Source organism: Ceratotherium simum, chromosome 8 (genome assembly GCF_057802395.1).
Source record: "Ceratotherium simum simum isolate JZ-2026a chromosome 8, ASM5780239v1, whole genome shotgun sequence".
Lineage (NCBI taxonomy): Eukaryota > Metazoa > Chordata > Mammalia > Perissodactyla > Rhinocerotidae > Ceratotherium > Ceratotherium simum.
The window spans coordinates 43,786,216-43,909,054 of NC_141907.1; the positions used below are offsets into that span (position 1 = coordinate 43,786,216).

Below are 122,839 nucleotides of genomic sequence, written 5' to 3' on the forward strand. Positions count from 1 at the left end.
ACCATGAGGGCTCTACCCTCATGATCTAATTACCTCCCAAAGTCCCCACCTCCTAATACCATCACATTGGGGGTTAGGACTTAACATAAAAATTTGGGGGGGACATGAACATTCAGTCCACAGCAACATGTATAATAGAGAACAAGATCTTGCCCTGAGAGACTTCTCAATGACATCCTTATCTTCCTAGCATTTAAGAATCACTCAGTTATGCCAGCTATTATTGTGATGATGAGTAGCGGGAAATACTCTGGAGTAGGTGGCAAAGTACCTGGGTTCTAATCCAGCTATACCACTTCATACTAACTTGGTGACTTTGGGAAAAGCATTAACTTCTCTGAGCCTCAATTTCCTTCTTCCTTCCTTCCTTCCTTCTTTCTTTCTTTCTTTCTTTTTTGAAGAAGATTGGCCCTGTGCTAACATCTGTTGCCAATCTTCCTCTTTTTCTTTTTTCTCCCCAAAAGCCCAGTACATAGTTGTATATCAAAGTTGTAGAGTTTTAGCTCTTCTACACGGCACACCGCCTCAGTATGGCCTAATGAGTGGTGAGTAGGTCCACGCCCAGGATCCGAACCGGCAAACCCTGGGCCGCCAAAGTGGAACGCGTGAACTTAACTGGTCCACCACTGGGCGGGCCCCCTCTGACCCTCAATTTCTTTATCTGTCAAATGGGATTATTAATCCTACTTATTCCACCTACCTTACAAGCTTACTCAATTCACTAAATATTTATAGATTGTCTGCAGGCAAGACCTTGTGGAAGGCATTCCAGGATATACAAAGAAAAGTTAAACATCGTTCCTGTGCTCAAGGAGTTTATAATCCAGTATTTTTCTATGTATTCAACAAACAGTTATGGAACATTTCCTACCAGGCATTGTGCTAGAAGCTAACAATACAGGGATGTCTAAAATACAATTCTTTCCTTCAAGAGGCTTACAATCTGGTAGAGAGATAAAACAAGGGCCCAGATAACTAGAACAAGAGATTGAGTGTGCAATTAAAGGTTGAAACAAATCAATGTGGCAGTTAAAGACATAGAAGGTCTACACCTGGTTGAGAGGGTCAGGAGAGGGTTTGGATCTGGTGCCATTTAAACCGACCGTGAACAAAAACCTGAAAGAAGCAAGGATGAAGGGAGTGACCAGAAAAGTGAGTGCAGTTAGCTGTCATAAGAGCCTGAAGTGGAGTGGAGCTGGTAGAAATCAGAAAGAAGGAATGAATAAAGTGATATTAGGTGAACAGTGATTGGAAATCCATGGGGAACAATTATGATAGTAACTGAGAGGTAGTGATAAGGATACAATGGTGAATAAGGCGGGCTTTAGATTAGTTGAGACTAGAAGAAAATTTCAAAGTTTCTCTAATATGGTCTCTCTTTTAAAATACAGTGTAGAAATAGAAAATTGGAGGTTCAGTAAGGCCAACAGATCAGGAGACAACCGCCATTGAAAAGATGGTTTGTTATATCCACAGATCCCAAGAGGAGGGGAAATGCCACACCACAGGGGGCCACGTGGAGAAGTGCGGGGAGGGGGGGGGGGCGGGTCTGGCAGGAGGCAGAAGGAGAGGCGGAAATCATGGGCAAGAGTCGTTATTGTGGTTTCCACCAGAAGGAACTGGAAAGGCAGGGTAAGCAGGTTTAGGATTGGCTAGTTCGATTAATTTCAGCGGGCTCTGGGGCTTAGGGGCTGTCCCTAAATGTTGGGTCCTTGGCCCTGGGGTGATTATGGACAGGTGGCCCAGAGTATGAGAGTCAGATAAGGAAGGTGATGGGGGTCTGACCCCTCCAGGGTCAGCAAGGCCCCAGGGGTCAAAGCATCAGAATACAGAAAATAAAGCACATAGTTAATACAATCTCCTTAAAAGTAGGAGAGTTTATTTAGTTTTGTATCCCTAGCACCTGCCACAATATTTTGTATATAATATGGAGAGACTCAGGGCCGGCCCCGTGGCTTAGCGGTTAAGTGTGCGCACTCTGCTGTTGGCAGCCCGGGTTCGGATCCCGGGCGTGCCCCGACACACCACTTCTCCGGCCGTGCTGAGGCCGCGTCCCACATACAGCAACTAGAAGGATGTGCAGCTATCACATACAGCTATCTACTGGGGCTTTGGGGGCAAAAAATAAAAATAAATAAAATTATTAAAAAAAAATTATGGAGAGACTCAATAAATGTTGAAGATCAGGTTAACATACCCCCCATTTGACTCTTTAACTTTGTTGGAGTTGGACAACTCTAACGCATCCTTGTGCATCAGCTTGGTGGTCACTCACTTAGGGAGGCCCTCTTCTGATTCCTCAGACTAAGTTAGGAACCCCTGGTGGACAATGCAATGCCTTGCCCCAATCACCCTTCAGTGAAGGAGGGCTGACAGCAGACAGCCTTAGGAGGTTGCCTTCGGGAGATTTGAATAAAAGTTAAATAAATAAGTGATCCTTTTAAAATTAAAGACACTATTAAAACCAAAAATGAATAGTGAATGAGTTGTTACTTCTTTTGTGGCAAAGCTCCTTTATATCATAATTAGCATTCTTTCAATTTCAAGAGACAGAAATCCAACTCAAACTTGCTTAAGAAAAAAATAGGGAATTTATTGGTAATATGACTGGAAAACTGTCTTCAGACATGGTTGGATCTAAGGGGTCGAATGATGTCATCAGAATTCTCTCCATCTTCATTTGTCTCTCACATCTATTTATCTCTATGCATGATCTCATTTTTTTTTTTTTTTTTTTTTTACCTGAAAATAGCTTCTCTGTGTTTGGGAACAAGCCTCAAGCAGCTCCAGCTTATCTTATATTTACAGTTCTTGATCCAGTAAGGAGAGAGAAACCATCTTTTTTTTCCAGAATCTCTATGTAGAATTTCAGAGACCTTTATAACAGTATGGAGACAGAAACCACCCTGATTATTTGAACAGGGAACAAAACAGCAGGTACTGTCTTTAGACTAAAGATGAGTGAACAATAAAAGACTAAGGACTAAAGGAGCCCTCTCCCTATCAAGGATTCGATTCAGGCCTCTTTGAAGGGGGTATGGCTAACACAGGAATCAGAAGCCTGCTGCTGGTAAAGAAACTTGCCATAGGGCACTGGCCAGGGCCAGTCCATAGAAGCAGCTTGCCATCATGGTAGGGTATAGACAGGTTGCAACTGGTCTGTAGAAGCAGTCAACTGTTGCCAGAAGGTATGGATGGCTGCTGATAGGGAGAGTGTGGCCTGAGGGTAGAGTAGAACTCTCCTGCGCATCTGTGAGGCTCCCAACCTAAATAATAACAAAAATGGAGGACCAGAAGCTGGAAGGGAAGTATCTTCCTGCTCCTACTGCCCTGGAGGGCCACTCTATAGCTCTCTATTGATGAAGTTTAACATTCTACTAGCAGGTAAAGAAAAATTTTACAGGGCCCAACTTCAAGATCACAAAGCAATGCAAAGAAGGGTGGATTTGGAGCTGAGAGACAATAGGTTAGGCACCATCCTGCCTGGATTATATGCACAGCCCTGAACCAATCACTGTGACCAGGGGAAGGAGGACTCATTAACTAAGACCAGGCCAGGGTCACGTGCTCATGCCTGTGGTGTGGTCAAGCAAATGGCAGGGGCAGCAGCCCCACCCCTACACATAGAAGGGCTTCTCCACAGAAAAGATGGATTCTTCTACCACAAGAAACGAAAGAGTGGGCCGGCTCCAGCAACCTAGTGGTTAAGTTCAGCACACTCTGCTTTGGCAGCACAGTTTCAGTTCCCAGGCACAAACCTATACCACTTGTCTGTCAGTGGCCACGCTGTGGCAGTGGCTCACATACAAAAAGAGGAAAATGGCAACAGATGTTAGCTCAGGGCGAATCTTCCTCAGCAAAAAAAAAAAAGAAAAGAAAGAAAGAAAGTAAAGAGTACCAGACAAAGAAAAACAATGGATACCTTTTGTATGTTGTATATCAACCTTAAAACATCTGGTTCCATTTGGGGTTGTTAGTATAGGAAAGGGAAAATTAAAGCTTTTCTTTGTACTGCATTTTCCTTCATTTAAGAGATGTTTATTAAGCCACTACTATGAAAGGAGCTCATCCTTACTAGTCCTGAACTCCTGGCAACTTTGTGGACACAAGCAGAATTGAAAGGTCTAAAAATAAAAACACAGTTGGAAAAAAGGTTGAGACATGACAACGGTACCTTTACTTACAGATTAAATGTCCTAAGAAATATGTCTACAACTTTGTAGCAAAGTTTTTAAATACTACTCGGGGTCAAATTGGAACAAGGCAGTATGGCCTGGTGGTTCAGAGCACAAATTGTAGAGCAAGACCGCCTGCATTCAAATCCAGCTCCACTACAATGTGACATTGGGGGAATAACTGGTAACTTGTGCCAAAGTTTACTTCTATGTAAAATTTGCATAACAATAATACCTACCTTGCAGGATTGTCAGGAAGGTTAAATAAGCCAACATCTGTAAAGCTCTTAGAACAGCTCCTGGCACATAGTAAGCACTATATGACTATTAGTGCTTATTATGAATTGGCTATTATCAGTTGGATATCAAGTAATGTGACTTTCTCTCCATTAACTAATTTGAAATCCTCATCTCCAAAATAAGAAAAAAACTTGTTTGAAAACATCTAACTGCTATATATATTTAGCACCCACAAAAGAGACCATTCTATAGAAATAATTTTATTTTCACTATATTTTGACATCGAAGTAGCTTCTTTACGAACCCAAATCATGTATTCCATGGAACCAAATAAAACAAACAAAAACTTGTTCTTGATGTTATTCTATAGCATACCAAAGAAAATACAAATCTTTTCTTCATCATCTTTCTTTAAATATTGGTAAAATTGTATAAAAAGACAAAATATTCCCTGAAAATGGATTTGTGTATATATTTTGCCAAAAGAATATTTTTCCATAGAGTACTTTTAGAATTTATTCTTTTTCACTTTTAAAAGGAAACTGCCTCTGTATGTCTAATGTTTTAAAATGACACTAGAACATTCTGAGCAAGAAATGCACTTCATCTCTGGCTGAGTCAGAGAAACCCTTTCTTAATGAGGACTCTGGCACTGACTGTGAACCACTGAAGCCATCCAGTTGTGACACATTCTGCAATATTAGTGATAAACTGAAGTCTGGGAGATCCAGTATCTCAGCAAGTCCTCATCGGTGAATGTTAGAACATCAGGGGAGAGCAGGCACAAAAAGAAGGAACTGCATTTCTTTTCCTTTCTGGGAAAGGACTTGCACAACGGTCAGACTTATGGGACGATATGGAGTATCCACAACCAGAAGAAAAATGGAAACAAGAGGAAAACACCTCACAGAGTACATGCATTTGGAATTTATCCTAAATCACCAAAGTGGGCGTGCACACACACATATACACACACTGTCTTAGTCCGTTCGGGCTGCTATAGCAGAATACCATCAACTGGATGGCTTAAACAACGTTTATTTCTCATAGTTCTGGAGGCTGGGAAGTCCAAGATCAAGGCACCAGCAGATTCGGTGTCTGGTGAGGACCTGCTTCCTGGTTCTTTCCCCTGTGTCCCCCTCACGGAAGGAGCAAGGGAGTTCTCTAGGGTCTCTTTTATAAGGACACTAATCCTATTTGTGAGCTCTCCACTCTCATAACGTCATCACCTCTCAAAGGCCTCGCCTCCTAATACCATTACATTGGGGGTTAGGGTTTAAACACAAACTTGGGGAGACATAGACATTCAGTCCATTGCACACACTCACACACATATACACACACACAAAATGTTCCTAAACTAGAATTACCAAGGAAGTACTTCGATTAAAGCACAAATATTTCCTGGATTAAGTAAAATATGATATGATACAGTAATAGAATTTTGTGTGTGTAAAAAAGATTAAATATTTTGATACCAGCATTGTCCTGATTCCTACAGATAAAAGTTTAAGAAATACAACATAGAACTGGCATTTTTCAATCAGGTATATAATTACACATAAAAAAGTATCAAGTTCATAATTCTATTAATGAAGAAGATTTAGTCACAGCAACACGTTATTACTAAAGACATTATTACCAAAGGTAGAAGAAATATATATGGGACAGAAATGCACTCTATTCTTTGTCGAGTTGAAGGAGGGCTACCATGTTTCCACAGAATACTCTGTTTCCTCACAGGGAAAATGGGGACAATCATGTATCTCCCTCTTAGCTTTGTTGGAAGATTAAGTTAAACAACGTGTATTTCAAAAGCCAACACAGAGAGCCTGCCATTGATTAGTGCTGATAAATAGTATTTTCCCTCCTCTCCTGGAGGCCACTCCAGGACTTAGTGATGTGAGGGCATACCCAACCACAGCCTTTTGCTTAAGGAAAAGGGCTTTGGGATGTGGGTCTGAAAGATGACACAGAGTTGGGGCCCAGTCTCTATTTGCAGTGTCTGCCACTACCTCCTCATGAGCCTACAGAGTGGCCCTGAGAAGAGCAGAACTTTGGTTCAACAAACTCTCAACCAGGACAGCTCTGTAACTACAGAAGACCAATTAACTGCCTTAGCTCTGAGCTCTGTGTAAACCTACCATTCTTATAATTTGTGAATGTGCAAAGGGGAGAACTTTATTATCATTTTCACAAATTATTATCCTGTTACTTATGGGCAGGTAGGACACTTCCAGATTACTTAAGCAGATAAAAATAATCCCGTGGCTGCAAAAGAATGCAAAATTTTTAAAGACTAGGTTGGGAAGTGATTAAAGCAAGATTCCAAAACTGAAAATTAGAAGAAAAATAGTTCCTCAGTCTCTGAAAAACAAATCAGTAAGAATAAAATATATTTGGACTATTTATAGACTTAGAAATTATAGTTCACTCCTCTAGTTGTGGGTCTTTTAGAATCCAGGCTCTAGTTCCTCAGTGAACACAAAGGTTAACTAATCTATGAGTTTTATATGCAAGGAGGTCTTTTCTTCTGAGTAGTTTGCCTCACTGTATACTAGTTGGGCTATATCTACACAGGTACAAGCTTCATTACTTGACCCAGGATGGTGGACTAGCCGGGCCTTATTAGTGAAACAGTAGATGTTAAAAATTCTTTCCCTGTAGGAAAAACATTTGGGGGATGTTGAAGTTTTAAAAATAACTGTTTCCAGAAAAATGCCATTTTTTTGATGATTTCCTCATCATCTCCATTGACAATTCTATAGCATTTCAGAAAATAAATCTACAGACTAGAATAATCTTTGGCTATGAGGAAACAATGTTTTAATAGCTCTATTAAATATCATAATGAATGTTTTTTGAATCTATTTGTTATTTTTCTATAACCTCTTCTGTTAATGTTGGTTTCCAAAGGTTTAGTACTGTATTCCTCTTAATGAACAAACAAAGAAATTAGAGTCTGTAAAGATTTTTCTTACTTCCACTTTTAATGAATTTTCATTTGCACTTCTTTTAAGATTGAATCCTTTGATCCTTTATAACTTAAATAATGTTTTGATAGATTATTCTTATAGTACTAGTTTAGAACCTTAAGGAAGACATTTATTAGCATTTAGCATTTTAACATGACTTTTCCCCTATGACTGTCAATCAAATTGATACTATAAAAATATTCAAACCAATTGGCAACTCATTTCTGAACACACTTAGCAAACATTTCATTTTGGAACCAAGAGGTCACTATGGTAGTTACTGAGCCTCTAATTTCAACGTTACTTAAGACCATACTGGAATACATGGCCACTCTTTTCTTAAGAACTTCCAGAGAAAGTCGTAGAATTTCCTCCAGAAGTGCATTTGAGACTCTCACAACTGAAGACCGTGCATTCATGGCAACAAAAGCAAATGGATATTGATACAGGATAAATGATTAGTAAGACTAAGAACTGTACACTCCAGCTGGAAGGATATATAACTGCACAATCAGCTACACACAAAAATAATTTGTCATTACAAGATTCTTTGATTCACTTATTTTTTTTTTCTTTTTTGTGAGGAAGATTAGCCCTGAGCTAACATCCAATGCCAATCCTCCTCTTTTTGCCAAGGACGATTGGCCCTGGGCTAACATCCATGCCCATCTTCCTCTACTTTATATGGGACGCTGCCACAGTATGACTTGACAAACGGTGCATCGGTGCGCGCCCGGGATCCGAACCTGCGAACCCAGGGCCACCACAGCTGAGTGCGCACACTTAACCGCTATGCCACCAGGCCAGCCCCATGATTCACTTATTCTTTTAGTAAATATGTATGAATAAATTGAGTGAATAAATGAGTGCAAGAATGCCTAGGATGTGCTAGCTACTGCACACCATCTATCCTGGACGTATGGCAAGTAGGAAAAACATGGTTCCTGCCCTCATGACAGCTACAGTCTAGCAGAGGAGAAAAACATAATACAAAGAATCACATAAATAAATATCTAATTAAATTTCAATTATAATATTGTTGGTGAGTTGCTCTGATTGTCATAGTGGTTTTTTTTTCTCCATGTGAAAACTAAAAAGTCCAGGAAATAATTTTTCACATGTAAAAGCTGGAAATAGTTTCTTCTCTGACAACCTACCTCCTGTGATGTGAGCCCATTTACTCATTCTCTAGGGGGAAGCAGGAAGTACTTGTGTCATAGTGACCCCACCTTTTACCTTTCACATCCAATTAGGTACCACAGCTTATTGATTTTACTATCCAAACACATCTTATTTCATCCCCTCTCCTCTATTTCCATATCCAAAAGCATAGTCCTAGTTCTCTGGTCCTCTTACCCAAATTATTTTAATAGACTCCTGGAATCACACAAGAATAGCAGAATATTAAAGTAGGAAAAGACACTGAAGATCATTCTTCAAATAAGGAAACTGAGGCTTAGAGAGGCAAATGTCTCACCCAGGACCCCACAATTCAGCCTAGCCATTTATTTTTCTGTAGAGCAGCCATGGAAGACACTATGGTTGCCTGCTTACAGTCCTTCCCACCCCCTTCTTCCTTGTTAGAAAATCCCCTTCCCATGATAGGAACCAAAAATGACAAACACTTGCTTTCCTAGGGATGGCCGAGTGACACAGTTATGGCCACCGAGATGTAAAGGGAAGTCTGGTGGCTGGTTTCTGGGAAAGAGTTTGCTTCCAACAAAAAGAGAACTCAAGAAGAGCCACCACCACCGCCCTCCTCTTTCTTTCTGTCTTTGGAACTGAACAACAGCAGCCTGAGGACAGAAAGCCAACATCTGAGGATGGAGGATCAGAAGAATGGAAAGCACTTGGGGCCCTCATCTGTAAGTCCCGAGCTAACTCTGGGACCACCTACTTGCAGACTCTTATAACAAGAGATTGATTAAAGTCTTTCCTACTTACAACTTTATGTCATGTATTCTGTTACTTGCTGAGTTTCCCCCGAATGGACCCTGCTTTATTTGTTTCTTTATTTTCCATCTACCCCACTAAGCTCCACAAGAGCAAGGAATTGGCTTATTTTTTCCATTTCCCATATTCCCAGTTCCTAGAATACAGTCTGGCACAGAGTCAGCCCTAGAAAAATATTTGTTGAATGAATGAATGCCCCCAAATTTTCATTGGATCTCTACTTTTACAAAATAAAGTCCAAAGAATTAATCTGGCATTCAAGGCCCTTCATGATCTGGCCCCAATCCATCTTTCCAGCTTTATCTTTTACCTTCACACACGCTACAACTTAGGAAAACTGGACTATTTCCTGTCCTCTGAAACGCTCTCTGCTTTACTGAGGCAAGGCTTCAGCTCACAATGTTCCTTCCGCAGTATATGCTCCTCCTCCTCCACCTCCATACTTTTCTCTCATTCTTCAAGCCCCAGATCTTCTCCCATAGCACTTGCTCTGATACTTTCCAGTATAAATATCTTTTCTATGTTCCCTTCTCTTTTGCGCTATTTATCACTTTTAAACATTTATGATAATTATTTGGTGTGCTCATCTCTCTTAGACTATAAGCTCCTTGAGGATAGGAAATTCACCTTCCCAAGAAACAAATATAATGCTCTGCCCCAGTAGGTACATAGTAAACTTTTCTTTGTGATGAAGAAATAAATAATACTAAAGTGAGCCCGTTTTAAAAATAATTTGGACCCAGGAATTGGTGCTGACTCTCATGGAAGCAAAGGTCTGAATGAATTGCAGGAGAGGAAAGAAAGGAGGGAAAGAGAAAACTTGTCGGAAGTGTCAGGAGCAAGCACTGATGCTTTTTCTCCTGCCGATGACAGCAAAGTTCTTAATGGAAGATGATCCCAATCAATAGAGCCAGACAGCTGATTTATATAATGGAATCAAGCCGAAGTAGTGGTCTTCCTCCGCAGAGCGATGTGAAAGGGGAAAAGGCTACCAGACTAGAATAACCAGGGGACTCCACAAGTCTATCTGCTGGTGTTCATAAATATGTTCCCCATCAACAAACCACAGGAGAGCTCCAGAGAGCAGCATACTTGAGCTTGGATGCTGAAGACTGGCTAGTGCTGCTGCTGTATTCTGGCTGTTGCTGCCGCTGCTGCCACTGGGTAGATACCGCAGTGAGGGGTCTGACCGCGCTGAGTGCACTCGGGTGCCTGGGTCTGCCTAGGATGAGAAGTTAAGAGAGTGAGGGCTGGGAGGAGGGCAGGACTCACCAAGCAGCTGCAAACCAGAACAAGAAATCTAGGGAGCACAAGGAGAGCAAGGGTGAGCTTGAACCCAGATATCAGGCCAAGTGGAACTGGAGGAAATGTCATCATTGGTAAAGGAGGACTTGGAGAAGAAACTGTTTAAGCCACTCTCACAGAATCTGTACGAGTTTATTGAAATAGAGTTCTCGGTCCAGGACAGGTATTACCTCTGTGTGTCAGGTAATCTGTTCTTTCTGTTATCATTTCAAAATGTAAATAACGCCGAGATGCTTGAGTGATAGAGGGACATTTTCTTGTATTTATTTTCCTATACAATAACAGCCCGTGTATCCTCCTGCAACAGAGCTTAACTATGCTAAGTTTAAGAATTTGGCTTCTACAGATTTTTTTTTTAAGTGCTAAAATGGAGGACAGAAAAAAATATTGTCTAAGAATATTTCGGTTAATTGTTCAGAAGTGAAACTGGGTACGTACTTTTCCTGGTTTGATTATTTTGTCTCCAATCTTTTATTTAATTCACTTGCATGGCATGCGATTTTATTGTGTAAAAGCTCATTTTAAAAAATTCAACAGAGAGCTCTCTGTATATTTTTAAATACATTGGAGAATTGAGTTATACGGCTCTATTTCCAGCCAGTCTCCCTTTTCACGCTAGGAAACAAAAAAGACCTTAGATTTTCTTCCCAGGGCTTATTTAGACTTCCTGGTAGTTTATTTTGAAAAGAGAAATGATCTTTTAAAAATTCTCTTATAGGAAGTATGTTCACAGAAACAAAACTTTAATGGCAAAAATTAGTTCATGAAGATGGAACTTTAAGGATAAGGGGATGCTCTTTAAACTATTGAACTAAAATAAAGATTTTCTGTCATGTTTTTAAAATTCACGAAAATTGTCTAAAGGTATGAATAGGCTTTTGCATCAGTTATGATTTGCCTAACTTGTAGTTTTTGTGCTGAATTTAGACAGAAATGCTTGTGCCATTATTGAATTTAATATACAGCATTCCCTTTTCCCAATCTATGCCTGCTAATACGTAGGAGGAAAGAGCTTAGAAACTCTAAATATTCATTGTGGACTTTCCTTTTAAGGCACACACCTCAGCATTTTCAAAAAACAACTTGTAATTCCCTTCCTGATAATTGGCTTAGAAAGACTTTCTAAAGTTGTCAAGAGGGAGTTCTATAAGGAAAGTAGAACATCTTTAAAGAAAGTGCTAAGAAATCTTTAAACTTCTATAATTCCTAAGTATAGGAATATCTACTTAATAATAAGAATACTAATATTTAATACTTTACCTAGCATATTTTGCTATGTAAATACAAAATGTGGGGACTTGGCATATCAGCAAGGTAAGAAACTTAATTGGCCTAGGAAAAAAAAAGAAATCAAATTATGGAAAACGGTTAAATGAAATAATTTTAGAAACTGTATTATATTCTAACCATCAAATCACTATATCTTAAAGTATTTTGACAATATATTAGAAAAAATGCTTATTTCAACATTAACATTTAATAATTTTCTACCTATTGTGAGGGCCGGCCCCATGGTGTAGCAGTTAAGTGCACGTACTCCACTGCTGGCAGCCGGGGTTTGGATCCTGGGCGTACACCAATGCACCGCTTGTTAAGCCATGCTGTGGCGGCGTCCCATATAAAGTACAGGAAGATGGGCATGGATGTTAGCCCAGGGCCAATCTTTCTCAAGCAAAAAAAAAAAGCGGAGGGTTGGCATCGGATGTTAGCTCAGGGCTAGTCCTCCTCACAAAAAAAAAATAATAATAATTTTATACCTATTGTGATCCTACTCTATAAAGCTAATTACTCATCATGTAACATGAGTATTCAAGTAATTTTAAAGAAAAACTTATCAACAACAAAATAATCACAGTAATGTATATACCTAATTTACCAAATACATCTTAATACCTCCCTCCCACTATATAATTAACTAAACTTGTTCTATCTGGCATGAAAAAAAAAGTCTCGTAGAACTAAATTTTTGGAAATGGATATGATTTTTTTTTTCTGGTATCCTCAAATACCGAGAAAAACACTGCAGGCTGGGGTCACCTGTTGTCTTTTTTCATAAATGACATGAACCCTTTTAACTAGAATTCATTGTTAACACGTGCAAAGTCAATTTCTTTAAGGTTCCATTTTCTTATCTGAAAAATGACCAAGTAAAGTAGGTGATCATTTTCAACAGTAAAATTCAATGATTCTATCACGTAAGAAGCAAGGAAAAAATAAGTTTCTCTCCGAGATAAGGAAGAGAAGGTAATATTGTGATATTCCAGATAAAAGTTAACATTATAAGTCATATTAGTTCACTAATTTTTCACAACTCTCCTCTATATCACATCCATCGATTTGAGAGCACTTTCCCCAAAGGTAACACTTCTTTATGACCATTTCAAATACATGTAGACAGAACAGTAATTTAAAATAAAGTCAATGTGAGGCTTGATGGTCCTAAATCTTTGACCATGTTTTACTCAGAAAATTTCCATTGATATGAATCAAACAGGTCATATCACAGTTGTGGAGGCAGGTAACTCCAGATTTTGCATGCTGGCCACCTTCAACTAGTAGAGAGACACATAGTTATGATTTCCTCTTTATATCCTACAATCTTTATATCCTACAGTAGTTCTAAATTTGTGAGAATCTCAGGTCTAGAATAATCAAATTCCATCATGCATTTTTCACATTAAAGAAGATATGTTTAAATAAGTTAAACTTTCTATTTATCTGATCAGAGTCTCTTTTGCAGGAGTCTCACAATCAGATGGTTGTGGTTTACTGTTATCTTGATGATTTACCTGGTTGATGTCAAAAATCAGATGTCACAAACACAATCTCCCTCTCTGTAGTTTGCTAGCATTTACACTGGGGATTTCCTGGCACCTCAGTCTCCTCCCACCCCAGAGTTTGCATGGTCATTTCTCCTAGGAATTAGCCTCCCCAGTCTAGAACATCATTATCAGTGGCAGTTAAAAGCAGCCTCTTCTTCTGAAGGAGGGAAGAGCTCGATTATGTACAGGCACTAAAAAGGGATAAGTCACTTGTGCAATGATGAGAGTGCAAATGAATTAAAGAAATTCTGAAGGACTTGAAATAACATGTGAAGCATTAGCCAAAATTGAATGGGAAGTAGCAGGGCATGGTGGAATGGACTTTTGGAATGCTTGGAATCAGACAGACGGGTATGAAACCTGGCTCTGCTCTGCCTACCTGCCAGCTGTGAAATTTGGGGCAAGACAATTAACCTCTCTGGCCTCAGTACTGACACCTCTGAAATGGAAATAATAACACCTACATCTGCACATAGTGCTGTCCTGTTAAATCCTAACAAGGAAAAAACCAAACAGGATAAATTATATTCCAAATAAATAAAATAAAAGGTAGGGTTATATTTTTAAAATATATTTACTGTGAAAACATGCCAAAATATATATGTATAAATAGTAAATATTGTAAATAAATATTTGTAATAAAAATAAAATATACAGTAAACATATATAAGTATGTATAATATATATATATTTTGTGTGTGTGTGTGTGTGAGGAAGATCAGCCCTGAGCTAACATCCATGCTAATCCTCCTCTTTTTGCTGAGGAAGACCGGCCCTGAGCTAACATCTATTGCCAATCCTCCTCCTTTTTTTTCCCCAAAGCCCCAGTAGATAGTTGTATGTCATAGTTGCACATCCTTCTAGTTGCTGTATGTGGGACGCGGCCTCAGCATGGCCGGACAAGCAGTGCGTCGGTGCGCACCCGGGATCCGAACCCGGGCCGCCAGTAGTGGAGCGCGCGCACTTAACCACTAAGCCACTGGCCGGCCCCAGTATGTATAACGTATAATGAAGAATTTATACATTATATATTTTATCAATAAAAATTGTATACATTTTCAGATACAGATTATTTTTAAATATTCTCAGATATTTAGAAAAACATTTTCCATTTGTAGATATTAATTTGAAAATAAACGGCATTTGCTAGAATTACAAAAATAATATACATAAATTCTCCATGCATGTTACACTTTGATGCTGGAATGGAACTTATTCTCTGTGAACCAGAGAATCGAAGTTTGTCAGATCATTTACAATAAGAATGTGAACAATGAGAGTGTTAAATAAGAGTAGGTTAACAAGAAAAAGAAACTAAATACCAGTGACTGGATGGCCTTTTAAACAACAAACATTTATTTCTCATAAGCAGTTCTGGAGGCTGGGAAGTCCAAGATCATAGCGTGGCAGATTGGTGTCTGGTGAGGACCTACTTCCTCATAGACAGCCGTCTTCTCCCTGTAACCTGGCGTGGCAGGAGGGGCAAGGGATCTCTCTGCGGTCTTTTCTTTTCTTTTTTTTTTCTGGGGTCTTTTCGTGAGAGCACTAATCCCATTCACGAAGACTCTGCCCTCATGACATAATCGCCTCCCAAAGGCCCCTCCTCCTAATACCATCATCTTGGGGGTTAGGATTTCAGCATATGAATTTTTGGGGGACACAAGCATTCAATCTGTAGTACCCAGTATAGGGTACCCAAAATTTGACTTTATAAAAATATTTCTAGAAAAGTATTATTTGAAAATTACTTTTTTGATGAATCAATAATAGTCTTAACAACTCCAAGACATCGATACACTGTAACATTTTCGCTGCGGCTTCTTATCTTTGCTATCTCACGGTAATTTTTTCCTATCATTTAATCTCAATGACGAAAACAATTGTATAACACTAGGATCGTAAAGTAACAGTCGTTTATTTATTTAAAGCATTTCTGTGCAGCTTACTGGTGAGTTACTGTTTTTCCTATATTCTGCCAAATTGTATTGGTTCAATTGGCCAATCTTCTTTCCATTTAGCCTCATGAATAATAGTGACTGTTTTACCATGGTAATAGAGGCCGTTCTTAATGACAATGTTTATTTTGAAATTAAAAATGAAAATAAATAGTTGGCATGAAGTTAAGATTGTAATTCTGAAAATGCTAACTAAAATATTAAAACTGGAGCAGGTTCATTCTGAAATTCCCTGGGTCTATAGATATTACTAAATAAAAATTACATAATGGAACCTCTGATGTTACTGAAACCAACTCTCTAACATTTTGACTCTATAAACACATTTCTGTTTTAAGACAATGTGATAAGTTTCCACTTTCACTGCATTAATGTGGATGTGGCCATTTAATTTTAGCTGGCAGCAGAGCTCAAGCATGGAAATCAGGGATTGGGCCCACTCCAGCCTGAGTAGACTTCTTTGGCTCTTGGCTAAAGACAGTTCTTGGAGCCTCCTTGGCTCCAGAGGAGGCTATTTCACCAAATTAAGGAGGCTGTACTGTCTCTGTGCTACATCATTGTATCAAAAAGTTAACTTTTAAAGCATGCTTTTTAATTTTCTTAGTTTGGTGTTAGTGGGACAGTGACCATTAATACAAGAAAACTTGATAACTGGTAGATCCTACCTTCTAACCATCTCTTTCTCCATCCACCCCCAGCCCCCTAACCCCAACCAATCATTTATGGAACTGCTCAAGCAAACTTTCTAAAAATTAAAGCTCAACCTGTCTATTCACTTAAAATCCATCAGTGACAACTCTCCCTCCCAACCCCCTTCCTCCACATAGCTTTCAGGATAACATCTGAACTCCTTAGCCTAGCATTCTAGACTTTTTTTAGCTCCTGCCCAACCTGCTTCCTATCTCACACTTCATTTCAACAGTTCCAGATACTTGTAATGACTCAGAAGTGTCAAGTATTTCATGGTTTTGTACACATGCTGTTCCAGAACTCCCTTTACTACCTTCTTCATTCTGCTAACTACCACTGCCCTGTACAACTCCTTCAGGAAGCTCTTTCCGACGCCTGGTCAGATGAAGCTGTTCCCCAGTCCATGTTCCTGTTTACCCTGTCCTGCCTCATTCACTGGTCTGTGATCATAAGTTTTCTTTCTGAAGCCCCCTCTACCTGTAATCTCAGTGAGAGAAGGAATGGTGTCTTATGGGAATTCATTTTTTCAATGGCTAGCACAGGGCTTTATGCAAAAGGGGCACTCAAATATTTATCAAATTAATGAAATGAACCAGTGGGCCTACAGTGAATTAGCTGGTTATCATAACATGTAAATGAGGCAGTGGACTTTGGTTCAAATTACATCTTCCTACAGTACCCAGTTATTTCCATATCTCTCCATCCCCATTCTCTCCCACCCCCTAAGTAGCTAGTGAGACAGCTAACCAGAAGAACATTGTCCTCTAAGGTACAGTCTTTGTCTGGACCAACACGACTGATTCCTAGTGGAAAGAACTGCCTCCAAGATCTTGTCCTTAGTAAGTATGACAGAATCAACTATGCCTCCACTTCAGCACACCAGCCTAATGGCTTCTCATCTAATCCCTTCCTCTTCCCAAAGCTAACATCTAGACTGGCGGAGACGGACTTTTTTAGGGCTGTGTACATGGTCAGAAAGCTACCAACTTTTGCACACAATTTCAGGAGGCTCATAGACTCTGAGCCAGTTTATTGACCCCAGGTTAAGATCTTCTGCTCTAGTTCCTCCCCAGAACACACCCCTCAATCACTCCCTCTGTCCCCAAAATATGCAGTCTCTCCTCTTCCAAACTCTTGGAATATGTGGTCTAAATCACAGCCTTTAGTCTCTCTTGCTATTTCTTTTTTTAATCCTACCTGACCCAGGAACTGGCAGAGTATGCACTCAGTATTAGTTAGTGCATGAAGGAGTCCTCTACAAGCTATCTTCTGCCCTCATCATTCTAGAGAAACTGCCCTCAGGAAAGAAATCAATGATCTTCCCCAAGTCAGATTCAGTGCCAGGACTGAACTCTGCTTTACCCAACAAAATGACTTCATGGGATTGTCTCCAAATCTTTGAAATTGTCTGTCTTCTTGATTTCTATAGCATTGCACTGTTGAACTTGTCTCTTTTCTGATGGCCCCTTCTCCGACCTCTCTGCTGGCACCTCTTTCTTCTCCATTCTGTCTCATCTCACACCTCTTCTCTTTTCCCTATAAACCTAATCTTATAACTGTATCCACACAGAAAAATCCCAAGTCCATATCTCCATTCCTAAACTATAACAGGCCATCTCCTTCTCTTCTGAGACAGCTTGTGGACACCTCATCTGTTGCCAAAAACTAAACTCATTATTCCACCCACCCAGCTCACCCCCCATACTTTCCTATTTTGGTTTCTATCCAGTGTTATTTCCATCCAGTGTTGTCAATGCCGCATTTGAAATCTTACTTAGATTTTCCACTTCTATTTCCATTGCCCACATCCTATGCCTAGGTTACAGCAGCCTCTTAAACAAAATGAAGTACTTTAACAATTACTATAAACCAGGCACTATCTAAGTCATTTATATAGTTTATCTACTTTAATCTTTACACCCTATGATTTTGTTTCACTCTGATGTCCACTTTACAACATGAGAAAACTGAGGTTTAATCTCTCTAGATATTACATAATTTACTCAGACCACACTGTAAGAGGTAGTCATGATTTGAATCCAGACTGTCTAATACCAGAGCCCACTAAGCTGCACTGCCTCTTCCAGGGTCCTCCAGTTCCTCTTTCTTTTCTTCTTCAATGTATCCTGTGCATCACTGCTTCCAGAAAAATACTTCTTTAATAGGGTGCCATTTTATCAGACTCCTGTCCAAGGAGGGAGGAGACTTAATGAATATATATTTCTATATGAGCTTTCACTGAACACCTGACACAGTGCCCTGTTCTTAGATTTGTCAACCTGCTCAGACTCCCTTCTCTAGGGGACTGAACTCAGCTCCATCATCAACGTTTAAGCTTAACTGGTCGCCTTAATTTTGGCATCACCTGCACCTTCAGAGGATAATTACTCCCTTCACCAGCTCCAATTCTGTAGCCTTCACTGTCCGGGCCAGCCTCCCATCCCTCCCACCAGGAGGGGGATCCAAACATCACAAGTCCACAGCGGTGTCTGTCACTGAAAACATTTCACCACCTTCTCAAACTAGTTAATCCTATTGCCCACCATATCCTAACACCAACGAATCCATACAGTGTACTTTCTTTCATTCTCCCTGGTGCCGTTCAGCTTCTATTGTCCATTCATTTCCTCATGCTGTCCTGCATCTAGAAATGCCTTCAGTATCATACTTGCCTTTCCAAACTGGACTAATTTCAAAGCCCCATCTCAAATTCTATTTCTTCATAATTCCTTTCTTAACTTCCAATCCTCTCCCTTCTCAGAACTCCTGTTGAACCTACAGTCTGCTCCACATTGCTTATTATTCAGTATGATTATATTGTAATATATTGCTTATATCTTCTGGACTAGGAGGGCATGCCAAAGTGGTACTTTCCAGAACCAAAAGAGAGTCTTCCCCAAAGACAAATTCCAGTCTCACTCTTAGAAATCAGAACTAGCTTACAACTCTCTAAGTGACATCACCCATCTTGAAGAAAGTTTAAGACATTCACTTGCCACCTGCCACCTCTTTATAATATACGTATATTCCTTTATAATACATATTTTATGTGACTCGTGTGTTAGCCTATTTCCTCAACAAAACCATAAGTTTCTAGAGGGCAGGGACCATGTCTCATATTTGTACCCTGTGGCATCTATAATAGTTCTATCAGGCAAATAGTGAATATTCAGTAAATATTTCCTTATTAATTCATTGAAAATTTTCAATCCAGGAGCTCTAACATCAAATGTTGATTCTTTGGATGTGTTCATATGAGACCAAAGACAATGATTTTAAGGCCAGGAAATTGTTTCCCTCATTTTGTTCACATAAAATAAGCAATGATTTTCCCACATCATTCAAAATATAGCACTAAAACTTTTTGTCTCAGAGGCACATTTTGAATACTAGAATTTTGCAGACACACTAGAAAGGATTAAAAATCTCAAACAATACCAAAAAGGTCAACAGTAGCTGTGATGAAAGCCCTTCTATGTCACACATCCCACAGCAACTTTAAAAGAAAGCGTACACAGTAGTATTTGCATGGTCACTCTTCAACACCGTGTTGCTGTGTGAGCAGAACTGTTTACTTTCCTGACCTCACTTTCTTATATTGTCATAAATTAAAATTCCAACTTGTTCTGGTAAACACTTTGGCACTGACTGCATGCTAACGCTAAGCCTCTTATTTCCTGCCCCAAGTTGAACCCCATTCTCCACCACAAAGCTCGTAGCTGAAAGCACATAGCTAGATGTTCTATCTGACAGACATTACTGTAGCAATATGTAACCACAACTGTAGCAAAAATAAAGTTAACACATTGAGTAAATTTGGAGGCATCCTCATGAAGATTCAGATAGATCATGGCTCATAATTGGGGTGCACATATAATGTAGGTTCAAGCTCATTATATGAAAAGGAGATACATAAATACTGAAAAGTATAACAATGAATAATTTATCATCTTCTAAGAGTTTATGTAAACTAAGTGTTTTTCTGTCTTACAGTGACCAAAAATGAAGAAGTAAAAATAATTATGGTGAAACACTACAGAATAGGTTTAGAGGAAAAATATGAAGTAACAAAAAAGTGGTCTTTGAACGATCTGCAGATGATTGATGGAAAAGAAGCAGATACCGTAAGTGTTATGTTTTGTAAGGGAGATGTGGGATCAATATGCTGGAGATCTTTATGTTCAATATCCTACTTTGTATATTCTTGGCATGAACTGTGTTAAGATGATATATTGTTCTTAAGTGGTACGGTTTAATCTATCAGGATGATCTACCGGTTTCTTTGTTCTGTTTTTATGAGTTTAGATTTGAATTTTGTCTATTAAATTTAAAAGCATCTTTCCCAAGGCTTCTTAACAGGTTAAACACAATCTCCCAGTCAATCCTGAAACTTTAAATAGATGATGCTTCCGCCACCATTCTCTCCCCACCCCAATTTCTTCTGTAAGTTTTGGGGATTCCTTCTCTTATCATCTTCAAATGTTACTCTCAGTTAGCCACCTGATCCTCCAGAAGGATCGATAATTCTTGGAAATCCTACAACCTTGGAGTTGAAAGGGGGGAAAGTGTGTATACTCCAATCTCTCCACTTGACCACTTGACAAGTGGTTTTCCCGGTCTCTCCTTGAATTCTTCTACTGATGGAGAACTCATTACTGCATGAGGAAGTTCATTCCATTTCTGTATTGCCATACTTTATTTTTAAATTTCCTGCTTATGTTTAACCAAAATCTGCTTCACTATAACATCCACCCATCAGTCCTGGTTTTGCCATTTGGAGCAACCCAGAACAAATTCAATCCCCCTTTTACATAGCAGCCTTTCCAATATTTGAAGACGATTATAATATTCCTTCAAGTTTTCTCTCTTCTGGGTTAAATACAGTACTTTAGAATTAGTGTGACTAGTTGGTATTTCCTTTGATATGGATTCCTTCTTTCTATTAAACACTTAACTGAAACCTCAGCTCTTTTGTGCATGAATTGCCATTGAACATGATCTGCCATACCCTCCACTTACACAGAATAAAATCTAAATAAAGGCCCTTGGTGATCTGGCTCCTTTATCTCTGGTCATTCTCCCTTAAATTTTATACATCCACAGTGCTTAACTACTGACTCTTTAGGCTTAGAATGCCCAACCACCTTCATCTCTCACCCCATTCCCAGATTCCCCATGGGGTAAAGTCCTACTCATGTCTTCTTACCCCCAAACCCCACATTGCATTGTGGATGTAAATGTGTTGTAGCCATAATCCTAAAAACTGCCACTATTGGCTTACTCTGTCTCCCCTCTGGATGGAAAGTTCCTAAAAAACCAGGGCTCTGACTTTTCATCTTTTATCATAGCCTTCTGCCCGACAGATACTAGGCCCTTGGTAAATATTTGTGTTATTGTTGGATGAATTAGATTTTAAGCTCATTTATTCTTAATCCTACTAAATGCCATAGTCGGAGTTTGGCCTATTGTTTCCATCTACCAAATCTTCTAATATTTTGATTTTTTAATATTCACTGTAGTATGATGCAGATTTAATGAGCACAACATTTAGAACTTCATTCAAGTCAATAATAAACATGATGAAATAGGAAGGGCTAAGTTCATACCTCTAGGTAATTGATAGGTTATCATTACTACGTCCAGTATTACTGCCACCTGCTACTATCTCACACGTGGTAAACTTACCAGGTAGCAGGAACCACGCAAAGTTCTTTCTATATATATAATTTCACACAATCATCACAAAACCCCATAAATTAAATTCTATTATTACTCTTGATTTATAGATGAAGAAAATGAGACTTAAAGAGATCAATTGGCTTGCCCAAGGTCACATAGCTATTTTGTGGTTGAGCTAGACTTTACCCAGAAATCTATTAATTTACCTTCTTTGGACTGGTTGTTTAACATTTATACAAATTCATATATTCATTCATTTATTGGGAATTTATGGTATACCAGGCCCTGCTAGGCTCTGAGGATACAGTGGAGAATTAAATAGACATAAGCACTTAATTCTGCCTTAATTAATTATCTAGTGTTAATACCTAAATTTTGCCCTTAAGGTATTTACTAAAATTAACATATGCTATCTGCTATTATCTTGACTTATCATCTAGGAATCCTATTTTAAAAATCTGGGATGTCTGGCATGACTTCTTGGTGAAAGTGTTACTGCACAAAAATGGGGTTCTTCTGCCCGATGCACATAAAAAGCCAATTATTATGGCAATAGCTTTTGAGAAAATGGGGTTCTCCTGCCCAGTACACACAAAAAGCCAATTATTATGGCATCAGCTTTTAAGAAAAGAAAAGGCTTTATTGCGAGATTGATCTGCAAGGAGACAGGAGGCATAAGCTCTCAGATCTGTCTCCCCAATTCAGCATTTGGGGCAAAATTTAAGAGGTTAGGGAGGACGCGGAAACACTGGCAGGGAAGATTTTGATTTGGATTGGCTTTAAGCGTTTATGATAAGGTTTTAAACATTTATGGTAAGGTGTGGAAGGGGTTTTAATACCAGATTTTCCTAGACAACGGACCCCTTGCTTCTGATAAGAGTCCAACTTTCAAGTTCTGGTCATGTCCCGGTCCTTTGGTTTCGTGCCGGGGAGAATCTTTCATTCCAGGGTCACTTCAGGTCAAGATTTTGTCCTCTGTGCATGCTCTGGCTATGTGACTTTGCAAATTTTATTGGCTTGTTGATAAGATGGAGTCAGTTTGAACTGGCCCTAGAGGGCCATGGTTACAGAAGCATGCTGGATTTCATTGCTTTCTTTCCTAAGTGCTCATATAGCATTTTTCTGAATACATTTTACCTGAATGTTCAACACTTAGGAAATAGTTAAATATATTATTGCATATCAATATGCTGGAATGTTACACAGCCATTAAAAAATCATGTTTCCAAAAGAATACCTCAGAACACAATTGTTTACCATTTAGTAAGTTTTTTAAATGTCAGCCAAATACAAAACCTTTCTATAATATTATCTCAAATTTGCATATTTGGTCTATTCTATTATTGAAATCTGAACCTTAAATTGTAATACAAAAAAATACATTTAGGTATATGTATGTGTGTATATATATATGAAACAAATCAGTACTTTAACAATAATTATCTCTGTGTGATAGGATTGCTAATTGTTTAATTATTATTTCCTTCTTTATACTTTTATATACTTAGTAAAATATCTATACTACATCGAATTTTATCAGAAATCAATATCAAGTTCACTAATCTGTAGTTTCATGAATTAATCATCCTCATCTCTTTTTCTTTTTGCCCACTTTTCTTATTTTTTTCTCAAGTTCTCAAATACTACTGATGTCGTAATTATTTTCTACAAGTTTGGTCAGTGCCTGGGGATGTATTCATCAAGGCTGTCAATTTAGATTCATTGGAAGCAGCTAGCTGTGCTCTATTTTCTCCTCACCTTTCTGGCCTTTAATTTCATTCCATCATTGACTCTTCCCTTTCCCATATGAAGATCATTATCTTTGATAGTGAACTAGATACAAAAGAGAAGTCAAGTATTTCTATTTTTCTCATCACTTTAAGACCTGAAATATTAAATGGCCAGAAGAAAAACTATAATATCCAAAGAGTAATTCTTTTAAAAATTCTTTTCTATGGTTGAAGTAAAAATATCCCAGTTGTTCTGGGAATTTCTACTTCTCTGTCTTGGAATTAATCCTCAGGAGTCAGCATTTATTATATTTTTCTCAATAGCAATGATACAGTTTTAAATAGAGCAATGTCGAGCCAGAAAGTTGTCAACTTTAAAATGGAATGGAATTGAAATTGAAGTCAATTTATAAAGTAAAAATCAAAATGACTGGGTATCTGGAGACTGACATGGTGCAACAGGAGAGAGGATGATGTAGCGAAAAATGGGGTTGGGCTGATGGAAATCTTGGTTCTTACTCTGGCTCTGCCAATACCTACCTGTGTGACCTGGGCTTCACCTCTCTGGAAAGTATTATCTCAGCTATAAACAAGAGATTGCTGAATGACCTGTGAGATCCCTTTTTAGTTCTAGGATTCTTTTGAAAGAAAGAAAGAGAGAACGAAGAGGAGAGGAAGGAAGGAAGAAAAGGAAGGAAGGACGAGAGGGAAGGAGGGAGGGAGGAACTTGTAGTCTATGTACATGCATGCTCAGGCTTCAATTATTAGGCTAAAGGAAAAAATTAATCCTCTCCAAGTATCTCAAAAGCATAGAGGATGTTTTCTACATGAGAAGGAGCAAATGTTTCAGTGAGGAAACTATATAAGGAGCATGATTAGTATCTGGTGATGGAATGGGTGTGATTTCCTTTTATTGAGATTCTCTGCAGAAGTGTCTTTCAAGCTGCAATTACAACAGGTAGGAAAAAATTTGCGAGGTGTCACTAGGGGAACACTGCACTTAAAATCTCATCACCCTTGTACATTCTTTTTCAAAAGCATTATTTTTTTTTTTTAATTTTAATGGTATAAAGCAAGGTGGTATTAACACCAGTACCACAATCCTTGGGGGCAGATTTGGGAAAGGGAATTATCATTTATTAAGCTCCATACTAGGCAATTTATGTAATTAATCTCATGTAAACTTCATAGCAACCCTATCTAAAATGAGGAGAAAAGTGAGGGTGAGATCAGATATGTATTTTGCCCATGGTTACATCGGGGGTTCAAAATAGTTGCCAATTTCAAAACTCACGTTCTTTTTCCTGCCTCTGCTAGAATTTTCCTAATTAAAAAAGAAATTGAATCAAGCCATGCTGTGGTGGCATCCCACATACAAAATAGAGGAAGATGGGCTCAGGGCCAATCTTCCTCACCAAAAAGAAAAAAGAGAAAAAAAAAGAAATTGCAAATACATAAGTTGTTTGTATATAATGTTTACATACTACATGATAATGAATTATTAATACTCTTGTTTGGTTGGTCTTGCTCTGCCTCCTTGTCATTTAGAGTGATGTTTACCTCCACTTCTCTTTTTATAGGACTACTTCAGCTAAGTTCCACACACATTTGTTAAGAACTTAGTAGTTGCTGTAGATAAGCACTAGGAACACAAAGAAAAATAATTCAAAACCTCTGCCCTCAAGGAGAGTTAGGAGTTAGGCAGAGAATGAATGTGAAAGCATTTTGTAAACTGAAAAGCACTTTATAAATGCAAGGCATTTTTGTTACTGCCATTAGTAAAAGTAGCAATTATTATTATTTTTACACGTAGGACCTAGATCAGGTTTGATGTCCACTTTTTCTTGAAACATCTCCACTAGGAGTATAGCAAGAGCCTAGAGCAATCCAAAAAGAGGCAGTCTTTAGTAACTTTCTGTTTCAGTCAAATGATTTAATGATCCTTGCTGTTAACTTTGAAGATCATTCCTTGCTATTAACTTCAAAGTCAGCAAGTATTTCCCCCTTCTACCGTTGGAATAGCACAAGGGACCAACCTTCTAGTAGAGAAAAGAAGAAAGCTTTTCTTCCCTCCAGAGGTCTGTAAGTGGGTTCATTCTCTTCTTCCATCCCTACCCATCCTCTCAAATTTGCTACCCTGGGAAGACTTGTTAACTGCACATTCTGAGACATGTTTTATTTGTATAATTGGAAAATCACAGATGCTTCAAAAATAATCTTTCTTGTTGTTCTTTTTAGAAGCAATATGTTTGGAGCAGGTAGCTTTGGAAAGCTCATTTGTAGATTTTAGAAATATATTTGAGACTGATACTTTATAATCAATAAGCATATGCAAGAGAATATGAGAGAATCCAGGAAATCTAGCTACTTTCCTGGCTACAAACAAAATCATGTCTCTCTTTCTCTTCTAGGACAATCCATTTTTTGATCTGCACTTCAAGAAAGTGTACAGTTTGGAAGCATATAGTTGTGCTTCTAAATATGCCTTTGCTCGAACTGTAAATAAGCTGAATCATGCATATCTTAAGAAGGACTTACAGATTGTGAATTTTGATTCTACTTACATTAATGATGATTCCATTTGGTCCTCCAACAACAAGGATTGCTTGGTTCTTATGAGAATATGCTTTTATGCTTTCAATCTAGTGTGCTTGTCCCTGTGTCCCCTGCCACTCTGAAGAGGTATAATGTGTTCCTTCATCAGTGTTCCATGAAAATGGTTCTCTAAGCAAATATTGATAGTCCTGACTTTGTTTTTTCCCTCCATCAGTGACTATTATTTACATGAAAATAAAGTGATGCTTTGTGAATTGCAGTGAAATGTGTTTGAATGCAACCATTCAATATTTGGGACTTTTGCCTATGTGTTTCTTGGTAACTTTGTAAAGAGTTGGATGGTTTTTCCTAAATTAGTATTCTACTAAAGAATATCAAGAAGTGTCTTGGAAGGCCTTAATAAATGGAAAGACATCCCATGTTCATGGATAGGAAGACTTAATATTGTCAAGATGTCAATCTACTCAAAGCAATCTGCAGATTCAACACAATCCCTATCAAAATTCCAATGGCTTTTTTTTGCAGAGTTGGGAAAGTCAATCCTCAAATTCATATGGAATTGCAAGGGGCCCTGAAGAGCCAACAATCTTGAAAAAGAACTGCAAAGTTGGAGGACTCATACCTCCTGATTTCAAAACTTACTACAACACTACAGTAATCAAAACAGTGCTGTACTGGCATAAGGATAGACATATAGACCAATGGAATAGAATTGAGAATTCAGAAATAATTCCACGTTCCACGTTCATTCAAAGGAGAAAGAATAATCTTTTCAACAAATGGTGCTGAGACAACTGGATATCCACATGCAAAAAAATGAAATTGGAACCCTATCTTATACCATATACAAAAATCAACTTAAAGTGGATTAAAGACTTGAATGTAAGACCTGAAACCATAAAACTCTGAGAAGAAGACATAGGGGTAAATCTTCAGGGCCTTGGATTTGGCAATGCATTCTATGACATCAAAAGCATGAGCAACAAAAGAAAACTTCATCAAAATTACTTTTGCATCAAAGGACATTACCAAGAAAGTGAAAAACAAACCTACAGAATGCGAGAAAATATTCGCAAATCATATATCTGATAAAGGTTTAATACCCAGAATATATAAAGAACTCCTACAACCCAGTAACAAAAAGACAAACAGCCCAGTTAAAAAATGGACAAAGAACTTGAATAGACATTTCTCCAAAGAAGATATACAATAAGCACAAGAAGAGATACTCAACATCTTTAGTCACTAGGGAAATGCAAATCAAAGCCACAATGAGATAACACTTCACACCTACTAGAATGGCTAGTTAAAAGAAAAAAATAAAAACCAGAAAATAACAAGTGTTGGCAAAGATGTGGAGAAATTGGAACCCTCATATATTGTTTGTGGGAACGTAAAATGGTACAGCCACTGTGGAAAACAGTTTGGTGTTTCCTCAAAAAGCTAAACACAGAGGCTGGCCCGGTGGCACAAGCAGTTAAGTGTGCACACTCCGCTGTGGCGGCCCGGGGTTCACCGGTTTGGATCCTGAGCACACACCAACGCACTGCTTGTCAAGCCATGCTGTGGTGGCGTCCCATATAAAGTAGGGGATGATGGGCACGGATGTTAGCCCAGGGCCATTCTTCATCAGCAAAAAGAGGAGGATTGGCAGATGTTAGCTCAGGGCTGATCTTCCTCACAAAAAAAAAAAATTTAAAAAAAAAAAGCTAAACACAGAATTACCAAATGACCCAGCAATTCCACTCCTAGGTATATACCCAGAGGAATTGAAAACAGGGACTTGAACAGATGTTTGTACACCGGTGTTTATTGCAGCATTATTCAAAATAGCCAAAAGATGAAAACAAGCCAAGTGTCCGTTAACAAATGGATAAACAAAATGTGGTATATCCATACTGTGGAATATTATTTTGCCATAAAAACAATGAAGTTCTGATACATGCTACAACATGAGTGAACATTGAAAATATGCTAAGTGAAATAAGCTACACACTAAAGGACAAATATTCCTTCTTGTGATTCCACTTACATGAAATATATAGAATAGGCAAATTTAGAGACAGAAAGTCAATTAGAGGTTACCAGGGGCTGGGCAGAAGGAGGAGTGGGGAGTTACTGCTAAATAGTTACAGAGTTTCTGTTTGGGATAATGAAAAAGTTTTGGAAATAAATGGTGATGATGGTTGCACAACATTGTGAGTGTAATTAATGCTGCTAAACTGTACACTTAAAAAATGGCTAAAAAGGCAAATTTAATGTTATATATATTTTACCATAATTTTTAAAAATAGTAATGTAATATGCTAAAAATCATTGAATTGTACACTTTAAATGGGTGAATTGTATTGCATGTGAATTATATCCCAATAAAGCTGTTAAAAAGAAGAAAAGGACTACCTTAAGTCTACTAGAAGAAAACATGGGTGAATTTTTTTTTATAAACTGAGAGTGGAGAAAATTCTTAGCTATCACTCAAATCCAGAAACAATAAAGAAAAACAATGAATAATTTAACTACACAAATATAAGAAGCCTTGGGCCAGCCCCAGTGGCCTAGTGGTTAAGTTTGGCACACTCTGCTTCAGTGGCCTGGGTTCGGCTCCCAGGCACGGACCTACATCACTCGTCTGTCAGTGGCCATGCTGTGGCGGTGGCCCATGTACAAAAAGAGGATGATTGGCAGTGGCTGTTAGCTCAGGGTGAATCTTCCTCAGCAAAAAAAAAAAAAGAATAAGACTTTGCATGAAAAAAAACTATAAATAATCAAATGACAAATGAAAAAAAAATTGCAACTTATATAACAATATACTAATATCTTTCATGTCTAGAGTGCTCCTAAAATTGAGGGGTTAAAAAGACCAACAACGCAATTTGCTGAAAAATTAGTAAAATATATGAACAGACATTTCAAAGAAAAAGAATTGCAAATGACACTAAAACTATGAAAAGAGGCTCACCCTGCCCATAATAAGAGGAATTTAAATTAAATCTACTGTGTGATCCTGTTTCTCACCTATCAAATTGGCAAAAATCCAAAACTTTGGCCATGTTCTATTCAAAATGGGAAAACAGTTCCTCTCATTCATTGCTGTTGGAATGCAAAAGAGTACAAATCCCATAGGAGAGGAATTTGACAATGTCTTGGAAAACTACATATACATTTACTCTTTGACCCAGCAATTTAACTTTATTTCTAGGACTCTATCCCAAAGACACTTTAACAAAGATACATAATGACACATGTACAAGGCATGTGACATTGTTTACAAGAGCAAAATATTTCAACTAGCCCAAATATCCATCACAAGAGGACGAATTGAATAAACTATGACATACACCCAGTACAGTACCATGCAGCAGTACAAAGTGGAAAATGGAGAAGGCCTCAGGAGTGCTCTGATTGGAGGCTGTTGGAATGGGGAAGCTGTAGGTGGGCTAACTAGAAGCAGGCATCCTAGGTGACTGGTTAAAGGTACATATCTGGCTTTCTCCAGTTGGTCCTAAGTTGGAAGTGGGGGCCAATATTAGGGAAGCTGTCAGTTATTAATCAAGTGCTGGCCGTTCGGGGCCCATTGCTATAGGGGTTATTATTTGGCTTTCTAGACTGGTTACTAAAGATAGTAGTTTGACTTCCTGGACTGTTTATTGCACATAGTAGGTTGGTTTCCTTGGCTGGTTGTTGCAGGCTGTGGGTCAGAGTTCTGTTTTTAAAATAGTCTGGCCATTGTCCACTTGTATATTCAGAAATATCTTGATTATGGTGATAGTTCCATGACTATAGACACTTGTCCAAATCAATCAAACCTGAAACAATATTCAAAAGTTTAACTGTCAGTGGTAATACGGGTAGTGTTATTTTGACACTATTATAGGATATATATATATCTTATTGATATATAAGATATATAAAAAAGATATATATATCTTATTTTAAGATAAAGCACCTGTTATCATGTTAATGTCATTAGGAACCAAGATCTTAAGCTTAAGAGAGAGAATATACAAGCATAAAATCAAAGAAGTTGAAACTCTGTACCGGTAAATTTAATTAGAAATATTAATATAAACTCTTCTTTTAAAAAATAAGCATGCATATTTTCTAGGTTTGTCCACTGAGACCTTGAAGCAAAGACATCATGAGCAATGAGCATCTTAGCACGAGAGGTGGTCTATAAATATCACTTCCCACTGAAAAGAATGAAGACTGCTTAGAGAAATTACTGATTCTAGGTCTGGGGCAGAAAATGTGCAAGAAGAACATGGGACATCTTGATATACCTGAAAGAAAAGAAGTTATCAAGGTCAACTGGGGACAGTCAAAGGACACAGGAGCCAACTTGAAGTAGCTTCCTCTGGCCTAAGATGGGACAATTTGAGCATAACAACGAAAATGACTATAACAGAGTGAAACACAACAAATATATACAAGTCTGTGAGTTTCATAATACTAAAAAAAAAATCTCATTTGTCACCAGTGGAACATCTGAAAATTGATAAATAAAGGAAAGATTCAAGCATGTATCTTGCCTTTCCCATAGGAACTGTATTTCAGGTAATAGATGATAAGTGGAAGTTTTAAAGAATTCCAAATAATAAATGCAGTAGGAATGATAGAACCAGAAATTTACCATTTTGCAATCTCTAATGAAAGAATGGATTTAGGCAACAATTATCAATGAATGCTAAAACCATTAGGTGGAAGATTATGGGGAACTCTATGATGGAGGGATGAGGCTGACACCACCTAAACCTAATGAGCAATCTTAGTATCACTAAAAGTGAGTCAGCCAGCTTTAAATGCTCATGAGGTGACGTAGTAAGAAGTACACAGCACCACCATTGAAGGAATCTTACCTAAAAAATGAACCTGAATCTAATCAGTCTTCTAGGTCTAGCTACTGAGTTTTAGAAAATATGGGGAATGAAGTACTAAGCTAAACAACACCCAGATACATGATGTGAAATTCTACAGCACCAATGACTCAGTTTCTCTAACAAATCAATAAAAAGGGGGGGCAACATTGTTTATTATTATTTCATAAGATAAAATAGACTTAAGAAGTATAACATCCAAGTACAACATGTGGACCTGGTTTGGACCCTAATTTGAATATATCAAGTATAAAAAGACAGGTTTGAAAGAGGCAGGGAAATTTGAATTTGGAAGGCATTAGATATTAAGGAATGATTGTTAATTTTAAGTGTGATAAGGATGCAGTGGATATGTTTTATAAAAGTCCTTACAAATTAGTTAAGATAGATAGATACTGGGATATTTACTGGTGATATGGCATGAAGTGGGGATTTATTTTCAAATACTCCAGAGAGAAAAAATGGAGAACAATTAAAAATAGGATTGGAGTTGGAGGGTGGGCACAAGGGGTGAAGGGCCACATTTATATGGTGACTGACAAATAATAATGTACAACTGGAATCTCACAATGCTATAAACTATTATGACATCAATAAAAATTTTTTTTTAAAAATCAAAGCAGCAAGTAAAAAAAAATAGGATTGGTGTAATCCAGTTATTGAAACTGGATGATGAATTCATGGGAGTTATCATACTGATCTCTCTACTTTTGTATACATTTAAAATTTTTCATAATAAAACATTTTAAAATACATCTGTCATTCTGAAACAAAGGTTGAAGATCATTTTGAAATACCATTCTCCTACAAAAGAAGTCACAGTTCCTTGAGAAGGGCTGGGGTAGGGAAAATACTAGACGAGTCCAGAACATCTTGTGGTGCCAGAGGATAAGAAAGTGCCCAGAAGGGAAAAAAAAAAGATGAAGGCAAAAAGACACAGGAGACAACTTGAAATAGCTCCCAATGGCCAGCCCTGGAACAATTTGACCAACAAAACAAATAATGGAAGTATTGAAGCATAAACCAAAGAATAAAGTAAGTATCTACAAGTCCATACTGATAGAAATGAATGAATGAGGGGAGAAGGAACAACACTTCCTTACAGTATAATTCCAAATAATAAAAGTAGAAGGAATGAGGGAAACTAATAAACGTAGAAAAAATGAAGGAAATAGAAAAATCAACATTGAAACACCACAATAGTAATTGCTGCAGGCAAGATCAACAAATGAATGCTAAAATTAGTGAGTGAACGTTTAAGGAGAACTAGGATATTTTTATAACCTCAAAGTGTCTCCCCTAAAATATTTGTTGACTAAAAAGGGAAAAAAGTAGGAACTTTACAGTAGCACACATCTGATAGACACCCCCTTAACCAGGGGATCAAGGTTAACATCACCAGTAGGAATGGGACATATCAATGTTGTGTGTCCCCTGATATGATGCACTGAGAAAGGCACATCACCTCTAGTATTCTTCCCGCAAATCCATAAGCTCAGTATAACCACAAGAAGACATCAGACAAATACAAATTGAGAGACATTCTACAAGGTACCACTCTTCAAAAGCGTCAAGGTCGTGAAAGATGAGGAAAGACTGAGTGTATTAGTCTGCTAGGGCTGCCATAATCAAGTATCACAGACTGTGTGGCTTAAACAATAGAAATTGATTGTCTCACAATTCTGGAGGCTAGAGGTCCAAGATCAAGGTGTCAGCAGGATTGGTTTCTTCTGAAAGCTGTGAGGGAAGGATCTGTTCCAGGCATCTCTCCTGACTTGTAGATGGCCATCTTCTCCTGGTGTCTTTATATCGTCTTCTCTTTGCACATGTCTGTGTTCAAATTTCCTCTCTTTATGAGGACAACAGTCATATTAGAGCCCACCCTAATGACCTCATTTTAACTTGATTACCTCTATAAAGACCCTATCTCCAGATAATGTCACGTTCTGAGGTACTGGGAGTTAGGACTTCAACATATGAATTGCTGGGGGAGGAGGAGCACAAATTCAACTCATAACAGTGAGGAACAGATTGGAGGAGGCTTAAGGGGACATGACAAAGAAATGTAATGTGGTATCCTGGATTGGATCCTGGAACAGAAAAAGAATATTCATGGAAAAACTGGCGAAATCTGAATAAGATCTATAATTTAGTTAGTATAGTATTTAGTATAGTTAACTATACTAAGGTTGAGCTCTTAGTTTTGATAATTGTACTACGGTTACTCGAGATGTAAGCCTTGGGGGAAGCTGGGCGAGAAGTGTGTGGGAGCTCTCTATACTATCTGTGCAATTGCTCTGTAAGGTTAAATTTTTTTCAAAATAATTTTTTTAAAGACCTATTTGATTTCTATGAAGTAGCTAAAAGATGAAGAAGGCCATCATATACAGACAGCATCAAAACAAGGAAAAACGAGTTAGTTGCATCTCACTCCCTGAAACCAAGTCACCTCGTTTTCTACTTATGCTGAAAATTGAAACTCCGTCTAGTTTAGTACAAGTGAAAACATCTTTTTATCAAAGCAAGCAGTTCAAATGATGATATGCTAGAAAAATCTCATATATCCTATGCCAAGTCTTGCATTGCCCTCTCCAACTAATAAAAACCTACCCATATAGCTCATGTGTTTGCTTCTCAGGTAAAGAGTTCAGATTGTGGTTAACAAAAGTGACCACTTCCTAAATTGGAATGATGTCTTTATAGAGAGAATAAAGATGGTATCTTATTCACCTTTGGGTTATACACAAGAGGCACTCAAGATATGTGTATTTATTTTCTTGACATGTAATCCTTATAAAGGAAATCTGACTTTTTAGGTACTTACTGAAAACTTGATCACATTAGCAATATTTTATGGTTTTTCTCTCTCCCCTTTGCTTCCACTGTGTTCTTGTTTTCCCACTTTTTAAGTGAATCCTGTGAATCCTTCTGCAAGCCAAAATGTCTGCACTTCTCAATATTCTTTCCTTATAAGTGTTTTCTTTTACTCCTCTTTTACCTTAGCCACTGCAAGCAGTTTGAAACTCCTAGGGCAGAGTTGCCAAGACTGGGAGTCACCTATACAGACATTCAGATTGCACACCAACAAGAGCACCACATCTACAGAAGAATCATTCCTATCACAGACATAAATTAATTTAGATGACAATGTACAGGTGACATCTATGATTTCCAGTTACCCAGCTGAGTTCTAGAGCAGTAGAGGAGAGCTTCCTCCTTCATAAACCCTCCTCGGCACTCATGGAGAGGACCTATGAACATTCTCACTAGCACACACTCCAGCAATTGTCCACTCTCCCTCTTGACTACATTCGGAGCATCTCTTTGTATCAGCTGGCTATTTTCACAATAATGCCGTATAACAAACAACCATAAGTCTGAGTGGCTTAAAAACAACAAGTATTTAGCTCTTGCTCACACATTGTTAGGTTGACTGGAATATGGCAGATCTAGGCTGGGCTTGGCTGGACTGGGCTGGACTGGGCTCCAAGCTTAAAGTTGAGTTCAGGTTTGTGCCATATGTCTCTTCCTCCTTGGACCAACAACTACCCCAAATTTTTTCTTCTTTTGGTCAAAGGCAGGAACAAAAAGGGCAAGTCTAATTGTGCAAGAACATTTCAAACTTCCGCTCACATCATGTCCACTAGCAACCCATTGGTCAAGTCACTAGGCCAAGTCCAAAGTCAAAGGGCAGGGCCGGCCCCGTGGCTTGGCGGTTGGGTGCATGCGCTCCGCTGCTGGCGGCCCGGGTTTGGATCCCGGGTGCGCACGGACGCGCTGCTTCTCTGGCCATGCTGGGGCCACGTCCCACATGCAGCAACTAGAGGGATGTGCAACTGTGACATACAACTATCTACTGGGGCTTTGGGGGAAAAATAAATAAATAAAATTATCAGCAAAAAAAAGTCAAAGGGCAGAGAAGGATACTCAACACACTGTGAGGTCATCAAGGATGTGAATGTATAATAGGAATACAAGGCAATAATAAAGACCAAAACTCAATCTAACAAACTCCTTATTTTGCCTGTCCTGCTCATCTGCTACTCTCAGAAGCCTGAGCCCTCCTAACTTTGTCTCCTTTGGGAAGACGGCTAGTAGTACAGAATGCATTCTGCCTGCCTGGGCTCTGGAAATCTCTTTCGGGGGGAATTATTCAGGTTGTGCAACAATATACCACCTAAAATTTTATTTTTTTACTTTAAATTTTTTTTTCCCCCAAAGCCCCAGTAGAGAGTTGTATGTCATAGTTGCACATCCTACTAGTTGCTGTATGTGGGACACGGCCTCAGCATGGCCAGAGAAGCGGTGCGTCGGTGCACACCCGGGATCCGAACCTGGGCTGCCAGCAGCGGAGCGCGCACACTTAACCCCTAAGCCACGGGGCCGGCCCTATTTTTTTACTTTAAAAAAATTAAAAGGTGTGCTTCATTCAAATTCATACCAAGGTATTGCACGGGCAAGGAAGTGGTAGCCCCACAGGATGGGTATGTCCAATGGTCATCAGTTTTCATTCCAAGGTCCTTGAAGCCATGGCAAAAGCTGTTCATCTTTGGGTTCCTCATGGCACATGGTACAATGCCTGCCCCAATAGATTTTTTATAAATATAAAAGTGAGACTTTATTTGAAAGATCAGATTTATTTTTTGTAACAAGGAGATCTAAATTTTAAAGGTATTTCTTTGATTGATAGTTGCCATACTTCCCATTTGCAAATGATACACATTGTTTTTTATACTTAAGCAAGTAGCAAATAAGTCTATGATCCTGCAAGTCCATTGACTTGTTACCCTGGAAGGCTGGCTGTGGGAGAAGCTTGAAAACTTTCAGTTCTTGCGTAAGTGGAGCCAAGTCCTGATAAAAGAGAACTGATGAACATTTTGGCCACTTGTTCCCACAACCTCGGAGAGTAGCTTGTTCACGTGGTAAGAGCAGCCATTTTTCCCTTCTTGGGGAAATTTGAGCCAGAAAATTATGAATTAACATGATTATTTCCCAGATACTATAGGGGTGCTTAAAGAGACAAATTTGTTTAATCTTATGTAATATTTTAAAATCATCTAATTCTTTACCCAAAAATCCTCTTAAAAGAAAACATCGCTAAGTACAACGGTGGTTGCCAGGGGGTGGGGGAGGGAGGAATGGGGAGTTATTGTTTAATAGGTACAGAGTTTCAGAAGAGTTTTAGAGATGGATGGTGATGGTTGCACAACAATATGAATACACTTAATACTGAACTGTACAGTTAAAAATAGATAAGATGGGGGCCAGCCTGGTGGCGTAGTGGTTAAGTTCACGTGCTCCACTTCGGCGGCCCAGTGTTCATGGGTTTGAATCCCAGGCGTGGACCTACACATTGCACATCAAGCCATGCTGTGGCAGCATCCCATATACAAAATAGGGGAAGATTACCACAGATGTTAGCTCAGGGACAATCTTCCTCAGGCAAAAAGAAGAGGACTGTCAACAGATGGTAGCTCAGGGACAATCTTCCTCAAAAAAAAAAAGTTAAGATGGTAAATTGTACGTTATGTGTATTTTACCACAATAAAAAAAATTTGGAAAAAAAAGAAAAGACCATGGAAAATGTTAAGAAAATAAAAAATTCCCTATGCTTTCAAAATTTTTCCCATCCTTAAACAAATAACCACACAATATAAAATCCATAAGCTATCCTGAAAATTAACACTGATGAGAATATTAAGCTAAGTAAAAATACTTGTAATTCTCCCCAAAGCAGATAATGACAACCCCATTTATGTTTAATTGTCAAGAAAACATAAAGTAAATTTTGTAAACATCCATAGCTTTCAGAAGCAAATCTTTTATTTCAACCATGCCTATGGAAATTTGTTCAGGTAAACTAACTTTTTATTGATGGCTAGTTCTAACATCCTGTTTTTGTACATTGTTCTAACATAACCATTTCAGTCTGGACAACTTACTGCAGACCACTTTTACTGAATGTCTCCTAATAACTGTGCTTTTCTATTTCATGGTTTGACTGTCTCCTTTTTTGCTCACTCTCTACTTGAAATATTTTGCCTGAACGACTAAAGATTCTGTGGAAAAATAGGTAACAAGCTTATTACAGAAGTATCAGATTTTATACACAATTCTAAAGAAACAACAGTCTTGGGGACTCATCCCATGCTTCTCCTAGGAAGCCCTTGATCCTCAAGGGCCTTCGTTAATGGTGAAAATTAATTATCTACCCTCCCTTTCACTAAGTGATGATAGCAACACCAACAGCCTTATCTTTGTACAGTTTAAGTGTTACTTACCAGAAAGTTACTTAATGACCATTGTTTAAACACTTATCACTCAGTAAATGTGAGAATACATCTTCCCACTGAATTTTATCCGTACAATGATAAACAATTCAACAACTCTTTGGGATAAAGGAGGGATATAAGTTTGAAACAGAGTATTCAGCATTAAATATGATTTTCAGCAAAAATGAATATGATCAAGCCTGTGTATTCATTTACATTTATCTTGATTTGCCTACACTGCTAGGGTGCAGGTCTAGGCTTGCCAGGGGCATTGCTCCTGAATTCCCCAAGTGCAGAGAGGAGAAAATCCTATGTCTGGTGCTTGTATTAACAAAGTCATGCTGAGAATTATTAACATCTACTTCAAGCCAAAATATGTTTATTTTTGTCCATGGTGACCAATTCCCAGAGGAGATTCAGCATTAGATAAGAGATGATCTCTGCACTTCTGAGAGAATCTCTTCAAACATGTATAGGGAGCTTAGCGCTGTGCCTTTTATTGTAATATCACCCCACAATATGTACTGAGTCAGGCAGCTCTGTGAAAAAAGCTCTACGATGCAATGTGATTCTGCAAGCCAACCTTTGCCTTCCTTGTATTTGTAAGTCTTGTTGTATTACTTTTCTATGTTGTTCAAATGTGTATCTATTATCTAGTTAATATTTATTTTTAATATTTAATTAATAGTGATGCAGGTAATCACCATCCTCATTTAGGGGCTCCCTGGCTTCCTTCTACAAAGCTGCAAAGAAATGGAAAGTATTATGTGGGGATATTTACATCTGTTTCTAATAAAACCTAAAACAAACACCAATTGCTTTATGCGCATAACTGTAGAAGCTCTTCTCTCATCCTGTCACTGTTAAAGCCATTTATAAAGAAAGAATCTGGAAAGTGGAGCACTGTGATGCTCACTGTTCCAAAAAAAATTATTTGGTGTTCTTTGTGTTGATATTAATGGTCTGACCTCTCTGAAAAATTGTTCTTCCCTCTTTAGACAGGAATGTGCATAATCGAGTTATAAGAAAACAAATAGAAAAGAGAAAAATCAAAGTGACTGACATAATAAAAGTCCCCAAAATTAGGAATAAGGAAAAAATGAAATTATATAAACCCATATGATTTCTTCAAACATATGAGGACCCCTCGGCCTCATACTCAAAATCAATCAGACTTAAATGAAGGGACAGTTTGGACTGCAGTAATATGTTAATATATGATATATGTTAATATATGTAGCCTCTGTCTCTGAAAGAGAAGCAGGATCTCAGGGCTTGGATGACTATATGTTTTTCAAGAACATAAATCTACCCAATTTAATCTTCTAAACCAACCTGCATGTAATAACAGCTACCATTTATTGAGTGCTTATTACATGCCAAGCAATGTGCCAACTGCTTTACAGGAAATATCTTAGAAAATTGCACGAGTCCCAAAAGATGTGGATTATTATTTTGAATTTACAGATGAGGAAACTGAGGCTCAGAAGAGTTAAGTAATCTGCCCTGTGGTTAGTGAACCAGTAAAGATCTGATCTGAACTCAGACCTGCATGATCCCAGTGACCATGTACTTTCCAGTATTTTATGTTGCTTCCCAAGTCTATTTTATTAAGAGGACTATAGTAACACAAAATGATAGTCATTGAAATACTACTATGTGTCCTTGGGCTAAATAATTAATCTGTGCCTCCATTTTCTAGCCTTTAAAATGAGGATAATAACGATTCCTACCTTATAGGGTTGTTGTGAGGACTAAATTAATTAATATATGTAAAACGCTTAAAGCAGTACATAAGAATATAATAAGCACATTGGTATGAGTTCTAGGAACTGGGGATACATTAGTGAACAAAATAGATAAAAGTCCTCATGAAGCTTCATTCTAGAGAAAGGGAAAGAGCAAGTAAACAAACGAACAAAGAACATATATACCAGGATGTGATGTCATAGTATGTTAGGATATAATAAGAACCATGAAGAAAAACAAAGCAAAAGAGAAAGATAAAGAATGCTAGGTTGGGGCACTATTTTAAATAGGGCTATGATGGAAGGCCTCATTGAGGTAACATTTGAACAAAGATTTGAAAGGATGCAGTGTAAGCCATGCAGATATTTAATGGAAAATCATTCCAACAGAGGGAAAAGCAAGTGTCAATGTCTAGTTTGCCTGGACTGTTCAAGGAACAACAAGGAGGTCTAAGGAACTAGAGTAGAGTGATCAAGGAGGGTAGTAGAAAGTGAAGTCCTGGTGGGTGGGGAAAGAGGCAGATTGTGTAGGGTCTGGTAGGTTATTGTAAGATTGTAAGATTATTGGCTTTTACTCTGAAGCTACTGGATGGTTCTGAGCAAAGGGTAACATGACTTGACTCATGTTTTAAAAAGGATCCCTCTGGCAGCTGTATTAAGAATAGACTGTAGGGAGATAAGGGTAGAAAAACAAAGAGTATAGGAGGCTATTAGGGACGATTTGAACTGCAGTAATTCAGGAGAGACATGATATTGGCAATAATCAAGGGAAGAGTAGCAATGGAGACGGTGAGAAGTGGTCAGATTCTGGATATACTCTGAAGGTAGAACCAATAAGTTTTCTTGAAAGGGACGTGGAATGTGAGAGAAAGAGAGGAGTCGAAGACTGGCCTGAGTAGCTGAAAAGACAGAGATATCATTAACTCAAATAGAAAAAACTGAGAGAGAAGTAGTGTTTAGAAATCTTTCGTGCATCATTTTAAATCCTTCCAGCCTCACCTCTTATTCTAAGTGCTGCACAGTAACTAATTCTGTGCAGGCATCAATCAGCTTCTCTCAAGAGCAACGGAACAGCACCATGCCTCTCTTGCTCCCTGCCTACAGCATGATACCTGCAGAAACCAGCCCTCCACTCACATGTGCAACTAGAAGCATGTGGTGCAACCTTGACCGATGGTAGACAGAGCCAATGGATAAATGCTTTCCTCTTTCTTCTTCTTCACTCCAGGGGAGAATTCTGAGACACAGTTCATAAGGTTTCTCAGAAGGTACCACAGGATCAACCAACCCTAGTAGGAAAATGATGGAACCTTGAGATTAGAACGGGGACATTTGTGTGGACATGCTTTAGAATTTTAAACCCCCAGATTTTTTGCCATTCTCTGTGCCAACAGTCTCCTTCCTCTTGATAAAGGAAAGCAGCCTCTTCTTGTCTGGAAATGCTGCACAAAAAAAATATGTGGGCAAGTGCCTCCTGATATGACCTTACTTTCCTCAATAACCACCCCCATTACCCTCATGGCTTCAAGGCCGTAACCAGAGTCAGATCACGGCACAACCCATGCGGGGGATTGTAATCCCTACTCTAAAGAGAACTATACCAAGATTCCTCAATCTCAGCACTAGTGACATTTTGGGCTGGATAATTCTTTGATGTGGAGGGCTGTCCTCTGTATTGTAGGTTATTTAGCAGCATCCCTGGCATATACCCACTAGACACTAGTAGAACCCTCCCAGTATTGACAACCAAAAATGTCTCCAGACATTACCCAATGTCCCTGGGGGGTCAAAATCACCCTCCAGTTGAAAACCACTAAACTATAGACTAACTCAAAAGGAATTGCAAAACTGGCTATTACGTACCAATAGACACCAGTGGAATATGTGTGAGAGTGAATATTTAGAGTATCAGACAGAGGAATCGGGTTATAAGGCTGGAAGAGAAAACTTAAGAGATAGGGCCATTTACCTGTGATCTGGATTTAATGTTTTGGCAAGGACACCTGGAGTCAGTCCTAACACATAGCCTTGGTACCTCCTGAAAGCTTGGGTATGATGATGGCCGGTGCTAAATGAGATTGTTAGAACAACTTTGAATAAGCATTGAGAAAGGAATCAGAAGACTCAGGGAAGCAGGAATGTCAGAATGAATTTATTATGTGAGACTAAAGAACCACCACTAGAATATGTTACCCAGAAGTAAAGATGTTGTAATGAACTTATTGTGAAACTAAAGCACTCATTACTTGCATACGTTGCCCAGAAGGGCTGTGACGCAAGTTGCCTAATGCTTAGGCCATTTGTTCTAGCAGATCTAATAGTGCTGGAGGGATCTGTGATGGATAAGAGCACTGCGTGAAATTTCTGGAAGGCCCCCAGTATGAGAGTTGCAGCACAGATTCCCAAGAGTTCTCCAAGGCCATGCCTTCTGAGGCAGAGAACTATTCTCCACTGGGGAAACTAGAGCTATCTGTCATGAGCTGGATATTACCAGATCCACCAAGTCATAAGTGCATGGGTGCAGCAGCAGCAACCTACTGAAGTACGGAAACGGTATAGGATTGAGGCTGAGCAGGTCCAGAAGACACAAATAAATTACATGAATGGATAACTCAGACTCCCATGGCACTTCTATAGCACTGATATTTCTTCCTCAACTCACTCCCACGGCCTCTTAGAGTTCCCCACGAATACCTAACACAGAATAAAAAAATTGAGCCTGGTTCACAGATGGGTTGGCACATTATGTTGGTGGGTAGGCAAAATTGGACTGCTGCTGCACTATAGCCCACTCAGGGATGGCTTTAAAGAACAAAGTTGAAGGGGAACCTTCCCAGTTGGCAGAATTTGGAGCAGTATTCTTCATTGTTTGCTTTGTATATAAAGAGAAGTGACCTGAAGTAAAAATATTTACAGATTCCTAGGTTTGTCTTTCTTGCCTGAAGGGACTCTGCCAACATCCACAATCACTGGAATTATACCATTCCTGATCAACATTACCTCAACCAAGCAATACATTTTACAGTCAAAAAAAAAAGTGACAACATACACATGACCATGGAATCCACTGATATTGTCATATCCCTCATCACTCAGAAGCAGCCAGCATTATAAAAATGGTGGAATGACTTGTTACTGGCTCAGCTAATGTGCCTGCCTGAGATTGGAGTGTTGTCCTACAGGATGTGGTAAGTGCTCGAAACCAACCAATAGAGAGCACCCCCAACAGCTAAAGACGTGACTCCAGAAACCCAGGAGCAGGATTGGCCTATTTTATCATCACTCTCAGTGACCCACTTACAGAGTTTGTGTTTCCTGCCTCTCAAATTTAGGCTTTGCTAGATTACTATAATTAGTTCCCCAAGGGTTGGGTGGAGGATGCTACCCCTAGAATACACAGGATGGAATGCACTGAGCTGGAAACTCTCTCACTATCACTTGGTCTCTTTGGGCTTTTCATGGCAGTAGACCAGCTGGCAAAGAAAAGAGTTACTATATTGGTGGGAGTAATCAACTGCGATTAGCAAAATGGTCTGGGATTGCTACTACACAATAGCAGTAGGGAGGAATAAATCTGGAATCCAAGGAATTCACTGGGGTTTATCTTGGTATTTCTGTACCCAGGGATAAGTTGCACAGGCAATCATGGCCTACCCAGAGCAAGGAAAATGAAAGCTGAAGGTCTGGGTTACCTCATCAGGGAAACAACCTAGATCAGTTGATGTGCTAGCCAACAGTGAAGGGACATTAGAATGGGTAGTAGAGGAGGGAGTTAATGAATACAAGTAAGGTCTTGGCTTCAGTGTAGCAGTAGGTACTGAAGCTTATTCCACTAACTCTCTTATATTAAGTCCTTGCAGAGATTGTGAGTGGCCATCATCTTGAAGGGGCCTCTGTAAAGGACTAGACTTAACAGGGCACAAGCAGATACGAATGGTACAAGGAGTGGACTGAAATGGACACCTTCCGTGTCTTTCTGTGTATTTTCTGTCACTACTTCAAATCCTTTCATCTTCTTATTCCAACCACTGCTGCAGCAACATGTTCTGAACAGAGGTTGATGAGTTTTGGGCAAGTACACCATGACAGCACCTCTCCTCTTACTTCCTGCCTCAGGACATCTGTGATGGGGGGGTCAGCTTGGCATTCACAATGCTGCAATTTGGAAGTGTGGAGTAGTCAATGCCCAGGGGCATTAACCTTTGATCAAAGGTGGACAGGAGCTGACAGAGGACAGAGCTTTCAGTGGACTGTTTTGAGACTCTTTCATGAAGTTTGGTCCCAAGGGATCAAGAAAACATTCAAACATGATGATGCCAACTCGATAACACAGCCTTATATTGCCTCTCCCTCTTCCTTGTGTTATTTCCCCTCCCCCTTCTCTCACCCTTGCTCCCTGGGATCAAAGCCCTAAATAAACTACTGCACATAACTCTTTGTTTCAGCCTCTACTTTTGGGGGAATCCACAAGGGGAGAGGAGAGAGGAGAATTTAATTTTTGGACACATAAGTTTGAGCTGCCCAACAGACATCCAAGTGGAAGTATTGAGGAGGCAGTGGATACACAAATCTGGAGTTCAGGGAAGAAGTCCAGGCTCCTGAAATGCAATTCACTTCTCAACTTTGAAGAGGACAGTAAATACACAGGTAAAAAGAAAGATATAGGACAAAATAGCACATGCAATTGTCATATAAAAAGTGTCCATAGTAAGTGTTCTGAGACTGAGTGGGAAGGACCTAAGGAGTCTTTGTAAAGATAGGATTAGATACAGATCCTGCTCTTAGAAGGGAAGTCATTCAATGAAACTGAAAAGCATTCCAAGTAGCATTGACTAGAGCATACTGATCTCAGTAGCAAACAAGTCCCTACTATTTCTGCTGATTTTTCCACCAAATTGTATCTTGACACACTGAAAGATACTTTGCACAGCTCATTTGTCCCTTTCTCAGTGAATCCATCCCTGACAAAGTGAGTTACTCCCTCTTTTGCATTCCCGTGGTACTTAGTCTCTTTTTTTCTACCTTTGTTGTTGGGTTTACCTCACTAGACTGTAATTTATCCATCTTCTATTTAATTCTGTCTCCCCAATGAGAGTGTGCCCCCTTCTGAGTGTATCTCAGCACCTAACACAGTGCCTGGCATAGAGGTGGCGCTGTCTGTCAAATAAATGAACGCATGCATGAATGGATCCCTGCAGAACCCTTGCAAAGGACTGCGTTGAGCAGGAGCAAAGAAATCGCTCCTTTGAATTCTCAGCACTTATCTGACCGGTACCTCTTGGTCACTTATGTTGTCTTATTTTATACATATTTGTATGTATATCTTGTTTAGCCCTACCATACTGTGAACATCTGCAGGGTAGGATTCCTGTCTGAATCACCTCTGCACCTCGATCAAAGTGCCTGGCATAAAAAAGGTGCCAAGAACATGGAATAAATGAATCACTTGCCTTGCAACCAGCAACACTGGCATCATCTGTGCTTCTCAAACTTAAATGTGCATAGGTGTCATCTTGTTAAGATGCAGATGCCGATTCAGTAGATCTGAAGTAAGCGGGAGAGGCTGCATTTTCTAAAGAAAAGCCAGATGATGCACAAACAGCTGGTCCGCGGACCACACTTTTGAATATCAGGGTCACTACATCAGTGGTTCTCGACGGTAGATGCATATTAGAATCTTCTCGGAAGATACTAAAAGTACTGATGTCTGGGTCCCATGCCCCAGACATTCTGATTTAACTCATTTTTTAAACTCTCCATGCAATAAGTAGCAAGGATCTAGAGTTAACAGAGCTTTTCACATGCAAAAAAGAAAATACTTCATCGGATCTCTTCTTATATGACTTGCTGAAAATATCTGAATAAATAACTCTTTTAGAGAAAGTAATACGCAGCACCAAATTCCCAGGTCCCTAGTCAGTCTCCGAGCGACAGAGGCCCCGCCCCTGCCTTCCTTGCCACGCCCCTCCGGCGGGAGCTTGCCCCGCCTTGCCACGCCCACCGCCGCCTCTCCTTCCTCCTCTACGGGGTCGACTTCCGGCGTGGAGGCTTGTCACGTGCCCGGATATGGGAAGTGGTGGCGGAACGGCCGCGTCCTGTCCACCGCTCAATTGAGGGGAGCATCTTTGTCGCGGTGGTTGCCCCAGCCGCATCCGGTCTCCGTCTGGGAGGACGCGCCTCGGCACAGCCGGGCTCGGTCCGGTCTTGCGGTAAGCCTTGGGCCGGGGCTGCGCAGTGGTCCCGGCGTTGGCGGACAGACGAGCGGACTGGCGGGCGCCAGAGTCTAAGGCGGCCCCTTAGTCCCACTGCTGGCTCGGCGCCCGGGGTCGGATACCGCTGGCTCCGCCGTCAGGCCCCCTTTCTCTTCCCTGCCTGTCTGGGTAAGGCGCAGAGTCCAGTCGGAGCATCCCCCAGCCCCTTGCTGTCCTGGGGTCTGGGAGGGCAATCTTTACACATCCCTTTCCGGTTCCGCCCAGAGGAACCAGATTTCATTTGTAAAAAAACCGACCCTGATCGGTTGCTCTTTGGCGTGGAGCAGGAGAGGAGGGCGTGACAGTGCCTTCCCCTTCATTGTCCAAATCAACATTTTCGTCTAAATCTCTTAAGTGCATTTCCCTGGTTCCGTGCACAGTTTTCTGGATGACAATGCTCCACGCGCATTGATGTCTCGATAGCATACAGGGCCCAACCCGCACGGACACTGACACTGACAAGTTATTTGTCACGCAGTGGAATGATCCAAATGAATTTAAAGAAACAAGAACCAACACAGTATTGTGGCTGACTGCCTTTGGAACGTGGTCAGACATGGTTCTTAAACCTGGAAAATAGTTTTAGAGGACCTCTAGTGATTTATTCACTGACTTATAAAAAGGTACTGTACAGGCTGGAGAATTAATCACTCGATCCGTGGAATGGAAATGCCATTGGAGGCATGGATCTTCCTGTCTTCGTGAATATGTCTGTCATGTTCACCCCTGTAACCTAGAATAGTGTCTGGTGCTTAGGAGGCATCAATATTTGCTGAGTGAATGAGAGTCACATAGTGCGTTTCATTATGCCTAACTCCTTTATGAGGTATGCCCCGTCCTTTCTTGTTTTACCACTTACCATACAGTCAGTGGTTGCTTTTGATCAAAGAGGGGCTGTGTGGTAGATGCTGGCTACTATTAGTCATTCATTTGACCAGTTTTTACTAGTCAGTTCAGGTTACCTCAAGAGGTATTTGTTGAGTACCTGCTAAAAAAGAACAAAACACTATACTAGAGCATCTCTTTCCCTCACTTCTCTTTCAGGAAAGTTCTTGAGATCCAGGAGCTTATGATCTCATGAACCAATTAGTGCTTGTTTAGTAAATACAATACGTGCTGTAGCAATTGAGAGGAGAGATCAATTTGGATTAAGATCTGTATTGAATCAACTTCATATAAACCAAGCCATGTAATTAGGATAGATGCTATTCCCTGCGTGGAAAAGCACCTAAGCAAAGGTTTAAAGACCGAATGAACAGAGGGCTTGGAGTGGAAGGTTTGTATTTGGGAAGATTAGGAAAATGTTGAGCAAGGGCATGTTGTCATGAGAGCTGTGTTTTAATGTTATTATTTGCTTTTGGGTTGTGGAAGCTTGCAAAGAGCTAACCAGATACAGTAGTGTTAAATAGATATAGTTGATGTGAACCTGGGTTAGTGTGTTGACAGTGGGATCAGAAAGGAAAGATAAATTATGTGTAGCTGAGGGGAAATCAACAATGTGGTAGCAAATTGCATGTTGACAATGGAGGAGGAGAATCACATATGACAGATTTTGAACCTGGACGTTTGCTTACAGATGTGCGAGTTGGGAAGGGGGAACCTTAGGGAAGCTATAATTGTCATGTTATTTGGTGCTGTCATTTTGGCTAATTTTTTAAATGCCTGTTATATCTTTGGCAAGTTCTAAGTATACAAAGATGAATAAGCCATAGTCCTTGCCTACAGAAGCTACTTTTAATGGGGGAGAGAATACAACTAGCTACAAAATATGGTTTGTAAGTGGTATGTTAGCAGAGCAGAGAGGAAATGTTAGAGAAGTAGAAAAGGAATTCTTTGTGTGTGTGTGTGACTGCTTCACAGAAGAGAGATGTTTTAGCAGGATCTTGCAGGATGAGTTGGAGTTTTCCCAGGAAGAAAAGAATTCCAGGAAAAAGAAATTGCATGAACAAAAGCCCAGAGATAGAAAAGTAAACTGGCCAGTATCCAGTGTGACTTGGGGGTAGGATGGAGTAGAGCTTTTAACAAAGTGTGTAAGCCCTAGGACATAGTAAGAGATTAGTAACATGGACATTTGGTAATAGGAAGAATGGAGGTTAAGATGGGTGAAAATGTAGAGAGATGGAAAAGAAAGCCATTGGGGAAAATTCTACTTCATGGCTTCTATATTCTCTGCAGGGTAGATGGTGAAGTCATTTGCAGCGAGGGAGGAAGCTGACACTAAAGTTGGGGTCTGAAGGAGAAAAATAAGGATTTGCAACAAGACTGATGGAGAGTAGGAAGAAAAATTATCAAAGGAAGTGGTAAAGAATTGCTGAGCACCATTGAAAGTCTAGCTTTGACTGGATTTAGATATTTGTAATGAATGCAATGAACGTGGATATGTGGCCTTCTTAAGTGGCATATGGTAGCCCAAGAGAAGTGGAGGAAAAAATACAGTTTATGGAGATTGATAAACAAGGTGAACTGGTCTACAAACAGTATAAGATAATTGAAGGGGAGAGTGGGGGTGTAGGGAAGTGAATACTGACTGTAGGCTAGGTTGGAAAAGAAATTAAGCTTGGAGAGGCCAGATAGACTAAGAAAACAGGAAGGAGGGGATGGTTAGAAGACCAGAGGCTGAGATGAGATAAAAGAGGGATGGAAGTGGGAAGATGTGATTTTTGTGAGAAAAGCAATTTTGTGAGTTGGAGCAGAGATAGAAGTTTCACAGATTGAGTAAAATATAGGAGATACGTAGTTTACAGAAGTGTCATTGTGTTATAAAGATTCATTCTAAGTCATTTATTTAAAACTCATAATTTCTTCATTTTCCCCATAGAAACAGTGTTAGAGGTAGAAGTTAATTTCCCAAGCAAGCTCATATGTATGAAGTACTACACATTTGCATTGGAAAATATTAATATATATACACACAAATATATACATATATTCAAAAGTAAAATTGAAAAGAGATTTTTAAAAATATTTAACTTAAGTTGATATTTGAAAAAAGATGTTGAATTAGATGAGAAAGAGGAGATAAGTGGAAACCTATTTTTTTATAACAGCTTTATTGGGATATAATTCATATACCATAAAATTCATTCTTTTCAAGTGTATAATTCAGTGGTTTTTAGTATATTCACAAGGTTATACAGCCGTCACTACTATCTAATTGAAGGACATTTTCATCACCCCAGAAAGAAACACCATATGCCTTAGTAGACACTACCCATTCCTCCTTGCCCCCAGCCCCTAGCAACCAGTAATCATTCTGTCTCTATGGATTTGTCTACTCTGGGCATTTCATATAAATGGAATCATAAAATATGTGGTCCTTTGTAACTGACTGCTTTCACTTCTTTCAGTTTCTTTACTTGAAAAATACTCTCAAGATCCATCAATGTTGTAACGTATGTCAGTTCTTCATTCCCTTTTTATGGCCAAATAATATTCCACTGTATAGCTATACTTCATTTTGTTGTATCACTTCATCGCTTATGAATATTTGAGTTTTTTCACTGCTGCTGTGAACATTCATGTACAAGTTTTTGTGTGGGTATGTGTTTTCCGTTCTCTTGAGTATATACCTAGGAGTGGAATTGCTGGGTCAGATGGTACTTCCATATTTAACTTTTTGAGAAACTGCCAAACTGTTTCCAAAGTGACTGCACCATTTTACAATCACCAATGCTTGTCTTTTTAATTTTAGCCAACCTAGTGGGTGTAAAGTGGTAGATGTCTCATTTTGATTTGCATTTCCGTAATGGTTTATGATGTTGAGCGTCTTTTCATGTGCTTATTGGCCATTTGTATATCTTCTTCGGAGGAATGTCCATGTCCTTTGCTCAGTTTTTAATTGGGTTGTCTTTTTATTTTGTCTTGAGTTGTAAGAGTTGTTTATATAGATAGGAAATTTATATATAAAGGTTGAGCATGGAAAGTATTACTTTTTTATTTTATAAAGAACTCTTTCAAATCAATAAGTTGAAGAGGCTAAAAGACCAACAGAAAATTTACAAAATGCATATTTGAATAATTCAACATAACTAGCATTCAAAAAATACAAACTTACAGAAGAGGACATTCTACCCGCGTATAAATAAACTCAAATAGGTGAAGGAATAGCTTAAAGATTTTGTGTGGAATTGGTGAAGGTGCAGGGAATAAGATACCCTTAAAGAATGCTGGTGGGATGGCACGTTGACACAGTATTTCTGGGAAGGACAGTTGGAAAATGCAAATCAAAAGCTTTGAAATTCAACAGTATTGTTTGACCTAGCATCTCCTTTCTTAGGAAATTATTGCAAAGAAAATATCAGACAACTCTACAGGGGTATAGATGCAGAATTTTGTGACTTATAGACAGTAGAAGAAAGTAGGCCTTTTTCAAGAGAGGATGTTACAGAGAAAATGCATTGGAGAAAAAATGTTGTCAACAAGTTAAGGAAACTTAATTGACTTCCTTAATTAAGGAAGCTTAATTACTGATAGATATTAATAAATTTTCTTCCAAACACTCAAAAACCACTGAATAAAAAGGAATAATTGTTATGATCACAAAAAAAAAGAAAGATTGAGCATGGATTTTTACTTTCTTTCTTAAATCTTTTTTTTGGGGGGATTATAATATTTGGTGAGCACTTCCAAAGACTTTGGAGTTTGACATACTGGTTCTCTAATTTCTTGTCCAAACATACAGCTTTTTATTTTCATGATGTAGGTGTATTAATGTATTAAATCATCCTTCCTGTGCTTATTAGCCATAAATAAGATCATTTTTAAATCATAAATGGAACAATGTAAGATAGAATGATTTTGAGAATGAGCTTAATATCTATACTCTGAATTTTTTCAGCTGAGTAAAGATGACAGCAATCAAGCATGCGTTACAGAGAGACATTTTTACACCAAATGACGAACGCCTGCTGAGTATTGTCAATGTCTGCAAAGCAGGGAAAAAGAAAAAGAACTGTTTTTTGTGTGCCACAGGTGGGTATTTAGTAAGAAAAAGTTTTTTTTGGCATTCTGTCATTTCCTAGGGAATATTTCCTCCTTGTTTTAAATATTCTCATTGTCTCTATAATTGGAAAAACTGTTGGGCCAACAAATTCATTTTTTTAAATTGTTTTTAATTAAATATTGAGTAGACACATATATATATGGTGTGAAGACAAACCCATACAGTGAACACCATATACCCACCACCCAGTAGAACAATACTTCCATTACCTTTGAAGTCTCCTGTGTGCCCTTCCCTGATTCCATTCCCTGCCCTCCCTCAATTAGAGATAACCAGCATCCTGAATTTTGGTTTACTATTTCCTTGCTTTTCTTTATCATTTTACCATATATGTTTATAATCTCAACTAATATATTGTTTAGTTTTGCATTTCTTTGAACTTTACATAAATTAAATCATAATACATGTGTTTGTGACTTTTTGCACTCAACATTATGTTCCTGTTCCTGAGTTTTATCTCTGTTCTTTCATATAGCTATAATTCTTTCATTTTCACTGCTATGTAGTATCCTACTCTATGAGAGTACCGCAGTTTACTCACCCATCCTACTAGTGATGAACATTAGGTTTGTTTCCAGTTTTGCTATTCAGACAGCACTTCTGTGAACGTGTTTGTCTCCTGGTGTACCCAGGCAAGAATTTTCTAGGGTAGATACCTAAATGTGGAATTGCTGGGTCATAGGCATGTGAATGCTCAACACAACTCTGTTACCAAATGATTTTCTAGAGTAATTGGACTAGTTTTCATTCCCACAAGCCATATGTGTTTTGAGTTCTCCACATTGTAGTCAAAACTTGGTTTTGACGGACTTGTAATTGTTTCTGATCTGGTGGGTGTGAAATAGTATCTCACTGTGGTTTCAAATTTAATTTTTCTAATTAATAATGAAATGGAGCATCTTTTTATGAATTTATTGGCCATTTAGTTTTCTTGTCTAAGAAAGGTGCTTATCGAAGCCTTTTGCTCATTTTTCTATTGTGTTGGTTGTCCTTTTACTGATTTGTACAAGTTCTTTATATAATCTGGAGACTAATCCTGTGTTGGTTAGATGCATCCTCGTTTGTGGCTTGTGTAGTCACCTTTTATGATGTCTTTTAATGCAATTTATAATTTTAATGAAATCAAATTAATTAGTCTGATCCTTTATGGCTTCCCCTTTTTTGTCTTATTTAAGATATCCTTCCCTACCCTGGAGTAATTAAAGTATTCTCCTTTATTATCTTCTAAAAGTTTTATAATTTTGCCTTTCACATTTTAGTCTTTAATTTACCTGTGTAGTAATGAATGTGAGTGTGTGTGTTTTGGGGTTCTCTCTTATATCTGTTTTTTATCCTGTCTTGTTTAGGTTCTTTATTCTTTCACCTAAATTTTAGAATCAACTTGTCAAGTTCCAGATTTTCTTGGGCTTTTGATTGGAATTGTTTTGAATCTGTAGTTCAATTTGGAGAGAACTTACATTTTCATAATATTGAGACATCTTGTCCATGGACATGGTGCAGTTCTCCATTTCTCTAGGTCTTCTCTACTGCCTTTCAATAAGTTTTATAGTTTTAAAGGCTTTGAATAAGTTGTATAGTTTTAAAGATTTTGCACATATGTTGTATTTATTCCTAGGTATTTATTTATTCCTAGATTTTTTGATACTATCATAAATAATAACTTTTATTAGCATTAATATATTTTAAAGACTTTTTTTAGAGCAGTTTTAGGTTTACAACAAAATTGAGAAGGCGGTACAGAGATTTCCCACATATATACCCCACATATGTGTAGCCTCCCCCTTTATCAACACTCCTCCAGACAATGGTACATTTGTTACCCAAGAATGAACTTACATTGACACATCATAATCACCCAAAGTCCATAGTTTACTTGAGGGCTCACTCTTGGTGTTATACATTCTGTGAGTTTACACAAATGTGTAATGACATATAGCACTTCTGTGAATGTGTTTGTCTCCTGGTATACACAGGCAAGAATTTTCTAGGGTAGATACCTAAATGTGGAATTGCATATGTATATGCAATGTGTAATATCATACAGAGTGTTTTCACTGCCCGAAAGATCGTCTGTGTTCTGCCTATTCATCTCTTCCTCCCTGCCCCCAACCCTTGGCAATCACTGATCTTTTTACTGTCTCCATAGTTTGCCTTTTCCAGGATGTCATAGAGTTGGAATCATACAGTATGTAGCCTTCTCAGATTGGCCTCTTTCACTTAGTAATGTGCATTTAAGTTTCTTCCGTGTCTTTTCATGGCTTGATACCTCATTGCTTTTTAGCATTGAATAATATTACATTGTCTGGATGTACCACAGTTTATTTATCCATTCACCTACTGAAGGACACCTTGATTGTCAATTTGACAATTATGAATAAAGCTGCTATAAACACCCATGTGCAGATTTTTGCATGGACATAAGTTTTCAACTCTTTTGGGTAAATACCAAGGAGCACAATTGCTGGATCATATGGTAAGAGTATGTTTAGTTTCGTAAGAAACTGCCAATCTATCGTCCAAAGTGGTGGCACCAGTTTGCATTCCCACTAGCAGTGTATGAGTTCCTGTTACTGCCCATCCTCACCAGCATTTGGTGTTGTCGGTGTTCTAGAATTTGGCCATTCTAATAGGTGTGTAGTGGTATCTCATTGTTGTTTTAATTTGCATTTCCTTGATGACATACGATGTTGAGCATCCCTTCATATGCTTATTTTCTATCTATATATCTTCTTTAGTGAGATGTCTGTTGATGTTTATGGCCCATTTTTTAATCAGGTTTTTTGTTTTCTTATTGTTGAGTCTAAGTTCTTTGTATATTTTGGATAACAAAATTTTATCAGATGTGCCTTTGGCAAATATGTTCTCCACGTCTGTGGCTTGTCTTCTGATTCTCTTCATATTGCCTTTTACAGAGCGGAAGCTTTTAATTTTAACAAACATTAATACATTTTTTAAATAGTTTATTGTTAGAATCTAGTGGTACAGCTGGTTTTTTATGTGGATGTCTATATCTATCCATCTTGTTAAACTTTCTTATTCTAATAATTTGTGGACTCTTTGTAAGTAGTGATATTGTCTTCCTTTCTTTGTAGTCTTTATATATTTTTTATCTATTTTTGTTGCTTTAGTCTGCTAATTAGGACCATCAATACAGTCTTGATCTCAGAGAAAATGGCTTCACCTCTTAGTGTGATATTTGCTGTAGTTTTTTTGTAGCTATACTTTACAATGCTAATGAAGTTCTCTTCTATTCCTGGCTTCTTACACTTTTTTTACTTTCTTTTTTTTTATTGTGACTGGATGTTGAATTTTATCAAATGCTTTCAAATCAGTGAGATTATCATATAGTATTTGTTAGTTTGGTGAATTATTGTACTTGGTTTTTCAAATGGTAAATCAACTTCTTGGAATAACCTAACTCAATCATGATGTACCATATGCCGTCGATTAAAGCATGTATTATTATTTTATGTACCACTAAAAAGAATGGCATGATATTGCATTGATTGTTAAGACTTATCCTGATTTCAGAGATTTTTGAATATGAAAGAAAATGTACATCTCAGAATTGATGAAATGAAGTATTATCTTTTGCGTACACCCTAGGATTAAGTTTAAGATTTTTTTATCCATATTCATTAGTTACATGGTCCTGTAATTTTCTTTTTCGCACTATCTTTGACTGCCCTTATAACCAAAATTATAAAGTAAGTTGGGGAGCGTTCCCTTGTTTTCTCTACACTGGAATAGTTATGTATGTTTGGAATTATTCATTCACTGGAAAACTTGGCAAAAGATACCAGTAAAACTGGGGGCCGGGCCCAGTGGCATAGCAGATAAGTTCAAGCACTCTGCTTTGGCGGCACAGGGTTCACAGGTTTGGATCCCGGGTGCGGACCAACACACCGCTTATCAAGCTGTGCTGTGATGGTGTCCCATATAAAGTAGAGGAAGATGGGCACTGATGTTAGCCCAGAGCCAATCTTCCTTAACAAAAAAGAGGAGGATTGGCAACAGATGTTAGTTCAGGACTAATCTTCCTCAAAAAAAAAGATACCAGTAAAACTGTATTGAACTAGTTTTTTGGGGGGAGATTTTTATTTACTGATACAATTTCTTTAATGGTTATAGAACTTTCCATATTTTCTATTTTTGAGTCAGTTTTGGTAAGTTACATTTTTTAGAGATTCAACCACTTCATTTAAGTTTTCAAATGTATTGGTATTCACTCCAATCCACCCTCTATTCTGCTGCCAGAGTAATTTTTAGAAACTGGAAGTTAGAGTATGTCATTTCCCTAATTAAAACCCTGTAATTTTAGATAAAAGCCCTTTATGATCTGAACTTCCATCTTTTTTAGTAATTTCATTTCCATTCACTTTATTACACGTACAATCCATATTGAACTGCTTATTGCTATTCTCTGAAATGGTATTATACTCTTTCATGCCCCTTTGTTTTTACATATGTCAGTCATGCTTTAGAGCTCTTTATCTACCTCATACTATTCCTTTAAAACTGGTCTGAAGCTTTACTTCCCAGGGAATCTGCCTCTGACCCTCTGGTGTGATTTAGATGCCCCCTTTAGTATTCTGTGCATTCCTCAGTCATAGCATGTGTTATGAAATACTACTCCTGGGCCGGCCCCGTGGCTTAGCGGTTAGGTGCACGCGCTCCGCTACTGGCGGCCCTTGTTCGGATTCCGGGCGCGCACTGACACACCGCTTCTCCAGCCACGCTGAGGCCGAGTCCCACATGCAGCAACTAGAAGGATGTGCAACTATGACATACAACTATCTACTGGGGCTTTGGGGGAAAAAAAGGAGGAGGATTGGCAATGGATGTTAGCTCAGAGCAGGTCTTCCTCAGCAAAAAGAGGAGGATTAGCACGGATGTTAGCTCAGGGCTGATCTCCCTCACAAAAAAAAAAAAAAAAAGACATACTACTCCTGTTTTAGTATCATGTACAGGTACCTGACAGCTGTATTTGCGATGAATGAAGAATGAGTGAGTGAGTAATATTTCTAATGAAAGTATGTGTTTTACTCAACAGTGACAACTGAACGCCCTGTGCAAGTGAAGGTCGTCAAAGTCAAGAAATCTGATAAAGGAGATTTCTACAAAAGGCAGATTGCTTGGACCCTTCGAGACCTTGCTGTGGTAGATGCCAAGGATGCTATTAAAGTAAGTTTTTCTTAGTTCTTTGACCTGTGTTCAGAAACTGTCTTTCATTTTATAACAGTGTTATGTCTTCTAAGATGATCTAAACTTGCTGTTTTGTGACCCACTAGTTCACCAACTAACCAAGAATTAGTCTAAAGTATATTACGAAACCTTTCATTCTCCCACTCCGCAATCTCAGGCTACTAAAAATAAGTACGTATATATGTTTGTTTCATTGTTTTTGCTTTTTTTGAAATACAATTATGTTCATGCACAAGCTACGTAAACTAGAGCAAAATAACCTTGACTCTATAATTTCTGTATTTAGGTTATGTGTGCTTAGTATAAAATCCATAGATTAGTACAGATTTTAAAGTGGTGTTGTGTGAGTGGTTTTTAAAAAATCTTTATTGTTTTGGTAAGACCTAGTTCAAAATCATTATAATATAACCAAAGTGAGTCCTTAGTTAGTCCTCATCAATTAATGTAGAATCCGCAAGCTGACCTTTTGAGGCCGTGGTTTGATGTTTGTGGTTCAAGTAAAGGAAGTGGTAGTGAGTTACATACCTTATTTTAAGGAATTTCAAGACTAAGATTAAAGAATGTAAATATTACACCTTTCACTTAAGCCACTCAAACTCCAAGAAAGTTGAGTAATGTGATAATCATGTTGAAGGACCACCTTTTTTTCCTGGCAATTCAAGGCTTTTCACAGCAATACCCTTTTTTCAAAGTAATCAAGTAGAGCTCCTCTGGTTAAATTAGATGCTTCCTCCTCCTCATCCTCTCTAGCCCTGCCCCTGGTCTTCGTCTGCAGCCCAGAGGCCCCTTCAGAGCTCTGGGGAATGCTCTGCCCCACATCCACTTGTACTGTTGATGGGGCTGGTAGCAAGGCTTACATTAATGTAATTGCACTGCTCTTTGAGTTAGCTCTGCAAGTCTCATACATTTGTTTACAAGGCACAAAGAAGTAAAAACTACATTTGTAGAGCAATCTGATAAAATAAAACTCTGGTTTTACCCTTACCCTGGCACAAACCTCTGAGAAACTAAAAGCTGAGCAAAATGACAGGCAATTGAGTCAGGTGCAAAATATTTTTTAAATGAAGAAAAACAACTTTAGGAGAGCCCTGCATATCTGTAGAATTCAGATTTTTTCCAAATGTAGAGCATGCCTTTTCTTTAAGTATTTTAGGCAAACTGGGCCTTTGCTTTATCCCTAAGGAGCACCCGAAACACTTTAATAAATTATTTAATAAATTATTTCTGTTACCATGGGGAAAGATCAAGAGTAGAGACTTTTTTGCTGGGTTTCTGTTTAAGAGAAAATACTTCGAGGGCTTTTTAGAAATGCATCTTTATTAAAAAGCCTTTTTCCCTTCAATAGTTTTGCACTTCATAACCCCATTGACTTGCGTAATTCGCTTACATTGCTGAATGCTTATTTGAATGCGTTCTCACAGCTGAGGCCTCGTTGCTGACTCGCTTAATGGATTTTTTTTTCATTTTGTGTAGGCACCTTGGTGTGTGTACACTATATATGGATATAAAACATAAAATTTTTATACATAGCCTAACGTTAGCCGTTTGGTATCACACGTTGATTTGTGAGTGTTGCCACTGGAGCACTCGGCTGCTTTTATGGCATTATGGGAAACAGTCCCAGGGAAGAGATCATTTCCCATCAAGCTTCATATGAGTTGCCAAGATTCTTGGATTTTTTAATAAGTAATAAAGCAATTACCTTTTCATTGTAAACGTAGATTTTTAATCTTTTGATACTTCAATTCTTATTGCTTATTGAGCTATAAAATTAAACTAATTGGTAGTTCCATGCTGCTGTAATATGATTGTACCACAGGTCAAGTCCTGATCCCTAAATTATCCCAAGTCCTCACAGTAAAAGTCTGATATAACTTCCCTTGCCTTTAACATCTTCATTTACATTTTGTTTTCCCTGAATAACACTTTAAATTAATTGACTACATTATTAGCCTTCTGTAGAACATTAAGAACATTGGAGCCTGTTTTTTAATTCCTTGGATGTGAAGAAAAGTATACATCTGTATGTTTTCACTTTTTATGTAGTAGTCAAGTAGTTCTACATCCAAGGGAGAAATATTAGCCTGGCGTGAAATTATTGCTGTAATATGGCTTTAGAGACCTGTAGAGAGGATGGGGAAATTTGCTCATGTCAGTTGAGCTTCTTTTTCATGTGAAAGAACTTTAAGACCTACAAGCATTTTTGACTTTGGAGACACCTTTAATCATTCTGTATTTTCAGAATTGAAAGCAGTTAGGAGTCCCTGCTTTTCACCTCATTTGTTCTTGAAAACCACACCAGGATGTAGACTGTATTTTTTCTCATACTTTATAATTGGAAGAAAAGGTATAACTCAAAACCCCCTAGGCAATTTAAAAAGAAAAATTAGATCCACATCAAAGCTAGAGACCACTGTCATCTTACAGGCTAGGAAGCTGAGACACAAAGCCATTAAGTAGACTTCCCATACCTCCACTCCTAGACTTAAGGGGTGTAGGAAGGAAATTACCAAAACACTACTACTATGTTGTTTTTTATTCAGTTTCTTTTGAGAGGTAAAGTTTTTGCTATAAATTGAATTCTCTGAACCATTCTCTGCAAGTTACTTAGCAGATTTTTAATGGTGAAAAGGTATATGATCAAAAATAATATCTTTTGTATATTTTTATTTCAGGAAAATCCTGAATTTGATTTACATTTTGAAAAAATATATAAATGGGTTGCCAGCAGCACTGCTGAAAAGAATGCATTTATTTCATGCATTTGGAAATTGAATCAGCGATATCTCCGGAAGAAAATTGACTTTGTCAATGTTAGCTCACAGCTTTTGGAAGGTAAAGTTAAATAAAAATGTATATGTAAAATCAAGTGTATCTATAAGTGAATATATAATTTGACATTATTCAAAGTAGTTAGAATACCAAATTACCTTATATTGTAAAGGAATTTAAAAATAATTTTTCTTATTGCAGAAGTGATGCTTGTTCGTTGTAGAAAATTGATACGTTAAATTAAATAAAAATCACGTATAAACTTAATCCTCAGAAATAACTACTGTTAACATTTTATTAGCCATTCTTCTAGTCTTTTTTCTATGCATATTTAAATACTTTTTTTAAATAAATAAATTTACATTCTGTTTCCTAATGTACTTTTTCATATAATGTATCATGAATATTTTCCATATTATTAAGTACTTAGCCCAACATTATTTTTAATGGCACCATTGTATTCCATTGTGTGGATATACTATAATTTATTTAACTAATCATTTATTGTTAATTTTCCAGTCTTTGCTTATTTTAAACAACTCTGAGATGACTATCCTTGTAGCTATATTTTTGTGCCGAGTGTAGGTATAGTGGTTAAGAACACAACTCAGGAGTCAGACTGCCTGGGTTTAGATCCTGGCTTTGTCACTTACTAGCTATGTGACCTTGGGTTATTTCTATGTTTCAGTTTTCCTTATCTCAGAAATAGAGATAATAGTATCCACCCTGTAGGACTGTTGTGAGGATTAAATTACTTAATATATGAACATGATGAGAACAATGCCAGATATATAGTAAATATTCAATAAATATTAGCTATTATATTATCAGGATAAAGTCCTTAGACATGAAATTAAATAGGATGTTTTTGATCAGTGTGTCTTCAGGAATGTTACCATGGATTATTTTGGGTTATAAGACAAAAAGTCTACTGTTATTTATTAAAAACATACGATAAGGTTTTATTCTTTTAAAATTTCTTTCATAAAGACAAACATTTTAAGAAAATGGTTCCGTATGCCTTGCGGATACAATTTGTGTTGTATTCTTTATTTCAAAGAAAGCAGTTGAAAAAACAGCTAGTATGCGGGTGAGCAGAGTTGTTGCTCCTCTTTGTTAAGAAAAAAACGTAGATTTGTCTTGAATTACATATTAGAAAGAAAACTTAGATTTCTCCTAAGTTGTATATTAGCATTTAAAAATAGAAACTTCTATTCCATCAGGTTGAAACATCTGAAATTGGCAACATTCAACCATTTTGACTTATAAAAACGTCAGCAGTTTCGGATGCTTCAAATTATTCATTTACTTAGTCACCTGCCTCTGTCTTTTCTCTATTTTATTTTACTTATTCATTTTCTGTTTGGCTGTGGCTCTTTCCTTAAATGTAGTATTATTTCTCAGCACTTGTTAATTAGTGAGCCTGTGACTGGTTTCAGCTTTGCTGCTGGGAACTGGCAGAGGCAAGTAGCATCTGTCAGGCCCCGTGCTCCTCTCAGCAGTGAGCCTGGCCTTGCGTAGGAGCCCTCAGGGTTGCCATCTCACCACCATTAGACCCCAGCATCTTGGCGATTGAGCATGTTGAGGCATTGAATGACCTTTAATAAACTGATGGTAATTTTTCATGCCTTGAATAGTAGTTTAATTTGTTTTGAGTGGCTTTTATTTTTTTACCATTTCAGAGATGAACATTCTGATGAGTGAATGCTGTTCTGTTTTCAAGTATTATATACATCCAGATTTTATTTGTTGCCTCAGATGTATTTTAAATGAATATATTTCATGAAGTCAACAATATGGGAAAATACGTACCCTACCTGGATCTACCTCATTGAGAAATATTACCAAAATCAGTGAGAGGCATATTGCTGTTTTTTAGAGTGAAGTGTCTAGCTTTTAAAAAAAAAAGTCATTTAGTTTTTCAGGACCTAAAACAAAAGTGTAGACATTTTCATGTTTATAAACATTAACCCTAATTGAGATTGATTTTAAGAATACTGAGAAGATCCTTAAGAATCTCATTTTATAAATCGCTTTCTATAAATCAATAACTGTTACTTTGGTTTAGTGGAATTCAGAGAATAGCTTTATTAATGTCTACAAACTTATTTTAATGTTTTAATGGACTTTGAAATCATAGCCATTAATTCCCATTAAAAAAAAAAATGTCTCTAAATTTGGGTGATGTTAGAAAACAAATAAGAAATTGTCATCATCTACTTTTAAGAGATAAATAATCATCCAAGTAAGTAAGACTGTTCATTGTGAGTGCTAGCCATGGCAACTTTAGTAGTTTTTATTGGTGACAGTTGAATGCTCGTGCTAATAATTGGGGCTTCTCAGCAGAAGATTTTTAAGGTTCTTAACAGAGGACTTTGTTAGCAGTTGAAGTAGAGTGAAGTTTTTGGCCTTTTCTTTTTCATTCTTGTAACCAGATTAAAAACAATCTTTGACTTGAATCCTTAAAAGTCAGCTTAAAAGTCTCGTGTGTTTTTTAAAATTGTTTCAATCTCGTCCTTTCTAACAGTGTTTTATGACTAATCCATCGTGAGGGAGTGTCTGGGTAAAGCTTTTGGGCCTTGAGTGAAAATAACTAGACTAAATGCATGAGTCACAACTGACCTAAAAATAATCCCCAGGAAGTGATCTGTTTCCCAGTTTTCTCCTCCAAGGACTAGTCAGTGCTGTTTCTTAAAAGACGAAGAGAAAACAAAAAGATGGATTTATTTTTAGTCACTGTCAGAAAAAGAATAAGAAAAATGAACTCTGGAAACTGAGCCTCCATGGATCTTTCCACTTTGTAGTTGATTTTGACATTGTCTTTTAAACCTTAATGTAGCATGAAGTTCAAATGAAATATGGGTAGTATTTAAAAATTTTAAACCTGTTTACTTTTCTACCCAGCTAATATTCTTTGCTTACTTTCCTCTGCTTTTTTCATACCTTTTTACTCTCCAGAACTGCCTAAAGTTACAGAAGGTGCGTAACACCTTTTATTCTATTCCATATATTTTTATTACTTGCCATTGTTATGTACTGTTGGTTGCATATTTTATGAAATTGTGTATAGGGATAAGTTTATTACTACACAATCCGTATAGTAATAAAGTTAATAATAGTCTTCATTATTGACTTCCAAAGGACTGTTTCATGGGAGAGAAAATACTTCTGAAGCAGTTATGATCATTTAGAATATTTGTTTATTTTAAATATCTGCTTGTGTAAGGAGCTATACAGAATGATTTGGGCAGTCCCTGCCCCCTAGTGGCTAATAAGCTGTCACACATGACAGTTGAACATTTCCACAATGAACTAAAATGGACTCATTCAAAGGATAAGGAGCTAGGTGATTCTTCTCTAAAGAACTTACATGTGTATGTTGTAATCTGTAATTACCTGTACCAAAAGTTTTAGTCCCCTCATTTTTTTTCTGGGACTTTTTCTAAATCTGCCTAATCATGCTTAAGAGTAAATCATTTGTTACTTTGAAGTAGCTGTTTTTTTCCTAGGACAAATTAACATATGTCAGGTCATGCTGAAGGTAAATATTCATTTTCATACACAATAATGAATATTTAAAGCATCCAGAGTTGGTGATTTAAATCGTGTCCCATTAAGTTTATGAAAATCAGTAACTTTATTTAGAGGTTTATTTAAGGAGTAAAAATTTTTTTTACCCTCCTAACCTCAAGCTTTATATAAAATCCCACATGCTAAGTGTATTCTCTCGAAAAGTTGAACTGAAACATTTATCCAGAAAGCACCTCATATTTGACCTCTTGGTCTTTTGTTATGAAGCATGAAGACCATTGAAATATTTGGAATTTCAAACAGCCATTTTGTTGTTGCTCTTCTTACTGTAGGGTTACTGAGAAAGCTTTTATGGCTGATCTTTAGAAATTTTTATCAATGCATGTGAAATTGTTTTAAACAAACAGAAAATTCAGTTAATATTTTCAGTGCCCAAAATAGATTGTGAATTATAGATGCATTTTTCATTTCAATTAAAAGTTATTTGGAAAAAAAAATAGCAAAGACAAAAAGAACAGAAGTAACAGAAGAAAAATGTTACCTGGGGAAGAAAAGGAAAGCAAATTGTTTTTCTGTGTCCTGAATTCATAATCATTGTTTTGTTAGAGCAACAACCACCTCAGGTAGGAAAAAAAGGTTAGGCTTGTTTCTACGTGTCTTGTTTCTGTTTTTGTATTTGTTTTTTAGTTTAGTTATGTTTTGGGAAATTGTGTAAAGCCTGTTTTAACACTTACAAGTCAGTGAATTAGGTTGCATGCTTTTTATGTGTTATAATAAACATTATATTAACATATGCAATTCTTTATAAAAATAGAGGTTTTTTTTCATACATTTTGAATCATTCTTTCCTATTTTTCAGCCACTAAATGTGACCTGTGCTTATAACTGACCTTGCCTGTAAGTACCATGTTATTGTCCTTCCTACTTTTTTACTACTTTATTTTTAATTTTTACCCTCTTTAAGAATCTGTTCCAAGTGGAGAAAATCAGAGTGTGACAGGAGGTGATGAAGAAGTGGTAGATGAATACCAAGAGTTAAATGCACGAGAAGAGCAAGATATTGAAATAATGATGGAAGGCTGTGAATATGCTATCTCTAACGCTGAGGCCTTTGCAGAAAGGTTGTCCAGAGAGCTGCAGGTGCTAGATGGGGTAAGACTCTCTTGTAATCTATGAATGAGTGATATGTAGTAGATTGAGAAGACTGTAATGTTCAAATTTTACTGATTCAGCACTTCAGCCTTTATAGTGTGATTATTGCTGTATGTCTGTATACGCACGTTGCCAGATACCAACTCAGTCTTTCACTGTTCTTGTTCAAAAGACAGAACCATTCCCATTAGTCAGACCAATGAAGGCAGAGGTTCTGGATTTTGGGAGGTTCTTGATATGAAGTGATGGAAATAAAAATAGCCAACCAGAAACCGACTTGGGGGTTGTTTCCCCCCAGCCTCTGAAACACCTCAGAATAATTCAATGCAAAAGAATAGCATTTTTGTGGTTTGAAAAAAAATAGGTATGAATTCGAAATAAAGAAATTGGGTTGAAATAAGTGAGTCATTTGCCCAAAGGGAGTAGACTAAGTGTGGTAAAAACAGGAGAGCCAGGGGAAAAGATGTTTTACTCCTCTGCTAAAATGTTTTGAAATAGATCTTTTTAATTTGTATGCACAGTTTCTGAGTCTGTAATCTAAATGCACATCTTTAAAAAGTAAAGAATTAAAAGAAATAACTAAAAGTAACCCCACTTATATGAGAAAACTCTAACACAAGGATATTTGGGGTTTTTTGTTTTGTTTAGACAACATAAACATTTAAGAAAAACTCTCAGAGAATAAGGAATATTTTAAAGACTTAAAGAGTTTTGGGGGCCGGCCCCGTGGCTTAGCGGTTAAGTGCGCTTGCTCCGCTACTGGCAGCCCGGGTTCGGAACCCGGCTGCACACTGACGCACCGCTTCTCCGGCCACGCTGAGGCCACGTCCCACATACAGCAACTAGAAGGATGTGCAGCTATGACATACAACTATCTACTGGGGCTTTGGGGGAAAAAAATAAATAAATAAATAACTTTAAAAAAAAAAGAATTTTGGTGTTTTGTACATGACAATTATAGAAGTTATGAGATTGAACTCAGGCCCAGGGATTACATGAATAGTCCGAGCTTACAAGTTTAGAAAACTTACTGGAAGCAAAGCTTAGAAGAGACTTCAAGATGTTAAAGTGAAAATTGTCCTGGACAAGTTCAAGCCCCAGGTCTGCTACTTAAGAGATGTATTCAGTGGATCTGAGCCCTGCTGACTCTTACAGTTGGGCTGCACATACAGTTGTGTTATTATGAATAGTATATAAAATAATACGTGTGAAATGACAGTGTCAACTGTACAATGATATTCTTTTCATTCTTTGTCCAAGTTTTTTCCTCATACCATGCTACCTGCCTTCTTAATGTGGCTTAGTGGTTTATGTTTTCTAATTAATATTGCATATATGTTCAAGTCATCATATGTTTTTGCAGTTTAATTTTGGATTTGGCAGCTTCCATATTTCAGGGAATTCAGAATCACTGGTCAGAATTACTTAGAAAACAGTGACACGGGGATAGTGGTTTATTACTGCTTTGCCTGGAAAACAACGTAGTTGCAAAAGAAAGGAAGGAAAGAAGACAATAGAAGGAGCTACCTTATGGTCATATGCTCTTCCACGTCCAATCAATAAAATTGCACTGTGGTTGTAAATGGGTTCCATATATCCTTCGAAGATGGGTATACCACTGCTGCCCTCTTGACCAAGGTATTAAATAGGTGATTATGCTTCTGTGTAGCATTTTACAAAAATGTTAAGAAGTATAAAAAATTCCCATAGCTGGTAGAATTGGAAGAAATGTTAGAGATGACATAGTCTGATGTCCCTCAATTTACAGAAATGAGAATTACCATTACTGATGATGCATTATGGGGCAGAACCCTATTTGTGCAGTCTGTGGAAATATAAAATACTGAGGATGGTCCCTAACCTTGATACAGAGGCAAGTGTACCGTCTTGAAATACTGTGTAAAAAGTGGAACATAAACGTAAAGTGATAAACTAAAGTAGCTAAAGTAGATGTGTCGATGTATATCAGTCTTTGTTACTCTGCTGTCAAAGAGATTTAGCAGTATTTCATCTTTATACTTCTTTTACACATTTAAATAATATGAAGTGTTACTTTTGTTTTTAACTTTGTAGGCCAACATCCAGTCAATCATGGCCTCTGAAAAGCAAGTGAACATCCTGATGAAGTTGCTGGATGAGGCTCTAAAGGAGGTGGATCAGATTGAATTGAAACTGAGCAGTTATGAGGAAATGCTCCAAAGTGTAAAAGAACAAATGGATCAGATCTCTGAAAGCAACCACCTAATTCATCTTAGTAACACCAATAATGTAAAACTCCTGTCCGAGATAGAGTTCCTTGTGGTAAGTATGATTATGAATTACCAACGACAAAAAACAAAAAAATATAATAATAATATATAAAACCCATTTATAAACATTTTCTAATTTCCTTGTGAGCATAAGATTTAAAATAATTCCAAAGACCTAGTGATAGGATTGACTAGGATCTTACCTATAAATTTCCCACAGCTACATGTGCAAATGGTTTATTTACATATATTCCAGAACCACATGGACTTGGCCAAAGGTCATATAAAGGCTCTTCAGGAAGGAGATCTTGCTTCTTCCAGAGGCATTGAAGCCTGCACCAATGCCGCAGACGCCCTTCTGCAGTGCATGAATGTAGCTCTTCGACCAGGTATGTTCACTGGAAATGATAACATCTGACCAAGAAGCGGACACTAAGCCTGTAACTTGGGATAAAGCTTTTAACAAGAAATACATGGGACAAGTGGTTTAGAGTTATATCATTAGCTACTCAAACAAATTTCACTTATTTCCAAACGTGTTTGTAGTCGCGCTAAGAACTTTTTCATTTCAGTTCCTTCTGATTGGCCATCAATGGCTCTATTAATACCATGGTTTTTCTTTAGAACTATCCACAGAATCTAACACGAAAGTAGATGCTTTGGTTAGACCAGAGGGCATAAGGTTTTGCTAGGCCAGTAGTTCCAAAATGAGTTTGCATCAGAATCACCTTGTTAAAACTTGTTAAAACACGTGTTGCCCACCCCTAGATTCAGTAGGTCTGGGCTGAGGTCCTAGAATCCACATTTCTAATAGTTCCCAGAGGATGCTGAGGCAGGACCACACGCTGAGAACCACTGTGCTGTACTGTTCTTTTCTCTTGCTTACCTTTCTTTTATAAAGCAAACAAGCCAGTAAAACTTGGGGTTCTTCAAAACTGAAATATGGATACTGTTATAAATGTATTCATTAAAATCAGGGAAATCTTTTTACCCATTAAATCAGTCAAGAAATGTTCTGATTTCAGGCCATGACATGCTTCTGGCAGTCAAAGAGCAGCAGCAGCATTTCAGTGAATTGCGAGAGCAGTTTGCCCGGAGACTGGCCAATCACCTCAACAATGTTTTTGTTCAACAGGTAATTTTATTTCATTATCAACACTAGCATGTTCCTGTAGCTTTTTTAATATATTACCTTAAACTTAAATTCCCACAAAAAATTTTAATGTGTTTAATTGGGATCACAGTATACTCCTTCATACATTTATTTGATTTTAAGATTTTTAAATATGTACATGTTTGCTCATAGATGTATTTTGGGCCTCAACTGCCTCCTCAGGTAGACAGTCTAGTTCCTTCCAGCTAAAACTCTCTGATTCTAGAAATCAAATAAATAACTATGCTTACTTATTGCATATACCATTTAGATGTTCTTATTTATAAAAAATAACTCTAAACTTGTTAGATGTTTACTATTTGGCCTGTTTTATTTTTCAGTATTTTGAGTTGAGAACCAGGACTTGATTCAGTGTTTTAAATGTCTCACTGGCTCTGTGTACTTATATATGTGAGAAAAATGACTATAGTTCACTTGTAAATTCCAGTTGATTTAATCTTAAATAAGCCCTTTGTCTACATTTTTATATGGAAAAGGATGTTATAATTAAGGTTGTGGCAATAGTATGAATAATATTAAGAGTACCTTAGAGGGATATGAGTAGAAGGCATTTTAATATCTGGGGTAATAAATTAGGTTTCTTATGTTTTTTATCTCTTTTATTTTATTAGGATTATTGGGCAAAAAAATTGAGGGAAATTTTGTTCGTCAAGAAATGCTGTCTGAAACATTGGATTCTTATTTTGTTTTCACTTTGCGGAAATTTAAAACAATTGTATTTACTGTATTTTATTTCCAATTAGTTTACTCAGGCCCTCCTTCAACTCTATAACAGGTCCTACTTTCTTTCGGTGCCTGTGAGTACATCAAATTTGGCTCAAGCTTCTCTGATTCTTTTTTTTTTTCTATAAAGTTTACTAAACTTAACAGCAGCAGAATCTTTGTAGATTATAACTTACTGATTTAAGCTACCTGTTAACCATATTTGTAGCAGTTTTTTAATGTCCCATAGCGAAAAATTTATTTTGGCCAAGAAGGCATTTAATCTCGTTCTGCTTGCCTTTCTTCCCATCATTCTTTCCCTCACTCACTCACTCCTTCATTTATTTAGAAGTCATTTACCAGGCGATTGAGATGCATTCCAGACATGTACTTGGGATAGACAAGAGGCTGATCTTGCCCTCCAGTAGCTCACAGCCGAGGGAAGGGAGATAGACACATATACTCAAGAAGGGTAAATGTTAACAGTAGCAATACAACAGGAGCATAAAGGAAAACCACCTAACTAAGCATGTGAGGGGGAAACTGGGGAAGACTTGTAACATTTCACTTGACTTGGAAAGTGCCAAGAAAAAAATAAACGTAGAAGTCACATAGGAAATACTAATTCACGTTTTTCTTACGGTATTATTTCAATAATATCTATTTCTACACAGTTCTTTACTTTTTAAAAATGACACTGTTGACAGTGATGTTATCCACATTTGTAGATGGTATTGAAAATACCAATCAGTAAACAGTAGTCCTTTCTGCACCCTTGTTTGTTGTAACATGCGATTATTTGTGATTTTGCTTCTTTGCCTTCTAAACTAATGGCTTTGTTTAAAATGAATGCTTCCTAGTTCTGAAAATCTAATATGTATTGTTACATGTGAGTGATGCATGTTTAAAAACCAGAATATCGCAACAACCTGGGATGTGCTGAAGAAGGTGGCCGAGGGTATCCACCTTCTATGGATTTTCTGTGCGTTGAATTCAGTGCATCAGGTCACCTAGCAAAAAACTGGAAAACATGGATATTTCTATTCCTGGTTGTGGGACAAAATAGCTGGGAATCATATTATGGTACATCTCTTTGTCAATCACCAACTTTTCATCGTGTACCAATTATGTACTCACTGCCATCCATATGTAAGAAGAAGAAATGGCTCCCACCCTCAGGATTCTTGTAAGGAGGCTTTAAGACTAATATACTTGAAGCTCTAAAGCAAAATATAGTAAATTGCTAGTTGTATAACTAGCTAAAGAGGTTTAATCAAAAGTGAATTTACTGAGGGGGCGGCCTGGTGGCATAGCGGTTAAGTGCTCGAGCTCTGCTTACTCGGCCCGGGGTTCGCAGGTTCGGATCCCGGGTGCGCACCAACGCACCACTTATCAAGCCATGCTGTGGCGGCATCCCATATAAAGTAGAGGAAGATGGGCACAGGTGTCAGCCCAGGGCCAATCTTCCTCAGCAAAAAGAGAAGGATTGGCATCAGATGTTAGCTCAGGTTAATCTTCCTCACACACACACAAAAAAAGTGAGTTTACTGAGGATTTAAGCAGTCAGATATTGCATCACGGGTAAGATAAGACTTGAACAGAGTCTGTGCAATGCAATTTATAGCAAATGTATAGATATTATAACATTTAAAACTGTGGTACAGAAGAATCAGGTGGAAATAATCTATTGATCACAGCATAACTAATTTAAGAGCATTGATTCCCAGTCTTTTTAAAATTCATACATCAGTAAAATTAAAAGAAATAAGATTTGGAGACTGACCAAGTCACCAATTTTTAAATTTTTTTTAAATGACATTTTTTCACTAAAAGAAAAGGAAGAACATAATTTCAGACTTTTCAAATTAATACATTTACCTTTATGAGAAACTCACTCATCATTTTATTTTTTTTCTTATTGCTATAGGCCAGCAAAAACATCTTTGCTTTTGGGAATCACTGATCCAGAGCATGCTGTGTATGACACAACTTGCGTATTAATACTTCTACATAGCTATATTTTAATGAAACTTGAAATGCATTTTTATTTAACATTCACTTCTTACCGTAATATAATATGTGAATAATGTTTTTAACAAATGAATACATTCTTTTGGCTCTTTCAGATCTTCTTACACACTCAGCTTCCATTGAAATTATAGACTCTTACCCATAATTTTTATTTACTAGGGATTCATGTATCTAGAAAGATATTCAGCTAGGAGAATCAGGCCAGTTACACTAATTAGGATTCTGATATTGAAAGCAGGCAGTCTGATTAAGGCTAATGAAATTGAAGAAATACTTGCATAAAAAATATGTCCTTTAAAAAAATTCTTTTGGTTGTTTTTTGAAAGATTTGTCTTGAAAAGATAACTGTTCTGTGCCCTTTTTCCCCCCTTTGGTTCTACAGAGACCTCATGATTCTATACTCTGCCTTCAGCAACATGATGAGACTGATTGTGCACTGAACTATATGAATAAGTTTGGAAAGTTTTCTTTCAACATATATTTATAGAAACATCATATAGTAAAATAAAACTTGTATAATAGACCACCAATATTTGATTCATTTCACAAAAATTGTTTCCTTAAGCACATTTCACAATTTTCTAAACATAGTTTGATATCTGTGGTTAAAAGCTGAGAAAGAATTATGATTATGTGAGATCAGTTTTCGTGATGTTTGGTGGAACTTTGCTCAGATTTTCTTTTTTCTTTAAGAAAAAAAAAATAAACGTGCCATAACATAGAAAGAAAGAGTTCCCAAATCCAGAGAATGTATTCAGTGTTTGACATGAATGTATCATTTCTGTTAGAAAGTCGGTATAACGAAGTGGTTAAGAGTACGGATGCTGGAGCCAAACTTCCTGGATTCAAAATCTGCTACCTCCTAGTTAGATGACCTTGGGCAAGTTAATTAACCTCTTTGTGCCACCTTAGTTGCCTTATCTAAATAAAGGGGTAATAAAAATATTTACCTCATAGGGTTGTTATGAATGTTAATTATTATATGTTCAACATTGTAGAACAGTGCTTGGCTACAGTAAAGTATTCAATATTAGCAAATTTTATTACAACTTCTAGTATTATACACTAATGAAAACTTATAATTCACTAAGTTTTTAGAAAATATATTTGTCTTAGATTAATTTGGACAAAACCTAATATATTATTTTTAAATTATGTTAATAATAGAGTTTTGCTATTTTTTTAAATGAGGAGAAAAATACTTTGCAAGGTTATTGTGAAGATTAGAATTTATATATATAAAGTACCTAGCATGGTAGTGGGCATTCAATAAATTGTGTTATCATTACTAATTTATTATTATTTATACTAGGAAACTTTAAACAATGTCTTAATTTAAAAAAATATATATAGGCACCAGCCTGGTGGCGTAGCAGTTAAGTTCGTGTGCTCCGCTTTGGCGGCCCAGGGGTGGTAGGTTCGGATCCCGTGTGCAGACCTTCGCACCGCTCATTAAGCCATGCTGTGGCTGGCATCCCACATAAAATAGAGGAAGGTGGGCACAGATGTTAGCTCAGGGCCAACCTTCCTCAGCAAAAAGAGGAGGATTGGCCACAGATGTTAGCTCATGGCTGGTCTTCCTCACCAAAAGAAAAAAAAAAAAATATATATATATATATAAAAAAATATATATATATGAAGAATAAAATTCTTTGCACGTTAGAGTTCTAAATGTGATAGTTATCTATATTATTGAGTTAAAAAAATTAAATATTAAAGTTTTCGGGGCCGGCCCTGTGGCTTAGCGGTTAAATGCGCACACTCTGCTACTGGCGGCCTGGCTTCGGATCCCATGCGCACACCAAGGCACCGCTTCTCCGGCCATGCTGAGGCTGCGTCCCACATACAGCAACTAGTAGGGTGTGCAACTATGACATACAACTATCTACTGGGGCTTTGGGGGAAAAAAAAGGAGGAGGATTGGCAATAGATGTTAGCTCAGAGCCGGTCTTCCTCAGCAAAAAAAGAGGAGGATTAGCATGGATGTTAGCTCAGGGCTGATCTTCCTCATAAATAAATAAATAAATAAATAAATATTAAAAAAATAAATATTAAAGTTTTCTATTTTCTATAATTATTTTGGAACCATTTTCTCTAAAATTAAATCTTTTTGTTAACACTAGTAACATTTACTCTTGTCTTAATAGTAATGGTTTGAAAATAATGTTCTTCATGTTAGAAGTGAAGTTTTCAGGTGATGATGATCTTAAATTGCTGTTTGCAAAAGACAGCTTTGAATAATAATATGTGTGAAAGCTTTGTAAACTGTAAAATCCTCTACAGATGTTAATAGTTAATTCTTCGATTTTAGAAGGTTTTTAATTGAAGAGCTTTCGTGACACTAAATTAAATAAAATACCTTAACATGTAATGGCCTGAGTAAACAGTGGTAGAAAAACATAAACAATAATTTTGAGTTTTGAATCACTGAGAAAAATTAATGAGGAAGATTGTTTGGATAATGAAAAGATATCCAACATCATTATTAATAAAGACAGAATATTTGAAAAACATTCATAAGCTATAATAAGTTTGTCAAATATTCTTCCTCTTTAATCATTGTAAGTAATTAAGAAACACAATTTGGAGACATTAGTAGACCTAAGACTATAATATCTATCTCTGATTGGTATCTAATACCTGCGATTTAATGGAATCCCATCATCCTTCTGATGTGACAAAAGACATTTCTATAATGTTTGTATTGACTTTTGGCAGCTATAATAAGATAGAGTATAGTCCAGTGGTAATACCTCTGTGTTTTATTTAATATTATTAATTTTGTTCATATTTATTGTTAGTCTTGACTTCACAGAAAAGATGTAGGTGCCCAGGCATTCCAAATATAGAGAATAGTTCCATTTTTCAACACTGTAGCTCTCAGTCCTCGATGATTCCCTTGGGAGATGTGATTGTTTTATATTCAATCAGCCATCTAAAGGAGAACATTCACACAGGTGCTCCCTTATCCAAAACTTTTGGAGTCAGCTATATTTTTATAATTTTTCAGATTTTATAAAAGTAATACAGTGCATATACTGTATATTATTTTACCACTCCAGCAGGGTCTGGAGCAGGGCACTGTAACCAAGCACACGGTGTTTCTACAGCAAAATATATGAAGAGTCACTCTAAACACTGTAAACAGCCTCATGTCAGTTTAGGTCAAGTTTTGCCATCAAGATAGTTTGGGCACCAAACTTAAACCGAGATTTCAGAGCTTTTTGGATTTTAGAATTGCAGAAAGGGATTGTGGACCTATATATATAATATACCTTGTATATAACGTCTACAATAGTTGTGAATTTCTGTTGGCCTCTGATTCTTGTTATTTTGAGTTGGTCAGTCTAGTTTTCTAACACTTTTCTGCTGTTTGGTCCAATTTCCCGAGTTAAGTAGATACCAGTAAGATTAATCTTAAAAGTATATTGTTCTACACAGTTTTATACATAATTCTACATCATGCGTTCTTATTTTTCTTTTTTTTCCCATTTTAAATTGGGGATGTAGTTTTACAAGAAGAAAATTTTCCAATAGACTGATTTGAAAACTTTAATGAAGAAGGGACTCAGATAGTAATGGTTTTAGTTCTTGGTGTGTCTTATGCTTCCATCTTTCTTACTCTATAAGTACTTCTCAATTACTAGAGAACTCTTTATCCCTAGGCCAGGAATTTTTCTTTCTGAATACTTCGTATTTAAAAGAAATTGTTTAAAAAAATCCATAACCACTAAATTCTTATTTTGTATATATAGTAAAGCATATAAATTAGATAGGAGAAAGAAAATCTCTTTTAAGTTACAAGAGTTTAAATTCTTTAAATTTGAGATGTTTATAAGCTGATGTGTATCAACTAATGTAAAATACATTTAATTAGCTTTAGGTAACTTTACCAGGAAATGAGTTAACCAACCCCAAAACTCCAATAGTCTGTGTCATTTTAATAGAGTTTTCACAAAATGCTAACCAATAACTTCTGACTATCTGGGCAAATCACATTGAGTCAGAATGACTTCAAATGAATCTTTTTTTGCCCTTCCTTATTCTTGGGAACTTACGTCTTCAAGGGGAGTCTACTCCTGTAATCTTCCAACTCTCCATCTCTTAAACTCTGGCTTTCCATGTCTGGAGTTCCATGACAAGTATTGACCAAATAACAGAGAAGGAGAGCTAGATTGTTTCAAAAAAAGGGCTGGGAAGATTTTTATTGTTTTTGGTTTTGTTTTGTTTTGTTAGATACCAGTAACTAGTAGGCAGTTGCAATTTTTGAGTCTGGTTAAAATGATTTTGTTTGACCTGTTTTTAAAAGAAAACAGAAGTGAGACTCACATGACTAAAGTTCCAATTCTAGCTTTCCTTGTGTGTGACTTGAGCGAATAAATCACTTATCCCTTTGAGTTTCAATTTCTTCTCAAAAATAAAGTTATTGGATCAGATGATCTACCAGGTCCATATTTTCAAAACAAAAGTCAAGATACATCATCTCTTTAAGGCTGTTTGATAACTTATTAATTTATATATACAAAAATCTTGTCAAGGTTTAGGAAATGAAATCGTATAGTTATTTAGTTAACAAATTAATGGGAAAATTAAAATTACATTATTATTAAGGGTTATCCTGGAAGGCCCAGGATATAGTCATCTATAGTCCTTCCTAGTTCTCTAAAATTCTATATTCTATATATTTATATTTGTTGTTTTAAAAATTATAAACTGGAATGAAAATACCATAGATATAGACAATTTGTTTTGAATGACTTCCCTATTGGTGTATTTCTTAATACAGTTTGTATCATGAAGTTTATTTGCTTAGTAAATGGTAATGATATGGTATGGGAGAGACAAACTTGATTAAAACCTTCATTTTCAACTCCTTTAGAAGATGAAATGAGTAGTTGATTTATAAGAGTGCCATTCTGGCATGTTTACGATTATTTTATCATGGTGGTGTTCAGTTGATACACACAGGATGATAAAAGAAGACAAGTAAGTAATCAGTTTTTATTTTTCTATTTTCTCTTGGTTTTGCTTGGCCACATTTGGTCATTGTTTAGAATTTTCAGTTACAACAATGTTTCTTTATTCTGTCAGTGATATTTATTTACTTATTTACTCACTCTAGGGTCACGATCAGAGTTCAACTCTTGCTCAGCACTCCGTTGAACTGACTTTACCCAATCATCATCCATTTCATAGAGACTTGCTCCGATATGCCAAGCTGATGGAGTGGCTAAAGAGTACAGATTATGGAAAATATGAGGGACTAACAAAGGTATGGCTTGAACAGTTACTCACTGAGTATAGAGCATAATCTTTTAGAATCAAGAGGTCAGGTATTCAGTTCCCCAAGTGACATTTTAAATACTGTAGTACATTCTTAGCAAAGCAGAAAATAATTGAATTTCTGAGTGCTCATTAACCTGGGGGAACATTTGTTTTATTTACTTGGATAAAGAAGAGCTAAATTTCATACTTCAGTATAACATAGTATTAGGCCATACTACAGCCTGAAGCATCATTCAATTTGGTTAAATGCTATAATTATTTCCCGAGTTTCTTTATGTGCGATATAGAAACTAGGGAGTATGAAGATGTGAATGAGGCATTTGCCCCCTAAGAATTTATAAGCTGTTCTGTTAAGCAAGTGCAAAGTGCCTCTTTATTAAGCATGCATTCCACTATTCCAGGCACATGGGCCCTAACAAATAAGCATATACTTCTAAAGAGCTTTGAGTCTGACTGTGAAGAACAGTTATATTTAAAACAATCAGCAAAAAATTAAGTGCTAAACTGGAAATGAGTTTAAATATCTGGCAGTTTAGAGAAGGGAAATCTGTGTCTTGAAGCCATTGGGGGAAAACTTCATGGAAGATATTGGACTTGAATTGAGTTTTAACTAATGAGTGGGATTAGATAAGCCAGAAATAAGAGGAAGAGCTCCTCACCAGGGGTGAGGAGCAAGACGTGCAGACAAAGATGGGAAAATATGCCCTTTTCCCAGGACAGCAAGGAGGCAGGTGACTGAAGCAGAAATTTCATATTCTGGAGAGGTGAGAAATAATGTTAAAAAAGATGAGCCGTGAGACGTAACCACATTCCTCACACATAGGAAGAGACTAGATGGGGGAAATTAATTAAGAACCTAATGTAATAATTCAGATGATATGAAATCTTGAACCAGGAAGATAGTGGTAGGAATAAAGAATATAACCCAAAAAAGAGACTCCAAAGACAGAAGGGATAGGATGATACCAAACCTGCTTGGCTTTTAGATTAGAAGAACAGTGGTATATACCACGGACTAAATATCAGCAACTGGGGAAGATAAGAGTCATTCATTCACATATTCATTCAGAAAATGAATTGAGCACCTATTTTGTGCCAATGCTGTTGTAAGCACTAGAGATACAGCACTGAAAGAAACAAGCAAGAACTTGCCTTCTCAGAGTGGATATTCTGGTGGAGAAAGACTGACCAAAAAGTCAGTTATATGTTAGAAAGTGCTGTTGAGGGCTCTGGAGAAAACAAAGCAGGGAATGCCAGGACTCGGGGAAGGTTACAGTTTCAAATAGGACGGTTAGAGACGGCGTTATGAGAAGGTGACGTTTGAGCACAGATTTTCAAAATAAGCATGGGTGAGCAGTGGGAGTGTCTAGGGGAAAGCTTTCCAGGCACAGTGCAAGTGCCCCAAGGCAAGAGCATGCCTGGTGTGCTGGAGGAGCAGTGAGGAGGTGAGTGCACTTGGAGCACAGTGAGCCAGGGACGGGACCTTAGAAGGGCAGGTGGGAGAGGTCAGGTGAGGTGGGGCAGGCAGATCTGGAAGGAACTATGTACCATTGTGAGGATTTGGCTTTACTGTGAGAGAGAAGGGGGAAAGGGATGTTGGTGGGCTTTGAGCAGTGGAATGACATGACCTGACTTTGATTTAATAAATAGTCATTGTAGCAGGAAACCATGGGTACAGTACTTTTCTGGCATTTATGTTGTGACCTTTAGTACTGGAATTGACCTTGTCACTTAGGGAACTAAAGAATTGTTACCTAACTCAAATATATAAATAGCTATATTTATACATTACATATAAGAGTAGTTGACTTAAAATTCTGAAATACCCTGAGAAATATTTAAAATCTTTTATTTATAAGTTGTCATGAATTTGGAGTTTAAAAATAAAAAATCCAAGTAATGCATAAACTATTTTAATAATTAGTAATAGTTTAATTATGTGGACAATATGACTTAAAAGATGTTCTTGAATTGGAAAGAGTGATATGTTTTGTCTCTGTGGAGTGAGGATATTGGAATTGTTAATGTAAAGTCTTTTCCTCTCCACCCATGTGCTTGTGACCAAAGATTTCCTAACAGAGAATCTAGATAGCAAAATCATCTTATTTTTGCTAGTTTTGCCAGCATAAATTTTTCCTGGTTTTATTCAGAAAGCGCTGTTCTCTTTCAGAGTGTTTTATAAATGAGGATTATTCTCTGTTAGGGAATTAATGTGTATACATGAACCCATTTTATATTTATACTTACTGAAATAATTGTTACAACTCCTATCCAGTATCTTAGGCTCATGCTTCATGAGAAGGCAGAGGGTTAGGTAGAAATTTATGAGAAGTGTGATGGTAAGAAAAAGGCAGGTTACACCTTTCTATCAATGTATTGATATCAACGTATTTGGCAGTAGGACATTGTTATATATCAGTCTTCATGTATTTTCTCTTCAAAGTGCCCATTTAAAGTAAAATCTAACTCCTCTACTTCTAAACTAAGATCTTAGGAAAAAGGCCATAAACTGTGGTAAAATAAGTAACACTTTTAATTATAATTTTTTAAATGCTTTTCAAAAGGAATGTATATATCCTGAGGTGTTGATGTATATCTTATCTGGCTAGCTATTTTAGATAAGATTATTTTTATTCCTCAGAATTAGTCTTTTAAGTGTTATGCAACTCTACTGTTGTGTTATATTTTGTTTTGTTTTGTTTTCATTCAACAGAATTCTGATTTGGAGATATCTTAAGGAAAAATATTTACATTACTGGAATTCTTTGCCTTTTGAAGTTTTAGGAGGATTAATATTTTGAATAATTAAACATTATTATATCTCCTTAAGAGTTTTGTGCCAACAAGTGCTTTGTCCCGTAGTGAATATTCAAATAAGTAAAGTAATCAATAAGCTTTTTGCCTAATTGTGTTCTCAGTGAGTATGATTGCCCTATCTTTCTATATAATGCAGTGTTCATGAATGTGATTTAAAGTGAAGAAACAAGACTATAGCCAACCTAGCGATGATTTATGGAATCATTCTCTGTTCACAGTATACTTTTGATTGACAGTATTAATGAGCTTTTTAAAATGAAGTTGACTTATTTCCCAGGAATATTACTTGATCCTGTGGTTTAAACTTTTGACCAACTATGTATTTTTTATCTCATAATCTAATTTGGTTGCCGAAGTGTTGTCAAAAGCAGGAATTTTATTAAAAAGGAAGAAGGAAGAAAACAGACAACCCAGTATTTCTTTACCAAGAAATAATAATTAAATCCAGATGCTGTTTGCACTTGATTGGGTGTACACATCTCACACTTTTTGGGCAGGAACAGGAAAAGCCTGTTTCAAATCCTTTAGGTGTAAGAAATACTAGGCCCTGCCCCAGCTCCTCTTATGACCAAATCTAAGGAAAGCCCTGGTTTTTGGTATACGTAAGTAGAGCCTATGGAAAATAGAGGTGCCTTGGTCATACAGTGAGTTCAACTGCCCAGATTCCGTCCTCTCCAGAACTGCGACCCCTCTCTGTGGCTCTGGGTTATTCACGTAGGGCACTTAATATTAGAGATGGTCCATCAGTGCTTGAGTAGGAAATGAGCTTTCCTCTCCTAATAACCTTCTGAGGTTGACAATCAGTCTTGAAGATTATTCAGATATTTTCTCTCAACCTCAGATCTACATTTGTGGAATTACCGTTTTTGTTGTAAAGAAAAAGTAAAACATAGAGGTCTCCATAAGACTCTATAGTCAGCACAAAATAAAGTTGAAGACTGCCTGAGATAATATTTAAACTTATGATAGTTAAATTTCAAATTAGGTACCGTATACAAGGTGCTAAGAGGAATACATATTCACAGTGAGAGACATCTTTCAGAATTTGGTAAATGAGTGAACTGATAGTCACACCTGTCTGTGGCCTTTAAGGCCCACCATTGAGTTCTATTGAATACGTGGGGCAAAAAGTATCCAGTCATTTGAGTTGCATTGGAAAAGGGGGTGATTTTCAATAGTCTGCTCAAGTCACTGTTTTCTAGATACCAAAATAGCTGTTTTGAAACTGTTTAAATTGCTTGGGTAGTAATGTGCACTTAAACAATCTGGGTATTGGAATGCAGTCTCTAATATTGTGTGATTTGAGTAGAAACCACTGATGAAGAGTTTACAAATTGTGTGAAGCTAATTTCCCATTTGTCAATCATTTACTGATTTGCAGCGATCAATATTTTTATGAGAATTTTAACCTGAAAAAATGAGACATTGAAAAAGTAAGACAACCCTATAAAATAGGAATTAATTTTAGGGTATATTTTAATTTATATTTGCTTTTAAAGTTATGCAAAGATCACAGGAAAGAATTGCCCGTTTGACTAACTTTTGTAGAGACTGTGGGAAATGTACATGGCCTACAAATTGAAAAAATTAAGATCCGTATTGTGTTTCATCCAATACTATTTTATAAGGATATATCTATAATATATCTAAGAAAATCAGTGGTGAACTGTTAATCAGTATACAAATATTTATATAATATATACCTTTCAAAAGGTATACCTGATATTTAAAGCAAGGTAAACCTGTTCTAAAACTGGATATATTAATTTGAAATAATAAAGGAAGTTGAAACTTAGATGCCATGATAAATTTAAAAGAATAGTTAGGTATAATTTTTCTGCTGTGGATTTATTTAAATTTAGTCAAACTCTGTGTATGGCATTTAACTTAGGACTTGGAAAAATATATGGTCTCCCATTGTTGAAGAATCCTTCCTGAGGGTGTAATATATTTTTATGTGATGATAAGCAGATATGATGAAGAAATGAGTTTGTATGCTAGACAATAGATGTTTTCATTTGAGCTAGAATAAATCAAATGTTTCTTAAAAATAAATTATGTAATTATGAAAACTAGGACTTACTAATTAAATTCTTATTGAAAATGATCTATTTGGGAGTAATACCCCAAGGCTGACAGGGTACAGTGAAACTGAATGGACTCCGTTGCCCTTGACACTATCTGTTGGTATAATCGTTTTTAAAGTAACATGGCACTATGGAGGAAGAGTTATAAAGATTCCCATACTCTTTGGCCCTGTAATTCCATCCTTAGGAAGTTATTCCAAGGAAGCAATTCGTTAGACATGAAAAGCTTGTTGTAACATTGTCTATCATAGCAAAACATTGAAACCACTTATGTTAGGGGATTGGTTTGCTAAATTGTGGTACATCAACAAAGCGTAATGCTGTGCAGTCATTGCAGTGAGACTGGAAAACATGATTGCTCTGACTCACATATCCTATACAGTATGATTGCAGCTATATTTAAACTATGTGAAAGGTAATATGTAAAAATGAAAATATAAATGTGATTGTGTTCAACTTCATATTTTTGTAAATTGTTAATGTTATGATGCCTGTTCAATTTTTTTTAAAGACAGGAAATAGCCTCTGAAATGCATCAGAATTTTAGACCACAGAATTTAAAACAAGCACGAAGGATTTGGGGGGATTGAAAAATGGAAATTGCTATATTTGTTTTATTAATAAGAAGTACGTGTTACTTTTATTTTAAGAATTACATGGATTATTTATCACGACTGTATGAGAGAGAAATTAAAGATTTCTTTGAAGTTGCAAAGATCAAGATGACTGGCACAACTAAAGAAAGCAAGAAATTTGGTAAGCTTAGGCACTCAGTTCATTGTTTTATATTCTGTTAAAAATGGTTTTATTTATGACAAATAATTCTAAGACTTTTAAGCCAGGTGGAAGAAGATACAGTAGAATTAATAAAAGAGTAAGTCTAATGCGTTGGTTTGATGTAGAGGTATTTCATAGAATAAATATTTATATCTGTAAATATATTTTTTACTAATTAAAATTCTGCAGTATGTGAATCTGACAGCAATTGTGTATTCATGCTACAATTAAAAGTATATATTCATAGGAAAAGCACTTGGCCAGAAGATGAAGTGCAGTCTGGTAGACAAAGTATTAGACTGAGACACATGTTGCGAGTTCAGCTTCTGACGTCCTAAAAGACCTTGTATAACACTTGGGGGCAAGTCACTGATCTCTGACGTCATTGCTCTCCACAGGGAAATGAAAGAGATTCCTGGCTTCTTACTTCTCACTGGCTATTTTGAGTCAAAAAGAAAGCTTATAAGTATTTTCTCCCCTGCCAAGGGGCTATAAAAATGTCACCAAAATTTCTCTTGTGATTATACCTTATTTTTCCAAAGAGATATTTTTGAGGCGTGTTATTTTTTGTTGCTTCTAAAGATATTAAATGGACAAAGACATGATCTTAAAGGATAACCAGTGAAAGTATCAAGTTGCGAGGAAGGTGATTTGCTGAGGCCACATTCCGCTCTTGCATGTACCCATCTCTGGAGTTCCTTTTGGATGGAGTTCTGTGCCTATTCGACTCAAAAACCTGGCCTTAAATGGCTACAATGTGTACTCCTCAGTGTGTCTGCATAGCTCCCCTTTAGAATAATGAGTTTAGCATTTGCTTGTTGAAAGGAGCCTATGCCCTAAGCAACTTCGGTAATCAGGAAACAGGATTGAAATTGATAGCACATCTTTCCATTCTTTTCTTTAGGACAAAGAAGACTGTCTTTAGTAGGTAATTATTTTGTAATTCACTGGTTTGTTTTTTTTAATACAACACTAATATATTGATTATACTAGTCCAGAGTTTTGAAATGGTTTGAATCTGTGTGCAAATATGTTATACTTAGGTAAAGATACTGAGAAGAATCTTGGGACAATAGGCTTTTGGAAACAGAAATGCTAACTCATCCTAAAGGTTAATTGTTCTTAAACAGCAGTGTGTTTATATCCTTGTTAATGTTTCACTGTGGATATGTTATGCTTTTTTTTTTTTAGTAAACAGCATATTATTAATGCAGTTACATGTTTAATGTTTTCATTTAGTATATTTGTCACCACTTGTGAGTGAACCATTTTATTTTGAGAGAACTCTTCTACAGTATATGAAAATTGGAGGTAAAAGGGAAACCTTTCTAAAAATATCTCCTCAGGAGGTCATTAATCCCAGTATCAAATAGTTTATCAAGCCTAAGATTCACATTGAGATAAATGACATAAAAATATAATTTAAATCAAGTACAATAGTATCTTAATGGTATCACTGCATTAACCTGAAAGCTAAGTTGTTTCTTTTCTTACCCCTTGAGAAATTCTTAAATTATCTTGTTAAAAAATTCTGAAATTAACATAAGTTTAGAAGGCACTTTGATGGTTTTAAAACAATGTTAAAATTACATCTCTTCTATGTATCTATTAAATAATTAAGGAATAGGAGAGTAATTTGTGACAGCCGATGGCACCAGAAAATTAGTTTATGTTGATATCATCAGCTACAAGAGGAGAAAAACTGAAAAACAGAATTCAGAGGATAAAAATGATTTGGTTCATCTTTGAAGATCTAACTTGTTAGTCAGCATTTAGAAATAAATTTCAAGTTAAATACAAATGACTTAAGTTCTAAATAAGATCAAATGTAAATTCTTTAAAAGATATCTTTTCAATGATTCAGATTATGTTTAAGTCAATTTTTAATAGTAATTATAATTAAAATAGAAACCTGAAATTTGGGGAAGATAAATTTTCAATGAATCAAAATTAAGTAATTATAAATAAAATTTAAATTTGTTTTGTTTTTTACTTGCTCTGAAAATGCTGAGTCATAGATGCTAACGAGAATAGAAAGTCAGATTGAACATATTTTACAAAAGGAAAATGTATAGTCAATATAGTCATAGAGATTCAGGAGAATACTCTCTTTCTGAACCACTATTGACTCAAGTCTTTAACATCTACTTAGTTCAAATAAATCAAAGTAATGTTAAAATGCCAGTAAAGTATCTTTTCTTTGTGATAAGGTCTTTATGTAGGTCATTGCCTTTTTTGATTAGTAAGTTTACTTTGATATCCTCAGAGGTGTGGAATTTTCCCCCCAAGATTGATATTTTGGTGGTCCGCCCCCCCCCCCCCCCCGCCATTTGTATTTTGCAAATGCACTCAATGAAATGGCAGGCAAAGGAAATTTAGTAATTATTTTTTAAATTACCAGTTTTTCTTTCTACAGCTAAGATAACACACACATATATTATTTTAGTTTGTTAACATAGGCATTTACATAATTACTACCTCCTTTGTATTTAATATTCCAAAATCTTAAAAATGGTATTATTTTTTTATTCTGTTTCTGCACCTAACTAAGAAATCTTGTTGATTGCAGAGGGAGTCTTGAATACAAGACTGAATTCAGTGCTGGCTGGAAGATTCATTCAATAAATATTAATTATCTCTTATATAATAAGCACTGCTAAGTACTGAGAATGCAGCAATGAGCAAAGACTCTACCCTCATGAAGTTTATAGTCTAGTGGAGATTATTTAAAGATATTTAAAAGTTTACCTAAATATTGTTGCTTGTTGCTGATAAATAATATAGACTTTTTATGAGCCCCGTTATAATTAATAGGCACTACTAGTAACTATGTATTCTTTATTGGCTACAAAAATAAGAAAAGTACACTCATGTGCTGCATAACGATGTTTTGGTCAAAGACAGATGGCATATACAAGGTGGTCCCATAAGATTAGTACCATAGAGCCTAGGTGTGTGATAGGCTGTACCATCTAGGTTTGTGTAAGTACTGTAGGGGAGGAAGAAATTTTCCTCTCCCTTCTAGCTTCTTCTGGCTGGTCTAAGAATTAGATTAACATGAGACAGATTGACAGGAGAAAAACAAACAAAAGTTTAATAATATGTATACATGGGAGAAACCCAGGAAAACCGAGTAACTCACCAAAATGGCTGAAGCCCTCACCTTAAATACCATCCTCAGCTAAAGAAAAAAGAGGATGTTGGGGGTGGGGAGAGTCAGGGACTTGAGTGGGGAGGAAAGCAGTTCACAGGTAGGTGAAAAGAATCAAATGTTTGGAAAAGAAGTGTTTGGCCACACAGAAACAGAAGACCACAGAGGGGAGCCCAACAAACAGGCTTTTCTAGGTTCCTCCCTGTCTCCCACCTAGTTCATGTTATGCTGGGGTGATAGCTCACTTCCTGAGACAAGTTTATTTATCTGAATTCTTTTAGGCAGTTAAGGGGGAGATAAGAAAAACTTTGAGTCTTTTGTTTCTTAAAAATAATCAGTCTAAAATAATCCTCATGTTAAAGAGATACATTTTGGGGTGGCACGTTTTGTTCCCCTTCAGTACACTCTATGTTCGCACAACAATGAAAGGAAGCATTGGAAGCATTTAAGGACACATTTCTCAGAACATATCCCTGTTGTTAAGTGATGCCTGACTGTATGTGAAGTATTAGGCGTTGCTCTGAAACTGGTGAACTTAGTATAGCGACACCTGAAGGCCCCCAGAAGGTACTGTTCAGACAGGCCAGCTAGTAGCTCCAGCGAGATCCCTGCTTGCCACTTTGGTATCCAGCCTTATTGTTTCATTTGCCCTTGAGCTTCAGGTAGCCCAGGCTGGGAAGATACACATGTCGCTGATGTGGTAAGTTAGTAGCTTATACCTGGGCTTTTGCCTTGAGGTTTGGCAGGATAGTGAGAGTTGACACATTGTTCTCTGTTTTTAAAACATGTCTAGGTTATAGTTTATATTCTTTAATTTTCTATTTCATTCTATAATTTCTTTCTTTGCCTTTCATCTTCTAATTTGAGTTAGAATGTTTCACAAGATAATCTCAACAACTGATCTAATAAATATTATATAGAGTGAAGTTTTAGAAACCCTAAAGTAGCTCAAATTCCGGTATTAAACCTGTTCCCTCAGCTTTACCCTTCCATCCACCCATCTCCTGATGAGTATTTTGATATATACCTTTCATTCTAGGTGTTCACAAAGTCAGTTACTAAGTAGTTGAGCTTGATCTTTTGAAATGGTTTTAAAGCCCCGCTCATATAATTTTTTTTATCAGAAGTAGTATAAAATTATTTAGTACAGTGGAGATGCCTTTCAGGAACTTCCAGGGAATATGAGATTGTTGATGCATTTAATGTCTAAATCTACAACTTTATTCTAATACATTTCCACTGTTTTAAATTATTTACTTGAACTATATTTTCTTCAAAACCCAAACTTGAAAATATAGTCTTTTAAATTTAAGTATATCAGCTTCATAAACTTAAAAGAAAATCATTTAAAAGGTGGGGGTGGGGGAATTTACAAATATAGATATTTTTACCTGAATATTTGAATAAAAACAATACATTAAAAGTCTAGTAAAGTTTCTTCTCTCATATAATTTTTCAAACAGTAGCTGACCAACTAAACATATGTTGCATCTCTCGTTACTTGATGCTCATGGTTCTTTGCATGTGTCTTTTAAACTAGAGCTTTAACTTCCTCTTGTGCATGGTTTGTGCAAATTGCAGTTTATTAACTTGTCTTTGTCTTTGATGCTTGCAACCTAATCCATCACAGCTACACTGCCTCGAAAAGAAAGTGCTGTCAAACAGGAAACAGAGAGTGAGTATGCTTAGTGTATTAGTGGGTATTCTCAATGCATGTTCGTTTACTGTCCAGAAAAAAGTTATTTGTCTTGAAAAAAGTTACACGAAAAATATTGATTGCTCTGAGTTGCCAGGTATTGGTGAAGGAAAACCAACATGATGGTAGTGGTATGTCTACATTCAAGAAATATATATCGTTAAAAATATATAGTGGGTAGTCAGAAATTTGTGAAAAGACTTAACCATTATACTTCTGTTTTCAGGCTGAGTTAAGAAACTATAAAAACTCTTATAGATATGATCAGATTTTGCATAATGAAACCAAAGTTTGTCTTTAATTGTCCTTATTATTTCTTTATTTGTCCCTTCTGACTATCAGCAAATAATACAGGTTAACTGAGAAATATTCAAGAAGAATAAAAAAAGGTTTTATTTATTGTTTATATTTAATTCTGAATAAAAATGTCACATTTTCTTGTAAAAATGGAATCCTGTAATTCCTTGATGTACATAGGATATTGTCCAGCTATATTGTTCTCATTTTGCCTCACAGCTATGATGGATACCTATGTTTGTACCTAAACACAGATGTCCTGTGTTAATATAGTTAATGATGTATGTATTATATTTTACTTGTATTTTAAATATAACAAGTTTTCAGGGTTGTTTTTTTCTCTTCATTTTGTTTAGTTTTTTAAAAACTGTAGTTAATCAGTTCATTTACTGTAAAAGCAGAGTTTCTGGGTTCAGGAGTGTAGTAAGTTGAATTGTATGTAATTCACTTTTTTTGTAGAGCAAGAATGATCAAGTATTAGCAGTTTCATATGGTTCAACTTAATATGTTGATTTACTGTGGAGGCGAGTAATATTGGGATATTTTTCTTCAGTTTTATTCAGAAATATAACAAAGTCGGATTAGCTTGTACACTAGGGGATCAGTGACCTTCATCCGTGTTTATGTCTTTTGAATGGGAAAGAAATCCTCATCTACTTTAGTCTAGAGATGTTATCAGGCAACTTTATCTTTATGGTGAGACCGGGCAGGGCATAGATTATGTGATCTTTAAGATCCCTTTCAGTTCTATTCTGTGGATCTGCATAATTTCACTACTCTTTACAGTGTGCTCGGGAATAGAACACAAATGTAATGAAAGAGAAGGACACTCTACAACCATCCCATGTGGTGGCTTTGTGTACTAACTAATGTAAGCCCTGGAAGACCAAGGCAGTGGAAGATAGCCCTAATTTATGCTATGGATCTTTTCTTCATGAAGGTCGCAACTTTCAAAGTTTTATTATTTCTTAGGTCTTCATGGAAGTTCTGGGAAATTAACTGGATCTACCTCTAGTCTAAATAAACTCAGTGTTCAGAGTTCAGGGAATCGCAGATCCCAGTCATCTTCCTTGTTGGATATGGGAAACATGTCTGCCTCTGATCTTGATGTTGCCGACAGAACCAAATTTGATAAGGTACAATAAAATAACAAGTACTTCTTAAACATTAATATTAGTTTTCTAACAGCAGTTTGTTATTGCTTTAAGTATGTTCAAAGATTTGGGCTCCGTTGGCTCTCTTAATTAACCATATCTTACTTTCCAATTCTGAATCTGAAAAATACTAGTCAAATGGCAACTAAAATGTAAATTATCAATTAAATGATATAACAGCTTTATTAAAATTTGTTATAAATCATAAAATGCTCACATCTTAAATCTAAGTTCTTTGAGCAACTGTAGAGTAAAGAGGAAATAATAGGTTTTATGAAGCTACACTGTTCTCGGCAATGCATTAAATAAGTTTAAGAAGTTCATCTCTGTCTTCCTCTTTTCAGATTTCAAGTGAATAATTGTTGTGAGTTTTAGGTATATTCTGGCCCTGTTAAGCTTTGACAGTACTGCATTGTCCTGTCATTCTTGGAAGAGTTTGTTTTTGGGATTTCTATTGAGATTATAGGTAAAGCATGTTTGGTCCCTGCAGAAAAGTGAATTAAATGCAGAATGTTATTTTAAGCATTTGGTGCAGTTCTTTCGATATAGGATCATTTTGGTTTTCTTCAGATCTTTGAACAGGTGCTAAGTGAACTGGAACCCCTGTGTCTGGCAGAACAGGACTTCATAAGTAAATTTTTCAAGCTACAGCAGCATCAAAGTATGCCTGGAAGTATGGTATGGCTCACATTTATCTGTTCACTAGTATTTATGATCTGTAGCATAATTAGCCTAATTAATATGTTGTCACAATTTCAATATCCAGAACAGAAAAAAAAAAAGAAATTATAATGTAAGGATTTTTAAAATAATTTTTGTCATACCACGAGATAATAAAGACAGTGATAGAGTTTCGGCATCTAATTTAATATTCCAGACTGTCTTAGGCCTGAACATTCTCTAAATTAGTGAAGGGGAAAAATGTCTGAATTTACTTTGCAAAAAACATTATTTGAATAGCAATTTTAGCATTTTAGTAGTAATCAAGAAAAAATATAATTAAAAAAATGTTTGAGTATATATACCATGGTCTAGCAAAAAGAAAAAAGAAAGAAAGAAATGACAAGACCTCAAATCTGAATCTTTCTTATGACTTTGGTGCTAACTATGAGACCTTAAACCAATTTTTTTTTTTTTTTTTTGGTAAGGAAGATTGGCCCTGAGCTAACATCTGTTGCCAATCCTCCTCTTTTTGCTTGAGGAAGATTGTCCCTGAGCTAGCAGCCAGGCCAATCTTCCTCTACTTTGTATGTGAGACACCGCTACAGCATGGTTTGACAAGCAATGTGTAGGTCCACACCAGAGATCTTAACCAGCAAACCCTGAGCCACCAAAGTGGAGTGCGCAAACTTAACCACTACACCACCCCTGGCCGGCCCCTAAACCAAATATTTAATCTCTGGTTTTCCTCATTTGTACAATGGGTGGCATAAATGTAAGGCAATAAAATGAGAGATTTGCTAGAATCTTTTGAAGAACTTGAAAGCACAATACAAATAGAGTAATTTTTAAATTAAGGTCGTCTTAAAAAAGAGAACCAGCATATAAAAAGCAGTCATAAAATGAATGAGAAATTAATTTTTATTTCAAGTGGTTAGGGATTTGTTGTAGATGGTGATGGTAGTAAATTTGCTTACTTGTTAGCTTCTGTAAGAATTTTTGATAGCATTTTTTAAAACACCAGTTTTGTTTTGTTTTGTTTTGTTTTTGGTGTGGAAGATCAGCCCTGAGCTAATATCCATGCCAATCCTCCTTTTTTGCTGAGGAAGACCGGCCCTGAGCTGACATCTATTGCCAATCCTCCTCATTTTTTTCCCCAAAGCCCCAGTAGATAGTTGTATGTCATAGTTGCACATCCTGCTAGTTGCTGTAGGTGGGACGCAGCCTCGGCATGGCATGGCTGGACAAGCGATGCATCGGTAGGTGCCCGGGATCTGAACCCGGCCGCCAGCAGCGGAGCGCACACACTTAACCGCTAAGCCATGGGGCTGGCCCCTAAACGCCAGTTTTGTTAGAATGAATGGTGAGATTTCTTAAATTTTTAAAATTCTCTCTTGAAAGTTGTTGCTAAATGTTTTCTGTTTTTTGTTGAGCTACCTCCCATTCCCACACCTCCTCTGAGCCTCCTGTAGCCTCTCTGTCCCCACTTTCCCCTCATGTGCACAAACGCAACTTCTCGCCCCACAATAATTCTCAGAATCTAAGAACAAAGCATTTCATGAACATTCTTAAACAGCATACTAAATTATATAAATTTATCAGTAATACTGCCTTTAAAAATCATTATTTTTCATAATGTATTCTCTCCTAGGAATTTTAAGACTGAGCAGGCTTTTGCTATATAAACTAGTCAAATTGTTGGTCTTTTATTATGTAAAGTACCTGAATAACTTTTGCAGACTGAAGCAGAGGACCTAGATGGAGGAATGTTATCACGGCAACATAATTCTGGCGCACCACTGCCTATTTCGTCTGAGTATGTGTTTGTTACTATCTATTGTTTATTTTGGAAAAAAATAAACTTTAAATTGAGCAAAGAGGAGTGCTGCTCGATGAGGAGTCCAGATGACTCTCAGTAGGCTGACGGCACCCAGAGCACTGACGTGTGCACCCAGTGTCTTGTCAAGCATCTCACTGAATTAAAATTGGTCCTGTTGTATGGCTTTTCGGCCCTTTTTTGCTCTAGTAATCTCAAAAAATGCAGTCAGTTTTAATGTTCGCTGGTCAGAAGCAGCATTTGAATTGCAGTGTATTTCTCAGAAATCAGAAAGCATGTTTCAGAACCCAGCTTTGTAAATGACATTAAGTTATTTTGAGTGATAAAACAACTTCAAAAAATATTTTTATGTTGGAAAGTCCTGTAGAATAATTTGTTCATTATATTTGGACGTTTTTAATTGGAATATCAAATTTTAGTCATTTTGTATATATTCGGTGGATTAAAGTTAAAGAGGAATACACCTGAAGCTTGTAATAACTTTCTGTATTTTGTGTTTTCTGAACAGGAAAGATATGATCCGCCAAATGATGATTAAAATATTTCGCTGCATTGAGCCAGAACTGAACAATCTCATTGCTTTAGGAGACAAAATTGATAGCTTTAACTCCCTTTACATGCTAGTCAAGATGAGTCATCATGTGTGGACTGCGCAAAATGTGGACCCTGCTTCTTTTCTAAGTACTACATTGGGAAATGTTTTGGTGACTATCAAAAGGAACTTTGACAAATGCATTGTAAGTTTTTTTTAAAAAAATAACTTAGAATTCTAATCATTGCAAAAAATAGGTAAATGTATTTAAATCAGGAGATTTCTAGCTTTTACTGTTCACATCCCCCAAAGCCTTGAAGCAGGGTGTTGGCTGCAATTTATATGAACAGAGTTATTTGAGTAGTACTATGCCACCTAGTTTCCCTTCTACACTGTGGATCTTGACAAGTTCTGGAGTAGGTGGCATAGAGGCAGCAGCTGTTTGAGAGACCCACTAGGTAACTGAAATCTCAGTTGACTGATTAGTGACTAGAGAGTTAATGAAACAATTGAAACTATCACTTGGATTTTTTATTTATTTATTTATTTATTTATTTATTTATTTTTGTGAGGAAGATCAGCCCTGAGCTAACATCCATGCTAATCCCTCTCTTTTTACTGAGGAAGAGCGGCTCTGAGCTAACATCTGTTGCCAATCCTCCTCCTTTTTTTTCCCCAAAGCCCCAGTAGACAGTTGTATGTCATAGTTGCATATCCTTCTAGTTGCTGTATGTGGGACGCGGCCTCAGCATGGCGGGAGAAGCGGTGCATCGGTGGACGCCCGGGATCCAAACCCAGGCCACCAGTAGCGGAGTGCGTGCGCTTAACCGCTAAGCCACGGGGCCGGCCCTATCACTTGGATTTATTATTGTTGTTCTTTTAATATATTCTAATAAGAAAATTAAGATTGTTTTAATTAATCTTATTTTAGTAATAAGATTATTTTAATTGATTGCTTAAATTATTTATGTAGTTTATTTAATTGGTTTAGTAGGTTTAATTAATAATCCTATTGCTTTATTTTAAGAATAAATTATTCTGATAATAACTTCCAGCAATCATCATTTTCCTCCTTCTAATAGGAAAAAAAATCATGAACAACTTTATTTTTGTCTCCTAGGTTTTAGAAGCTTGTAGGTATGAATTGGGCTGGGCCAGGTTCTAAAAAAAAAATTTTATTAATGTATTTAGTATGTAGAAGTAGATATGTATCATTTGAATATTTCTACCATGTAACCTCTAAGTTATGTTCAGCTCTTGGATATCCATAGAATAATGAGAGATAAAAATATTAAGGGCAATTATAATCCATATCATTTTTCATACTTTTGAAAAATAATATTTATTGAGTTTTTGAAAGTATAAAAGCAATCTGTGTCCACTGTAGAAACTTAAATGTCACCTCAATAGGCTTGTTAATCCTCCTTCCCTACCAAATGATTTCGCTTGGTATTTGAAATACTAGGATATTTGACCATTTAAGGCTTATCGTCTTCCCTCCTCCACCTTTTCCAGAGGTGATGGTAAACCTGGAAGGTCTGATTGTAAGCTGATAGCCTAAAAGAAAGAGAAGAGATACCGAAGGCTAAGAGAAGGAGTCCCATGTGACATAGCTGGAACAGTAAATCGTGAGGACACTATACATTTCCAGAATATGAGGCTTTGTTGCTTTTTGTCAGTAAAATATCACTTTAGATAATAACTCTCAACCTAGTAGAACGTAATAGTTGAAAGCATAGGATGTCGTGTCAGGTAGATGTAGACGTGGGTTCAAATGAAGAGCTTAGCACCTTGCCTGGCACAGAATAAGAGCTTACTAACTGATAACTCGTGATGGTGGTGGTGGTGGTGGTGATGGTAGTAGTAGTAGTAATTTACAATAGTTTATTAAAGAATGTTCGTGTTACTCTCAAGACAGGGCAGTGGAGAAACGAAGTAAAATTAGCCTAGACAGAGGTATAAACTCATATTTTCTTCTGAATTGAATGTATTCCTAAAGGATCTACCTTTTGTCACTCAAAGGAAGGAGAGTTCCCTCTGCTGCCTGTCCTTTCCCTCTGCCTCTTATTTTAACTCAAGTCTTCCCGCAGTATCTGGTAGATGGTGTGTGCTCAGTAAGTGTTACATGTTTTGGTATTTGGGACAAGATCAGGACCCAGGGTATACTTTCAAAAGGTAATGAATGGGTCTGTGTGTATCAAACCAAAAGCGTAAATGTCATGGCTGCAGAAAATGGAACAGATTGCACCTGAGTTTGGCTGTTTCATCTGATGTGGCCAAGCCCAAAATAGTTGTGTTGTTCAAGTGTTGTTCAAAGAACAGGGCTAACAAAACTGGCCTAGCTTGAACTAGAGCTGAAATTAGCAAATAACTGACACCTCGAGTACTACCAAGCTGGGCTTTGTGAACCAATACATTTCTTAACTGTGTTTAGTTTGCTTTTCAGGATTCCTCACACTATGGTGATACGGATTTGCTTTCGTAAACCTTAGAGAATGATGTGATTTGGTCAAAGTGCTGTGGACAAAGGACAGACAAATAATAGAGTGATGTGTGGCTAGCATCAAAGTCGTAGTCTTAAACACTGAGTGACCTCCATGTCCTTCTGGTGATGGCAATATGATCAGGCAATCAGCTGGAAATAATGTATACCTTTAGCTTGAGAGAAATTGTATTTTTGTGAGATTTAGTTCATTGATGGCTCTTTTCTTAAATGAGTACACTGTTTCTACCCTGCCAGTTACAAAGCTAGAGAAGACAACTGCCATTTAGCACATTTCCTATTAATATTCAAGTATTTTTGGGCTATAGTTGTATCCTGTGCATTTAAAATGCCACAAAGAACAAAAATCTTCATGTAGCTTAATAACAATAGACCAGCATTCATAAATAAGCACTTACTATGCCCCAGGCACTGACCGATATAAGCAATTTGCACACATTATCTCATCTAACCCTCACAACCTCCTCCCCGCTACATAAGGTAGATGCTCCAAGAGGTTATGTTACTTTCCCCAGGTCAACAGGTAACAAGGGATGGAGTTGGTATTAATACCCAGACACATCTGGTTCCAGCACCTGCAATCTTACACTACCCTCTCTACTGCATCCAATTTTACTCCTCAGAGTTATCAATACTGATGAAGTGGAATAGTGGTAAAGACAATATAGTTTGGTTGACAGCACTTACAGGGCTTTCTTATACTAGTGCCTGCAGCCTGGAAATAATTACTTTTTTAATCCACATGTTACACGGTTTTCAAGTTATACCTCCAAAATCTCAACACAATGAAATTTTAGGTAGAAGTTGAAAATGATCCAGCAGTATTTGGCAGTGTAATTCTTACTGTGAATAGGTCTGGATCCTCTGAGAAGTACAAAGAACCATAATTGAATCCATGGATTTTTTTGAACCCAGATGTCTGGATTCTGTCTATATGAAATATCCCTTTTGCACTTTGTCACCCTCAAAGACAAGCACTTTGCTGAACTAATTTAGAATAAGTAACTAATAGATAGATGAAAAACTATATAATGCAAATCTATAGTAGAAATGCCTATTCTTCCTCTGTGTTCTCACACCCAAAAAATACAGAACTCGTCTATCCAAACAGAAATTTTAAGCTGATGAGAATTGGAAATGGCTGTGGTTCTCAAACTTGGCTATATGGCCACCAACAAGAAGTAACCTCGAGAGATCCTGTGTGTGCTCTGATACTTGTTCTGCCCCAAAATGGGCAATCACTTTACACTTATCTTTCATAAATGATAGAAATGTTTGTTGGTTATTTTTGCTTTGAACAAAGACTTGAGGTTCACAAGCCTTGATTGCTTCTTGTTTTAAATAATTTGGATTTTTTTCCTTGACTTCATTTTCTTAAATAAAATATATGTACTTTTTATTCTATAGAAATAGTTTTTCTTAGTTATCTCTATTATATTACTGTTTAATTAGTAAGCATCCAAAATGTTCAAGGTGCTAAAGTATATCCTACCTCTATGATATATACAGTTGGTTATAATTATATGTTATTTCTAAAGTTGCTTGGCTATTTCTCTCCCTTGCTTTCTGCCACCTTTAGAGTAACCAAATAAGGCAAATGGAAGAAGTAAAGATCTCAAAGAAGAGTAAAGTAGGAATTCTTCCATTTGTTGCTGAATTTGAAGAATTTGCTGGACTTGCAGAATCAATCTTTAAAAATGCTGAGCGTCGTGGAGATCTAGATAAAGCATATACTAAACTTATCAGAGGAGTGTTTGTTAATGGTACGCTTTTGTTACGTTCTAAAGAATTTTTTGGTTGGTTGTTTTCATTATTTCTCATAACTCGGAAGTTGGGGAACAGATATGTTCATTATTTTCCATATTCTATAGTCTTTTTTAAGTTTTATGAAATTAAAGATTTCTTGAATTTGAAAAACAGACAGTACATAAAGCCCATTCATGTGCATTAGGAACCACTTATATTTTAGGGTTCATATGGCCTTAGAACTATGTAAAATTGGAATTAATTTTTTTAACACACAAAAAAATGACCTGCTGATTACATTTGCATTCTAACAGAAGTCTTCTGGAGATGATAGGCAATAATGTCTGTGTAACCATAAGCAAATCAGTTCACTTCTTTAGGCCTCAGTTTTCATATCTGTTACTTGAGGTAGATTAATGCTAAAATACTATGATTCACTGTCTTCCTGTGTCAAATTCCACAATTAAGTTCCAGAAATAATGTGGACATGTCATTTAACTGGAAATAAATTATCTGATTGCACATATTCAGGAATTTTAAAGCTAAAAAAATTGATGGAAAGTTAGAATCATCTCACCAATTACATATAATATATTTTCAGTGGAGGCAAGTCTAGGAGAAAGGTAGGTAAATTACATGATTGAATGTATGGCTGATATTTCTTTTAAAATTCAAAGTAGCTTTGCTTCATCTGATTGTAAAGTAATATGTGCTCGTTACGCAACCCCAAAAATCAGAAACAGATTTTGAAAATCAAGAAAAAAATAAAGATAATTTGTGATCTCATCATGCAGAGATAACATTTCATTTTTATCCTTCCAAACTTTTCAATATCTCTCTCCCTCATATATATGTGCATATTGTGTGTGTGTCCGTGCATGCGTACGTAAAATTTAATATAAAAATTTTTATCTTACTTTGCATACTCTTGGAACCTGTTAGACTCTATAATCCTAGTGCCTTTCCTTGTCAATTAATATTGATAACCATAATCACTTTTAATGATTGCATAGTATTCCATGTATCATTATTTACTTAGCAAATCTCCTATTAATAGGCTTTAGTTTGTTTCCAGTTTCCTGCATGCATACATTTTTGTATACTTTTCCAATAATTTCCTTAGGGTAAATTACTAGAAATGGAATTAGTGGATCAAAAGGTTTGAATATATCTCAAAGCTTTTGCCAAATTGCCATGCAGAAAGGTTGTACCAGTTTAGTGCTATGAGCAGTTGGTGAAAGTTTCCATCACATCTGTACCAATGCTGAATGTTACTAGATATTATTAATCTTTTTATTCTTCATCAAGCTAATAGGCTATAAATTGATTTTGTTTATGGTGTTTTTTTTACCATCCAAGAGCTTTCAAATTTTATGTCCAATTTATTCATCTTTCCCTTTATGTCTTCTGAGTTTTGGGCCGTTCCTAGAAAGGTCACACCATCACAGAATTATTTTTTTTAATTAGCTTTGTTTTCTTTAATACATATGATTACATTCGTTTATTTGCTTTTTACATTTTAAGTAATTGAGCAATTTAAAATTTGTTTGGCTGAAAGATGTAAAATAAGAATCCAGATTTAGTGTATTCATAAGGACCAGCTGGTTGTCATAACACATTTTGAATAATTCATTTTCACGCTGATTTGAAAAGCCACCTTTGTTATATACTAAGTTGCCAAATATGCGTGGGACTGTTTTAGAATGATTTTTTTCTTAGGTTTAGGTGGATGTGAAGACTCTTTAATACAATATATTTTATTAAGTCCAGAAATATGCTTGCTTCTTAAACTTACAAATGAAAAATATCCATCATGTAAATATTTTTATAGCTAAATATGGTCATACTCATATCAGGATATTATATTTTTTTTCTTTTGATTTCAGTGGAGAAAGTAGCAAACGAAAGCCAGAAGACCCCCAGGGATGTAGTTATGATGGAAAACTTTCACCATATTTTTGCAACACTTTCTCGTTTGAAAATCTCATGTCTAGAAGCTGAAAAAAAAGAAGCCAAACAAAAATACACAGATCACCTTCAGTCTTATGTCATTTACTCTTTAGGGCAACCTCTTGAAAAACTAAACGTAAGTATATTTGCATTCAGTATTTTTTTCCTGGTTTTGAACCTGTATTCATGTGCTTAACATTCAACACAACAGACATTTATCTTAAATTTGCTCATGTATTGATGCAGGAGGATAAGGACAGAGGGATTCATTTATTGAAGCTGCCAGTGTGCCAAGATGCTGCTAGATGCTCTGTATGCATTATTTCTTTTAATTCTTATAAACAATGATGTGGGGTAAGATAATATTATCCCCATTTTACAAATGAAGAAACTGAAAGTAAATAAACTTGCTTGAAGGTAGCTTGTAAGTAGTAAAGCTGGGGGATGAAACCTAGATGAAGCTTTCCCATTATATCAGACTCTCATTTCTTACTTCATAAATGGCCAGCCTTTATCCCTAGTTCAGATGAAGATTTCAAAAACTTTATCAAGATAAAAGGAAAACCAAACATTTTGTTCCTTGCCTTTTCCTTTCCCTTTCTTTCCTGACTTGAGTCATTCCTCAGAGCAAGTCTGATAATTAAAATTAAGAAATGATGGTTTTAGAGAACTTCGCAACATAGTGGAAGCTTAAATGGGACCCTTTTAACTTTGTCCACAATGTGATTAGTCATCGTTTATAAGTTTTAACTTGAAATTAGATTCAAATAAAAAATACGTATCTGTTGTCAACAATTCAAAGAAATACATAAAGATGTTTAATCAAATACGGAACCGATTCCTTATAAAACGGAAGAACAGACAGATACTCCTGTAGGGTAAAGGGTCTGTCTCAGACCTGAAGCCTCCATGATACTTCACTGCAGCATCAGAGGCATTCCCTTCAAAATCAGATTTAAAGCAGAAATGTTACTAGATCCTTTATTACTTAACATTGTTCTAGAAGCTCTAGCCAGTGCAGTAAGACCAGAAACATAAATAAGAGATGTGGAAAGGGGAGTCAAGATTATAACTACCTGTACATGATATGTTGAAATTATTGGTAATTCTGTCTTTCTGATGAAGTGGCAGGATTCAAAATAAATATAGCAAAAAACAGGGCTGGCCCCGTGGCTTAGCAGTTAAGTGCGCACGCTCCGCTGCTGGCGGCCCGGGTTCGGATCCCGGGCGCGCACTGACGTACCGCCTCTCCGGCCATGCTGAGGCTGCGTCCCACATACAACAACTAGAAAGGATGTGCAGCTATGACATACAACTATCTACTGGGGCTTTGGGGGGAAACAATAAATAAATAAAATCTTTAAAAAAAAAAAAATTTATTTCCCATATGTCAGCAATAACCAATTAAAAGCTTATGTAGAAACAAAATTTTAAAAGCACCAGGAATACACTTACCAAAAAATTATCAAAAAAATAATAATTTAATGAAGAATAAACAAATAATAATTGCTAAGAAAATTTTAGAGAAAAATAATGTGAGGGGATTTGACTTGTCACTATTAAATCATATCGTATAGTGCTCAAATAAAAAGGCAGCCGGTCAATAAAACTACATATTAAAAAAGCAAAGATACTTAAAAGACAACCTGAGAAGAATATTTATAACAATACAACAAAGTCAATATGTTTAATATAAAAGATATTTTTTAAATCAATAAGAAAAGCTCTAAGATCCCAACGTATAAATGGGCCAGGGTCCTGAATACACTAGTAAACGTGTGAAAGCAGGTTAACTTCATTTATAGCCAAAGAACTAAAACAACAAATAAACCTTTTTCACTCATCAAAATGGCAGTGATTTTTTTTAAATTGCAGTAATGCTAATGACAGTATGGTAAGGTAGCAGTCTCATATAGTGTTGATAGAGATGCAAATTGAAGTTTTTCTGGGAAGCAATTTGTGTATATGAAGAATCTTCAGAATACTTAAAATTATACTTCTCAACTAAGGAATTACAGTCCTAGAAATTTATGCTAGAAAGTAGTCAGTAATGTGTGTAAATACTTATGTACCAAAGATATTTCTATCAACTGTATTTATAATAGGTTTTTGTAAAAATCTGAGTAAATTTTGCCAACTCTGAAAAAAAGTGAAAAATATTAAATATCCAATACTGGAGGAACGAATAAATAAATTATGGTTCAGCTATTGGATGGAATATTATGCAGCCCTTAAAATTTATACTTAGGAAAAACATAGAATATTAAATGGAAAATACAACAAACAGAATTATAATCTTATTTATGTACTCACACATCAGAAGAGTGGAAGGAAATCTAAAATGTTAACGGGCTGTCTGAGTGGTGTGGTAATAGGTGATTGTTATTTTATCCTTTATACTTTTACACACTGTCTGGTTTTAACACGGTCAATATATATACTATTTTATAATCAGATTTTTAAAAGTTTAAGTGGTAATACAAGCAGTTCTTAGCCATTGTTTCTTTTCATTTCCTTGAAGCATTTCTTTGAAGGCGTTGAAGCTCGTGTAGCACAGGGTATAAGAGAGGAAGAAGTAAGCTATCAACTTGCATTTAACAAACAAGAACTTCGTAAAGTTATTAAAGAGTATCCTGGAAAGGAAGTGAAAAAAGGTTTAGATAACCTCTACAAGAAGGTGGATAAGCATTTGTGCGAAGAGGAGAACTTACTCCAGGTATGCTTAATTCTTGTAACCGTCAGCTTGGACATCCTTACATATGTGGCTTTTCTCCAAAGTATTCCTCCAGAAATGCTACAGATTTTCTAATTTTAGTGCAAGAGGAAAGTTCCATAAAGTACAGACCAGATTAATGAATTGTGAGGAACAAAGGAAACTATTTACATATTTATATGGCTATTCCTGTTTATTTTATACTTCTGTTATTGTTTTGAGGCATTAAGTTGTTTTTCTTTTGTTTAGGGATGGGTTTTTGGGGGTTTTTTTGGTTTTTTTAAATTTGAGGGGAGGAAGGAAATGGAATATAGTATAGCACAGTGGAGTGATTCTGAGTATGGGGGTTGGAGTTAGAAATGGGTTCATAATCTGGCTCCATGTTAAGCTGCATGATTTTGGGCAAGTTACTTAACCTCTCTGAGCCTCAATTTCCTTACTTGAAAAGGGGAAATAATACCTCTCTTGTATAGTGGGCACTGCTATTATTGTCATTGCCATCTTATAGATGAGAAAATCAAAACTTAGAGAGGTGGAGTGATGTGACCAAGATTCCATAGCTAATGGATGGTAGAGCCAGATTTAAACCCCATATTGAGCCATTATTCTTTAATAAACCATACCGAAAGGCCCAGAGATGAGTGAGAGTTAGTCTGACTTCAACATCATAGAAGCCTACATGAGGGATATTGCATTTGTGTTAGCCTAAGTCAGATAGTAATATAACAGATAAAGTGGCAGGAGTGGCTTCCAGGTGGAAGAAATACCATAAGCTAAAAGATGAAAAGTAAAAAGTATAATGCTGCTTAGTAAATAGTTTTAGATTGACAGGAATTTAGGATTTATGAGATTTAGGATTTACAAGGGAAAATCCTGGACGAATACATTCCCTCAGCTGTCAGATAGGGATGGTGATCACAGTATCCACCCTCACCAGGTTGTCATGAGACTTAAATAGGATAATATGTACATTAGGCACTTCATACTGTGCTGATATAGAGCGAGCGTCAATAAATGTAACCTATTGATATTAGCTCATATATCAAATGTGTATCAGATTCTGTCTTGAGTCTTGATATTCGTCTATGTATTAGTTTCCACTGCTAGATTATAAATTCCTTGGATTGCTGATAATTGGTCTGACTCATCTTAGTGTCCTCCATGGCATCAAGCAATTTTTTGCATCATCAATTTTAGGTAAAGATATTTTTAGACTTTCATCTGAAATGAAATTTAAGCATTAATTGTTGCATTTCATTTAATCATTAGTCTTTGTTCCATACATAATTGTGCATATCCATATATGTGTTGGATATTGGAGTAGATTTAATAAGAGCTAAAATAGAATGAGTGCTTAGTGTGTCAAACACTGTTCTAGGCAGTTAACATACATTCACGCATTTAATCCTCACAAGAAACTTATAAGAAGGAATTATTATTATTACCCCAGTTTACAGATAAGGAACTTGAGGCACAGAGCAGTGATGTAACATACTCGAGGTCACAAGTCTTGTGAGTAGAAGGAGCTAGGAGTCTGATTCCAGAATGTATGTTCTTAACTATGACATTGTGCTAAATTCTTAGAATATGTCTTGACATTATTTCTATGTACTTGATTATGTATTGTTTCCATTCGTGGTTTATTTTCGTTTTTATAACAGGTGGTGTGGCACTCCATGCAGGATGAGTTTATCCGCCAGTACAAGCACTTTGAAGGTTTGATAGCTCGCTGTTACCCTGGGTCTGGTGTTACAATGGAATTCACTATTCAGGACATTCTGGATTATTGCTCCAGCATCGCACAGTCCCACTAAACCTTATGAAATGAGAAAAGTTAAATGAAGAAAGCGCTCTGAGTACATTATTCAAAAATATCAAGCACCTGTTGTGAAAACCCAGACTTGAAATTTCATGTATTATTAAATGTCAGGTAAATGGGTAATACCATATTGTAAGTATTCAAGAGCAAAAGTACTAACCTGTGTAGCAGTTTTATTTGCCTAATAGGTTGAGTACTAACATAAAGCATTTATCTCATCATAAAATGCCTTTAGCCTTTTTCTATGACTGAAGAGGAAATTTTCCTTGATTCCTTAGCTTCTTGTATTTGAGAATGGTTATCCTATGTGTAATGCATTGAGAGTTCTTCAGCTTTCACTAATTCAGTATTGTTTACAAATCATGTAACTACTAAAATATTGTACAGAATTTTTTCCTTCTAACTAATGTGTATATGGATAAGGGATCTTGTGATGATCAGTTGTAAACTTGGATTTTGAGGATTATGTGACTCTGTGTAGTTATGATTCTGAAATAAAGAAATTTTCAAAAAGTTGAAATTTGATAATATTCTTAGATCTGTTATATGCTGTCTTTTATATAAAAGCAAGTTCTTATAAAATCGGTGTACAAAAATTAATTGCTTGTTCCTTTACCACAGAACATTTAAAAGTGTAATAAGAGGGCTGGCCCCATGGCTTAGCGGTTAAGTGCTCGCACTCCGCTACTGGCGGCCGTGGTTTGGATCCCGGGCGCGCACCGACGCGTTGCTTCTCCGGCCATGCTGAGGCCGTGTCCCACATACAGCAACTAGACGGATGTGCAACTATGACATACAGCTATCTGCTGGGGCTTTGGGGAGAAAAAGGAGGAGGATTGGCAATAGATGTTAGCTCAGGGTTGGTCTTCCTCAGCAAAAAGAGGAGGAATAGCATGCAAGTTAGCTCAGGGCTGATCTTCCTCACCAAAAAAAGAAAAAAGTGTAATAAGAAAAATAAAACCATTTATAATACGCATCAAAAAAATTTAGTATTTGGGACTAAATCTAACAAAATGTGCTATGGAATGCATTGTGTCCCTCCCGAAAATTCATATGTGGAAGCTGTTAACTGTCCCCCCCATGTGACTATAGGGTCTTTAAGGAGGTAATTAAGGTTAAATGATGTCATAAAGGTGGAGTCCTAATCCAGTAGATCCAAGAAGAGACACCAGAGCTCTCTCTCTGCCATGTGTGGACACAGCAAGGAGGTGGCTGTCTGCAAGCCAGGAATAGAGCTCTCACCAGAACCCAACCATGCTGGCACCTGATCTCAGACTTCCAGTCTCCAAAACTGAGACAATAAATTTCTGTTGTTTAAGCCACCCAACCTATGGTATTTTGTTATGGCAACCTAAGCTGATTGATACAAGATATATAAGACCTTTATGGAGAAAATTATAAAACTATTGAAAGATATTAAAGAAGACCTAAATAGTTGGAGGAATGTTTCATGTTTCTACATAAGAACACATAACATAGTAGAAATGAAAGTTATTCCCAAATTTAAAAGTGCAGAGTTCTGGTTTCCAGTCCAGCACATAAGAAGTTTGGAAGTAGTCTCTCCATCCTAACAAGTAAAAAACTGAACAAACTGAAAAACCAACTCTTAGATCTCTAAGAGAAGTGAGGTCACAGGACAAATCACTACCAGAATTGCAGAGACTGACAGGAGAATATGGAGAGTCACAATTTATGGGAGCAGAAACCCACAAGCTGAAACCTTCACAGGAACCAGTGCTGAGGTGGGGAAAACTGAACTGTAATTGATGAATTCCTGGAGGCTGAGAGTGGATAAGTCAGAAATAAAATTTCCAGGGAGGCCCAGTCATGGAAGATAAAACTTTTGTGAATTTTACTGCTAGAGATCTACCAGGTTCTCACAGTGTATATCAGAGAAAAATCCACTTATGCTTCTTGCAGGGGAAGGGGAAGAGGAATCATTTTGAAATTTGCCAGCATATTGTGTTCCTAACAAGGTCTGCCCTTAGGAGAAATTGAACCAGAGCCTAACTGATCTGGGAGATGGGAAATACCCAACTCAGGCTGGCTCTAGCCTTCCACATGGAGAAAGGGGAAAAACCCAACCTCAGCCCACTCCAGTCATCCTTTCCCACCTGAAGAGAGAGGGGAGACTGAAAAGCACAGGTGAAGTTCACAGTCCAGAGGTACAGGCTCGCCAGAAGACTGAGACCTAATGATAGGACTACAGAATGTTTCCTCTCCACCTACACCTTACCACCACATTATTAAAGACCTATTTACAACAATTCCTTTTACCCAGTACATCATGTACAGCTATCAAAAAATTACAAGGCATACTAAAAGGCAAAAAAACAGTTTGAAGTACAGAGTAAGCAGAAGAAGAAGACTCAGATATGGCAGGGATGTTGGAGTTACCAGACCAGGAATTTAAAACAACTGTGATATGCTAAACATGGTAATGGATAAAGTAGACAGCATGCAAGAACAGATGGGCAATGTAAGCAGAGAGATGGAAATTACAAAAAGAATCGAAAGTGCTACAGATAAAAAAAACACTAACAGAAGTGAAGAATGCCTTTAATGGGCTGACTAGTAGACTGGACACAGCTGAGGAAAGAATCGCTGAGGTTGAGGATATCTCAATAGAAACCTCCAAAACCAAAAAGAAAAGAGAACAAAGACTGAAAAAAGAACAGGGTATCCAAGGACTGTGGGACAACTATAAAAGATGTAACATGCACATAATGGGAATACCAAAAGCAGAAGAAAGAAAGAAAGGAACAAAAATATTTGAAACAAGAATGACTAGTAATTACCCCCAGATTAATGTCTGACACCAAACCACAGATCCCGGAAGCTCAGAGAACAACAAGCAGGATGAATGCCAGAAAAACTACACCTCGGCATATCATTTTCAAACTACAGAAAAACGTAAAGCTAAGAAAAAAATCCTAAAAGAAGCTGGAGGGAAAAAATATGCCTTACCTATAGAAGAACAAAGATAAGAATCACATTCTACTACTCTTCAGAAGCCATGCGAGGCAGAAGAGAGTGCAGTGAAATGTTTAAAGTGTGAGAGAGAAAAAACACCAACCTAGAATTCTGCACCCTGCAAAATTATCCTTCAAACATGAAGTAGAGATAGACTTTCTGAGGTGAATAAAAATTGAGAGAATTCATTGCCAGTAGACCTGCCTTGCAAGAAATGTTAACAGAACTTGAGAGAGAAGGAAAATGACATAATCAGAAATTCAGATCTACATAACAGAAGAGCCTCGGAGAAGGGATAAGTGAAGATAAAAACTTTTATTTTTCTTATTCTTAAGTGATCTAACAGATAAAAATTTATTCAAAATAACATATCAACAATATATTCAATTATTTGTGCATATATATATATGCTTATATATAAGTGAAATGAATAATACCAATGATATAAGGGATGAGAGAGAGGAATTAGGATTCTTTTGTTATTATAAGGTACTCTTACTATCCATGAAATGGTATAGGGTTATTGGAAAGAAGACTTGGATTAGTCTTAAATGTATATTTCAAACTATAGGCCAACCACTTAAAAAAGTTTAAAAAGAAGTGTAATTGATATGCTAAGAAAGTGGAGAAAATGGAATCATATAAAATGCTCAGTTAAAACCACAAAAGACAAAAAGAATGGAAGACAAAACTAGGAACAAAGAACAAGGGCAACAAATTGAAAACAGTAACAAATATGGTAGATACTAATCCAACTATATAAAAAATTCTTTTGAATGTCAATGGTCTAAATGCACCAATTGAAACAGATTGTCAGAGTGAATCAAAAAACAAGACCCAAATATATGTTGTCTACAAGAAACCCATTTTAAATATAAAGACATATAGAGTAAAAGTAAGTACATGGAGAGATGCCATGCTAACACTAATCAAAAGAAAGCAGGAGTTATATTAATTTCAGACAGAGCAAATGCAGAGTAAAGAAAGTTATCAACGATAAAGAAGGGCATTACATAATGATAAAGAGGTCAATTATCCAGTGAGACATAAAATCCTTAATGGGTTTATGCCTAACGGAACATTGATATAAATCAGGTAAAAATTGATATTGCTGCAAGAAGAAATAGATGAATCCACTATTATAGCTGAAGTCTTCAACACACCTCTATCAGAAATGGACAGATCCAGCAGGCAGAAAATCAATAAGGGCATAATTGAACTCAACACCACCATCAGTCAGCTGGATATAAGGGACATCTATAGGCCACTTCATCCAACAATAGCAGAATATCCATTGTTCTCAAGGTCATATGGAACATTCACCAAGATAGATAACTTCTGTACCATAAAACACACCTAAAGAAGGAATAGAACTTATATACTGTCTGCACTCAGACCACAAAGGAATTAAACTAGAAATCAATAACAGAAAGCAGGAAAATCCCAAAATACTTGGAGATTAAAGATTCAGTGCAATTCCAGTCAAAGTCACAACTGTTTTGGTTTGGTTTCTGTGGGACCTGACAAGCAGTTTCTAAAATTTACATGGAGAAGCAAAAGGCTAATAGCTAAGACACTCCTAAGTGAGCTAGAAGGAGTTTCCTCATCAAGAATTATAATTAAAGCAGCATTGTAGTGGTGCAAAGATAAATAAATAGACCAGTTAAATAAAACTGAGAGCCCAGACACAGACCCACACAAATGTAGATCCTTGCTTTATTACAGATGTGGCCTGGCAAATCAGTGGGGAAAAGATAGACTTGGAATAAATGGTGCTGGGACAGGTTATCCATAAGAGAAAAAGTAAAAATTGAAGAGGCCGGCGTGGTGGTGTAGTGGTTAAGTTCGCGCGCTCATCTTCAGTGGCTCAGGGTTTGTGGGTTCAGATTCCAGGTGCAGACCTACACACTGCTCATCAAGCCATGCTGTGCCAGTGTCCCACATCTATAGCTTTGAAAGCTCCTCAGTGATTCTGATATTCAGTGAGGACTGAGAATCACTGCCATAGAGACTCGGGTACTTATGCATTAGCACAAAGTCTTAACAAATACCCTATCAGTACTGTTTGTAATAGCAAAAAACTGCCAACAACCCAATGTCTATCAACAGTAGAATGTATAAATTAAGGTATATTCATTCAATGGAATACCAATACAGTAGTGAAAATGAGTGAATTTTAGCTACACACAACAGTGTAGATAAATGCCAGGAAAATAAAATGTCAACTGAAAAACATAAATCACAGAAGAATATATACCATCTGCTCTATTAATATAAAAGTTAAAAAACCAAACAATGTATTGTTCAGGGTTACAAATGTGACAAAACTGAAGAAAAGCAAGGGAATGATCCCAAATTTCTGGATAGTGATTAGGGGACAGGAAGCGAAGGGTATGGTATCTGGCAGGGACACACAGGATTTTAAAGTCATATTGTAATGTACTTTTACTTGAACTGGGCAGTTGGGTACGTGGATTCATTGTACCGTGATACTTTATACCTTACACGTACCTTATAAATCTTATTTTATATCAGTTCAACATTTAATTTAAAAACTTAAAATCAAATTCATATATGTGTGTATGTAGGTAAATGTGTGTATATATATCTTTATTGATATATAATAAAACTTTGACATTTACAGATGACAGTCTGGGTCCAAAGAAGTTCCAGTGACTTGATTCAAGGTCTAAGCCAGGTATTAACAGATGTTCCACACAACACTAAACTCCATCTCAAAGTGCTGGCCTTTTTCTCGACTGATAGCACGAATGATACAGATACAAATATACATCACATCTAAGGACCAAACACTGTCTAGTATCTCCATTAATAGGCGAAGGTTAATTTTAACTGAGGGTGTATGGCTCTTATTTAAAGAAAAGGCAGTGGAGGACTCCCATCAGCTGTAGTTTTCTAGACCTGGAAGGTCTGTACTATTGTTTGCTAGAAGGGATAGGGAAAGAGGAACATAGAACTTTTAAACAAACTATTGAAAATGATAACTTAGAAAATATCTATAAATGAAAAAGTACTGGGACAACAAAAATGGCTACGCCAAGAAGGTTAAATATGTAATATTAGAGTGGTGTCAAAGAAGTAAGATTATTAATTCTCATAACTATCTGCTTTGGGATGCTCTACATCTGTGTTTCTCAAACTTTAATGTACTCAAGTTAGAAGTTAATGTGAGGGGCGGCCCTGTGGCTTGGTGGTTAAGTGCGCGCGCTGCGATGCTGGCGGCCCGGGTTCGGATCCCGGGTGCGCATCGAGGCACCACTTCTCTGTCCATCCTGAGGCCGAGTCCCACATACAGCAACTAGAAGGGTGTGCAGCTGTGATATACAACTATCTACTGGGGCTTTGGGGGCAAAAAATAAATAAAATCTTTAAAAAAAAAAAAAAAAAAAGAAGTTAATGTGAAAGGCAAAGAAACAAATTATAGAATGAAACAGAAAATTAAAGAATGTAAACTATAACCTAGAAATGTTTTAAAAACAGAGAAGAATGTGTCAACTGTCCCTATCCCTGCCAAACTTCAAGGCAAAAGCCCGCGTATAAGCTACTAACTTACCACATCAGCGACACATGTATCGTCCCAGCCTGGGTTACGTGAAGCTCAAGGGCATAGGGAGCAATAAGGCTGGACATCAAAGTGGCAAGCAGGGATCATGCTGGAGCTACTACCTTCTGGTGGCCTTAAGTTCACCAGCTCCAGAGCAACGCCTAATACTTATATACAGTCAAGCGTCACTTAACAACAGGGATACGTTCTGAGAAATGTGTCCTTAAATGCTTCCTTTCGTTGTTGTGCAAACATCATAGAGTGTACTGAAGGGGAACAAAATGTGCCACCCCAAAATGTGTCTCTTTAACATGAGGATTATTTTAGGCTGATTATTGTTGAGAAATAAAAGACTCCAAGTTTTTCTTGTTACCTTCCCCTTTACTGCCTAAAATAATTCAGATAAATAAACTCATCTCAGGAAGGGATCTATCACCTTAGCATAACGTGAACTAGGTGGGAGACAGGGAGGAACCTAGACAAGCCTGTTTGTTGGGCTCCCCTCTGTGTTCTTCTGTCTCTGAGTGGCCAGCAAACACTTGTTTTCCAAACATTTGATCCTTTTCACCTACCTGTGAACTGCCGCCTTCCCTCCTTGTGAAGTCCTTGACTCTCCCCACCCACAACAACTTCTTTTGTCTTTAGCTGAGGATGGTATTTAAGGTGAGGGCTTCAGTCATTTTGGGGAGTTACTCTGTTTTCCTGGGTTTCTCACATGTGTATATGTTATTAAACTTTTGTTTGTTTTTCTCCTGTTAATCTGTCTCATGTCACTCTAATTCTTAGACCAGCCAGGAGAAGCTAGAAGGGAGAGGAAAGTTTCTTCCTCCCCTACAGTACTTACACAAACCTAGAGGGTACAGACAGCCTACTACACACCTAGGCTCTATGGTACTAATCTTATGGGACCACTGTCATATATACCATCTGTTGTTGACTAAAACATCATTATACAACACATGACTATACATATGAAACAACCAGGAATCTTGTTGAAATGTAGGTTCTGATTCAGCAGGTTTTATGTGGTCCAAGATTCTGCATTTCTGACAAGATCCCAAGTAATATCAATGCTACTGATCTACAGCCCACAGTTTGCGATGCCAAGCTTTACAGTGTAGAGTTACATCAGTCATACCTCTGAACAAATCAGGATAATTCATTTTTTTCTCCTTTGGGAGACAGCTGGCATTTATGCTTGTGGTTTAAAGAGTTCTCGGTTGTTATGTTTGGCTGCCCTGTGATATAACGCTCACTTATCTAAATTCCTGAGTGAGTGTAATACTAAGTGCATTTAGGAGAAATTTGTATTTTCATAAGGTAGTGGGGTAGATGGAAAGGGGGAGAGGAACATGCGAAAAAAGATGAGGAAAGAAAGTACTAAGAGGCCATGGAGAATATAGCAAGCAAGACAAAGCAACATCAATCTATGAGCAATTGCTTGCCCAACAATCTTGAGAAAACAGCTTCTCTGAGATCAGCATCTCACTCAATTTCCCTTGGCTATGCAAGATGGTGGGTCTTTCTAGAAGTTAAATACCTTGCCTAGTTAGCTAGAGGAGAAGGTAATGGAGAAGAAATTTAAAAATTGAAGGAATGTGCTCTAATCTAAACTTTATTCTTGTCTCCATTTAATTTTAAACAGTTAGCCTTTCCTGATCTCCTTTAATTTAAATTACATTGCCTTGTAATTCTCTCGTAAGACCTATTCTTTTCTTCATTACACTTACTGAAATATATTTACAATTTGAAATATATTTATTTGTCTTTTTACTTCCTCGCTGTCTTGTCTCCCCAACTTAGACTACAGGCTTTGTGAGTAGGATCAAGACTGCTTTGTTTACCAGTATCTACCTAGCACATTTAAGTACTTAATAAGTCTTGAGTTTAAAAAGTAAAAAGTGAATAAGTAAAACCTGAAATGTTAATTCATGGAAGGAGGAATCTGTTGCTCATATTTCTTTACTATTCCAGTCAATGTCTAGAGCGTGACCATATTCTCGAATGTAAGTTCCATTAAGGCAAAGGCTCTGCCTGCTTTGTTCACTGCTTGAGCCCAGTGCCTAATATGCTGCCTTGCTTTCAGAGCTCAGTAACTAGATGTTGAAGACTAATACTCTAGGTGCTGAGTGAAGGAATTGTTATAAGGCAATTACCCATAAAGATAAAGATATACTCTGCTCCCAGCTTTTACTTCATACACCTATAGGGTCTTTTTTGTGTGTGTGTGTGTGGAAGATCAGCCCTGAGCTAAGGTTCATGCTAATCCTCCTCTTTTTGCTGAGGAAGATCCGCTCTGAGCTAACATCTATTGCCAATCCTCCTCCTTTTTCTCCCCAAAGCCCCAGTAGATAGTTGTATGTCATAGCTGCACATCCTTCTAGTTGCTGTATGTGGGATGTGGCCTCAGCATGGCCCGAGAAGTGGTGCGTCGGCGCGTGCCCGGGATCCGAACCCAGGCCGCCAGTAGCGGAGCACACACACTTAACCGCTAAGCCACGGGGCCGGCCCCACCTATAGGGTCTTGCACATGTAGTACTATAAATTCAACAAACGCTTGATGAATTGAATTAAATTCATGGAGGACCTAAATGAATGATGTCTTCTGTAGAATTCAGATATGCCCTCTTTGGGAGGAGGGTTTCCTAGATCTACTTCTGTAAGTTCCTCTAGAAGACACTGTGGACTCTGGGGTCTGCCTACTCTTCCTTGCTAGCAGAGCTCTACTTCTTACATAATAGGAACATGCCAGACAAAGGTGAAAAGTCAAGAGTGGCATAAACCATTGGATCTCAATCTGCTGTATATTAAAATCACTGGGGATAGATTAAAAAATACTGATATCTGCACCCCACCCCAGCCAAATAAATAAGAATCTCTGAAGGTGGGGCCCAGGTTCTTTACAAACCTCCCAGGTGATTATAATGGGCAGCATGGTTGCGCTGCTCTAAGCCAGCCCTGAGGATCCAGTTCTCCTTTGCCCATGTTTGGTGTAGGGGTATGCATCCGTCTGACCCAGTCTGGTCAGTGAGATGTAAGAGAAAATCCACTGAGGAGTCCTAGAAAAGATTTTCCACCCCGATAAAGGAGGAAATAAATAAGATATACAGGATCTTTTGCCTCTATGTCTTCTTCCTTCTTGGTATGTTGTGATATGAGGAGATAAGTAGAGCTGTGGCAGCTGTGATCATGAAGGTGGGAGGATTATATTGAAGAATCAAAGAAAAATGTAAATCATAGAATGATATGTATGCATTCATAGCAATTATGTAAAAATAAGATATATATAAATAGTAGAGTAGGTGCAATTACATGAAATTTTAGGGTATTAGGTTTAATTTCTTTCATGGTTATCTACTTGTTACTATTAATCATCAGAGGTTTATATTTAACTTTCATGGCACAATCATGATCCTTTTGTGTTTTGTAGACGATTTAAATAATAATATGTGCAGAAAGGTCTAAGAGTTCTTTGGAAGAAATTTTACGTTGTTTCATTAGCATTTAACATATCTTGCATCTGCTATACTTTAAAAGAGGCTTTTATCTTTGGATGGTTTTTCTGAACCAACAGCTCCTATTAGTTTATCCCCTGGGCTTTGCCAAGCTGTAACTAAGCCAGTATCGATTCTCTGCCACTACTTTGAGGTCAGCATTGACCAGTCAATATTATAGCACTTAGGGAAAGACAACTTTCTAAAAGGATTTCTAAGTAGTGGAATAATACATTTAATCCAAAGCACCATACGCTTTCAGAAGAAAGTTTGTAGGCCTTAAAATTTAATTTGAAAAAAAAAAATCTTAAAATGGTTTGTATTAAAATTTACTTAGTATAACTTTACTCAGGATTTTTAAGCCAAGTTTAAATTAACTATAGCTATAAATGTACTATGTCTAACTTGTGCTCATAAAAATTCATTTCCATATTTGTTTATTCAGGAAGAGTAATCTGCTGTAAGATCGATCAAACCATAAAATTTATCACAATGAACAGTTCTCTAAACAGAAGAGAGGAGAGACAGTTAATGAGTGTATAATAGTCTGAATACTTTGACTTTTACTGATGAAGCCTGAAGTAATGTGCCTCTTCCTGAGGCATCACCCTAAGAATCGTGATTTCTGTTTGTTCTCAGGGTCCCTTGTCTTTTAAACAATTTCCTGTCTCTTAGCCTTGTCTTTGGACCACAGTTTCTTTTTTCTGCCTGAAAAATTACATTGCTGTTCATCAGGAGGCACAAAATTTACCAAAATACCCTAGAAATGAACTGTTTCTCATTCTATATCACAGTAGACTCATTCTGGATCCCGGTAGGACTATCGATCACAGTCCCCAAGCTCTACAAGGGTTAGGCAGATGACTATACTAGCCAGACCAATCAGACTCTCTGCCTCTGCCAGGAATCTGCATCTTGAGCAGAGTGACACTGCTCAGAATGAAGGCACTTGGAGTAAATCATTGCTGTTGTCATACCAAACAAGACCATCCATAAACGTCTTCTACAAGATCCCCAGAGTTGTCCTGGTTTCTATGCCTCCCAAGGTCAAGGAGTTCTGTTTTCCTTTGATTCTGTGAATCACTCAACATTCTTCCCATTTTGAGGTCAGGGACTGGTAGGGAGCACTTAAGTTAGCTGAAGTTAGCTTCTGTACCTTGCAACCAAAGATCCCCAATTGATGCGGCCAAAATGTGTATATACACAAAATCAAATAAACTATGTAAGACAATAAATGATAGGTGCCAAGTGAATGATACAGACAGTTAATGTTGTAACAGCTCACGGGAACTAGATATATCTATGGTCTGACAAAGTCAAAGAAGACTTTGTAAAGGAAATCACATTTTATTCATCCATTCATAAGTTGATAGACATTTGACTGTTTTCACCTTTTGATTATTGTGAATAATGCTGCTCTAAACATTTGTGTACACGTTTTTGTATGGACATATGTTTTTATTTCTCTTGGATTAGGAATAGAATTGTTGGGTCATAATGGTAACACTATGTTTAACTTTTTGAGGAATTGCTGAACTGTTTTCCAAAGTGACTGCACTGTTCTACATTCCCGCCAGCAATGTGAGGGTTCCAATTTCTCCACATCCTTGTCAACACTTGTTATTATCTGTCTTTTGGATTATAGCCATCCTAGTGAGCATGAAGTAGGATCTCAGATGGTTTATCCACATGGATATTTATCCATTCCTGATGGGTAATGGTGTTGAGCATCTTTTGAGGTGCTCATTGGCCATTTGCATACTTTCTTTAGAGAAATGTCTATTCAAATCCTTTGCCCATTTCTAAATTGGGTTATTTATCTTGTTATTACTGAGTTGTAAGAGTTCTTTACATATCCTGGATATAATTCCCTTATCAGATATATGATTTGCAAAAATTTTCTCCCATTCTGCGGGTTGTCTTTTCACTTTGTTGATGATATTGTTTGTAGCACAAAAGATTTTCATTTTGATGAAGTCCAATTCATCTACTTTTTCTTTTGTCACTTGTACTTTTGGTGTTGTATCTAAGAAACCATTGTCTAACAAGCGTTTTTTATAGTTCAGGAAAATTGAGAGCGATATAACAATGGGGAAAAGGTCATCTGATAAATGTGTGGGAGATTGTAAGCCCCTAGCAAAATATTTCCAGAATTCAACATTTTTGGAGGCAGAGGGAGAGAGAGGAGGGAGTCTACCGTGCCCAGATCATGCAGGGATTGTACACAGAGGAGGGGTGGAGATTTGAGAGTCGTTACCATGGGGACAGAAGCTCAGTGTACTGAGTAAGAAGAGAAGAGCTCTGAGGCTGGAACCCTGGGGAGCACCAACATTTAATCAGATTAGAGAAGAAAAGGAGCTCACAACAGAGGTTGACCCAGGATGACCAAACAGGCAGGAGAAGGTCGGGAGGTGTTGTGTCACAAGGACCAAGAGAAGAACAGGTTGCAGAAAGAAAGGTGTGATCGGCGGTGTCCAATAGGGCAGTGTCCAATGGTGGTGAAATAAGACAAGAACTGAAAGAGTCCACTGAATTGGGCATTTGTTTGGTCCTTGCTGACCTTCATCAAGGCATTTCAGCGCTTCAGTAGCAGACAGGAGGCCTGATTGTGGTAGAATTGAGTACAAATAGGAAATAAAGGAAACATTTACGGTATAGAAGGACTATTCTTTCCAGAAGCTTGATTATGAAGAAAAGAAGGATAGTGACCCAGATGGAGACCCAAGACCAAAGCCAGGACTTTATTAAGATGGCCTTGAACCTGTGTGTCTATCCAAGTTCAATGCAGGAAATAAAAAACATTCCAGGTATTTCAAAAAGAATGGAATTTAACACATGAAATTAAGTGCTTACAAAATTAATACGAGTGCCGGAAGGCCGTAAGTCAGAGGGCCACCACTGAACTTTCGGCTTCAAGATCACGTCACTGCAGCTGCAACCCAGCTTCCACCACTGCCACCACCATAGCTGCCGCCACCATAGCCTCCTTACTCCACCTGTGAGACAGTGATAGGGAAGAGGACAGGTACCGTTTAGATGACTATGGACGTGGATGCAGGAAGTGGAGGTTTGCTCCTTCAAGTAGCAACCCAAATATATCCTGGTTAGAAACAGAGCCCTTGTTTCTATATGGCTAGTAGTTTGTAATCAACCTTGAGCACTATGTGCAAAGCACTACGGTCAGAATGTGTTATCCAGTTTAATTCTCATGCCAAGTCCACTTAGCGGGGTTAAACAGTTGTCCCAAGGTCACATTGCTAAGAAGCGATGGGGCTATAATTCCAACCCTGGCCTATCTGATTTCTTGCGTGCTTTTAGGGCACTGCTTGTACCTATCTCTGTTTCACCAGGACAGAGATGTTTGCTACCTGCTCATTTTGGACAAAGCAGAGACGAAGGGCTGATATTTTCAACAGGCCTTCTGAGAAATTGGTTTAGAATTCTCCAAAAGGACCTGGGGAAGAGCCCCAATCACCAATCCTGGAAACCAGACATAAGCTGGATCCTGTTTCTTTAATCGTAGGCCAATAATCTATTCACTAGACTGATATGTCTCTTCTCCATTTTAATCAGACTGCCAAAGTTACGTCTTTTTTAATTTAAAAAGAATCATATTACTATCTTTTAAAACACTGACAGATCCAATGGATCAATCACCAGTGCATTCCATTTTACTCTAGCACATTAGACAGCAGAGGCTGTATTGGCTACTTTGTAACACATCAAAAACAAAATACGCCATGAAAGCCTTGGACATTACTGCTATGGTATCAGATATTCACATAAAAACATGCAAGCCTTGATGAAATGCCTTGTCATCATTCAATCTCCTCATTTGATTACTCAGTATAAGGTCTCTGAAGCACAACAGGATGCGTTTAAAAAAAACTGTAAATAAAGCTTCATAATTTAACCTCCATCCTACTTTCATCAGATGTAATCCTATCAAGAAAGCTCAAAAAATAACTAAGTAGCACCTTACCGAGTTTACATAACAGTAAATTTTTTCTCAAAGATGTTTCATTTACTCTATATTATTCGGTCATTCATTATTCAAGGATTTATTCATTCATCAAACATTTATTGATGGCCTATGGGGCTACGGAGATAAGCTCAGAAAGTTCATGGTGTAATGGGGAGAGACAGACAAGTAAAAAGATCCAACCAAAATGCTTACAGTCGTTGTCTTCAGGGAAAAAAGTAAAATGGGTAGCCAGGACAGGGAAAAGGTTAGAAGTTAAACGAGGACTTTCACTCTGTAATCTTGATATTTTTGTATTGTTTGAATTCCTCTACAAGCATACACTAGTTGATAATTTTGAAATATGGTAAAATGTCAATGTTAATAAAGTTAATATCTTAGAAATTATTAACATGATTTTTCTCTGTTGCTTTTTCTAGCACATGTTTTTCCTAGTTGGCCCAAGACACCAACCAATCTCAGAAGGAGATTAAAAGTATTTGTTACAGAATGAGAACATTGATTGCTTACTGGGTGCCAGGCACTGTTCCAAGCAATTTATATGAAATGCAAAGAGAAAGACAGAATTAATATTCAGCTTCTGACCTTCAAAATAAGACTGTGCAGCCAAACAATAGTCTCAAAAACCAGGCTATTGTATTGAAAAGGGGATTTTCTAAATTCTGTTATTCACTTTCACCCCCTCCATTCATTAGAAACCAAGCCTGGACAACTTGGCTCAGAGAGTTGTCTCCTGCGTAGTGAAGACACCCCACAGAGGGGTCTAACTGCTCTGTGGTAGAAGGAAGGTGTGTTACAGAGGAAATGGGGAGGGAAGCCGTTCCCCTTCAGACCCAGGACAGTGGAAGGAGAGAGCAAGAGAGGAGCAGAGCAGTCAGACACGTGTCCTGAGTGTGTAGTAGATGAGTGGGGGAGATACCAAGAGCAGAAGGGAATTCTTCTCCCCTACTCCCCACTTGAGACTCTAAGAAGAGACTTCATTGCAGGCTGCCTCATATCAACCCCTGTGGGGCCAGCATGGCGAGGTGGAGCGAGATCGTGAGGTTTGACTTTAGAGTCACCTATACTTTCCACATGGCGCCCTTGTGACTGAGAACATTTTGGGAATCTGGCTGGGGATCCATAGTGCCAGAGGGGTAGGTGAGGGACTGCAAGATGGGCCAGGATGAAATGGGAGTCACAGCCAGAAGTCAGAGGAGTATGTAGTGTTAGGAGCAGCCCAGGAGAGGCAGAGTGAGTCAGAGAGGGCCATCAGAGAGAGAGAGAGAGAGAGAGAGAGATACGTGCATCACACCACACAGGCTTCAGCTGCAATGCCAGCAACGCTGAGAGCAACCAGGTGGACAAGGTTAGAGGAGGTTCCCAAGGACCACAGTCTGTCCCTCGGCCACACGGTCAGGCAACCCCACACCTCCCCACATGCGTACACCCAGTTAACATCTTGGAGCTGAAAGGGTGAGAAATCTAACAGACAGAGCTTTTATTTTCCTAGACAGACTAACATCACCTTTTAAAGGGAATGTGTAAATTACTGGATCAGATTAAGTTTAAACCAGGAAAGATTTAAATGTTAATTGCTTTTACTCCTTACCAGCAGATGGGGACGGAGGAGGAAGGGTGAATTAGTGAACAAAGGGACTCTAATTTCTCCATACTTCCAATAAATAGTGAGTCAAATTCACAATCCTGCTAAATAAATTTAAAAATCAATTACAATACGGAGTATTAAATGCTAGGAAAAGAAGCATCGGGTGCTATAGGAGCTCTATGCAGCAAAAGTCATTACTGTATTGGATCAGACCCATACAGCATCCAGCCCAGGATTTGGTTTTCCCAGTGAAACCTGCACACAGTTGCTGAGAGGTAGAGTGAAGGACTATGGCTGATTTTGACTTTGCATTTTGTCAACTGGAAAATTAATGGTATCCCTTCTCATAATATCCCATGACATACTTGGCAACCATTGATTTCTCCAACTCTTCTTGAACATCTTTATACGTCTGCACCATCTCGTGGAGGCATTAAGTCTCTGCAGAGGACATTCCTGAGATTTCTGTTTCTTATCATCCAGTTGTGGTGAGCTGTCAAGAGTGGGGTGAGGCAGGTTCCGTCTGTATCAGAATCCTCCTCTTCAGATGGTCCCCCCTCCTGTGAGGAAAAAAAAGAAGTCAAAGTGTCTTTGTGTTCAAGGCTTAGACAGCAAGTATGGTTTGCTCAGAATGGCTCAAAACACAAATTTTATTTCCTCATATCCAGTTCTTCCTCTTGCCCCTGGATGATGACCCAAGCAGAATCCATGACTTTTTTGGTCTTTCTGAAGTAAAATAAGTCCTTGGTCAGTAATTAAAGTGTCTAGTTCCCTGTTGTAGGGGAGGAAGATAAATACTCTACCCTCTCTAGGTCCTTCTGGCTGGCCTAAGAATTAAATTGACGGGAGACAGAACAACAGGAGAAAATCAAACAAAGCTTTATAACAAGTATACATGGGAGAAACCCAGGAAAACTGAGCAACTCAGCCAGAATGGCCAAGGTTGTCATCTTAAACAGCATCTTCAGCTAAAGACAAAAGAGGGTGTTGGGGGTAGTGGTTTGGGACTTCGAAGAGGAGGAAGGCAATTCACATGGGAATGGAAAAGCAAATGTTTGGTGAACAGAACTTTGATAAGAATGGCCTTAGCAAGGACCCTTACAATCTACCTGTACCCAGAGTTATCTATGGTGATGGCCTATCCTGGGGACAGGCCTTCTATCCTAAATTCTTTTAGGCAGTTAGGGGGAAGGTCAAAGTTTCTTTCAGTCTTTTGTTCTATCAAGACAAAGAGACATGTTTTGAAGTGGCCAATTTTGATCCCCCACACTGTCATAACCAAAACTTTAAACATGGCTTAATGGTCAATCTCTCACCCTTCTCTAGCTTGGCCTGCTGCAGGCGGAGAAGAAAAGGGATGTGGTCACTTGCTTTCCTCTTTTCCCATTCCCTCTTCAGTTCCTCTTCTACCCAAATTGCTAATGGAGTGAGAGGAGGGATGGGGCAGGGAAGTTCTTACTTGACCAGTGTTGCTGAACCAGCGTCTGCTCTCTGACCCTGCCAGGTATTTAAACCTGACTCTGTTTTTTGTTGTGGGTCCTTTGGAAGCCCTCCTCCCTTCCCTCAGGGTCTCTCACCTGCAACTCACTTGCCAAGAGTCAACGCATCTCTATTCCCAGTGGTCCCTTACTCCTCCCTCCACCCCTGGAACTGACACTATCTCCAGCTTCTCTCAGCAGAAGACTCCTTGTCTTTCCTGGAGACCTTCCTAGACAAGATCCTTTTCTGTTGTTCTAGGGGTGGGCATGGAACTCAGTTCTGGCCAATAAAGGAAACTCGACTAGGGGATTCTGGGAGACATTTTTTTCCCTGAAGAGAAAGAAACCTATGAGGCAAAACCTTTTTTTATTGTCACACGATAACTGTCTCTTGCCCTTGCTTTTTGGTTTGGGGGCTGTTGCATGCAGACCTGTTTCTTAGAGCTGTGACAGCCATCTTGTGACCATGGGGCAAAAGGTCTGGGGATAAAAGCCACCCACTGAGGAGAGGGAGTGGAAGGATGAAAAGTGGTCAGGTCCTTGAGGGCGCCATTGAACCACAAACCAGACTAAGACCTGCTGACCAGGACTGCCAGGTATTTGTCAAGTGAGACCATGAAGTGCTTTTATTACCTAACCAATTATTAGTCTGGCGTTCTGATACTTGCAGCCAAATGCATGTTGACTGCTACTCAGGCTGACTCCCTGGAACCTGTGATAAGTCAGAGAGAGAGAGAGACTGTCTGGACCTAGGAAAAAGATTTGGATCAAGCTCAAGTCAGCAAGCGAGTATTTCCATGTTTCTGCACAGTTAGGACTTTCTGAGCAAGTTTTACCAGATCCTGGGTTAAAGAACAAGCTTTGGAAGTTAAATTATGACTATGACTTAAGATAGTGAGAGAACTCTGGAGAAATTCACCTCCCTGCAGGTGTGTGTTTACATTTCAAAAGAGGGCAAAACCTGCACCAAGGAGCCATCCCAGGAGTTGTAAACTAGGAGAGGCTTCTCTTGTCTTCCCGCTGGAGACATTTATTTATATCCCAGAAGGTAAAAACCCAGGACCTTTCCCTTCTCTTCCCAGAGAAAATGAGTGTACCCTAGGCAGCAAAGGTTTCTCGCCCTTTCTCAGGAGGGGAAGGGAGAGGGCTGTCTCTCTCACATATAAACTTTCAGATTCTTAATTTGTGGGGGGCTTCCTCTCCTGCAGTACAGAACCCTGTATATATAGGGTGACATCTGGCTCTCATCTTACCACCGTAGGAGTTTGGGCAAGGGAACTGATGTTATTGATATAAGTAATAACAACTTTGATCGCTGCTCCAGAAACATCATATTTGCATTCAGGATAATATAAATATTAAAAACTTATCACCTATAGAAAGAGGCTTGTGTATGGTCCTTCGCTGGAGAATATGTGACTCAGTTGCTAAAAAGGCTAATATGATGCTAGACTGTGTTGATTTACATTGAATGTGCTGTGCAGACATATCAAGGGAGATAAATACCCCCCAGTCCTCGGCCCTAAGGATGTCCTCAGCCCTAATCTGATCCAATCATTTCTGGGTATAAATTTCAATAAGAAAACTGAGAAACTAGAGTGGTTCTACTCTAGAGGAGGTCTCCAGATAAGTGATGGGCTTGGAGACCATGCTGTGTGAGCAAATGTTGAAGGATCTGAGGTATTTCTGAGAGGTCATCACACATATGAGAGAAAAGATTCACTTTCTTTTGATTGCTCAGAACAAATTGCTCAAACTCAAGGAGAGGCAGATTTTAGCTTCATGTAAAGAAGAATTTTTCTAACAAAGATTTCAGCAATGCAATGAGCTGCTTTAAAAAGTAGTGAGTTCTTGTCATTGGAAATAGGTGGCAGCTGGGATGGCCATCTGTTGAAGAGGTTGCACAGGAAATCTGTGTTTTATGGGGGGTGGGGGGTGTTGGTCTAATTGACCTTTTAGGACTCTGGCAACTCTGTCTCTCCACAAAGTTTAACTCATCATTTGAGTATTCTCTCTTTTGCCCATTGTTCTATAGAGTTCCCTTCCTTGGCAGTCTGTCAAATTCAGAGTTGTTTTAACTTCCAGAGTTGAAGTCAAGGCTCTATCATTTACTTTGTGACTTCTAGTAGGTTATTTAATCCCATCTGTAAAATGGGGATGCCAATATTTCCTACTTCATAGGGTTATTATGGTGATTAAATGAAATAGTACCTGTAAAGCATGCACAGCAGCACTTAAAACAGAACCTAACAAGCCCTCAATACACAATGGCTATTATTAGTAGCTTTGCCTATTGTCTGTCTCCACCTTTCACTTGGCTACCTACTCATCCTTCACAATCTCTGTTAGTTCTAATTTACATGCCTCTTATTTTCAGTGAGTTTGATTCTCTTTTCATATGGTAAAGAGCCATTTGATGAATTACATTTTCATGTCTTTTCCTATTTTAAAATAATTTTCCTAATATATTCTATTATTTGTTAGTCATTTTACTGTCAATTTATAGGAGGTTTTTATATATTAGGTCTATGATAATAGTTGTAGATATTTTGCCTAGCTTATTCTTTGTCTTTTGACCATAGATCTTTTGACATGAAGAGGTTTTTTTAAAAAATATATTAGGGGGCGGCCCGGTGGCATAATGGTTAAGTTCGCGTGCTCCGCTTCTACAGCCTGGGGTTCGCAGGTTCGATCCTGGACATGGACCTACACATTGCTCATCCAACCATGCTGTGGCAGCATCCCACATACAAAACAGAGGAAGATTGGAACAGGTGTTAGCTCAGAGACAATCTTCCTCACCAAAATATATATATATATATATACATATTAGTGTTTACCAATCTTTTCATTCATGCATAGCCCCCACTCTTATCTCTATTCTTACTGACTCCAAAAGATGATTAAAAAGGGTAATTCCTTGCACTAGCCTTATGAAATGAAAATTTCTGATGTCTTTGTAGACACGCAAAATAAACTGCTCATCAAGTATCATAAATATGCTTCAGTATTGCGCTTGTAGAAGGGACCCATTCTTGAGAATAATTTTCCGGTGCTTCTGCTGCTAAAGAATAGCTTCTCATAACATCTGATCATTTACACAGTTCAAGTGTTTTTCATAGCCAAGTTACTGCAGAGGCTCCACTGCAAGGCTCCAGACAGACTGGAACTATCATAACCATTAGCCTTATCTGCCAGTAATAATCAGGTTGCCAGCCAAACCATACACCTGTGGCAGTGGGGAAATTGAGTGCCTGTTGCTTAAATAAAAGGACCTGAATTAGCTGGCAGTAATATTGATATTAAAAAAGGAATCTCAATTTATCTCTGTTGAGTTTCTCCTAAACATTATCTTGCATACAACCAGCTTTTTCCTGGTGAGTTACTTTTACTCATAACACTTTTGATACCAGAAGAGAGGTTTTTCTTCCTCCTGACACCAAATATATGGTGTCTTTTCCAAAACCACTTCTCCAACTCTCTGGACACCAACTGGTCCAGAATTCAATTCAGTTCTGACACTAACTACCTGGAGTTACTGCAGACCCCACAGGTTAAGGGCTCAGTCCCATAAGACTGCCCGTACTTCAGATGCCAGTCACAACTCCTGGGCCCCCCATACTTCTGACCAACCAGCTATAATTGGGGGTCCCCATGACCCTTTCTCAAGTTAAATGATTTACTAGAACAGCTCACAGAACTCAGGAAGGCACTTTACTTACTATCACCAGTTTATTATAAAGTATACAACTCAGGAACAGCCAAAGGGAAGAGGTGCATAGGGCAAGGAAGGGGGACAGGATATGGAGCTTCCATGCCCTCTCCCCATGTGCCACCCTCCTAGAACCCTAACATGTTCACCAACCTCGAAGCTCTCCAGATCTCACTGTTTAGGGTTTTTATGGAGGTTCCATTATATAGGCACAATTGATTAAATCACTGGACATTGGTGATTAACTCAGTCTCTAACCCCTCTCCCCCTCTGGAGGTTGGGGGGTGGGGCTGAAAGTTCCAAGCTTCTAATCAAGGCTTGATCTTTCTGGTGACCACTCCCCATCCTGCCTCACTTCTTGAGTCACTTCACGAGAACAGAAGATGCTCTTAACACCCTTATCACTCAAGAAGTTGCAAGGACTTTAGGAGCTCTGTTCCAGGACAGGGAAAAAGACCAAACATCTTATTATGCCACACCTGGACATTTTTGTAATATGACTTCAAGCCCCTTATATCACAGACCAAACTTCCATCTGCCCCTTGTCCCTTTCCTGCCCCAGCACACCCTAAGAGGGCTTCCTGATTATACCATCTAGGGGTCTGCACAGCAGCACCTTCTTCAGTCTCTGAAGCTTAAAGCCTTGACATTCACCGGGATTCCTTCCTCTCCTTCACTTAGAGAGGCTGGTCCCTCACTACGTCCTGCCCATTTTTCCTTTGTAATATTTCTCACATTTCCCTCAGAGCTTTACCTCATCATTAAAACAATTTTCTAACTCTTATCCTAGGAAACATTGTTTTCTGCACCATTCTGCATTCCATCCTTCTACTACTCAGATTAATTTTCCCTAAACTAATTTCATCATGTAATTTTCCAGTTTAAAATGTTCAATAACACTCCATTACATATTGGATAAAATTCGAGCTCTGAAATCGAACATTTGGTGAGCCCCTTAGTAATCTGATGGTCACTTTTCATTTCCAGTCTTTTCATCATCTGTGACACTGGGCTCATCCCTGTCCCCGTCAGATTGCTGCCTTTGTTATTACTGAAGCAATCATGCTTCCCCATCAATATCTTTCTCATCATATCTCCTCTCCTCCTTTTCTCCCCTCCCCAAATCTCTCTCTCCCTCTTCTTTACACCTCCAAGTTCTGGTTGTTTCAAGGTTCAACTCCAGGTCCCATCTGCTCCATGAAGCTTTGAGTGGTTGTTCTTGTCCTCAGAAGATTCTTCTTCTTTTATGAATTCCTGTGACATTTATTCTGTGCCATCAACTGGTACTTAAACACATAGGTATTAGTTTGCTAGGACTTCTGTAACTAAGTACCACAAATTGGGTGGCTCAAACAACAGAAATTCATTGTCACACAGTTTTGGAGACTAGAAATCTGAGATCAATATGTTGGCAGCGTTGGTTCCCTCTGAGGGCTGTGAAGGAAAACCTGTTCCATGCTGCTCTCCTAATTTCTGATGGCTTGTTAGTAGTATTTGGCATTCCTTGTAGATGGTGTTTTCTCTGTGTCTTTACATCATCTTTCCTCTGTATGTGTGTCTTTCTCTTCACATGGCATTGTTTTTTTTGTTTTTTTTTTTTTTTAAAGATTTTATTTTTTTCCCCCCAAAGCCCCAGCGGATAGTTGTATGCCGTAGCTGCACATCCTTCTAGTTGCTGTATGCGGGACTCGGCCCCAGGATGAACGGAGAAGTGGTGCCTCGATGCGCACCCGGGATCCGAACCCGGGCCACCAGCATCGCAGCGCGCACACTTAACCACCAAGCCACAGGGCTGGCCCAACACATGGCATTGTTTTCATAAGAACATTGGGATATTGGATTAGGGGCACATTCTACTCCAGTATGACTTCATCTAAACTAATTACAGCTGCAAAAACCCTCTTTCCAAATAAGGTCACATTCTGAGGTGTTAGGAGTCAGGACTTCAACATGTGACTTTGGAGGAGGACACAATTCAA

At 37.4% G+C, this 122,839-nt stretch overlaps 2 protein-coding genes across 4 annotated transcripts; both read left to right on the forward strand.

Moving 5' to 3' along the window:
- Positions 1-10,710: 10,710 nt before the first annotated feature.
- Positions 10,711-26,202, forward strand: EXOC1L (exocyst complex component 1 like). Its single transcript, XM_004419076.3, has 3 exons — positions 10,711-10,831; positions 20,109-20,239; positions 25,936-26,202. The coding sequence occupies exons 1-3, from the start codon at positions 10,711-10,713 to the stop codon at positions 26,200-26,202; spliced, it is 519 nt and encodes a 172-aa protein (XP_004419133.1).
- Positions 26,203-45,022: 18,820 nt separating this feature from the next.
- Positions 45,023-100,598, forward strand: EXOC1 (exocyst complex component 1). Of its 3 annotated transcripts, XM_087434346.1 has the most exons (20): positions 45,023-45,183; positions 50,063-50,196; positions 55,281-55,411; positions 58,108-58,267; positions 62,700-62,887; positions 64,961-65,188; positions 65,393-65,525; positions 66,162-66,271; positions 74,166-74,315; positions 79,884-79,989; positions 80,915-80,938; positions 84,792-84,836; positions 86,127-86,290; positions 86,879-86,986; positions 88,708-88,784; positions 89,314-89,542; positions 93,420-93,603; positions 95,473-95,672; positions 98,058-98,252; positions 99,911-100,598. In XM_087434346.1, exons 2-20 carry the CDS (start codon positions 50,073-50,075, stop codon positions 100,061-100,063), a joined length of 2,709 nt encoding a protein of 902 aa, XP_087290472.1. In that variant the 5' UTR covers positions 45,023-45,183; positions 50,063-50,072; the 3' UTR covers positions 100,064-100,598. The 3 variants fall into 3 exon arrangements, with proteins under 3 accessions (XP_087290472.1, XP_004419134.1, XP_004419136.1); XM_004419077.3 differs by lacking the exon at positions 80,915-80,938; XM_004419079.3 differs by lacking the exons at positions 80,915-80,938; positions 84,792-84,836.
- Positions 100,599-122,839: the final 22,241 nt, after the last annotated feature.

Excerpts from the sequence above, each read along its gene's own strand:
- EXOC1 (XM_087434346.1), top strand. The coding sequence starts at position 50,073 with ATGACAGCAATCAAGCATGCGTTACAGAGAGACATTTTTACACCAAAT. Across the intron at positions 58,268-62,699 it reads TAGCTCACAGCTTTTGGAAG|AATCTGTTCCAAGTGGAGAA; the intron begins GTAAAGTTAAAT and ends ACCCTCTTTAAG. Across the intron at positions 74,316-79,883 it reads AATATGAGGGACTAACAAAG|AATTACATGGATTATTTATC; the intron begins GTATGGCTTGAA and ends TTTTATTTTAAG.
- EXOC1L (XM_004419076.3), top strand. The coding sequence starts at position 10,711 with ATGTCATCATTGGTAAAGGAGGACTTGGAGAAGAAACTGTTTAAGCCA. Across the intron at positions 10,832-20,108 it reads GTATTACCTCTGTGTGTCAG|TGACCAAAAATGAAGAAGTA; the intron begins GTAATCTGTTCT and ends TCTGTCTTACAG. Across the intron at positions 20,240-25,935 it reads ATGGAAAAGAAGCAGATACC|GACAATCCATTTTTTGATCT; the intron begins GTAAGTGTTATG and ends TTTCTCTTCTAG.